At 44.7% G+C, this 139,027-nt stretch overlaps 1 protein-coding gene across 5 annotated transcripts; it reads left to right on the forward strand.

Annotated features, from left to right (window-relative positions):
* The first annotated feature begins 313 nt into the window (after positions 1 to 313).
* LOC115097864 lies at positions 314 to 107,792 on the forward strand. Of its 5 annotated transcripts, none has more exons than XM_029614020.1 (7): positions 314 to 460; positions 20,574 to 20,830; positions 37,336 to 37,446; positions 51,304 to 51,422; positions 71,508 to 71,685; positions 99,460 to 99,521; positions 107,383 to 107,792. In XM_029614020.1, exons 2-6 carry the CDS (start codon positions 20,575 to 20,577, stop codon positions 99,480 to 99,482), a joined length of 687 nt encoding a protein of 228 aa, XP_029469880.1. In that variant the 5' UTR covers positions 314 to 460; position 20,574; the 3' UTR covers positions 99,483 to 99,521; positions 107,383 to 107,792. The 5 variants fall into 5 exon arrangements, with proteins under 5 accessions (XP_029469880.1, XP_029469855.1, XP_029469863.1 ...); XM_029613995.1 differs by lacking the exon at positions 314 to 460 and adding an exon at positions 856 to 991; XM_029614003.1 differs by lacking the exons at positions 314 to 460; positions 107,383 to 107,792 and adding exons at positions 856 to 991; positions 99,762 to 99,838.
* Positions 107,793 to 139,027: the final 31,235 nt, after the last annotated feature.

The raw sequence follows: 139,027 nt of genomic DNA on the forward strand, positions 1-139,027 counted from the left end.
GTGGAGCCAGCCTGGAGCTAGAGCTAAACTACTGGAGCCACTCTAGAGCTGCCTATATATGAACAGTATGTGAACTTTTCCCTTCCCCTGAGTAATTTTCAAAGTTTTTTTTTTCCCTGTGCTGAACGCACATTTAACTTAGAAATCCTCTTTAAATATTGCGCCCCCCCCCCCCCTTTTAGTTGGTGCTATGCCCAAGGGAAGCCTGAGCCATAGAGCATTTTATCCCTAGTCCTCACAGTTCCAAGCAGCAGAAGAATGAGTTCCATTATGGCTTAAAAACGAGGCTCGCATTTTTATCCCAGAATTCTGAATGGAAGGAACACTCTTGATTTATGTTATTGCGTAAGTCTGGGCAGCTTGCCATGTAGCAGAAGGATAAATTGCTCGCAGCACTGAGATTTCTGCAGGTTACCGGCAGCTGCATCCTTGTAAAGATATAAACATTAACGATTATAAGGTAAGGAAAAAAAAAAAAGAAATTTCTTAGCAACTTTTTCATGAGTTTAATTTTGTTGCGACTAGTGGCTTCTTAAAAGCATAATTAATGCAATTCTTTTTCTTGATCAGCCTTTTGTGAAGATAACATTCTTTATTAAAATCTTTCAGTAAAATGCAAATGCTTCTAAATGCATGGGGAGTGCCATATGAACTCAGAGTGGGCTGTGTATTTTGAATTGACAAATGCAAACGAAAATAAATTGGATAAAGTTTCTAAGAAAGGGGGACGGGGATGTTTTGGGGTGTTGGGTTGGTTTTTGTTTTGTTTTGTTTTGCTGAGAATCAGTTCCCAGTTACACTCTCACTTCTGCTGCCATGCGTTTCCTCTCCCTCTCACTCGGATAGACTGTAGAACTACGGTACTGTTTTGTATCGTAAGCTGAACTCTAACTGCGGCCATGCCCACACTATATCGCCCTACGATAGAACAGACCTGTGCTCAGGTACTGGAAACCCTGAGGTTCACTGGCGGCACTGTAAGGAACGACAGGTAAAGGTGTAATGCTACGTATGTATGCGGATTATACAATCTACAGAGGTGAAGGTGCAACTGGGAGCCGAAGTCACTTGTATAAGGCACACATTTATGAGCAGATCTTGTGGCTGCAGAGATGGAAGCGAGGGTTAAATTATACGTGGGAGATATTTTAGTAGGGTGTTTTTTTTTTTGTTTGTTTGTTTTTTACTGGGACTGTGTCCCTTTTCGGTTGCTTAATTGATTTGTAGCTTTTTTGCTTGTTTCTTTTCTTCACTTGTATTTTGCAACATGAGATTTGACTCATTTTCCGAGCCGTTTATTTGGGCTGTAGACCCTCTCTCCCAGCCCAGACTGATGCATGACGGTCATGCAGGGAAACTTTCTAACTTTCTCAGCGTTGGTATGTTTTGAAGTGCTCCTTTCCTGCTGACATCCATACCTGGGAAAAATCGAATTCCTTTCAGCCTGAGAGTAGCGGAGGGAACCAGAACGGCTGTACAGGCTTTCTCTTTTCCTCCTCCCTTCTCGCTCCCGCCCCAGGAGCAACGTTCTTCTTCATTTATACTCTAGTCTCTAGCAGATAAAATAGTTTCCAACCTTTGGTATCTCTGGCTTGATTTTCTGGCGTGGCTCAGCGTCTTTTTTTCTCATTCACTGTCCTTATCTCTATTCCTTTCTTTGCTTTCTCTCTCTCTCTCTGGGGTACGCCTTACTTTCTTTTCTTTTTCAATCTTTTCTCTTCCTTCCTTATCTCTTTTCTTCAGCAGCAGAAACTTTAATACTTTCTCTTCCTGCTTTTTCTCTCTCCTTGTCCTTTTTTTTTTTTTCCTATTCATTACATCTGCTCTGCATTCTCCTTCACTCCTCATTCCCTTCTTTCTACGTTATCACCCCGGGTCCTCCCGTTCTCCTGCTGCCCCTGGTCCTCACTTTTCTCCTCTTTTTCTTCCTTCTCCCCACCCCCCACTTTTTCTCGCACTTCCCCTTATTCCCATCTTTCCTAATCCTCCTCCTTGTTATTACCTTCTCCTCTTCTTTCATTCTCACACACTCTAGCTCTCCCTTAACTCTTACTTTCTCTTCTGGCTATCTCCTCTCATCCCCCCCCCCCCCCCCCCCCCTCCATTCCTGTTGACTGTCACTTTCCTTGCTTGCCCCTCTGTCTCATCCACACACAGTCACTCTCTTCTCTCATTACCCATTCCAGCACTCTCTGCTCTCTCTCTCACTGCAACCTCACATTTATTCTTGCTCTCTTCTCTCACATACCCACACTCAGTTTTTCTCTTCCCCCCTCCTTTGACCTCTCACTCACTTACTCATGCATGCTTTCTTTTGCCCTCCTCTCTCCCTTTCTTTTACCGGGATCCCTGCAGGACTTGAGAGGAAGACAGTGCTTCTGCACATCTGGCTGCTGATTAGCTATGGCTATGAGAATGAACCCATAAGAGGTGGGAGGCAGAGAATCAGCAGCAGAGCTTGTTCCTGCCTCTTCCCTCGGACTTCATCTACTTATTTATTTATTTTATTTATTTAAGGTTTTTCTATACCGGCATTCATGAAAGCATTCACATCATGCCGGTTTACATGAAACAGGGGTGTGAAGAAACAATCAAGAACATAAATAAACGTGAAGAAGAGATGCAGTTACAATTAACAGGGGCTGATAACTGGGAGGTGAAAATAGAAAGAGAAAGAGGAGGTTAATTATATACAATAGTACAGTATATATACACAATCCGAAATATACAGTTGCTGAGTCTACTTAGCACAGAAAGGAAAAGAGGTAGTTTGGCTGAGAGAAGAGAAGGTGATTTCTAGGACCCGGAGATCCTGAGTATTCTCCCAGAGACCGGGATAAAGAGCGCTAAACCTGGAATCTCTGGGTTAAATAATACATAGAGTTCCCAGGTTTGCTGACATCTTTTATAATTCTGCAAGCAAAAGCTACCCAGTGTTATTCAGGTTCATAACTGATTTAAATTTTAACATCGACTAAAAGTGAAAAAAATAAATATTGTTTTATTTTATTAATTAATTAACAGGTAGCTTCTTTAAGCTTCTTTAAGCTCCAAACCATAAAAAAACTCAAACCACTGCTACACTTTTCTGATTTTCGCACTGTACTACAGTCTATCTTTTTATCTAAGGTAGACTATTGTAATGCACTTTTTCTAGGCATCCCCGCTACCCATATCAAACCCCTACAACTACTACAAAACGCTGCCGCCAGGATACTATCAAACACGAAAAAAAGAGATCACATCACCCCTACACTTATCGAACTTCATTGGCTCCCTATACACTCTCGAATTCTCTATAAAGCCTGTTCCATCATCCACAAAAGTCTGTTGAACTCTAACTTGAATTGGATTAACCCCCCACTCCTCCCCCGCACCTCGAATAGACCCACACGTACTGCCCTCCAAGGAACCCTACGTGCACAACCTATCAAATCTTTCAAATTATCGTCCACTATAAACAGAGCTTTCTCCCTAGCCGGCCCCTCTATATGGAACTCCCTGCCTCCTGATATACGCCTGGAATCATACACACCCATTTTCAAAAAAAAAACTGAAAACATGGCTCTTCCAGCAAGCTTACCACACATCACCTCCCATTACATAAATCCTTACTGATTAAATAAGTGATTCTCCTAGAATCTGATACGCGACTTATGATTTATTTCTCGGATTACGTTGTATGCCTATCGATTTTGTACTTTGACTCGGCTATTTATGTACTTATCTTTTGTATATAGTTTTGATGATATGTATATAGTGATTTTGCTGTTCTCAATTTTTTGTAAGGGCCCTGCCCAAAAGTTAACCTGTTTGCAATGTTATATGTAAGGGTTCTGCCCAATGGTTCCTGTTTAACTGTAAACCGATACGATGTGTGAACGGCTATCGGTATAAAAAAGACATTAAATAAATAAATAAATAAATAAATAGAAACATAGAGAACCTATCTATAAACTACATTGACAGTATATTAGACTTTCTCTATTGCCCAACTCTAGAAAGCGCTATATAGTGATTGATACAGAAGATTAAAAAGCACCAGTTCCAGTACAGATCCCTGGAGCAGCCCACTATTCACCATTCTCCATTGAGAAAACCAACCATTTAGTCCTACTCTCTGTTTCCTGTCTTTTAACCAGTTCGCAAACCACAACAGTGGTATAGGCAAGGATGAGCATCGGTGAGTCATGGCCCACCACTTTGGGCTCAGGCCCACCCGATCAGGGTTGTCCAACATTGGAAGAAGCAGCTTGAAACATGGCCGCAGTGATTCAAAGCCTACAGTGGCCAAAGAAGGAAAGGTTGAAAAAGAGGCCCTCTATGTGTGCGTTTAAGTATGTGTGAGTGGGAACCTGTGTAGTGTGTGTTTGGGGGAGCTTGAGAGAGTGATAGCCTGAGAAAGTGAGGGCCTGTGTGTGTGTGCATGAGAGAGAGAGAGAGCCTATGTGTGTGTGTGTGTGTGTGTGTGTGAGGGGGGAGCCTCAGAGTCTATGTGTTTATATGTATGTGTGTGTGTGTACAAGCCTGAGAGAGAGAGAGGCTGTATGTGTGTGCATGTGTGAGTCTGAGAGAGTGAGAGACTATATCCCTGTGTGTGTGAGCCTAAGAGAGTGAGAGTCTGAGTGTGTTTGAGTGGAAGCCTCTGTGTGTGTATATGTGTGAATGGGAGCTTGCATGTGTGTGTGTGAGGGGGAGCCTGAGAGAGTGAGAGCCTGTGTGGAGGTGTTTGTGGATGGGGAGAGCCTGAGAGAGTGAGAGTCTATCTGTGTGTATGTATGTATATCTAGACGCCTGACAGTGAAAGCCTGTGTTTCTGTGTGTGAGCCTGAGAGACTATTTCTCTGTGTGTGGGAGCCTGAGAGAGTGAGAGCCTGTGTGTTTATGTGTGGAAACCTGTGTGTGTGTGTGTGTGTGTGTATGTATGAATGGAAGCTTGCATGCATGTGTATGTGGAGGGGGAAGCCTGAGAAAGTGAGAGTCAAATGTGTGTACAGGTATGTGTGTGTAGAAGCTTGAGAATGAGAGCATGTTTGTATGTGTGTGAGCCTGAGAGAGTGAGAGACTATATCCCTGTGTGTGTGAGCCTAAGAGAGTGAGAGTCTGAGTGTGTTTGAGTGGAAGCCTCTGTGTGTGTATATGTGTGAATGGGAGCTTGCATGTGTGTGTGTGAGGGGGAGCCTGAGAGAGTGAGAGCGTGTGTGGAGGTGTTTGTGGATGGGGAGAGCCTGAGAGAGTGAGAGTCTATCTGTGTGTATGTATGTATATCTAGATGCCTGACAGTGAAAGCCTGTGTTTCTGTGTGTGAGCCTGAGAGACTATTTCTCTGTGTGTGGGAGCCTGAGAGAGTGAGAGCCTGTGTGTTTATGTGTGGAAACCTGTGTGTGTGTGTGTATGTATGAATGGAAGCTTGCATGCATGTGTATGTGGAGGGGGAAGCCTGAGAAAGTGAGAGTCAAATGTGTGTACAGGTATGTGTGTGTAGAAGCTTGAGAATGAGAGCATGTTTGTATGTGTGAGAGCCTGAGAGAGTGAGAGACTATATCTCTGTGTGTGTGAGCCTGAGAGAGTGAAAACTAGTGTGTGCGAGTCTGAGAGCCTGTGTGTTTGTGAGAGTTTGTGTGTGTGAGCCAGAGAGATTAAGAGCTTCCATGAGTATGTATAGGAACCTGAGAGACTGAGAGCCTTTGTGTTTGAGTGAGCAAGAGTTTATGTGTGTGTATGTGTGAATGGGAGCCTGTGTGTGTGAGAGACAAAGAGAAAGCCTGAGAGAGTGAGAGCCTGTGTGTGAGTGAGCGAGAGCCTGAGCGCCTATGTGTGGAGGGGGAGCCTGGAGAGTGATGGTCTGTGTGTGTGTGTGTGTGACTGAGCCTGAGAGAGTGAGAAACTGTTTGAGTGTATGGGATCCTGAGAGAGTGAAAGCCTCTGTGTATGGGAGCCTGTGTTTGTGTATGTGTGAATATGAACTTGTGCGCACAAGTGTGTGTGCATGTGTGTGAGCCTGAGAGAATGAGAGCCTGTGTGTGTGGAAGAGCCTGAGAAACTGTGTGTGTGTGTGTGTATGTGTTTGTGAGCCTAAGAGATTGAGAGCCTGAGTGCGAGCCTGTGTGTGTATGAGAATGGGAGTTTGTGTGAGTATGTGTGATTCTGAGAGAGTGAGAGTCTGTGTGTGTGTGGCTGTGCATGGGAACCTGAGAGAGTGAGAGCCTGTATGTGTATGCATGCATGCATGTGTGTGCGTGGGAGCCTGAGAGAGAAATCCTGTGTGTGTGTGTGACTATTTGTGTGCAGGAGCCTGAGAGAGTGAAAGTCTGTGTGTGTGTGTGTGTGAGCTGGAGAAAGTGAAATTCTGTGTGCATTCGGGGTGGGACCCTACAAAAATTTCATGAGGGTTTCGTTTTCGGTCAGGGGGTAACACATTTCGGGTCCACCCCAGATCATATTTTAAATTTGTTTCCCCCCGTTTCTTTTCCTTTTTTTTTAAACCCCAGAACCCACCCCAACCCTTTCCATTAATTAAAATATGGAACCCATCCTCCCGACCCTCCAGGATACCAAAAATCCCTAGTTGTCTAGTGGGGTGGGGGGGGGGGGGCAGGAGTGACCTGCTCCTGGGCTGGTGGCTGCCATTCATCAAAATGGTGCTGGCCGCCCTTTGACCCTACCATGTGACAGGAGCTATCCAATGGCACTGGTAGCCCTTGTCACTTTCTAGGGACAAAGTGCAGCTTGCACCTTTTTGACTAATGGTAGCCATCGACCTGGGAGAAGTAGATCGATCCTGGGCCTCCTGCTAGACCACCAGGGATTTTTGGTGAGTCCTAGGGGGCCCCTGTGTGTGTGTGTGTGTGTGTGTGGGGGGGGGGGGGCTCCATACTTTAATTAATGGGAAGGGTTGGGAAAGGTTCTGAGTTTTTTTAACCTCCACCCTCAAAAAAAATGAGAGGAAAATCCACATGAAATTTATGGGTTTTTCCTATCATTTTTTTAAATTCCTGAAATGCAATGAAATTGGAATTATTGTTGGTATTTCCTATTTCATTACAAACGAATTCCCACCCCTAGTGTGTGTGTGAGTGTGAGTCTGAAAGACAGGATATATTGTTTTTGCTCAGTGCACCTTCCACTGTTCAGAGTGCCACCTTGTGATCACAGACAGACATGACAGCCTGACCAACACAAGCCTTTTATATATATAGATTATTATATTGTTGATATTTTTTATTCCAATAAAGAAACATATGGTTTCTTATGCACACTAAGTAAAAGTATACAAATATGGGGATAGGGAAATACCTACAGTACCTGAATGTAATCTGAACTGAAGTGCTAAATAAAGTGTGAAAAGTGGAATATAAAAAAAAAATACAGTTTACGTTTACAATATTTATTTTTTTCCCTCCTCTCAACCCTCTTCCCACCCTATGTACATATGTTTTAGGGAATAAAGATGAATACCACCGAGAACACATTGCTCTTTATGCAAGTGAGGGAATAATTACAAATAAGCAGTGGATTTCTACAACTCCACCTTAATAATGGTTTACGGACTTTTCCTCCAGGATCTTGTCCAAACCTTTTTTAAATGCAGATATACTAATAGCATTCACCACATCATCTGGCAATGAATTCCAGAGCTTAATTATGCATTGAGTAAAAAATATTTTCTTTTTTTTTTTTTTTTTATTTATATTTTTTCAAATTATAACATTTACAATAAATGAAATAATCAAGTATTACATATTTCTTATATCTCAATTTAAACAAGAAAAGACAAATCTTTTCTAGCCCACATTATTGGAGGAGAAGAGAGTCATTAGCACTGCAACTTTGACAATTTTTATACAATCATATATTCCCTTACCTTTTCATACAGCTTGGGTTTTATCCAAGATAAAGCGTTGCAGGTGGGATGGATCGACAAAAATAAACTTATTATTTTGAAACAATATCTGGCATTTACACGGAAATTTTAGGAAAAAACTAGCCCCAATATTTAACACAGATTGTTTCATTGATAGGAAAAGTTTCCTCCGTGCCTGCGTTGCACGGGAGACATCCGGGAAGACCTGTATTTTCTGTCCACAAAAGGTGCGGTCTTTATTTAGAAAATATTTTTGAAAAAACAGGTCTTTATCCCGTCTTAAGGAAAAAGTAATGAGCAAAGTTGCTCTAGAATTTATCAAGTCCAGGGAATCTTCCAAAAAAATGGAAATCCCTGGGCTTTCTAAATTATCTACTCCACCCTCCTGATTCTGCTCTATCTTTCTAATGGGCAGATAGTATAGTCTAGAGAATAAAGGTATTTTCTCTACCTCGAACTGCAATATTTCTATTGCATATTTTTTATATAAAACTATTAAAAGAAAATATATATTTTTTTTTTTATAGAAATATGCAATAAAAAATATTTTCTTTTAATAGTTTTAAATATACCACCTAGTAACTTCATTGTGTCCCCCCTAATCTTTGCACTCTTTGAAAGAGTAAACAATCTATTAACGTTTACTCATTTCACTCTACTCATTATTTTATAGACCTCTATCATATTTCCCCTCAGTCATCTTTTCTCCAAGCTGAAGAGACTTAACCTCTTTAGTCTTTCCTTACAGGGGAATTGTTCCAACCTCTTTTATCATTTTGGTTGCCCTTCTTTGTACCTTTTCTAATTCTGCTATATCCTTCTTGAGATGTGGTGACCAGAACTACACACAATGCTCAAGATGAGGTCATGCCATGGAGCAAAACAGAGGGATTATAATATTCTCTGTTTTATTCTCTATTCCTTTCCTAATAATTCCTAGCATTCTTTTTGTTTTCTTGGCTGCTGCTGCACACTGAGCAGAGAATCTCAATACATTATCAATGATGATGCCTAGATCCTTTTCCTAAATGGTGACTCCTAATATGGAACCTTGCATTGTATATCTGTAATTTGCATTACACTTCCCTAAGTGCATCACTTTGCACTTGTCCACATTACATTTCATTTGCCATCTGCATGCCCCGTCTCCTAGTTTTGCAAGGTCCTTTTACAATTTCTCACAATTCTCTTGTGATTTAACAACTTTGAATAATTTTGTGTCATCATCAAATTTTATCACCTTATTCATTCCCACTGGGAAATTTTACCATTTATCTCTGTTTTCTTTCTTTTAACCAGTTTCCAATCCACAATAGGACACTGCCCCCTATCCCATGACTTTTTAATTCCCTAAGCAGTGTTACGCTTTACTGAGGTCAAGCGTTACTGGGAGCTCTCCAGCAGAAACAAGGAGAGTGTGTGCCCTTTATGGTGAAACCATCCAAGTCTGAGAGGATTGGACAAACAAGGAAGTCCTTGGAACTTGGAGAAGGCGAGATGACTTGGAAGTAGACATGACAACTTCAGACTGGGTCAGACAAGACGAGGACTTGGAACAAGGAAGAGCCAGGCAGTGCTCAGCGAAGAACCACTGGCAAGCGACTCCAGCCACCATGGAACCGGATGTGGCCGACTGGAGACAAGATCCGGGGCAAGCGGCTGAACCCAGGAAAAGACTCAAGACACAGTTCAGGAAGGGAGAGTCCAGGCAGTGCTCAGCGAAGAACCACCGGCAAGCGACTCCAGCCACCACGGAACTGGATGTGGCCAACTGGAGACAAGGTCCGGGGCAAGCGGCTGAACCCAGGAAAGGACTCAAGACACAGTTCAGGAAGGTGGCAAGCCAAAGGCCTTCCGAGGCCGAGACAGGAGGAGTCCAGGCAGTGCTCAGCGAAGAACCACCGGCAGGCAACTCCAGCCACCATGGAACTGGATGTGGCCGACTGGAGACAAGGTCCGTGGTAAGTGGCTGAACCCAGGAAAAGACTCAAGACACAGTTCAGGAAGGTGGCCAGGCAAAGGCTCTCTGGAGGCGTTGCCTACAGGAGAAAAGAAGCAGCAAGGCAAGCAAAGTCCCTCAAAGGGGGACCCGTCGCCCGTATGACATAGTGAGGGCAAAGGTAGCGCCAGCGCCATTTTGAAGATTGGCAATACGGCCCGCGTGCAGGAGGTCGCTCCCGGACCCCCGCTGGACTTTTGGCAAGTCTTGTGGGGGTCAGGAGGCCTCCCCCAAGCTGGCCAAAAGTCCCTGGGGGTCCAGCGGGTGTCCGGGGGCGATCTCCCGCACGCGTGACGTCGGGAGCCAGGAAACAAAATGGCGCCGGCGCTACCTTTGCCCTGTCACATGATAAGGGCAAAGGGCCACCGGCGCCATTTCTCAACGCAGCGGTGGCCAGAGAGCGGGAGGAGATCGCGTCGGGACCCCCCCCACTGGACCCCATCTAATTTAAAACATTTTAGGGGGGATTCGGGAGGGTGGGGGATTTGTTTTAAAGGTTTGGGTGGGTTTTAGGGTTTTTTTGGTGTGCCGGTTTTCCCGCCCTCCCCCCGATTTACGATTTTTAACGATTTTTAGAAAAAAAAACAAAAACTCGATCAGATTTCCCTCCCCCCCAGCCAAAATCGATCGTTAAGACGATCGATTACACGATTCACACCTCTATTGCATATTACCCCGGTGAGAAGGGACGCCCTGCTTTCGCGATTAATTTCTTCAAGACAGCTGAGCTCTGATGCCGCTTCGGGAGGCGGACCCGGAAGCCAGTTGTTTCAACAAGGTATTCAGCGGCGCACAGCAGAACTGGCGTGCAGCTTAAGCCGCACGCGCTCAAGGTTCGTGCGACTAAGCTGGGCTTTGCCAGGAATCGCAGGGACAGTCTCCTCTCTGGTTTGCTATTTTCTTGTTTAAAAGTTTTTCCCCGCTCTTCACCTTAAGAGATCCTTAAATGTTTGATGAGGAGGATCTGTGAAGTTACTTGATTTAAATTCCATGCCTCACTCTTCCCGGAAAAGGAAGGCCAAGGAGCGTCCAGCCTCAATCGCTTCAGTGGCCAAGCCTATACAGGAACCTATGGATACACATATCCTCTGCAGGATAAATATGGAGGCAGAGAGCTCACTGAACGGAATGAGGGGAGAAGAAGAGCCCTCTAACGTTCTTGAGCCATTATTGGCAACGCTCTCCTCCGAGGGGAGATCAACACCACCAAATCCAGCTGATAGATTCCAGATGGAAAGTGGCTCAATTGGACAACCCAAAGAGGAGGGTCAGATTGAACCTCTTTTGAGGCAAGTAACCCATCTCGAAGAGCAGGTGGAATAAAATACCAACTCAGGAGTGGGGAAATACTCCGATGGAGCGACTAATGGTGATAAGGGCGTGAGCTCAACTCTGCTTTCCTCGATACAATTTCAAGATTTGGTAAGACCCCAGAATTTCACCATGGAACTAATATGGGAAGTTATTAATGTTGCGATCCTCGCGGGCAGGCTCTTACCTTCCACGCAGCCAGTCGGGCCGCGGACGCTGACTCTCTTCGCGGCGGTCCTGCCGCTGTGGTGGGGCTCCTCCTCGACTGACTTCTGCTCTGTACAGTGGGGCCGACCCGCCGCAAGCGCTCCCTCATGGTTGGGACCCCCGCTGCCACTCCTGTGCCGTCCAACGTGCTGCAGCCGATGCCGAGGTCTTCAGCTGGCAGGGAGGCCGTCCCTGCCGGTGCCTGCTGCTGTCCGGGTCCTCGCCCGGCAGGGAAGCTGTCCCTGCCAGTGCCTGCAGCCATCCTTTGTTCCTGCAGCCTCTCCAGCTTATGTCTTCGCGGCTGGGAGCCGCTCCTGCAGCCTGCCATCTCTTCTTACTTTCAGCCCCATGGCAGGGCTGCTCCAGCTGCCTGCCTGCTTCTCCTTGGGCCTTCCACGTGGCTGGGAATGCCACCAATGACCCTGCTTCTCTTCTCTCCAGCTTCCTAAGGCGCGGGCGCACGCCTCTCTCCTCCTCTTCAAGGGCCAGCTAGGTGTGGCCCTCTGCTGACCCCTCCCTGGGCATTGTCCTCTTCAGCCCTACAAAAGGGCTCAGCGTCCATTCCAGCTTTGCCTTCGCAAGGAGTTGGTCACTCCTGGGATCCTGCTGTCCTTCGCTCCAGGAGTTGTCCTTGTTCCAGCACTTCAAGGTCCTGTGTTTCCTGTTCTTCGTTGGAGCTCCTCGTCTTGTCTACTTTCCAGTCCTGATGTTCACTTGCTGTTCCAGATGTCCATGTGCCAGCCCTAAGGTCTGTCTCCTGATCCAGTACCTGTGTTCCAGTCCAGATGTTGTTCCTGATCCAGCCTGATGTTGCTTCTCCTGATCCTTAAGTCCGTGAGTCTGTCTTGCTCTTCTGAATCCCTGGTTCCTCGTTCCTGAGTCTTCTGCATGCTTGGTACCTCGCGGCAAGCCATGTTGTGGTCCACGACCAGCCCCACGGGCGGGCTGAGTAGGGTGCTTCATGATGCAAGCCTTGTACCTTGTTCCTGAGTCTTCTGAAAGCCAAGTACCTCGTTCCTGAATCTCTGAAAGCCAAGTACCTTGTTCCTGAGTCTTCCGCACGCTTGGTACCTCGCGTCAAGCCATGTCGTGGTCAGCGACCAGCCCCACTGGCGGGCTGTGTAGGGCGCTTCATGATGCAAACCTTGTACCTTGTTCCCGAGTCTTCTGAAAGCCAAGTACCTTGTTCCTGAGTCTTCCGCACGCTTGGTACCTCTCGGCAAGCCATGTCGTGGTCCGCGACCAGCCCCACGGGCAGGCTGAGTAGGGCGCTTCATGATGCAAGCCTAGTACCTCGTTCCTGAGTCTTCTGAAAGCCTAGTACCTCATTCCTGAGTCTACGTCTGTGCTTGAGTCTACGTCTGTGCCTGAGTCTACGTCTTCGCATCCAGTAACTCATGCTTGAGTCTACGTCTGTGCCGGAGTCTACGTCGTCCCTGAAGTCTCGTCTGTATCTCCATGTTCCAGTCTTCGCTGCCCTGGCCTCCATCCGGCCTGCTGCTTCTTGCCGTACCCTGCGGCAGGTCCGAAAGGGCTTGGAACGGTATGAGGACTGTTCATAAGACCATCATTGCGTAGTTGGTCTTCCAAAGCGTGCAGGTCCGGAGGAGGGTCAGTATCTCCAGTCTTCAGTCCAGCCTCGCTCCTGTCCAGGCCATGGTCGGGCATGCCTCGCCTACCGCGGCACCTCTTTGGAGTTCTCCAGGATCGAGCCGTGGCCCAAGAACACACATCTCCCAGTAAGCGGACTGCTCTCCTAGCACTCCCCAACAATTAATGCTTTAAAAACATGGGGGTACAAATGTCAACTTTATTTGGTAAGATGAATGAGGTAGAAGGTAGAACAACTAAAATAGAGAAAAACAATTTACAGCTTAATGGTGATGTAAATTCTGTAAAGAATGGAATAAGAAGAATTATAAAATTCTTCTTATTCCATTCTTTACAGAATTTACATCACCATTAAGCTGTAAATTGGAGGAGGTATTTAATGGAAGAATTAGGTATATCGGAAGCTACATTACCTATTCTTTCAAAAATATATTTTCTTCCTCCATTGAAGAAAACCTCCAAAACTGTTTTGGGCGAAAATATGCAACAATTAAAACCGATTCATGAGGAATTAAATCTTAATATTTCTGGGATGTTGGAAAAAACTGAAACTGAGTTAGTGACTCCAGCAACACTTCCTGTAACCTTTATGTTAGAGTCTGACAAGGATTGGATTTTTAAAAAGTATTTTCAGAATAGAACAAAAGAGTTTAAGGGCTGTAAAGTCCAGATATTTCCAGACCTATCCCGCCAGACTCAGAAACGAAGAAAACAATTTTTGTTGCTGAGACCTCAGGTTCTTCAACTTGGTATGTTTTTTATCTTAAAATATCCCTGTAAATGTTTAATAAAAGTTGATGGGAAAACGTATATATTTCAACAACCAATTCATCTAACTTTTTAGTTGAGAGAGGAAAGCCATTGATGAGTTCATCTCCAGAAACGTCATGATGCTCTCAGAATAGGAGTTTGGATCTCCCAATACATAGAAATGTTATCCTATAGTCAAATTTCATTGTACAGGTTTATGCATTATTGTAAAAATTTTCTTGGAATAGTGTAAAGGATCTCATTTGAGGGCTTGATTGAGAGGGATGAAGGAAGTTAATTTCTATTTTGAATTTCTTGATGTTAAAGGTTTGAATATATTATTGAAATTATGATTCATTCCTGTATATTGTATTCAGGTAAAATACTGCTTGATGTATTTTATTTATTTATTTTTATTTTATTTAAAGTTTTTTATATACCGCCGCTCATCAAAGATATCACGTCGGTGTACAATGAACAGGAACTTACGCCGGAGCGTTATACATTTAACAGGGTTAAATAAACATTATACATATAACAAAAGTAAGAATATATATATTTAAACATAAAACAAGTAGTATTATATAAAATTCAATAAATATTAAATTAAAAAAAAAAAAAGAACATAAGAAATTGCCATGCTGGGTCAGCCCAAGGTTCCATCAAGCCCAGCATCTTGTTTCCAACAGAGGCCAAACCAGGCCACAAGAACCTGGCAATTACCCAAATACCAAGAAGATCCCATGCTACTGATGCAATTAATAGCAGTGGCTATTCCCTAAGTAAACTTGATTAATAGCAGTTAATGGACTTCTTCTCCAAGAACTTATCCAAACCTTTTTTGAACCCAGCTACACTAACTGCACTAACCTCATCCTCTGGCAACAAATTCCAGAGCTTAATTGTGCGTTGAGTGAAAAAGAATTTTCTCCAATTAGTCTTAAATGTGCTACTTCCTAACTTCATAGAATGCCCCCTAGTCCTTCTGTTATCCGAAAGTGTAAATAACCAATTCACATCTACTCGTTCAAGACCTCTCATGATCTTAAAGACCTCTCTCATATCCCCCCTCAGCCGGTCTCTTCTCCAAGCTGAACAGCCCTAACCTCTTCAGCCTTTCCTCATAGGGGAGCTGTTCCACTCCCTTTATCATTTTGGTTGCCTTTCTCATGCTGCTACCATGTGTAGGTCACTGTTAAACAGAAAAAACAAATGCATACTTAACATTTTTGTTCACAAAGCGCCAGTACACTGCGCTACAAAAATGGTGGTGCAAGTTAAGATAACATCAAAGACATTTAGCTGCCACCATGTGTTGTTCATGAGAGTTACATTAAAAGAGGCATGTGTTGGCCAAAACCTTGTGGCCTAGCTAGCATTGTGTGCCTTGCCAGCCCTCCGCATCCTACTGCTCACAACTGTGTGAAATTGGCCCACCTATGTGCTGCCACTACAGCTTCTCCGGGAGCATCGAGAGCATGAGCTATGGAAATGCTATATATGGTAAATAACTGTGAACCTTAAGAACACACATGTAAAAGGTACAGATAAAGGTTTCACTGATTGAATTGGCTGCTTACAGCCTTATTCCAAGGTGCTGAAATTTGTGTATGGGAGGTGCTACAGCTGTATTGTGTCTGGTTACTGACACATGGCCATGGCCACACAGAGGTCACAACACAGTCTTGTCATTTAAAGCAAAAAGAATAGCAACTACATCCACATTGACAGCATATGTTGATCTAGTTCAGGTTTTACAGCCTTGCATGCAGGTATAACTAATCTTGGTTAGCCATGTCACACCTGTAGGTTAATCAATGAAATGCCTGCATATTATGGTTTCCAAGCCAGTATATGATTAACCAGTAACAAAGAGTCAACATATTTAGCAAGAGTTATGCACATGATAGTGCTATAGATGCACCCCTGCCATTAGATCCTTGCTGAAAGCGCCTTAGCCATGTCGTGCCATAGACACTATGCATAGCTCCTTGCCAGCTAGGCTTCATCTTGGGGTGTGCATGCACCCTATCAAACATGCACACCACTAAACATAGCTATGCTGTTTGTAAAATATACTGTGAAAAAGGTTATGCTCTTGTCCGTCATGATGTCAATTACTTAGTGTTGGCTTTCACTCAGTGAAAGCAGGATTAGGTATCAGATAGTGTCCTGTCTTCGAGTGTCATTTGCAAGGACCACTGGCATGAAACTGTCACAGTTTATTTCCTTACCAGTCTTAGATCATGCACATTGATCAAGAACAAAGGTATATATCTTATACAGGCCAACAGTAAGGTGTGTTTGAACCTCCTGCCTTCACTTGTCCCCTGACACGTATTGTTACTCAGATATAAAGAAGTCACGTATGTGCTAGGAATTTGTACCTTATGCATCAATGACATTAATGCGGGGCTGGGGTATGCACATATGTATGACCATGTAACATATGCCGATTATTACCCTTTTACATATACCAAGAATCTCTTACAGTGCTGCTGCCACCTATGAGCACTGGGAAAGCACAGAGACTGAGCAGTCCTGGCCCAAATTATTTGCTGACAGTTCCTTTGCGAAAACCACAAACATTTCCATGTTTTTATGGTTTCATGCCCTTGCTGATGCACATGCGTGACATCACTGTTGGGGAATCAGGAAGAGATGCTATCCTCTAGGCCGAGCCTCAAGTGCTGTAAGTTTATTCCACTGCTTGTTCAGAGAATGGCAGGTGTGCTGCTCCACTGGCAATGAAATGGTCTGTGCATAGCATTAGGCGTAGAGAAAATATTGTCAGCTGAAGAGGTCCGGAGCTTAATAGCTGGCTACATAGTAAAGGGCCCATAATGCTGAATGTATATCCCTACTACGCCCACAGCTGTAATGTCTTAAGCATGCTGGCTGATGGCCTTTCTCTGTTTCAGTCTTGCAAGACGTGCATTTAGTGCTACCTAGGCCCTTCAACCACCCACCCCACTAACTCACACTAAGTCTATGTAATTAATGCCTCAGTCATAATTATTTTAGATGCCCAGCTACTTAGATTTGCCAGGAAGGACTCAGAGTCAGCTATTACAACTTACTGCAGGATGTAAAACATTTTATACACACACACAGATTGGGAGAAAAGGCTTATTTAATAAGGCCCTTACAGAGCTCAATGTATTATGATCACAAACGTGATCAACTAACGCATAGCACATGTGTAGGTGCAGGAAGTGGAGAGAGTCATCCATACTCAAAACATTACTGTGTTGGTCTTATTGTGGGAAAGACCTGCTGTGTTTTCCTTGCTAAATTGCTCTGTGCTGCAGAACTCTGAGGTCCCTCCCTTGCCACTACAACCCTGATCCCTGAACAGGCACTGTGTGCAGATTCATACAGAGCTAACAGATAACAGCATTAGCACGTTATTGATGGAGTTGTCGGCCTGTCAAAACATGGCGCCTCTGAAAATGCAGCATATGGCCTTAGGTTGCAATGGCCTGACTCCTTGTACTGTAACATTTCCCCAATTACACTCAGAATTTATAAATACTGTTTATAGAGAGTCCGAGGTGTGCTGCTTGTCATTGTGACACATCAAAGATGCTATATAACTTGACTGTCATAGTTTGTGTTGCGCTGTTTTGGCACCTGCTCCCCATACTCCCTTGATTATTTACCACATACGAATTGGAGTAGCGAGAATAGTATAGTTATTACAGGGGTGTGCAGCCTACACAGACCTTTGGTTGTCACAGAGGCATTAAATGTTCTAGCGGAAGGTTGTGCAGGTTAAGAAAAGTGCTGTCAATGTGTGGATGCTGTGATGGATGGAACATGGATAGGTAAGACTAGATAATGCTATAGCTGTAGGGATGATTCAGATGAGTGTTTAGCATCATGCTGCTTTACATACAGCATGTAATGCTACACCAGGAGCTGGGGTATAGGTGTGTATATGTGTAGTGGGTGTAGGTTAGCTAGCCTTGTGGCTAAGGCACAACGGAACAGCTATAATAAGTATAAATTTGCTGTGAGTAGTCAGGTTTGCCTCCTCTGCATGGATTTTATCATGCACACTTCACATAAAGGTAGGTACAGGGGCGGATTGGCCTATCGGGGGATCGGGCATCCCCCGGTGGGCCGATCGCTCCAGTCACGTGGTCTGCCGTGCGCGGCCGTGACAGAGCCGCACTCGTCAGACCACGTGATGTGTCCTGGGCCGGCCTAGGCTGCGAATACCTGGATCGGTCCGACATCGTGAATCCGCCGCTGGGTAGGTAGTGCAGCCCCCATTTTTCACACGCACTCTGTAATGTCTAAAAAGTGGCAAGTTTGCCCAACGTTCTCAGTGCCATTTGAAGGCCATTACCTTATTTGTGCAAACATAGATGTGCTGTGGTCATATCTGCAGTGCAATGCCTGGTACAGGCCTTACCACACACACTGTAGGCGCTTCACTAGTACATTAGACTAACAAGCCGTGTACCACACCTCTCTGTACTTGCTGAGTGACAGGTGATGAGTGACAAGTAGGGAGGAGTAGTGAGGTGCTACAGTGTGGTGCACAATGTATACAGGCACATAGCATAGGCTGTATAGGGCTGATGCAGGGGAGCAGAAACTTCCAAAGACTGAATGCCAACCCTGTAGTGGGGAACCTTTGGGATCTGGATGCTACCTATAAGATGAGCCTTATCCTACATGTATTATATGGATTCCCAATCCATCCTATTACAGGGGTGACAAGCAGTCTTTGGAAGTGTGCCTGCTCTTTAACACCGCAAAAAAACATCAATATCAATGGAAACTGTTATATTAATGTGAATGGAGACCTCATAAATAGTATCAGGTGTTATTGCATTTTACACGCGACAAAAATCTGTGTGGATATGTTATATGATCACCACTACAGACACGCCAAGATTTAATGGCTCTAATGACAGTTTTTAATCATTGGTCCCCATATACACATTTGAGTTTTTTTTAATTTTTCTATTTTCTATATATATTTTTTTAGTGACCATGGAAAGGACACTTATCGTTTCTGTTTTGGTCCTTTTCCAGCGGTGAAAAGAAACGCTCAAGGAGCAGCCCAAATGTCTCGCCCTAATTTTTCTATTTTCTAAATATTTTAGGCTGCAAGTGAATTGCCTCTGTCTGAATATAGGTGAAGTATCAAAGATAGAATTCATATTACACAGTCATTTATTTCCTACCTCCTCCATGTTGTCTCCTCACTCTTAGTCCCCTCACAGTACCTGAGTGGCACAAGTCCTCTTCCTCTCCCTTTCAATATCAAAATAATACCTGTAGCTTCTCTTCTCCAAATCTCTAGTAGATGTTCCTGGGCCCTTCTGTGTGTCCATATAACTCCTTTTCTCCTCTCTCTCTCCTTCTTCTCACTAGGATGGCTGAAAGTCATCCTTCTCCTTGGATCTTGATGATCTCAGGTTTCTCTTACATGAAGGGAACCTCTCCCATTAAATGTTACAGCAAAAAAATAACCTAATTGAGTCCCTAGTTAATGGGTACTCCAAACTTAAATAAATCAATTTAAAGAAACAACATTGATTGAGAGTGTGGAAGGAAACTCTCATCCAAATAAAAAGACTCCATGGAGACATCAGATCAATACAAAAAATGCAGAGGACGGTTAAGACATGCTACCTCAACAAAAGAAAGTAGGGAATACACACAGTAAGACTGTGGCAATGCTCTAAGTACAAAAGGAGCTTACCATTTACTAGCTTCCACATGGGGAGCTTTACACGCACACTATTTCTATCATGTTTCCTCCCCACACTAATAGTATATCCTGACTAAATCTTAGTAGGGAACTAAGAGGATCCCTATATGCATAATCCAATTCTCCCATACTAAGTACTCACCAAATATTAAAAGGTTAATTCCTTATTTAGCAAATTAACCTCTATCTTTTATTCAGTTTGCTTGGGTTGTTTTGCTGGTTTACAATCTCTAATACTATCTGCTACAATATTTAAATCTCCTCCAAAAATCAGTTTATATTAAAAAAATTTTAGTGAGCTTTGTTATCAACTTGGCAAAGAACGCACGTGCATACACATTGGATGCGTACTCTTGGAGAGAGATAAAAAATGTAAAGAAGCCACCTAATGCCAGAACACAAATAAAAATCTGAAATCCATGGTGAAATAAAAATAAATGCTGTTAAACATAACCACAAAACAATATACATATCAAAGTCCAGACCTTCAAACATAGCCAAACTTTTAAATAATGCTGAACAAAATCCTGTTCATGTACAGCCAATTCTGAAGGCTTTATTCCTTATATACTTTGGTGGCTTACATTCAGATTTAGGATTGCATAGCCCCAGTTCAATAATCTGTTGCAGAATCATTATTAAAGCTACATATGTAGGAATACTTGGATTTCTTTTTCAGAACTAGTTTTTATGTCTCACCATATGGTCGCAGAGTGCTGACCTTTGGTTGCATCTACACATGATATCTATGGTGGCCCTAAAAGCTCATGTACAACATTTTTGGTTCATTCTTACATAGTTCCAATAAAAGAGGCCACAATCTGATAATAAGACAGTAAAACTTGAATAAATAAAGTGTAAAAATAGGCTGCAGTTGGCAGAAAATACAGGCTAGAATTGCAGTCCTATTCATGGGTAGATCTGGCAGCCTTATAGATTTGTGTCACATGGTACAACTGAAGACGGCAGGTAGGGGTTGAGGGGCATTTCAAGTTATTTCTAGGGTGGATTTAAGATGATGATGGGATGGATATATTTTAAGGTAAAACTATTGTATATTTCCAGTGCAAAGAAAGGTGACATTTTATTTTTCTTTTCAGCATGCCGATGATTACGAGGAGCCTGTCTGTCAGACATACAGTCACTCAACCTCTTTCATCAGCTGAGATCTTCTCGGCTCACCTATATCTCCGACTCCTACGCCCACGAAAGCAAAATTTTCCAGTTCAGCATGTTCAAAATGGCCAACTCATGGAAAGTGGAAGCCAGGAAAAAATCATGATGGAACAGAATAAAATAGAAGAAGCAAGGAGAATAACTGTGTTGTATGACTACAGTATGAAAAACAGAATGCAAGGTACTGATGTGGACAAGACATGGCAGATTAAAATTCTTTAATGCTTTTAATACAATGGATCAGATTTACTGAGCTCTTCCATTGTCTGATTATGGCAGAAACATAAAATATTTGCATTCTTGATTTTAAATCTAAATGGATCGAATCCAAAGAGATTTAGGCTTGATTTTTTTTTTTATTGGACTAGGAGATGGGCCAAGCAGTTCAGATTAAATGCAACCAGAGAGAGTTCAGGTAATCAGAATCAAATTAGTACAGTCCATGACTCAATCTAGATAAATTTGTGGCTCAACCCAGACCTCTGTTATTAACCCAGTGTGGATCTTCTAGAGTCAGTTAAAAAATGAACATTCACAGCTTTGTAATGTATTCTCACTCATTGCCAATGTCAAGTATTTTGAGTACTTTAAATTTACACCTACTCTCATATAGGGCAATTTCCTTTTGAACATTTGGGCCAGCAAGGGAATGGAGCTACTTTCTACTTGCTTTCAAGCATGTGCAAAGTATGTGTGATAAGATATGCATGAATGAAAGCTCCACAAGTCTTTTCTCTCCCCCAAATTTAACCCTGCCTTTGCCCTACATAGGTAAAAGTATATACAGTGGGCCCTTGAGTGAGAGTCACAAACTCAATTGGTTCCAGAGGGCTGGTTGTATGTAACTCAAGTTGGTTGTAAGTCAAGACTATTTTTTCCATAGGAAATAATGGAAATACCCATAATGCGTTCCAACCCTCTCAAAAGCACCCCTTACCTAACCATTCTATAATAAAAAATGGTTGTATAATGTCTGTAATTACCAGAAACACCAATAATTTCCTAGTGTATTCACCAAAAAGTTATAAAATGTGCCTAGCCTCCCAGACTGTTCCTCCACCAGTCCCTTTATGATATCTGCATATGGACTCTCTACCTGGGTAACATCAAGCTAGGTTGAGAGAACATTGCACAAATCTCATCTTTGAGTGAGTTTCCTCACTCCGAAAGTCATCAAATCTTCACAAGTGCCCTGTTCTGTTCATACGTCACACTCTTCTTGTCAAAGTGGCCCCTAACCCCTACACCAATACCTACACCTCACCTCAAGTAACGAAGTGGGCCTCATATAGGGATGCAAATACCTACCTAATATGAGGGCATTATGGCTAGTCAGTCTCTATCTCTCTCTCATCATAACTCAAGGGCTCACTGTATACAGTGCAGAGTATATGTAGCTTTACCTCCACTGGCTGGGGAGGTGATATTTTCTAACAAGCTTGTCGTTGCTGGTAATATCCAGTGAAATTTATGGGTCACACTCAGTCTCAGGGCTAAGTCCTCACACAGTCCTGGGGTGTTCATTCTCTAATAGGCAGGGAGGAGAAACTTCCAGAGCCAAGGCACAGGGGAGGAGGGTGACGCATGCTGTATCAGTGGGTGTAAATACCAGAATAAACAGTCTGGATGGTTGTTCCAAAATTAAACTTTATTGCAATACATCTTCAACTGTAATTAACTGGCACCTTACACATTTGTTCGTTGAAATCCGACTGAGATGTCACAACTTCTCTTTACCTATGTAAGCGTCACTCAGTATTTGGGGTCCCAGGAATGTCTCAACTTCCAGGGTATGGAAAAGTAAGAATCCCAGGTGGGTAGGGGGTCTTCTAGATGGGTAGAATTCCCTTCCCAAAAAATACTGGAGGTAAAGTTTTTCTCCAGGAATTTCAACTCTTTCAACTTCTCTTTTCTTGGGAAGAAGACTCCAGTAGGATGGGGTGGGGGAGGGGTCCCCAGATGAAAAAAAAAAAAAAAAAAACCCTCTTATTCACAGTTCTTTTTTTCAGATATTCTGGGATCTTTAGATGAAGGGTCCTTCACAGAATAGCAGGGAAAATCTCCTCTCTTCCCTACTCCTGGGCAGGAAGAGTGGCAGATAAAACTTCCTCCCAAACCAAAAGGCAAAACTCACAAAAAATGGCTTGAAACCAACTTTCCTCCAAACACACTGTCCATAACTCAGGGCCAGTGGAAGCACTAGGCGAACTAGACCTGGATCTAGGGCGCTGGGTATTACGGGGCATCGAGCAGTGGTATACCGAGGGGAAGTCAGGGGGAGTCAATGCCCCTGGGAGCAGGGCCATAGGGGGAGCGCTGATGGCCGACTTGAAGGCTCATGCGGCCGCTGGTGGACCTCATCCCACTGGTGTCTGAGCAGTGAACTACTGATGTGCTGTGTGCCAGATACACACAGCAGGAAGATTGGCAGGGCCGTGGTGGAGCTCATGTCACCACGGCCTGAAGAAAAAGGTCACGTCTAAACCTGCAGGTGCTCCTCCTCCTTCCTGCCCGCGCGGCCCCGGAAGAAAAATGTTGCCGGAGCCGATAGGCAGGAAGGAGGAGGAGCATCAGCTGCGTGCAGAAGAGGAGCAGCGCTTACGGGCCACCGCGAATCCCAAGTTGCAGCAGGCTGAGAAGAGGATGAGACCCGGTAGCAGGGCCGCCACCGCGGATCCCATCTTGCGGGCAGCCCAAAAAGATCAGGGCCGATGCAGAGCCCATCCTGTGGTGACCTGTGAAGAGGAGGCCCAGAAGTGAGAGAGAGGCCGAAGGCCTGTAGAGTGAGTGTGTATGTGTGCGTGTATGAGATGAGTTGAGAGATTGTGTGTGAGAGTGACTTGAGAAACTGTGTGTGAGAGTGAGGACCTGAATGTTTGCAGAGACAGCATGTGAGAGCTTCTCTGTGTGTGAGAGAGACAGCATGTAAAAGTGAGAGCCTGTGCTTGAGCAAGACAGCATGTGGGAGTGAAAGAGAGCCTGTGTGTGTGTGAGAGTCAGACAGCATGTGCAAGAGAGAGACTGTGTATGAATGATTGTATGAGAGAGAACATGTGAGAGTGAGCCTGTGTGTGTGTGAATGTGTGTGAGAGAGAGAGAAAACATGTGAGAATGAGAACCTGACTGTGTGTTTGAGGGAAGAAGACAGCTGGAGAGAAAAAGGTGAAAGGTGTTTGTGCTGCTGTTACTGAGAGGTGACACCAGAATTTGAAAATATCTTTTAGTATGATGAGCTGTAAGGGAAACATCCAAGCTCCATTGTTTGGGAGAATTTCAGTGGATGCACAGAGTTACAGAATTGGAAGTGCAGGATTTGTATTGACATTCTGTCCCTTCCTATATATTCCAGACTTCACTGTCATAGCCATATAGAATTAGTTGAATGAGGCTATCAAATAATTTTATATTAGTTTTACTAGAAGTGTGTAACTGGCCAGCTTTTTAAAATTACGCAGAAGACCCTTTGGACTTTTTTATTAACACATTTTTTTATAACCAATTTTAAAGCAGGATCTGTGCTATAGAGATGGGTGTGATGAAGAAAGGCAGGGGGAATGATGAAAAGATGATTTATATTCAGACAACAACCAACAAGGACTAAATTGCACAGACTGGGTAAGCAAATAAGCGTGGGAGTAGCTTGCTTATTGGGGCGGTTACTACCAGTAACCACTTTGATGCAGTTCCAGCACTGCTCTCTACATCAATGGCAGGGGTGGAAAGAAATTAGAACCAAAAAGATACCAATAAGGGCCCTGAACTCAGCAGTCAGAGTAACAGATGAGAAAAATAAGTGTGAAAACTTGCTGGGCAGACTGGATGGGCCGTTTGGTCGTCTTCTGCCTTAATTTCTATGACATGTCATTTTGGCTCCCCCCCAAAAAAATTCTTCTGTCTAGAGATGCCACTGATTTTTTGTGACCTTAAGCATTAGTAAAAGAAGGATTAAGGGGGGGATGCTGGAGAGGCACACAAATGCATTGGCCCCCGGGCGCCGAAGACCCTTGCTGCGCCACTGGGTGCGAGCCATATGGGACCGCAAGCGGCAGCAAAGAGGAGTAGAGATTTGGCGGACCGTGAGCAGTTCCCAACCTGGTCGCAACCCAGAAAACCACACAGTCATTGGGCGTGATCGAGAATGAGGTAGGAGTCGGGGTCAAGACCGGGGAGTGGTGGCGAAACAGGGAGGGGGAGGGACACAAGGGAGAAGGCTCGCCTAGGGCGCCTAATCCTCTTGCACCGGGCCTGCATACACTGCATGTGAGATGGAACAGGAGGTCTTCTCTCTCCCTGTCCTGGATAGCCAAAGGTGTAAGGCCTAGCCCAGCAGAGACAGGGGTAACTGATAACTGAAAATGTCACACAGAGCTCTGCTGCAGCCTACCCTTGAGCAGACTGGAGCCTACCACTGCAGCTACCACACAGGGGTGCTATAGGAAGTGGTTTGCTCCACTTCTACACATCTCTACTCAAGTTGGTTTTTCTTGTTGGTTTTTTTTACTAGGGCCATCTTGTGAAGATCCAAAGGTTCTCCTCACTTCTTTACCTATGTAAAAGTTTCAAAAATGACCTCCTTAAAGTTTAGCCAATTTTCGTGAACCTGAATTTTTAAAAAAAATCATTGCTGGAGTCAAAGTGATTTGAATCTCAACCTTGTTATCAAAAGAAATATGACAAGAAATGTAAAGATTCAATCTGAGTAGGAGAAGGTTCGCTTCTCCCTAACCTGGATCTTTTCAGGTATAGTTAGGGACCTTTGTTTACCATTTTTATTTTATTTTGCTTGGGAATTTTAATGTTATAACAAAAAAAAAAATAATCAGTGGAAAAATGACTGATATAACATAAAGGAGAAAAATCAGTGGGGAAAGTCGTTTTTCCACTGATTTCTTTTTTTTTTTTTTTTTTTTGTTCTAACAAAATTCCCAAGCAAAATAAAGACCGAAAATGAAGGTCTCTAGGTATAATATACAGCAGTGTTGACCAATCTTCTCAAGCCCTAGGCACACTTACATTAACAAAAATGTTGTGTGGTACACCAACCTCCATCAAGCAGGCAGTGCAGATATGGAGAGGACATGTATAGCCAAAAGAAGAGCTAGAAATCACTGAAATCCCCACCAGTCTGTCTTTCAAATTTTAATAAAAGGAGAGAGGGGGCAGAAACACATGAACCCATCACAATGGACCAGCTCCCTTTGTATGAAAGTACAGGAAAAGGGAGAAGACAGTGAGCTGTGAGTACTTAGTTACCTTGGTAGCCTCATGTAGTTGCCAGAGCTCCTTCGCTGCTGCTGTTACACTCACAGGCTCTTACTGTAATCTTGGCATTAAGAAACTGTGAGCTGGTTTTCAGTGCACATTTTTTACATCCAGATTAATTTTGTATTTAACTCCCGATGTAGTAAGCTAATGCTATGCTAATGCATCAGGAGTTTTAAAAAGTGCGTTCTGTGTAAAATGTGCATTTGACACAGGCCGAATGCACATTTTAACTCAGGAAGGTGATGAGGTGGCATCCCTGACAGATCGCCGCCACTTACCAGGATAAGTGCAGACTTATCTGGCTAACTGGTAGCAGCAGCAAGCCACTGCCAGATAGTTGGCTAAGTCAGTACTTATCCCGCTAACTAGCGGTGAACTGTGCCCAATAACCGCATAAGTACAGACTTAGCCGGCTAAGAGGCAGCAGCTCATCACTGCAAAATAGTCGGATATATCAGTACTTATCCAGGTAAATGGCAACGGCTGCTGCCAACACTTACCCAGATAAGTCTGTACTTATCCAGCTAAGCGTTCCAAAGTTTTTTTTTTTTACGTTTTTTTCCCCTTTATAAGAGTTTTAAGTGCTAGCGCAGTAGCACTGAAAACTCAAGTCCATCTCTGACCAGCGCTAAGAAAGGTGCTGTGGCCAAATGCAGTCTCTCTGCTTTGGGGAGTACTGCTTAATGCCTACATTTGCAGGGGATTTCCATGCGAGGGCGCTAAGCAGCACTCCCACTTAGGAACGCAAATTTTCAGCACGCAGAACTCCTTGCTGCATCAGAAAATATGCACTGCAGTGCAGGCAGAAAGCTGCATTCGGCTGAACACCCCTTTCTTTATCGGTCTGTCAGTGAGTCACTTCTAGCGCACAGTGCAGGCTCTCTTCATCTCAGTCAGCCTGGGGATAAGACAGAAGTTGGAAGGATTCAAAGAAACAGGCTCAGGAGGGTAAAGATGAATTCTGTGTGCTGCACGAAGCCAGGCCCCAGCTATCCATATCCTGTATGCTGTCCAAGGCTGGTGCTGCAGCTAGGAAGAGGGGGCATGCGTGATTGCACATTCTCTGAAAGGAGCTCCCTACACCTTTAAGAGTCACCATTGCAAGATGCTGAGAGCAAAGCCCAGGTGATGATGCAGACATGAGCTTCAGGCAGTGGTGACTTTTCTGTGGTACACCTGATCAGTTCTGAAGGCACACTGATTGGGAAACACTGATCTACCGTGCTTATCTCACTTTGAAGGTATCATTAAAAGCAATGGGGTTGATTTTTGAAGGGATTTAGTCATTAAACAATATACAGGCTGATACAGAAAGAAACGCAGGAGAGCGGGCGAACGCTCTCCTGTGTGCGCAATTTAGTATTTAAATGAGGGCCCGCAGTAAAAAGAGGCGCCAGGGACACTAGCGCGTCCCTAGCGCCTCTTTTTTGACAGGAGCGGTGGCTGTCAGCAATTTTGACAGCTGACGCTCAATTTTGCCAGCATCAGTTCTCAAACCCGCTGACAGCCACGGGTTCAGAAACCGGACTCCGGCAAAATTGAGCATCCGGTTTTCAACCCACGAGCCGCGGGCTGATTTTAATTTTTTTTTTTTTAATTTTTTTTTACTTTTGGGACTTCCAACTTAATATTGCCATGATATGTTGGAGGGTGCACAGAAAAGCAGTTTTTTCTGCATTTCTGTGCACTTTCCCGGTGCCGGCAGAAATTAACGCCTACATTTGGGTAGGCGCTAATTTCTGAAGTAAAATGTGCGGCTTGGCTGCACATTTTACTTACTGAATCGGGTGGGAATAACTAATAGGGCCATTAACATGCTTTTGCATGTTGCGGGCGCTATTAGTTTTGGGGGGGGGTGTTTGACGCGCGTTTTTGACCCCTTACTGATTAAGGGGTAAAGCTAGCGCGTCGAAAACGTGCGTCCAAATGCCGGAGCGCACTGTACTGTATCGGCCTGATAGGTAGCTAGATTGGCCCCTTTTAAAATTTACCAATGCTGAGTGGATAAAATGAGCCATTCATATTCTGGGCGTGGGGTTGGATTGGACCTGAAAGTTAACCAGCTAGCACAAATTTTAACCACACCCAGACCAGGTGATCCACTCCTCCCCCCCCCCCCCCCCCCACTCCCCTCAAGTTCATTAGCCTCTCTATGGGGGCTCGATCCCTGATGTTACAACCCAGGCACCAGATGATCCCCTGCCCGTCCCTGCCCCGGTGACCGGGGAGAACATTGGTGGGAAGGGAGGACTGGGACCCTGCAAAGGGGGCCGATTGATACTCATGGGATATAGCATGGAGAGTTCTGGCTGGTTGAATTGCTAGTGATTTGGAAGGCGGGGAGCTCAATAGCACAGAGGGGATTTCTTTCACATTGGGGCTTTGCAATGGGGGTGTAACCGGTTGCTCTTCTGACCTAGTAGTCTCCAGTCACTTTGTGCCTTTGCTGCTGCAATAAGATCAAGTCTCAGCCTTCAGCCCTGTTTATTTGATCAGGCGCTAAAGTCCTAGTCAAAAGATCACTCACAGACAGGGGCATAGTTCCCTCTTAGCTGGGCGCATGAGCGATCGCTCATACATTTTGGAGCATCGCTCACAGGTTTTACATGGCGAAATGCAGCGCTAATACTGGCACTCTAGAATTCTTGGTTTAAGAAAATTCTTGCTCATGTGAAAAAAAAAAAAAAAATTGCACACAGCTAATCACTCCTTGGAGGGAAGATTGAACATGGGTCAAGGTCAAGGGCTTTCCTTTTTGCCTGCTTCTGTACATTCCCCTTGATTACAACAACTCACCCTCATTACATTCATTCTCTGCCCAAGCAAACGTGTCAATTACAGCTGCTTTAAAGCTGCTCTGACTCCGTGGCTGCACTTCAGTTCTCAGGAAGCAACTCTCAAATAGCAGCTGCTTGCAAAGTTTGCTGCCCCTGCAAACAGCCGTGGGCCTTTAAATGCTCTGCCTCTATTGCAGCGATTCTGCCTGCCTCCCAAGCCACCCTGCTGGTTTTGGAATCCCAGCCTTTTCTTTGCAGCTCAGACCAGAAATCATTCAACACATACAGCGGACATTAAAGTCTTGTTTTATCGTAGCTCAGCTCAAAAAGAAACATACAGAAGGGAATACCCTGCTCAGTCTTTCAGACAGTTTCCGTTGCTAAATCACTGCTCCCCGCTGCCTCTCCCTTTGGCAACACAACTGTGACTTATCAGTGGCGTGCTGGGAGTCTCCACCTTCCCTCAGCGCCCTATTTGGTCAAAGTCTACCCTAGGAATGCTGGGACTTATAACCTCTCTCATATCCCATCGCTCACTCAACGCACAATTAAGCTCTGGAATTTGTTGCCAGAGGATGTGGCTAAGGCAATTAGTGTAGCTAGGTTTAAAAGGGGTTTGGAAAAGTTCTTGGAGGAGAAGTCCATTAATCAAGTTGACTTAGGGAATGGCCACTGCCATGACTGGTATTAATAGCATGGGATCCACTTAATGTTTGGGTACTTTCCAAGTACTTGTAACCTGGATTGGCCACTGTTGGAAATAGAATGCTGGGCTCGATGGACCAGGAGTGGATTGGCCTATCGGGGGATCAGGCATCCCCCGGTGAGCCGGTCACTCTAGTCACGTGGTCTGCTGAGCGCGGCCGTGACAGTCTGACCCAGTCTGACCCAGTATGGCAACTTCTTATGTTCTTATGAGAGTCCTTTCTGGCCTGCACAAGAAACAAAAATCCCTCCACAGGGCTCTGTTTTATTTTAAAGAATATATCCACTTATCTTAAGAAGTTAGGTAGGTAGATAGAACCTCTCGCCATATTGAGTGAATTTTCAGTAAGCATCACAGCAATGAGAGAGACAGCTATTTTGCAGGCCGATACAGTAAAAGTCGCGGGAAAGCGGGCAAACGCCCGGTCTCCCAGTGCGCGCACAGGCCACTCTCCTGTGCGTGCGATTCAGTAAATAAAATTATTCAAATTAGGGCCCACGGTAAAAAGAGGCGCTAGGGACACTAGCACTTCCCTAGCGCCTCTTTTTTGACAGGAGTGGAGGCTGTCAGCGAGTTTGACAGCCAACTCTCAATTTTGCCGGCGTCGGTTTTCAAACCCGCTGACAGTCACGGGTTCGGAAACTGGACGCCAGCAAAATTGAGTGTCCGGTTTTCAACCCGCAAGCCGCAGGCAGATTTTACATTTTTTTTTTTAAATTATTTTTAATTATTTTAAACTTTTGGGACCTCCGACTTAATATCACCATGAAATTAAGTCTGAGGGTGTACAGAAAAGCAGTTTTTACTGTTTTCTGTGCACTTTCCCAGTGCCGGCAGAAATTAAGCCTACTTTTGGGTAGGCGCAAATTTCTGAAAGTAAAATGTGCGGCTTGGCTGCACATTTTACTTACTGAGTCGCGCGGGAATAACTAATAGAGCCATCAACATGCATTTGCACGTTACGGGCGCTATTAGTTTTGGGGGGGGGGGGGGGTTGGACTTGCGTTTTCGACGCACTATTACCCCTTACTGAATAAGAGGTAAAGCTAGCGCATAGAAAACACGCGTCCAATCGCAGGTTAACAGCTCACTGTACTGTATCGGTCTGTTGGTCATTCCATGGCTATTAGAATATCAGGCCCCACTGTCAACAAATTAGGATGTTTTTCTTGTCGCAGGTCTTTTATGCCACATATTATCCAAATAGATAAAAATATGACCTAGGAAATCCTGCGGTCTGATTTTTTTCAATTCGGTTGCTAGGGACATGATATACTAAGGCCTTCACTGTGACCAGACTTGTCCGCCTAACTTTATCCAGCCAGCACTATCAGTGTTGACCGGATAGTTTCACTGCTCACTGGGAACGCCTCTTTCTACGAGGGTAAATTTTGTGTATGCAATGATTTATCCAGATAAAATGTACTTGCTTTGTGTGTGTGTGTGTTTGGGGGGGGGGGCAGGATTTTAACCCCCAAACTTTGTCCGGCTAACTCTGGACCTCATGCTGTAGCTAGGCAGAAGAGGCATGCAGGATTACACATCCTCTCAGAAAGCAGCTTCTACAGGGCCGGTGCTAGCTTTTTTGCTGCCCTGTGCGAACAATTATTGTGCTGCTCCCCCCTCCTCCCCCGCATCATTCAATCTCTGTCCCAGGCCTATCAAATAAAGCCCAGCTCCCTCCTGCAATCTATATTTTTAAAAACTGACTCTCTCCCCCCGCCCCCCAAAGGAACCCATGATCAAGGGAAAGGTATTAGGTATTCTAAGCAAACCTTACAGCCTTGCACACACACATATACCCTCTACAGACGTAAACACACAATTCAATTATGCATTTATTTTTAATTTTTTACTTATGCTTATTCAAAAAAAAACCAAACCAAATACAACTATTTGTTTACAGGATTCAGATGTCATTAGTACTGGACTTTATCACTTAAACAATAAAAGGAAAAATTAAAGTACTATACATCTGAAATTCTAGGTAATATTCAGAAGGGTAAGTATTTAGAAAAAAGAGCCGAATTAAGGACAACAAAGAGGTATATATCTCCTCCTATAAAAACTGAAAAGAGAGTGTCATCTAGATATCTCTATTAGCATCAAACCCCAATACTACAGGCTCTTGGGAATGAGAGTCAAGAAAAGCTCTAAGTTGTGACAATTCAAAGAAAGCATATTTGTGATTTTTATAAGCAATTTCACATTTACATGGAAATTTTAATAACATTTTCCCATCCTTAGATTCTTACCTCCGCTCTCATATCAAGAAATTTTCTTCTTCTATCCTGTGTCATTCTACAAAAATCAGGATAAATACGTATTTTATCACCATGGAACAAAGCAAGACGGTTCCTCATATAAAGCCTGAGAACAGTCTCTCTGTCTGATGCAAAAGTAAATGTTACATGCATTATAGATCTGGTCGTTAATACTGTCTCGACAGAGGACTCAATTAATTCTGACAAATTTAACTGACCTGCAGCTGGTTTACTCTTATCAACTATTTTATCTTTTGGTAACACATAATAAATCTTGGAGAGAACAGGCAGTGATTGTTCTGGCATTTTCAATATTTGCACAAGGTATTCTTTGAACATATCATATGCTGAAATTAAATCATGTCTTGGAAAATTAAGTATTCTTAAATTTAAATATTTTAGTGTATTCTCTATTCCTTCAAATTTTTTCTCATATATTTATTTATTTATTTATTTATTTATTTAGGATTTTTATATACCGACCTTCTCAATACAAGTATCAAATCAGGTCGGTTTCCAAAGAACAAAACTGTCGCGGTTAAGGCGTTACAATAAACAGAGTTTCTGAACATAGGAACATCAATAAATAAATATTACATAGACAACAGTAACTCGTCAAAATAACGTGGATAAATATAGGGAATAGCTAAATAGGGGTAGTGTAACTTGGGATATATATATATATATATATATCATCTCTGCTTTAGCAAATTTTTGCTGCCAACTCTCCAATTTACCCATTTTAATCCCCATCTGATCAATCTTTTCTTGATCTTTACCAAGAGAAAGTTCAATATTATTGAAATGTTGATTAGAGTCTACAAATTTTACGTGAAAAAGAACATTCAAAAGTACAGTCTTCTAAGGCAAAATATCACTTACAACATACATATTACATTTACATGCACTGCTGTGGTGCCAATCAGAAAATCCTGCAAAAAAGACACTTGGAGCTCCTATGGAATTACATTTTTTTGTAATGTGTGCTGGGTGTGGGCTTGGCCCTCAGAAAGACATGAATAAACAGAATTACCATTACAGTATAGTAAGCCTCCCATACCAAAACAACCCTAACTGCCAGCACTCAAACAGTAACAATCTTATCTATGAAAAGGTATCACTGCACATATTACACTAGGCCTAGAACACCAATACACTTTCTATTAGGAAAACAGAACAAATCAGACTGCTATAGATCACTACAGATAAATGATATGGTAGCAAAATACCTCACCTCAGTCACACATGGAGAACACAGACAGACCCTGACCAAATACAGAATAAAGAGACCAGAAAATATAAGTAGAAATGTGCTGAGAAGTGAAGTGGAACCCACAACAAGCCAGCCTCTATAAGCAGAGCAACAATGGAAAAACAGAAATATTACCATTCTTCTTAAAACAAAAAAAAAATAAAATCAAGAAATATAAAACATTAATCATAGTAATAAAATCATAGTCATAGAAGGAATAAATATTTCAAACCGGTTAACAAATAGAATATCCAAAATTTCCCAAACACCAATAAAATATTTCAAAACACTAGAAACATTAAATTGTACCCAATAATTAAAACTAATAAGGATTTAAAAATCTCCTGTTCTCCATACCTAGAATCTTTTGATTTCCAGTCACCTTGAGATTGTCGTGGATTGGGGAGGTAGGGCCACACAAACTTTATTTTCACACACACACACACATTCATTCTCTCACACACTCCATCTCTTATATATATATGCCTATGCTGTCACACACACTTGTTCTCTCTCCCTCGCAGATACATTATGGGGTAGATTTTCAAAGGGTTACGTGAGTATGATATGTGTGTAACCCCCTGAAAACCTACCCCTGACCACCCCCTGCGCACGCCAAGCCTATTTTGCATAGGCTCGGTGGCGTGCGCAAGGCCTGGGATGCGCGTAAGTCCCAGGGCTTGAAAAAATGGGCGGGCCAGGGGCGTGGTGGCGGTCCAGGGCGGGGCCGAGTGCTCCAACACAGTCGCCTGTGTCAGGGGCTTGGCGCACCGGCAGCTGGCTGGCATGCACAAGTTACGCCTGCCTCGGGCAGGCGTAACTTCTTCAACAAAGGTAGGGGGGGATTTAGTTAGGGCTGGGGGGTGGGTTAGGTAGGGAAAGATGGGGGGGAACTAAAAAAAACTTCCCTCTGAGGCCGCTCCGATTTCAGAGAGGCCTCGGAGGGAACGGGCAGCGCGTGCATGGCTCGGCGCGCGCAAGGTGCACAACTGTTCACAACCTTGCGCGCGCTGACCCTGGATTTTAAAAGACACGTACGGCTACACCCGAATCTTTTAAAATCCGGCGAACTCTTGTTTGCGCAGGGTTGCGCGAACAAAAGTATGCCTGCGCGCTTCTTTTAAAATCTGCCCGTGTGTGTGTGTGTGAGCATGCCTGTGAGAACCTATATGTGATAAATAGGCTCTCACATGCACGCACACACACACACACACACACGCACGCACGCACACACATAGGCACTTGCACACAGGTTCTCATACAGACATACATACATATATATTTATTTATTTATTTATTTAAAAACTTTTCTATACCGTCGTTTAGTAATGTACCATCACAACGGTTTACATTTAGGCACGAATAGGTTTGGTTTCCAGGTTATCCATAGTGTGCCAATATTTACGGTTACATAGATCGATAATATATTCTAAATGAGAAGTGGGATGAGGTTACCATTTATATGATTGTCAGGATAATCATATATGTGTATACTGTTTCCATTTAATATTTAATTATGAGTAAATAAAATAATTCTACTTTTAATGTATAGGTGACTTTCAGCTGGAAGTATTTGTTGCTGTTATTCAACGCTCTCATAGAGATGTGAATCGTGTCCTCGATCGTCTTAACGGTCGATTTCGGCTGGGAGGGGGAGGGAATCGTATTGTTGCCGTTTGGGTGTGTAAACTATCGTGAAAAATCGTTAAAATCGTGAGCCGGCACACTAAACCCCCCTAAAACCCACCCCGACCCTTTAAATTAAATCCCCCACCCTCCCGAACCCCCCCCAAATGCTTTAAATTACCTGGGGATCCGGCGGTGGTCCAGAACGGCGGCGGTCCGGAACGGCCCCCTCAATAGAATCGTGTTGTCTTCAGCCGGCGCCATTTTGCGGCGGCCATTTTGAAAAATGGTGCCGGCTGAAGACAACACGATTCTATTGAGGGGGCCGTTCCGGACCGCCGCCGTTCTGGACCACCGCCGGATCCCCAGGTAATTTAAAGCATTGGGGGGGGGGGGGTTCGGGAGGGTGGGGGATTTAATTTAAAGGGTCGGGGGTGGGTTTTAGGGGGTTTTAGTGTGCCGGTTTTCCTGCCCTCCCCCTTCCCCCGATTTACGTTTTTTTAACGATAAATCGGGGGAATTGGTATTGTATCGTGGCCCTAACGATTTTTTGACGATTTAAAATATATCGGACGATATTTTAAATCGTCAAAAAACGATTCACATCCCTAATGTCTATAGTTTGTCGGATGACTAATTAACAGGGTCATTCATCAAAATGCGTTAGGCCATTATCGCGGCCATTAGAGCCATCATGCATGCATTATTTATTGCATCGCACAATGTGAATGCAAATTTTCAAAATGTATTCAAAGGGGAGGAGTTTGGGCGGGATCTATGAAAATGAGAGGCATTAGCATAGCGTGCAATAGCATAACGCACGCTATCACACATTTTTAATGCCGGAAATAACTATATACCTTTCCTGGCATTAAACTGTGTGATATACCCAAAACGAAAGTCGCAAATTCTGTTTCAGGCATTTTAAGAGAGCGAGAGAGAGAGCTCCTCTGGAGTGCGCCACATAATTGTCATCTATATATACCACTATAGGAGGGTAATCTAGTAACTTGAGGTGAGGTTTTGATGGTGGACTAGGGTCTTGGGGCCAGTTTTACATGCACAGTCAGACATACGAACAACACACTACACATCCGTGAAGACTGGATGTGATTTGGAATGAGCAAAGATACACAAAGATGAGATTTCTGCAATGTTCTCTTGCCCTAGCTTGTTGCATCTCTATCTGGGGTACTATCAACAAAAACCATAGGGCTAATTTTTAAAGCCTTGTATTTATTTATTTATTTATTTAAGAGTTTTTATATACCATCATTAAGTTATTTGCATGAAAACCGGGAGATACTCGCGTGGCTGGGCCGCACGCAAGCCGTGGGGATTTTCAAATGACCACGGCCATGCGCGTATCTCCCGGTATGCTCAGAAGAATGGGTTTGGAAAAAAGGGGTCGCTGGCCCGCACAACCTGCTACTGCTCTGGAGAGCAGGTAAGTCAGAAAACAAAACAAATAGGTTAGTTAGCAGGGTTTTAGGGGTCGGGGTTGGTAGGGGAAAAGAGAGGCAGGTTAGGTAGGGGATTTTAGGAATTTCCCTCCCAGTCTGCTCCTTTATTGATGGGAACTGGGCTTAGGGCCTATCACATCGTCGCACACATCTTGTAAAATTTCACCCCCGTACACGCGTGAGTCCTCATTTGCGTGCACATGTGCATGTAACTATAAAATCGGGCACGCATGTGCGCGTGGGTAGTGGATTTTATAACTTGCACGCGTCGACGAGCACATGTTATAAAATTGCCGCATCCATGTGCGCATGTTGGCAACCACACGTGCCCGTGCGCAGGTTTGAAAGTTATCCTCTAAATGTCTTCAATATTATGTCACTGGTACTTCTCTTATTAGTAAAGTTGAAAAATGCTGCATGTCTCCAATTCTTTTCCTTTGGGTTTTTTTGTTTAGTCTTGTGTGCGTTTCTCAAACTTTCTATATGTGCCTCTTAAACTTGACATGGGTCTGCTTTTCAGACAAATGTCCTTCATCAGGGTATGGCCACTGGTATTTTTCTGCAAGGAATATGTAATAAATTACTACACTCTTAAAATCGACAGTTCGAAATAATCAATATGTCATGGATAGCAGTAAAACCAACTCTCAGCTCTTTCACCCTTTTTTTGTATGTTGACACTGCACCGGAAATGATGTCATCTACCATGACTCACCTTCCCATTATATTTGGAGTCCCCTGTCAATCACATTTTTCCCAATAAAGAATGCCAGTTTCTCAATTTTAAGACCATTGGGCTGGACTGGCTTAAAGTGACAGATCCAAAATTGAATGATTGCCTCCCTGGAGATATCTCTAATACATTCTACGACCCTCCATTTCAAATCTATAAAGTTGTACGAGTATTGAACTCAGTGTTAAACTATCAGTGTCTCTTATAATTTCCTTGTAGTAATTGGCTGGCCTGATATGGACAAAGGGAAGTGGGGATATAATACAGACATTCAAATACCTAAAAAATCTAAAGATTGTGCCAGAAGTAAGTTTTAGAACAACAGATCATAGTATGAGACAAAAAATGGGTCAAGAGTAAGGTGAAGAAATGGTGATAGGTACGTGCAACAGGCTCTCAAGGGTGGTGGTAGAGGAAAAACAATATCAAAGTCAAGAGAGCATAGGAAAAATGGACAAGTTCTGTAATTAAATGTTACTGAAGTAGGAGCAGGAAGGAGAAAATACACAGGCTAGATGAGCTTTGTGGTCTTGTGTGTTATATTCTGTGTTTTCTATGTTTCGTATTCTAGAAGTAAACGTTGAATTACATGTTTTTCAGCTATAAAAGAATGCAACATTATGTCAGTAGCAACTCAGAAGTATATGATTGCTAAGCAGTGTGGTCGAAATAAATTTGAAGTAGCTGCTGGTGACGCTGGTCAAGATGAAGGTATTGTACCACTTCATCTTACGTAATTACCTTGCATGTTTTCTTTAATTATTGAAAAGGCCTTTATTGAGTATTAGGTATGTAAACTCGTTTTTCCATGAATATTTTTTTTGGGAATGAAAGTCTAATTACAATTTGTTCCAAATGGAATGAAGGAAAAATAGACTTGCCTGAAAACGTCCAAAAATGTTCATATATTTCCAGTTCATTACAAAATTATTAAAATTAAAAATAAATAAATAAATAAGGTCCTCCCCAGGCCTCACTGCCATTTTCTCAGGTCCCGGAGCTTCTCCACTCCACTCCCTCCCTCATCAATAAGCCTGAGCTGGGCTGAGCCAAGTCTGGCTGAGGCCACTGCAGGCCCTTCTCCCCCCCTGCCCCCCACCATACAAAAGGCTGAGGCTTCACCTAGCCCCCACTTATCCCTTCTATAAAGGCCTTCGTCCTAGAAAGAGGCAGGAGCGATCCTCAGTCATTTCTGCCTTTCCAGTGTCCATTTTAAAGATGGCACAGGCCCCGAGGAAGTGATGAGGGGATGCCCAGAGAGGCTTCTTTTTTTTTTTTTTTTTGGGGGGGGGACTTTAAAATTTTTTTTGTTTGGAAAATGAACCTAATCAAAATTAACCTTATCTGAATTACAAAAGAAATGAAAAAAAAAAAAAACACCCCACCAAAATGAAAAACAAACCAAAATGAAAAATGTTTTTGTGTGCACATCCCTACTGAGTATTTATTTATTCATTCCGTTTTATATTCCACTATTTCCACATTGTTCAACGTGGATTACAAAGAATATATACACATAAAAATGTTTAATTCATACATAAACAATTTAAATCATAATAAAACATCATTTTAAACAAACATAAAAAACCTCTAAAACAGGCAATGACAAGCTGGAGGACACTTCACAGTTTGCTGCTAACCAATCCTGACTAACTCTGAAATGCTTGAGCAAATAAAATTGCCTTAATCCTGTTCCAAAATTTCAAAAAATCACTTTCCTTCCAAACATAATGTGGCAGAGAGTTGCGTGACAGAGAAGCGCAATACAAAAACGCATTTTAAAGAGTTTTCTGCAGTCTAAATTCAGAAATGCACGTGCCATAACATAACCAATTAACCTGTTCACTAAACAAAATTATTCTGAATACAAAGCTTTATGTACCAGGGCAAGCAGTTTAAACTGAATTCTCTGGGCAATGGGTAACTAGGGTTGCCAACTGGCTCCAGATTTTCAGGATAGGTTGATTCAGTCCTGGTTGTACTCTTGCTTTTGTTAGGGAATGCAATAGGGAAATCAGAATAAGTCCAAGTATGCATTGAGGTAAATCCATGACTGGATCAACCTGTCCTAAAAATCTGTAGACGGTTTGCAACCCTATGGGTAACCAGTGCAAATCCATCTTATAAGGAGTTATACTAGTACCCCAACACAATCTGCATACTACTCAAATAGCTGCAGTTTGTACTAACAACACTAAAATATGAGGTACATTTTTTGGCAAATCCAAATAAAGGGAGTTGCAGTAATCTAGATTACTCAACACTGTTACGATTCCTCCCGCGACTGGAGCCATGGGAGGCCTCTCACCTCTCTTCAGCCAGCTGGCCCGTCTCCCGACATGCCGCAAACTTCGGTGCTCCTCTTCGCGGCATGGAGCCGCTGGTGACGTCATCGCCACGCCGCACCTGGAGGCAGCAGTCCCCGGGGTCTTCTTGCAGCTGGAGCCGACCTCAGCCTCTCTTCAGCGGCCTGGATGCTGCCACTATCGTCGGGGCCTATGCAGAGGCCCAGCTTTTCCTGCGCTGCTTAGCGGCAGCATGGCCGCTGGCCATGGTCCTGCACTACTTCCTGTTCCTGCTCCTAAGGCACGGGCCGCGCCTCCTTCTGTGATTTATAGGGCCCGCAGCGGGATATGCCCCAGGACCCACCTGGACTCCTCCCTGAGCGTCTTCTGATCTTCAGCCCTATATAAGGGCCCAGCTTCCAGTCCTTGGTTGCCTTTGCAAGGAGTTAATCTCCTTGGGGTTACTTCTCCCAAGAACGTCTCATCTTTGCTCCTGCTCGCATTTTCCTGTTCTTCGTGGGATCCCTCGTTGTTGTTCTATGTTCCTGATCTCTTCTGGATGTCCTTCATCTTGTTCCTGATGTTCCATGATTCGTTCCTGATGTTCTGTAATCCGTTCCTGATGTTCCGTGATGTTCCTCCTTTGATGTCCTGAACCCTTGGTTCCTTGTGGTCACCTCTCTTGGTGTGCCATGTCGTGTTTCGTCACCTCGTGGCATGAGCCTGTCTTCTCATCTGCAGCTCAACTCTCCAGAGGGTCACCCTTGCCCGAAACCAAGTCTCGTCTTGGTCCTGTGTCTCATGTTTGAAGCCAAGTCTCATCTTGGTCCTCCATCCTGACTCTCGTTCTGGCCCTTGGATGTTCTTGAGGCTGCTTCATCCATGCCTAAGACTCTGACTGAACCTATTCCATTTCAGTGTGGTCCGTGACCAGCCATGGACAGCTGTGTAGGGCACTTTGGTACAGGCTTCTACTGAATCTTCGCCATGTTCCGGCTTCATCTTCCACATATTCGTCTGGAGCCTGCCTTGTACTCAAGTGGACCAGTCCTGTGGGACCGCCCTGTGGTGGGCTGTGTAGGATGTGCTGCATCGCAGCCTCAACCCAGTATTTGACTTTGTTCCTGAACCTTGATCCTGAGTCTTCACGTCCCAAGCTTCTCGTCTGTGTCTTCACATCTCCAAGTTCTTCATCTGAGTCTTCATATTCCAGAGCCTTCGTCTGCCCTCGCCTCCTGTCCGGCTAGCCGCCTTTGACATTCTCAGCAGCAGGTCCGAAAGGGCTTGGAGTAGTCGGAGGACCACCTAGAGACCAACCTTGCGTGGTTGGTCTCATTCAGGCTGTACAGGTTAGCAGGGGCCTGGCTTCCTGGTCTCAGCCCAGGCTCGGACATGTCTCGCTTGCCTCGGTACCGCCTTGGAGTCCTCTGGGGTTGTGCCATGGCCCAAGGGCACACAATCCCCTTGGAAACGGGACTGCTCTCCTAGCGCTCTCTAACAACAGTAGCCTATACCGCCATTCTGAAATCTGGCGGAGTCAGTAAAATATGAAGTAGATGAATTAAATGCAACTTATACAATTATATTTTATCCATTTTCATAACTTGTGCTTCTAATGACAGGTCAGAATCATGTATCACATAAATTATAAGCTTCATTACTTAAAGTAATAGAAAAATCACAAATATTAACATTAGGCAAAAATACTGGAGGTGCAGGTTTATCCAGCTATAAAATAATAGTTGTATTACAGTTTAAAAGGAAACTGTTATTCACCATCCATGCTTTAATTCGCTTCATTCTATCCAAAAATAAATCACATGGAAATGCTCCAACTGCTGCACTAGGAAAATAAAATTGAACATCATTAGCATACATTTTATATGGAAAGCCCAATGACCTCAAAAGCCTTCCTAATGGTTGCATATATATATTAAAAAGGATAGCAGCTAATATCAAACTTGGAGGCACACCACTGGAGATTAAATCCAACTTGAACAACTATTATTAAACTGAACTTGCTGCATTCAACCCTGTAAGACTGGAATCAGGATAATAACCCTGCCCTACCTATATCCCACATATTAAGAGAGCAACTTGGCATGATTATTTATATTTAGCTTTTTGCAATGCTTCAAAGTGGATTACATTCAGGTACTGTAAATATTTCCCTATCCCCAGAGAGCTTACAATCTAAGGGGTAGATTTTAAAACCCCTGCGCGCTTAAATCTTCCCGGATTTACACGCGCAGGGCACTCGTGCGCCGGCGCACCTATTTTGCATAGGCCGCCGGCGCGCGCAAAGCCCCGGGACGCGCGTAAGTCCCGGGGCTTCCTAAAAGGGGCGGGAGGGGGCGTGTCCGGGGCAGGGAGCGGTCCGGGGGGCGAGGCGATGGTTCAGGGGTGGGCCGGGAGGGCGGTCCCAAGTCCCCCGGCACTGCGCCCTGTGCCGGGGGATGCCGGGGCGGCGCGCGCAAGTTACGCCTGCTTCAAGCAGGCGTAACTTGCCCAACAAAGGTAGGGGGGGATTTAGGTAGGGCTGGGGGGTGGGGTTGATAGGGGAAGGGAGGGGAAGCAGAAGGAAAGTTCCCTTCGAACGGAGGCAGGCTGCGCGGCTCGGCGCGCGCAGGCTGCCGATTTTGTGCAGCCTTGCGCGCACCGACCCCGGATTTTATAAGATACGTGCAGCTACGCGCGTATCTTATAAAATCTGGTGTACTTTTGTTCGCGAACAAAAGTACACGCGCATGTATTTTTTGAAGATCTACCTCTAAGGTTGTACATGAGGCAATGGAGGGTAAAGTGACTTGCCCAAGGTCACAAGGAGCAACAGCGGGACTCAATCCTTGGTCTCCTGGTTTGTAGCCCACTGCTCTAACCACTAGGCTACTCCTCCATTAAAAGTGGCAAATGCAGAAGCAATATCCATTTATATTTCTCTGTGAAATTAAGCATTCAAATTAGTCTATTATAATATATAGTAATAGGAGTAATCCTTGCTTTGTGACTAGCTGCTGAAGGTTCCACCTACCAATTTTCCAGCAAAACAACACAAGTTAGATACATCCTACTAAGCAATACAATCTTATCTGCCAAACACTGCCTCACCCACCATGCATCTTTAACAGTCATCCATAATAAAGGGGGCTCTGCCTTCATGCATCCATTCCTGTCAGCCTCCTGCTACCTTTTATACGATATCCACCCAAGGCCAGTGTTAGGGGTGGAAGCATCCAAGACAATTAACCAGAGCCCCAATGCTCAAAAAAGGTCCTGTGGCCAGCCCAGAGCTGAAGACCCTCCAGGTCTAGATCAAGAAGAATGCTTGTGCCCTGGGATGCACATTTTCAGTTGGGAGCAGGCAGAGACAGTAAGAGAGGGAAATCTGTGAGCTAGTGCATAATCACAGGTCTTGTTGTGTCCCCAGCTTCCTGCTCAGGGTTTCTTGGTAACAGAAAGCATGCACGGGAGAAGAGAGCAAGGCTGCCACAGGGCCTATTGTGTGCCGCTCATAGGCCCCGCATTGGTTTTCTGTCAGTGCCTTCCCCCACTGCTGCCTGAAGACATGCGTCTCATGACAGGATTGGCCAGAATGGGTGAGAGAGGATGGTGGAGCGCCGCAGAGGTTAAAAAGTGGAGAATTGCTAGGGAAGGGGCTCTGGAGAACAGCACAATAACATCACAGGAAAGTTCAAGGTGTAGCATGATTCATGTAACTAAACAATTGGTGTAAAACACAAGAGCATTCAGCTTTACTCCTTTGAGATATTGATGCACTACTTGTTGTTGCCCTCTCTTTGTTCTTTTTTTTTGTTTAATTTTTGTTTTTGGTGCAAGGGTGCCTTGGTAAACCTTACAGCTTTGCCTTCTCCCCCATGGCCCTCTCCATACACAAATAAAAATTATGCATTTATAATAACAGATTTTATACGTAAAAGAACATGCAAAATGCAGTCTTCTGAGGTAAAATATGACAACAACATGTGTATTATATTTACATGCACTGCTGTGGTGCCAACCAAAAAACTCTGCAAAAAAGAAACTTGGAACATGTGGCGTGAATTTTCAAAGGAATTCCATACGTAAAGTTAGCCTATATATGTGAACGTAGCTTGTGTTTGCATATATGTTAGTTTATAAACAAAAAATGTGCACATATTTTCGGTATCATGTGCACATTTACATATGCAAACAAGGGGCAGTCTAGGGGCATTACATGCATAAATTTCTATTTTATAAAAGACACACAACTTATTCACACAATTTTACACTTGCTAATTATCTTATGAAATTGATATCAGACTCATCTGAAATCTATTGGTTGGGTAGGAGGTCTAGGTGAACTGGGGGAGTTCAGGATGAAGTACTAGAGGGATCTTGATGATCTAGAAAAGGACTGGTTGAACTGGTGGAAGTATCAGCAAATTAGTGGTTTCAATTATACAAATTTGTTTTAAAATATACTGACTTCCACATGTAAGGCAGGGTTTTATGCAAGAAAGTTTATTTTTTTGAGCTTAAGATATATGCAGATATGTTTATAAAATAAGTAGGAAAAGTATGTGTTTTCAATGATTTGCAAGTATTCACGCATAACCAAACATATATGCATATGTTGAAGGGTAGCCTTATGCATATTTTATAATCTGCGTGTATGTGATTAATGCAGATAATAAAATACGGGGCCATATAGGTGTATATAATGAGCTGTGGAGAGTTGTTTGAAAGTTACCCTCTATATAATGTTAATTGTATTGCAATGTGTTTTGGGTGTAGGCTTGGCCATCAGAAAGCCATGAGTAAATGGATTACAATTGAAATATAGTAAACCTCCCATTCCAAAACAGCACTAACTCCCAGCACTCAAACAGTAAAAACCCTACCTATAAAAATGCAACACCGCAAATATTATATCAAGCCCTAAAACACCAATATACCTCCTGTTAGGAAAACAGAATAAGCCAAGCTGTTATAGATCCCTACACAGAAACTACACTCTAGCACAGGGGTCAGGAACCTTTTTGGCTGAGAGAGCCATAAACGCCACATATTTTAAAATGTAATTCCATGAGAGCCATACAATATGTTTAAAACTAAATACAAGTAAATGTGTGCATTTTATGTAAGATCACACTTTTAAAGTACAATAAGTCTCTGAAAATATTACACCAGGCCTTAAGACACCAATACATCTCCTATTAGGAAAACGGACCAAGTCAGGCTGCTATAGAGTCCTACACAGAAACTACACGCCAGCAGAAAACCTCACCTGAATCACGTGCTGTCCCTCACCTAACATAGAATAAAGAGACCAAAACGCATAACAAGAAGCATGCAGACAAAAACTGAATTGGAAACTGCAACAAGCCAGAGTCTCTGTATGCAGTGTAACAAAGGAAAAAAGAAACATCACACATCCTTATAAAACAAATCAAGAAATATAAAATCATCAGCAGTAAAACTGTACTAACAAAAAGAACATATTTCGAAACAGCTGATGAGTGGAATATCCAATAATTAAAAACTCATATAAAACATTTCCAGATACCAACAAAATATTTCAAAATAGCAGACACAAAGATCCAGTAATGAAAAATAATAAGGATACAAAATTTTTTTTGCTCTGCATACCTGGGAACGTTTGATATCCAGGTGTCCTGAGATTGTTCTGAATTAGCAGGAGGTGGGGTGGTTTGCTTGGAACTTTCTCCTCTCTCAGTCACATACCAGCGCTCTCTCTCACACTGGCTCTCAATGACACACCTATACACACATGCTCTCAGTCACTCACATATACAAATGTTTTTCTCTCTCACTTATATAGGCTCTTAATTACACATTTACACACATGCTGTCTATCTTTTCACGCTTACACACACACAGGCTTTCAATCACATAAATACATGCTGTCTTTTTCTCTCACACACAGACTCTCATTCACATGCTTACAAACATGTCCTCTCTTTCTCTCATTTACACACAGGCTCTCAATCACATACTCACATGCTCCCTCACCTAAATCAGCTCTCAATCACACACATACACACATGGTCTCTCTCTCTCATTTAAACACAGGCTCTCAATCACATACTCACATGCTCCCTCACCTAAATCAGCTCTCAATCACACAGACACACATGGTCTCTCTCTCTCATTTAAACACAGGCTCTCAATCACATACTCACATGCTCCATCACCTAAACCAGCTGTCAATCAGACACAGACACACATGATCTCTCTCTTACTTATACACACAGGCTCTTAATCATACATACACATGATCTCTCTCACACACAAAGGATCTCAATCATACACACATACTCTTTCAAACAAACAGGTTTTCAATTACAAACTTACACATACAGGTTCCCAATGGTAAACTTACATTCATGCTCTCTCTCTCACAGGCAGGATCTCAATCACAGACATACTCTCTTTCACATATACAGGCTCTCAATCATTCACATACATGCAATCTCTCACTCACACACACAGGATCTCAAACACACATGCTTGCTCGCTCATTCATTCACTCTCTCTCTCCCCCTCCCCCCCCCCCCCCGGGAACTCGCGGCAGCAGCAGCCACCTCCCAACGCTAACCTCCTTCATTTTCAGCCCTCGCGGAGGCGAAGGCGGAGTCCATCGGCCGCGGTTTGAAGATTTTCATTTTCCTCCGAGCCGCGCTGCAGTCTTCTTCCCGTCGGACACTAGCGTGCCCGTGCTCTCTTCTTCCCGCGGCCCGGAAGAGGAAGTGGAGAGCATCGGGTGCCTGCGCGGGAAGACCCGCGCAGGCACCCGATGACTCCAGCGCTGGCACCCGGCTGACACCCGATGACTCCCGCGCAGGCACCCGGATGACTCCAGTCGGCGTGCTCTCTTCTCCTCCCCCCCGCGGCCCGGAAGAGGAAGTGGTGAGCATCGGGTGCCTGCGCGGAAGAAGAGACCACGCTAGTGTGGTCTCTTCTTCCCGCGCAGGCACCCGATGCTCTCCACTTCCTCTTCCGGGCCGCGGGGGGGGGGGGGGGGAGAAGAGAGCACGCCGGTGCCGCTGACTCCAGTTGTCCTGCCGCGTTCCGCCCGGGCTGACAGCATTTTAAGCCCGGGCGGCGGAGGACCGGGGAGCAGCTGGGTCAGCGGGGAACCGCGAAGTATGGCGACACTTGTCTGCGAGCCAGATGCAGCCCTCAAAAGAGCCATATCTGGCTCGCGAGCCATGGGTTCCCGACCCCTGCTCTAGCAGAATACCTCACCTCTGTCACACATGCAGCATACAGACCAAGCCTTACGTTACACAGAATAAAAGACCATAAAGTATAAATAGAAACATGTAGATTAAAAAGTGAAATGGAAACCGCAACAAACCAGACTCTGTATGAGGAGCAACAATGAAAAATTAAAAATATCATCACTAATGAAAAAAATGCTCCAATGAGCAATTAGTGCATATGTACATGCAAATTATGCCATTCAGATGATAATGTGAACACCATGCTTGCCTATATTGCCTAGTACATCCAGCATACCGGTAATATACATGGAAGCCAAGAGCTCATTAACCCTGCTAAATTTACAAGGCCAATAAATTTAGCACCAGCATGGAGACATATTTTAAATGAACATGCCAACCCATTTAACAGAAGCAAGTGTTGTGATTCTGCTTGTGAGACTAGCTCACAAGCAGCCTCTTACTTTTCCTGTAGCACGGTCAGGAGGCCGTCCCTGCCACCGCTTCTGCCAGCCTTCTGACACCGAAGTCCTTGCGCGGCCTGGAGGCCAATGCCTGCCTTCTCGCGGCCTGGAGGCTGCCGCCATTTTCACCACTTCCCGTGGCAGGAGACCGCCATTGAGCATCGCCCCCATTTCCTCTTCACGGCCAGGAGGCCACTGCCATCCAGGCCTTCCACGCGGCCTGGGAGCCACTGTTGTCCTTCTCTTCGCAGCCTGGAGGCCGCTGCCAAACACTGCCATTTCTTAGCTGCTGCCGAAGCCTTCCTCTTCAGCGGCCTGGAAGCCATCCCTAAGCTCCTCTTCCGTGGCCTGGAGGCTGCCATTGATTGGATCCTCTTCTGCGGCCTGAAGGCTGCTCTGGAGCTCCTCTTCATGCGGCAGGGAGCTGCCATCACTCTTCGTTCTTCATGGCAAGGAGCCACTCTCATCGGGGCCTGCTTCCTCCTTCTCTGCAGGACGTCGCTATCCAAGGTCCTGCTCTCTTCCTAGGCGGCCACGCCTCCTTTCTTCTTTTAAAGTGCCAGTCCTCCTGGCTCCTCCTCATGATGTAACGGAGGCGTTTCCTCTTCAGCCCTACAAAAGGGCTCAGCCTTCAGTCAGCCTTCGCCTTTGCAAGGAGTTGGTCATGGAGTTGGACCTCTCCTGGATCTCCAGTTCCAGCTCTTCCTTCCAGGAGTCCTCTGTGATCCCTCTTCACTTCTTCAAAGTACTCTGTTCCTCGTCTTGATCTTCATTCCATGTCCTGGTCTCTCGACGGATCCCGTCCTTTTGTCTTCAGATGTCTAGATGTCTCCTTGTTTCCGGATGTCCAGACATTCCCTTATCTTCGGATGTCCAGATGTCTCCGCCCTCTGATGTCTTCATCCATCATGTTCCAGATGTCCCTGTGGTCCTCTTCCCTAGAGGTCACTGATGTCCGGATGCCTTAGATGTCCAGATGTCCTGATGTCCTTTTGCATCCGATGTCCTAAGTTCCAGTCCTGATGTTCCAAGTCTCCAAGTTCCAAATCTTGACCTTGATGTCCTGAGTTCCAAGTCCTGATTTTGATGTTCCAAGTTCCAAGACTCAATCCTGATGTCCTTCTTCCAATCCTGATCCTGATGTACTGTCAGTTCCTGGCTCCGGGTTCAGCTTCACTCTCCTAGGTCCTCATCTCCAGCTGGCCTTTCCTGGGAGTAAATCCGTATCAATCCAGTGTCCGTTTCCTGGTGGCTGGAGTCCTCTTCCAGCAGGATCTGCCTTCAAGCACTGCCCGGATTCCTCCTTCGTCCTGAGCCTCAGTCTTGTGCTGGTTTCGCTCTTTGCATGGTCTGTGACCAGCCTCTTCAGGTTGTGTAGGGCGCGCCATGGGACAGGGTGGTCCATGACCAGCCCACATCGGCTGTGTAGGGCACCCTGAGGGGCAATGCCTGTCAGTCTCTGAATATCCTGAGTCATTTTCCTCGTTCCATCCGAGTTCCAAGTCCTTGTCTGAAGTCCTTCCAAGTTCCAAGTCTTCGTGTGAGTCTTTCCAAATTCCAAGTCCTCGTCTGAGTCTTTCCAAGAGTTCTCATCTGAGTAATCGGAATCCTCTCCTCATTCTATGTCTGATTTCCTTCCATGTCTGAGCATCTAGCGTCTGAGTTCGAAGTTTCTAGTGTTTTCGTCTCCTGCCTTACTGCTACTGGACCTGCTTCTCTGGTTTCTATCTCATTCCAGGAACCACCGACTGTGAGTACACCAACTGACTTCTTCCATCCTGACTGCATTAAGGATTCCTCGCGGCGTACCCCGATGCTCGGACCACTACCGCCATCCTTCAGTGCAAGTCTTTGCCTTCTGCTCTACGGAATACCTCAATACCATCTACAGAGACCACTCAGAGGCTCGGCACTGCTTCCAGCTCTACAACGTCTGCTACAGGTATCCTCGGCATACCCCGCCCTGCGGGCCACTACCGGATCTATACTCCTGCAGCTGCCTACGCTCTCCTGAGGGGCTCTCCGGTGTACCCCACTCCAAGGGTCACTACCGGATCTTCTCAACTGAGTCTCTCTCTGGGTAATTCCCTTTACCCAGGACTATACGAACTGAGGTTCTTTCCAATAGAGACTAACACTTTCTTCCCATATAATAAAGTCTTCATTCTTAGCTGTGTCATTCGCCACTGAGACTGTGCCAGCTGACGGTGAGGCCCACAGGGCTCCTCCCTGTGGGCGGAGACATCGCTCATCTGAGCCCAGGGGTTCATTTCTATCCTCAAACATAACAGATGACAAGGGAGGTAAATCACAGCTTTCAACCTTAAAATAAAGAACCGCAGACTCCTTCCCCCCCCCCCCCCCCCCCCCCCCCCGCCGGCCTCCTTTCCCCCTGGTGCCAGCAAGTTTCTTTTAGAGGCCTGGCATTAACACCTACTCCCTCCCCTCCACCCCATGATGACAGCAAGGCACCTCTGGGGCCTTTCTACATCTTATCACACACATATTAAATATAAAATAAAAAAAGAAAGTCCGGTGGCAAACACTTTAATCCTTCCTAATAGAAATCCAGGGAGAAGTACTGGCTCTTAATTCTTTTAGATACTGAAGGAATCTTCCACTTGAAGAAACAATCACAGCTTCAAAACACAGATACCTCCCAAATGGGCGATCACATCTTCAATCCATCCCAAAAAACTCGGTATAGAGGGACATCCCAAGCTATACATACTAAAGGCAAAGTCTGTGTTGAAACCAGAAAATCCCGACTAGGGCCCAAGTTTCGCCTCCAAAAAGAGGCCTCTTCAGGGGAACAACTAGCAAAGATCTTATGCAAGTCAAAGAGCAAGGAAAATGTCTAAACTAAATCACATGGAGGATGCATTAGATGCCATTTTACACCATTTCTCCCAATCAGCATGAAACTTAATTACAAATTTTGGCTGTGTTGAAGCCGCCTTCCAAAGGGAAAAAACTACCTATGCCCGCACGCAACGGCACACAGAAGAAATTGTTGCGCACAGAATACTTCAAACAACGCAAAGGGACTGGCAGAATAACGACTTACACCAAAACAATCAAATGTCCCTCTATGCAAAGTTTTCTGGAATGGATTGAAGATCTGATCGCCCATTTGGGAGGTATCTGTGTTTTGAAGCTGCGATTGTTTCTTCAAGTGGAAGATTCCTTCAGTATCTAAAAGAATTAAGAGCCAGTACTTCTCCCTGGATTTGTATTAGGAAGGATCATGGTGTTTGCCGCCGGACTTTCTTTTTTTGTTTTATATATAGTATGTGTGTTGTACGTATGGGTGGTGATTTTTTTTAATACAGATGTCCTTTATGTTTGTGATACACATATAATATATATGTAAAAATTTGTTTTAGAGTGATGTATGGATACAATTAATTTTACTTAGTTTATTAAAGTGATAAAATGAATACAAAATGTTTTTTCTGTGATTACATATTTGATATTTTTAAATTGATTGTATACTCCCCTTAATGTGGAATTTGAGATATTTTGTTTGGGGTGGTAGTCTGTTAGCCAATATATTCACTTAGGGGTAGATTTTAAAACCTACGTATGGGCGTACATGTGCGCGCGCTACCCAGCACTCGCACACAGATGCTCGATTTTATAACATGCGCACGCAAGTGTGCGCATGTTATAAAATCAGGGGTCAGCCCGTGCAAGGGGGTACACATTAGTGCAACTTGCACGCGCCGACGCCTGAAGCCTTCCCTCGTGCCCTCCCAGGCTGCTCCAATTTAGGACCAGCCTGGGAGGGAACTTCCCTACCCCCTAATCTAACCTTCATACCCCTTGCCCTAATCTACCCACCCCCTACCTCTATCCTAACCCCCCTCAAAAAGTTATCTTACCTTTTGCGCCTGCTTGAAGCATGCAATCTTTCGGCACAGTGGCAAATGGCCGCTGTGCCGGGGACCTCTAGCTCCGCCCCACCCTGCCCCCAAATCGCCCTTCCCCCTCCCCTTTCCTGAAGCCCCAGGACTTAGCTGCATCCCGGGGCTTTACGCACATTGCCGGGCCTTTTTAAAATAGGCCCGGCACGCGTAGGGCTTTGAAAATCAAGCCCTTGCTGTATTAGCCCTTTTATATCTTCCCACTGCTTTCTCCCCCAGTTCAAGAAAGGCCCCTCCAAGGGCCAGATGACACCCACCCCTAAAGACTTTAATTGTACTGAAGCACTTCGAGGCTGCACCATTTAGAACTCAGCAGGAGTGCCATCAGGAGGAGTTTCCTTCTGCCTGCAAAAGCTGGTGGATCTCTGGAGTGTCAAGTTTATCATTCCAGAGGGGTATCACTGGGCCTTTCTTTCATCGGTTAAAGCAATGTGGGGTATTGCCTAGAGGGGCAAAATGTATAGCGTCTGCTTAAGTATCCTTTGGTTCTCAAAAGGATTCTCGGTGATCTTGACCAAAACACGGTGTTGATGACTGCTTGAAATTATAGGGCAAGCTTTTGCTTTTTCACCTTCAGCTGCATTATCTATTATAATTACTATGGTTATTTTAAATAAAACTGATTAATTTCTATGTTGTCACATTAGATCTTCATATTGTATTTTAGGTGTATCGACAATATATTACCACAAATATGAAGGCCAAAAGAGTGCAGCAGCTTTGGTTCTGAAATGCAGAACATATACATTACAATTATGTTATAAAGAGCAGAAGCTCCAATTGCAGGTACAGTGCCAACTCGATATTTTTACCATTGAACAGAGGGTGGGTATATGGGAAGATAAAACAAGATTGTAAGGCATGATGACCTCATAAAAGATCTGCTCTTGCTAGCTTTCTGGTTTGGTGTTTGAGTTGCTTGCTGTACTGCGGGAGAACCAAGTTGTGGTTTAAACATTTAACAGGTCTCAGCAGGATGGAGGATTGTTATGGCAATGAGACACGAGAGAGGGAGAGATGGTAGTTGTGCACATCATAAATAATCCCTACTGATTTCAGAAAGGCTTCGACTTTTACCTCGCACAAAACATCTCTTTAAGCCTAGATCTAGTTGAAGACCTCAGTACAGTTGGTTTAGTCATCAAGGGAAGGTGATAGGCCAAAATAGGAGAGAGAGAAAAAAATATGTATCTACATATCTAGGCCACTGATTCACATATCCACCAGAGTATTTAATTTTAAAAAGATAGAGATTGTTATTCCCTTTGGGTTATCAAAAATCATCGTACTTGGAAAGCATCGCTATGGACAAATCCTGATTGTAAAGAGACAATGCTTTGTATTACCCTAATGCCTACATCATCCTATACAACATTCACAGCATTTCTCATACTGATCTAATTACATATTTCCTAGCATTTACTCCCTCTAACACACTCAGTCATATTTCACATATACAAGGAACTCCGGTATATAAAAACCATAAATAAATAAATAAATAAATAAATAAATAAATAAACTTGCATTCCACATGCTTTATACAATCATTTAAGCCATAAGCCATTTCCATATATAGATGTCTTATCTTCTCAAACATATGGTGCACATCCTTCTGGCAGGGATGATAACTTTAAAACATATGCGCCTATATAAACATGAATATGAGCGCATGCCGATATATGCTGAAATTTTATATCCTGCATGCAGGTATGCGCAAATGTTATAAAATAGGCCTGGCATGTATGTATGCTCCTAATTTTAAGCATATATGTGAACAGGAAAATATCGGCATTTACATATATACGTGATGAAATTTTATAATATGGTGCATCCGGGAACTGACCAGTGTTACCAGTTCTACCACCAGTTTGCCCAATCTATAGCTATCTCCTCAAAACCACCCCCTGATTCTTTATCCTGCACTCCCCCCGGTTAACTGAGATCCCTCAAGCAGTTCATGTATGGCCAGAATAGTTTTATTCAAACTTACACTTCATCTATAGTAGAAGTAACTTTGCACTGGAATGTACCTAGATGTGTGCCCATGTGCATAGTTACATATGCGCATATTGCTTGGCTCCGCCCCATACTGTCCATGCCCTGCCCACATTCCACCCCTTTTATCCCCAATGTGAAATATGCATGTATATGTATTGGTGCATGTATGTGGCAGGTTTATAAAATTGGGCAGACACACACATTGCTAGATGCATGTGTATCTCCCAGTTTTATCACATGTATCACTTTGAAAATTCATCTTTAAGTATTCTCAGGACTGTAGGATTATAGAAGACATATATAGTATAATGATGCTGCTCAATCACTGTTATGTTTGGTGGCTTACGGGATATCCCCGCAGGCCACAGCACTCACCCCAATGTTGCCAGCACCTGTCTTCTCCTCTGCAGTGGACGTCGCCAACCTTCTCTTGCATGTCAGGATGTCGCCAGAACCGCCACCTCCAGCTCCCTACTTCTGGGGAGCAATCATCACAACGAGAAAAAAAGCTTCAAGATACTTAGACTATGGCAAAGTGGCACCAAAGTGACATGAATAGCCTAAAGCATTGTAAAGGGGCAAAGGGGTACCAGGAGAGGCAAGAGTGCTTTAACAGAGGCGAGAGTGTCAAAAACACACCACAGCTTCAAAAGAGAGCACTGATAACAGTTGCATGAACCCTCAAAGGCAGCACGACAGGCAAAGTGGCAAGCAAGTGGCATCAACATCCTATAGCACAATGAAGGGGGAACATAGCAAGCAAAAAGAGTGTCAGAAAAAAGCACAAAGCACCAATAAAGGGACAAAGCAGTAGAAAGACTAGTACCAACACACTGAGGGACCATGATAGTGGCAAGAACACCTCAAGGAGTAGAATGAGTCATCTGGTGTATTGCAGCAAGGCAGAGTGGCAGAAAGTTGATGGGGCAAGACAGGCAGGCAGAGTGGAGGTAGTCTGGTCCCTGTGCTTTTGATAGGGGAAAGACAGGCTGGCAGAGCTGAGGTAGTCAGGTCGCTATGGTGTTGATAGGTGAAAGACTAGGAAGCAAGACAAGACGAGGCTCAGCATGTGACGAGTTTGTCAACCGGGGCAAACTGTCCACCTGCCACGTCTTGAAACACAGACTAAGGAGTCTAACACGCGTGCTAGGACCTGAAATATGATGAACTATGCCTGGGTGGGGTGGAGCTGCTGCGGGTGCAGATGTTGGTGGTAGTAGCAAATATCCAAACAAGAGCCCCGGAGAGAGTTCCCTTTCCTTTGTGCAAGAAAGGGCTCCCTAGAATGGGTTCGCCCCTAGAGTGTGGTGGTTCCGTTGGCATCTAGTGAGCTCTCGCTGGTCTTTTAAAATCTGGTGGATGTAGCAGATATACAAACGAGAATTTTGAAGGCTGAGGTGGAGGAGGTTTCCAAGTGAACAGCGGTTCAACATAGGTCAGCGGGTGTTAAGAGATAGGCTACACCCAGGGAGAGTTCCCGTTCCTTTGCGCAGGAAAGGGCTCCCTAGAATGGCTTGGCCCCTAGAGTGGAGCATGACCTTCAAAGTGTGGTGAGTCGACGTGGAGGAGGTTTCCATGTGAACAGCAGTTCTGGTTCAACATAGGTCGGCGGGTACTAAGAGATAGGCTGGTTACATCCGGGGAGAGTTCCCTTTCCTTTGCACAGGAAAGGGCTCCCTGAAATGGGTTCACCCCGAGACTTGGGCATGAGCCTGGGCATGTGTGGCGACGTGGAGGAGGTTTCCATGTGAACAGCAGTTCTGGTTCAACATGGGTCAACGGGTACTAAGAGATAGGCTGGCTACACCTGGGGAGAGTTTCCTTTCCTTTGTGCAGGAAAGGATTCCCTAGAATGGGTTTGCCCCAAAAGTGTGGTGGTTCCGTTGGCATCTAGTGAATACCCAGAAGCTATTAACTGCTTATGCACTTCAGCTGATGACAAAGGAACTTGAAGAGCTCTCAGAAATAAGAAAACTGGTACTCAAGTCCAAATCTACAATATCAACCTATGCTGACTTTGTAGCCTACAGTGCCTCTGTAAACTATGGGACACAGAGGATGAAGTAGAGTACAACTACCACCAGTTTTCTATAGTTCTAGAAACATTAATGTTGGCACCTAAGAAAGATTTAGGGAAAATGGCCCATATTATGAAGGTCATGAAAACTATTGAGCATATGAAATATCCAAGCTCCAAGCTGGACAGACAGGCACAGCGTTTGAGGTCAGGCCCTTGTAGTGACGTAAGGTTGGACGGGCAGGCACAGTGTTTGTGGTCAGGCCCTTGTAGTGACATAAGGGCTGCATGAGCAGGCATAGCGTTTGGGGTCAGGCCCTTGTAGTGACCTAAGGGCTGGACAGGCAGGCACATCAGTTGAGGTCAGGCCCTTCTAGTGACGTAAAGGCTGGACAGACAGGCACAGCATTTTGGGTCAGGCACTTGTAGTGACGTAAGGGCTGGATGGGCAGGCACAGCATTTGAGGTCAGGCACTTGTAGTGACGTAAGGGCTGGACAGACAGGCACAGCTTTTGGGTTCAGGCCCTTGTAGTGACGAAAGGGCTGGATGAGCAGACACAGCGTTTGAGGTCAAGCCCTTGTAATGACGTAAGGGCTGGACGGGCAGGCACAGCATTTGAGGTCACGCCCTTGTAGTGATGTAAGGGCTGGATGGGCAGGCACATCAGTTGAGGTCAAGCACTTGTAGTGACGTAAGGGCTGGACAGACAGGCACAGCTTTTGGGTTCAGGCCCTTGTAGTGACGAAAGGGCTGGATGAGCAGACACAGCGTTTGAGGTCAAGCCCTTGTAATGACGTAAGGGCTGGACAGACAGGCACAACGTTTAGGGTCAGGCCCTTGTAGTGACGTAAGAGCTGGACGGGCAGGCACATCATTTGAGGTCAGGCTCTTGTAGTGATGTAAGGGCTAGACAGACAGGCACAGCGTTTGGGGGTCAGGCCCTTGTAGTGACATAAGGGCTGGACAGGCAGGCACAGCGTTTTGAGGTCAGGCCCTTGTAGTGACGTAAGGGCTAGTCAGCCAGGCACAGCGTTTGGGGGTCAGGCCCTTGTAGTGACATAAGGGCTGGACAGGCAGGCACAGCGTTTGAGGTCAGGCCCTTGTAGTGACATAAGGGCTGGATGGGCAGGCACATCAATTGAGGTCAAGCCTTGTAGTGACGTAAGGGCTGGACAGACAGGCACATCAGTTGAGGTCAGGCCTTGTAGTGACGTAAGGGCTGGACAGACAGGCACAGTGTTTGGGGCCAGGCCCTTGTAGTGATGTAAGGGCTGGACGAGCAGGCACAGCGTTTGAGGTCAGGTCCTTGTAGTGACGTAAGAGCTGAACAGACAGGCACAGCATTTGAGGTCAGGCCCTTGTAGTCACATAAGGGCTGGACGGGCAGGCACAGCATTTGAAGTCAGGCCCTTGTAGCGACATAAGGGCTGGACAGTGGATAGACATGGACAGCGGTTGAGGTCAGATACATGTGCTGATATTATCTGGCACATATGAGGCAGTTGGAGCTGCTGCAAGGTTTTAAATTGCTTTTATTCATCTTGCCATTCACAGGGAAAATCTGGAAACCCAAGTAAAGGCATGTTTATTTTAAAAAATACTAGCATTTCCATCAACTCTGGTGCCAACCTTGAGCGATGAAGGCTCATGATATCCCCTGTCATTGAAAATACATGTTCACTTGGCACACTGGTTGGTGGAGATAACAGATATCGCTGAGCCACTTTGGCTAGGTGTGACCAGACAGTGGACTTGTGTGCCCAATATGCCAGCGGATTTGTCTGCATGCCCTTTATGGGCGGTGTGAGATACTGTGTCACTGACATTTGTGCTGGTGTCTCCTTTGCTTGGGTAGGCTGAGAGTCCTTCTTGCCAGCTGCTTTCGCTCTAGCCCGTTCAGAACAGATGCATTTTTAGGGGCAACATGGCTTTGGTGTACTGAAGTGGAGGAGGAAGTACTAGCTGTCGCTGATAGAGTGCTGCTCGTGCTTGGGCTTGCACTACTCTCTGAAGTGCCCACTGTTTCCTCCTCTGCTTCATTCTCCTTCATTCAGCCCACCCAAGCAAAGGAGACACCAGCACAAATGTCTGCCTATAGTGCTCCTGCTCCCGGACTTTTACTAACAGCAGGTTCTTCACAAATGTTAGATAATCTGACTGTAGGGTGAGCTTCCCTTTCACATGGGGATCACAGACTGTGGTGAGCATGTATGTGTGGTCTTTTGTTAAAGGTCTTAATCTCTCTTACACCTGCATCTGCAAAAAGTCCAGACAATGCAGCACCTCTGCTGATATTCCCTCTTCCTGTTTAAATCCCTCCTAATTTTCCTCCAGAAAATTAACTATAGGGATGATGTCAGCAAAGGTGGCATTTCTGGCATTCAGCTCCTCCATGGCCTCTTTGAAGGGCTGCAGGATTTTTACCAGCTGACTCATGACTACCAATCATGATGCCCTAGGGGACTCTGCACACCTATGTCCATTTCCGCAGAAAGTTCATGAAGAGGTGTCTGCTGCTCCACTACTCTCTGCAGCATCATATAGGTGGAATTTCACCGGGTGCCAATGTCTTGAATGAGACGCTTGTGAGGCATCTCCAAATCAGTCTGCTTTTGTCGGAGAACCTGCCCCCCTTCACACTTCTGTGGAAGAACCGTGCTATGTTCCTGCACTTGTGTATTAAAGTATGCAGGTATTCATGGGATAGGTGGTGATGTCCTTTCATGGATTACAAACTGGCTAAAAGACAGGAAACAGAGAGTAGGATTAAATGGACAATTTTCTCAGTGGAAGGGAGTAGGCAGTGGAGTGCCTCAGGGATCTGTATTGGGACCCGTACTTTTCAATATATTTATAAATGATCTGGAAAGAAATATGACAAGTGAGGTAATCAAATTTGCAGATGATACAAAATTGTTCAGAGTAGTTAAATCACAAGCAGATTGTGATAAAATGCAGGAAGACCTTGGGAGACTGAAAAATTGGGCATCAAAATGACAGATGAAATGTGGATAAGTGAAGGTGATGCATATAGGAAAAAATAACCCATGCTATAGTTACACAATGTTAGGTTCCATATTAGGAGCTACCACCCAAGAAAGAGATCTAGGCGTCATAGTGGATAACACATTGAAATCATCGGTTCAGTGTGCTGCGGCAATCAAAAAAGCAAACAGAATGTTGGGAATTATTAGAAAGGGAATAGTGAATAAAACGGAAAATGTCATAATGCCTCTGTATCTCTCCATGGTGAGACCGCACCTTGAATACTGTGTACAATTCTGGTCGCCACATCTCAAAAAAGATATAGTTGCGATGGAGAAGGTACAGAGAAGGGTGACCAAAATGATAAAAGGAATGGAACAGCTCCCCTATGAGGAAAGACTAAAGAGATTAGAACTATTCAGCTTGGAGAAGAGAAAGTTGAGGGGGGATATGATAGAGGTGTTTAAAATCATGAGAGGTCTAGAACGGATAAATGTGAATCGGTTATTTACTCTTTCGGATAATAGAAAGACTAGGGGGGTTCTCCATGAAGTTAGCATCTGGCACATTTAAAACTAATTGGAGAAAGTTCTTTTTCATTCAATGCACAATTAACCTCTGGAATTTGTTGCCAGAGGATGTGGTTAGTGCAGTTAATGTAGCTGTGTTTAAAAAAGAATTGGATACGTTCTTGGAGAAGATGTCCATTACCTGCTATTAATTAAGTTGACTTAGAAAATAGCCACTTCTATTACTAGCAACAGTAACATGGAATAGACTTAGATTTTGGGAACTTGCCAGGTGCTTATGGCCTGGATTGGCCACAGTTGGAAACACGATGCTGGACTTGATGGACCCTTGGTCTGACCCAGTATGGCATGTTCTTATCCACTCAGCTTCCCACCCTGCCTACCTGACCACTTATTCCCATCACCCCTTATTGTACCCCTACACTTAACTCTCGCAAGGGTAAATACAGCCATGCAAGGATCTCTGGCATTTGCTCTGCCTCTGGGGAAGACAAAGCTACAACGGTCTGCTTCTTGCTCAATCGTGTGATAGCTGTATCTTTGTGAAAGAAAACATATCCTGTTTATTTTCTATCTGCCCTGTCTTCTCCCCAATCTGCATCCACATTGCCAGTTAACTTTCAGTGGCTGGTAACTTTAGTTTAAGTTCATTGTACCTTTCAGGCACCTTCCCAGTCTTTTTACTGCTGTCCAGTCCTCTTGAGTTGAATTAATTACACTTCTGCTAAGCAGACTCAAAAGCATTAGCTATGTCGGATCTGGATACTGTTGCAATATGGAGATGTTTCCAATTGCTGTCCTGTACTGATTATTAATGATGAGTCTTTTTTTTTTTTATTTCCATCTCCCTTTTTTTGTAGCCTGTTTGCAAGGGAGTACTAGTTTTGTTGAATTCAGACAGACCCAGAAAATCTGTATCATCTTTGATATTTTGTCTTTGGTTCAACAGGTAATGTCCATCTTTATCCTTTTGTAACACAAGCACAAGACAGTAACTTAATATATCCTAGCAGTTTTACTTCCACTTCTTTGTTTAAACAATCTATGATCTCTGAACTGTTGTCATTCTTTTCATAGCAAACAATCAGGTCATCAACAGAACACAAAATGTACATCCATCTTCCATTTTTGTGTCTAAAGTAATGGGTCAGCAGCTCCTTGCTTGAATCCCATGCTTCTCAGCTTCTTGCTCAGCTGTTAGGAGGCCAGGCCGTGGCCATCCGTGGCCAGGTTCCCTTACCTCTGCTGGGAGGCAACCAGTCCCAGCTCCCCCCCCCCATCAACGCTCGCCGCAGTCGCCACCAACCTCCGCTGTTGCAGCCTGCCCTCGCAGCCCGGCGTGGCACCATCCCGACCTCTGCGTCTACCTCCCTAGGTGCATGCGCGCGCTGTCACTTCCAATTTAAAGGGCCCGTGATGGGAACGTTCTCTGTGGCCCGTGATATATACCCTGCCCAGCCCTTAGCACTTTGCCTCAGCAATGGGTCCTGCTCTGCTTCATAGTGCGAGTTCTGCGTTGATTCATGATCCTGTGTTCCAGCCTTGATTCCTGATCCAGCATTCCTTCCTTGCTCTTTGTTTCCTGTGCTGTGCCTTCCTGCTCCTCGTCCCTCCGGATTGACCTCCTGGTTTTGACTGACCTCTGCCTGGTAACCCATCTCTGCTTGACCTCCGCCTGCCCTGACCTCCAGCCTGTTTCTCCGGCTACACCTGTTCACTGCCCGTCCTGACCTCTGGCCTGCTCCTGTTTGTTTGCCACCTGCCTCAACCTCTGCCTGCCTGACACCGCTCCAGCCTCCTCCTCTGGTTCCACACCTTGAGACCCCTTCCTAAGTTCTGCCGGGACCGGTATCCAAGGGCTCAACCTACGGGGAATGAGGGCTGGTAAAGGTGAAGCTCCAGTAGGGTCTTCTCTGCCTGCACTGCCTCCCGATGACTAGGACCAACAGGGGCTCTCTCCTGGTGGTAGCACCAACCTCGTCTCGGCTCAAGGGTCCACTTCCTTAACATCACCTTGTCAGCCCATGCCTTAGCAGCTTGCTTTAGGCCATATATGGATTTTCATAGTTTACACACCAGTCTCTCTTTGTCTAGTTCTTCAAATCCTAGGTTGCTGATACATATACATTTCTTCTTTAAGCTCACCATGCAGAAAAGTAGTCTTTATGTCAAGATGTTCCACTTGCAAATGGATGATTTTAATGATACGTTTCAAATTTTAACTAATAGATCAGAAATTTCATTTTTTTAATTCCTTCAGTACCCTAGGATGTATACCATCCGGTCAGGTGATTTGCTACTCTTTAGTTTGTTAATCTGGCCTACTACATCTTCCAGGTTCACAGTGATTTGGTTCAGTTCGTCTGACTCATCACCTTTGAAAACCATCTTCGGCACTGGTATCTCCCCAACATCCTCTTTAGTAAACACGGAAGCAAAGAATTCATTTAGTCTTTCTGCAATGGCCTTATATTCCCTAAGAGCCCCTTTAACTCCTCGGTCATCTAATGGTCCAATCGACTCCCTCACAGGTTTCTTGCTTCAGATATATTTTTTAAAGTTTTTATTATGAGTTTTTGCCTCTACAGCCATCTTCATTTCAAATTCTCTCTTCGCCTGTCTTATCAATGTTTTATTTATTTTATTTAGATTCTTTTTTATACCGAAGTATAGCAAATTGCCTTCACTCCGGTTTACAATTTAAAACAACTTAATACATATAACATATTCATATGATAAATATTAAAACATTTATAAACAACTAGATACATTTCGGCCTGTGTCAATAGAGTAGGAACAGGTATGTAAGAATACAACCTAAATCGGATGGTCGACTTAACACCAAAAGTGTGTAAATGGAACTTTTATAGTTAACGGACGAGATTAACGGGAATCTGGGAAGGATTAGTGAATAAGAAAGTAAAATTAAGAGAGAGATTAAGTGAGAGAATTTAAGAGGGTGAGAGGGATGTTAAGTTTTGAAGGGAGGGGAGGTAGAACTGGACATGAGCAAGTTAGATTAACCAATACCATCAGTGAAAGTTTGTCTAAATAACCACATTTTAAATTCTTTTTTGAAAGATTTGATATCATTGATAGAGCTTAGGTAGTCAGGTAAAGAGTTCCATGCTTTCAGTCCTGCGATTGAGAAGGTTCTATTCCTGGTGTTGGATAGTTTAGCAGAGGGTAGGGAGGGTATGACTAGTTTCTGTTTGTTGGTATTTCTTGTCGAGCGGGGTGTTTTGTGAAGTTGGATCATGTGATTGAGGGCATTGTTGTCTGCTTTGTGTATTTCATTGTGTATTATGGTTAGAGACTTGTATTTGATCCTTTGTTCGATCGGTAACCAGTGCAGACTCCTCATTACTGGAGTGATGTGATCAAATTTCTTTGTGCCAGTAGAGAACCCTGGCTGCAGCATTTTGTAGTAATTGCAGAGGTTTTAAAGTTGATCTGGGGAGGCCAATTAGAAGCGAATTGAAATAATCAAGACTTGAGAAGATGAGAGATTGCAGGACAGTTCTGAAGTCTTGTGGATGTAAAACTGGTTTAAGGTGTTTTAGAATATGAAGCTTGTGGAAGCCTTCTTTTGTTTTCATTGTAATACACTTTTTGAAGTTCATATCATTGTCTATCCAGATACCAAGGTCTTTTACAAAGCTCTTTAGATGGATTATATTGTTAACAATTTGAATGTAAGGTATTGTGGTTATTAGATCTGAGTTGTTTCTTTTAATGAGGATGCATTCTGTTTTGCTCATATTTAGGCATAACTTTAATTGGTTTAGCCAGTTTCTGATAGAGATGAGGTGATTTGCTGTAAGGTTGATTGCATCTTCAATAGTGGAGGTTATTGGGATGAATAGTTGAATGTCATCAGCGTATAAAAAGAATGTGATGCCAAGGCTTGATATAAATTGACAGAGAGGGAGTAAGTATATGTTAAAGAGGTAGCCGAGAGGGCGGACCCTTGTGGTACTCCAGTTTCAAGAGGGCAGGGTTCGGAGGAGATATTATTAAGGGTGACTTTGAAGAACCTGTCTGATAAGAATGAAGAGAACTATTCTAAAGTTTTGCCTGATAGACCAATGTTTGCAAGTCTTGATATTAATTTTTTGTGATCTACTGTGTCAAAAGCCGCAGAGAGATCTAGTAGGATTAATAGGTGGTTTAATTTATTGTCAGATCCTCTTATTATTTTATTCGATAAGTTGAGTAGGAGGGTTTCAGTGCTGCGGTTCTTTCTGAAGCCATGTTGAGAGGGATGAAGAATATTGTAGTTTTCTAAGTGATCATTAAGTTGTTTCAAGGCTGCTTTCTCTGTCATCTTGGCAAGTAAGGGGAGGTTAGAGATAGGCCGGTAATTATTCAGATCTTTTGGGTCAAGGTTCTTTTTTTTCAATATTGGGGTGATTGTTGCTGTTTTTAGGATGGCTGGTAGGTATCCCTCTTCAAGAGATTTATTGATTATGGCCGCTAAAGTTGGGGCTATAATATGAGCCATTTCTTTGAACACGCGGGTTGGGATAGTATCCAGTTCATGTCGAGCTGGGTTAATTTTTCGTAGCAACTTTTCTGTTTCGGTGTTTGAGATTGGTTCAAAGTTCAACCAGGGTGTTATAGTTGATGGGTTGGATGGAATGTCAGAAATTGAAGGGTTGTTAAAGGAGTCAGATATTTTGTTTATTTTGTTCCTAAAGAACATGGCAAGATCTTGACTTAGGTTATTTGCATCGGCAATGGGGGAGTTTTTGCTGTTCTCGTCTATAAGGTTTTTAACAATGTTGAAGAGGGAATTGGATTTATTTGTTGAGTTTTTTATCTTTAGACTGAAGTAGTTGCGTTTGGCGTTAAGAATCATTTTCTTATATATGGCGAGTTGCGTGCGGTAATGTTGAAGGGTTGCTGGGCTTTTGGCTTTGCACCATTCTTTTTCCAATTTCCTGAGACTGGATTTCATAGATCTGAGGTGTGAGTTAAACCAGGGGTTGTTTTTCTCCCTGTTTTGATTTATCAATTTCATTTTCTCGGGGTTTATGTTGTTTGCAGTTTGCTTTGTAAGATGAAACCAGGACTGAGTGGCGTTTTGAATATTGGATAGGTCTAGATTCAATAGTTGTTTCCCCAGTTCATGTTGAAGTGTGTCAGGTTCGAAGGGGGGTCGGTATTTGAAGGATAGTTGTTCATTTGTTCTTGTTGATTTACTTTATTAAAAACTTGTGTACTGCATTGTAATAGGTAGTGATTTGACCAGGGGACAGGTTTGTGGAAGATTGTGGAGTCAATGAAGTATTGATTGGTGAAGATCAGATCCAGCGTGTGGCCTGCTTTGTGAGTGGGGTTGTTTACCAGTTGGATCAGGTTAAGGCTAGAAAGCATGTCGATCAAGGTTTGGCAGTTTTGGGATCTGGGGTTTGTGTCTGTGTGGAGGTTAAAGTCACCAAGAATTATCGAAGGTTTTTTCATGCTAATGTTTGTTACAAAGAATTCTAGAAGAGGGGAGATATCGTTGTCAAGAAGTTTGGGTGGGCAATACACTAGACATATTTGTAGAAGTTCTGAGTCGAGTAGAGCAATTTCGTATTTATTAGGGAGGTTGTGTGGTATTAACTTCATAGAGAAGTGTTTTTTAATGATGAGAAGAAGACCACCTCCTCTGCGGTATTTACTTGGGATAGAAAATATGTCGTACACATTGTTGGATAGATGATTTTGCAGGACTTGATCAGTATCTTTGAGCCAAGTTTCTGTTATGGCAAAGAAGTCTGGGTTCTTTTCTTGTATCAGATCTGAGATTAACATGAATTTCTTTGTCAGGGACTGAGCATTTATCAGGAAGAAGGTAAGATAGAGTAGGTTTCTGGCAAGATTCAGTAGTGGGATATTGATTAGATGACAGTTTTTTCTCTTGTGGGTCAAGGTGGGAGAGGCCATGATGGTGCTGACTGATAATTACTTGAGGAGCTCAATTGTTCTTCTTGGCTGAGTGATGAAGATTGTTAGACGCTGTTCTCCTTGTCTAGTAGGCAGTGAAAAGTGGAAGTGTTGTTAAAGAAGATGGCGGCCTCTGGAAGGTCATGCAGGAGGGTTTTTCAGAGTTGAAAGATATCCGGTAAGGTATTGATGTTTGGAGATAGATTGAGGTCTGGTATCAGGGTTGGAGTATGTAGAATTTTCAACTAAATGTTGTCCGTGTTGTAAGTGTGGATGATTCTAGACACTTAACACTTACAAGTTAAGTTACACTTAACTTGACAATCCTTATGCTTTATCCTATTTTTTTCAGATGGATTCTTCTTCCCGTTTTTGAAGGATTTTTTTTGGCTAAAATAGCCTCTTTCACCTCACCTTTTAACCATGCCGGTAATCGTTTTGCCTTCCTTCCAACTTTCTTAAAGCGTGAAATACATCTGGACTGTGCGTCTAGGATTGTATTTTTAAACAATGTCCATGACTGTTGAACACTTTTAACCTTTGTACCTGCACCTTTCAGTTTTTTTCTAACAATTTTCCTCATTTTATCAGTTTCCCTTTTGAAAATTTAGTGTTAGAGCTGTAGATTAACTTATTGTCCCCCTTCCAGTTATTAGTTTAAATTTGATCATGTTATGATCACTATTGCCAAGTGGCCCCACCACCGTTACTTCTCTCACCAAATCTTGCATTCCACTAAGAATTAAATCTAAATTGCTCCCTCTCTCATTGGTTCCTGAACCAATTGCTCCATGAAGCAGTAATTTATTACATCCAGGAACTTTCTGTCTCTAGCAAGTCCTGATGTTACATTTTACCAGTCAATATTGGGGTAATTGAAATCTCCTATTATTATTGCACTGCCAAATTGTTTAGCTTCCCTGATTTCTCTAGCATTTCATCACCTGTCTGACCATTTTGTCCAGGTGGATGGTAGTATACTCCTATCACTATACTCCTATCCAACACACATGGGATTTCTATCCATATATACTGAGCATTTAGTCCCTAGTATGATCTTTATCCTGTTGGACTCTATACCTTCCTGGACAAAGTGCCACACTCCCTCCAAGTTGATCCTACCTATCATTACGATATAATTTGTACCCTGATATAGCACTGTCCCATTGGTTATCTTCCTTTCACCAGGTCTCTGTGATGCCAATTATGTCAATCTCATCATTTACTGCTAGACACTAACTCTCCCATCTTACTTCTTAGACTTCATAAGAACATGCCATACTGGGCCAGACCAAGGATCCATCAAGCCCAGCATCCTGTTTCCAACAATGGCCAATGCAGGTCATAAGAACCTGGCAAGTACCCAAAAACTAAGTCTATTCCATGTTACCGTTGCTAGTAAGGTGGTTATTATTTAAGTCAACTTAATAGCAGGTAATGGACTTCTCCTCCAATAATTTATCCAATCCTTTTTTAAACACAGCTACACTAACTGCTCTAACCACATCTTCTGGCATTGGCATACAGACATTTCAAAGTGTGTTTTTTGTTTGTATTAACAACCTGCTTTTCAGTTGTTAGGGATAATTTGGAAATCTTTAGTTCAGGTGATTTTTTACATTAGGCACATGGACTATGTTTGCTTTTATTGGATCCTCTCTGTTGGGATGCCCTAACTGTCCTGTTTCATTAGTCTCAAGGCCTTCCTACGAGCCTAAGTGAACCAACAGTAGTATAACTGGGCCTCCTTCCTCTCTTGAGCCAAATTCACCCATCATAATCATGTGAATAGTTCCACAAAAGCATCACCCTTCTACATCATGTTTGGGTGTCATCCCCGTACACCGAGACCTGTCCAATTCCTGTCTCTTGCCCAGCAGCTAACCTGATGGGACAGGAGCTCCTGGAACTGTGGTAGAAGACTCACCAACTCTTAGAACATGCAGACAAGAAACATCGCCTGGTACCTGAACTGCACCTGGGAAGCCTTGTTTGGCTCAGCACAAAAAATCTATAAATGAGAATCCCATCTCTGAAGTTTGCACGTAACCCTTTAAAACCCGCTCCTGCTCGTGCCGAGCCTATTTTGCATAGGCCCGGTGACGCGCACAAGCCACGCGATGCTCGTCTATGTCCCGGAGCTTGAAAAAAGGGGCGGGGAGTGGGCGGGACCGAGGCCTCCAGCACAGTTACTGTTGTGTCTAATTGTGCGCCGGCACTTAGCCGGCACGCACAACCTACGCCTGACCAGAGGGTTGCGCACACAAATCTACACCCGCGCGTAATTCTTAAAATCCGGCCCTAAGTCTGTCCCATGCTACTGATGCTAGTAATAGCAGTGGCTATTTTCTAAGTCAACTTGATTAATAGCAGGTAATAGACTTCAAGAACTTATCCAAATCCTTTTTTAAACCCAGTTGCACTAACTGAACTAACCACATCCCCTGGCAACAAATTCCAGAGTTTAATCTTGCGTTGAGTGAAAAAGAACTTTCTCCGATTAGTTTTAAATGTGCTAAATGCTAACTTCATGGAGTGTCCCCTAGTCCTTCTATTATCCGAAAAAGTAAATAACTGATTCACATTTACCCGTTCTAGATCTCTCATGATTTTAAACACCTCTATCATATCCCCTCTCAGCCATATCTTCTCCAAGCTGAACAGTCCTAACCTCTTTAGTCTTTCCTCATAGGGGAGCTGTTCCATCCCCTCTTTCCTCATAGGGGAGCTGTTCCATCCCCTTTATCGATCTTACTCAGCTCCCGCTCAGCCTACACACCCCCTCCTCAACCTCCCTTTCGCCATCTCAACTCCCCCCGCTCCCTTACCTTCCCAGCTCCCCCCTTCTCCCTCACCATTCTAGCTCCCTCACCCTCCCCAGCTCCCTCCCCCCCTGCTCCCTCCCCCCACCCTTCCCCAGCACCTTGCTGCCTCTCCCCTACCCCTCCCCTCTTTTCCTACAAACAGCCTTTCCTTGAAAGTGCCACTGCCTTAACGTTCTCCTATACCCCTACCCCCTCCTCTCCTTTCCCCCCCTCGCTCCCCCTCTCCCCTTCTCCCTGCCCCTGCATTTAATTTTAATTTTGTAAATAAGTTCATATGTTAATTTCTTAAGTGTAAATGCATCCTTAACATCCTGATGCATACCTACTCTTAACATGGATAATCATCATCCAGTTCGTTTTTCAAAGTTGTATCCCTGCTCGTTGACTCTCTCTATCCTGGTTCCTAGTTCATTGTAATATCGTTGACTCTCTCTATCCTCGTTCATTGTAATTTCCTTTCTCAGTTAATTGTGAACCGACATGATGTGTCCTACGAATGCCGGTATATAAAAATTGTTAAATAAATAAATAAATAATTTTGGTTGCCCTTCTCTGTACCTTCTCTATCTCAGCTATATCTTTTTTGAGATGTAGTGACCAGAATTGTACAAAGTATTCAAGGTGCTATTTTCTAAGTCAGCCATGGAGCGATTCAGAGGCATTATGACATTTTTCATTTTATTAACCATTCCCTTCCTAATAATTCCCAAGATTCTGTTTGCCGCAGCACACTGAGCTGATGATTTCAATGTATTATCCACTATGACGCCCAGATCTCTTTCCTGGGTGGTAGCTTCTAATATGGAACCTAAGTGGGGGATGTGCTAGATGATAGGAGGGTGTAGTGGGCAGAAAGGCAAGGGTGGAGGGCTTGTGAGGGTTTCTGGTGTGGGAGCCATGGACTTGAGCTCTCCAGGTATGGGGGCTCTGGAGTCTGGTTTCCCAGGTGCAGGGTCCTCAGATTTGGACTCCCTGGAGCAGAGAGCCTCTAATATATTTTTTTCAGTGTTTATAGGTATGTGAGACCTAACTTCCACTTTTATTTGCTGAAGTTAAAAACAGTAGTAAAATAAACTATCATTTTAGCTCACTTTTTTACTTTATTGCCGTATTACTGCACTTTTTTTAACCACAGATTTTTTAAATTATTGCTCCAAAAAAAAAAAGTACTTTTAATATAATAAGATAATGATATGCACTGCACCCAGTAGTTAAAAAATCCTAGTGCAATTTTTTTTTTTTTTTTTGTATTATTATTGCATTGGCCCCTAAATCTGAAAGAGCTTTCTTAAGGGTGGCCAGAAATACAAGTGGCATTTATCATTTCATTGTGGCCTAATGTATCCCTTCTTTATGAATGCCAAGCTTGCCAACATTGACCAGTAATATACAACTTTGCCAGTATTGTATGTGAGAGTCAAGAGGCAAAAATTGGCTTCTGTGAGATAGGTCATGTCCTCAGAGATGGCTTTAGTGTCCCAGCCAGAAGCCCCAATGTTCCCCCTTCTCCTCCTGCTTTTCTGGACAGTGTGTTCTGCATTGTGCACTTTAGAGATATCAAGTCATACTGTCTGAGGAGGTATGGAATGGAAAAGGAGATTTTAGGACTGTGGACAGAGATGAAGAATTTGTAAAATAAATATACTTCCTCGATACACACAGTGCTGGTCATATGGAAGTGAGAGTCCAAAATGTGATTCAGAAGCTTCAGTATGTGCTGTGCATGAATAAGGTATTTTTCAGCCATTTTCTCTTTATCCATGTCCCCCATTGATTCCTACCGGGTAGGTGCACATAAGTTTTATCTGAGGTCATTCAAATGAGGCCATGCAGTGTTTGAAGTGTAAGCAAGAAATTCTTGCTTTTTGGCCTTAGTTTGAATTTACTTCCTTCACAGTCACTGCAATGCTCACTTTGCGCTCTTTGGCTAATTCCAGGTATTGGTGGTAACAAGAAAGAACCACTCTGCATATTGGAAAAGGGATAATGAGGGTTATGTCTATTACAATGAAACTGATAATGTATTATGCCATTCTGAGTGGCAGCTGGTCCAAAAACTCATGTAAAGAGATACGCAGGGTCTCTGAGCCTCTTCAGCCTCAGTTCTAGCCGAAGAAAAGTTTGAGATCGTACTCATGCCTGGCTGCGTGTATGTTTCCATTTCCCTTACTTTATAACTCAGAAATGGCTTCAGAGAGGGGTGTGAACCTTTGGGGGATGCAGAGGAATGTAGGCAGGGATGAGACCTTTGTAATTCAGATGCTTGCAATATAATTACTGAGGGTGGTGTGTGGCGAAGAAATGTTTCAAGGAGATTCAATGGAATCTGTTACTTTCGACTTGTTTTAATATAGGATGGGAATATTTGTATTCAGCAACGTTAACAAATATGTTTGGAGAATCAAACCCTTTCTGCTGCTGCCACCAATACCACAATATTATTCAATGCCAGATTAATTCTATGGTGTTTAGTGACTTGTAATCCTTGATATTCAGTTTATTCTTGCAAATACATTAGAAATATTTCAGTCTTTTTTGACCTACCCAACTTTAATCACTGCAGCAAGACAGTTGCCTTTATGTCATGACACCGGACTTGCCAGCTGAACATAACACTCTTATTAAAAACCTGTATTTCCATATTTTGCTCTTACTGGGGATAATTTTGTGACAGCCCACATATATTAGACAGCAAATGCATTAAGAAGTTATAACAGTTTTCAAAAGGAAAATACACACATATATGCATTTGCATGCACTTTTCCTTCTCAAATATATTCCACTGACACAATTATATCTAGACATGTGAATCGTGTGCCCGATCGTTTTAACGATCAGGTTCGGATGGAGGGAGAAAAAAATCGTATCGTTAGAGATGTGAATTGGAATCGGTTCCGATTCCAATTCACATCGTTAATTTTTTAGTGAGGCCTGAGCAGATTAAAAAAACCCCACCCCGACCCTTTACAAATGACCCCTTTGCTCTCCCACCCTCCCGAACCCCCCCCCCAAAATGTTAAATTACCTGGTGGTCCAGTGGGGGGGGGGGGGGCCCGGCGCGATCTCCCGCTCTCGGGCCATCGGCGCCATTTTTATCAGTGGTAGCCAAAATGGCGCCGATGGCCCGAGAGCGGGAGATCGCGCCGGGACCCCCCCCCCCACTGGACCACCAGGTAATTTAACATTTTGGGGGGGTGAGGGAGGGTGAGGGAGAGTAAAGGATTGGTTTTGAAAGGGTCGGGGTGGGTTTAGGGGTTGTTTTGGTGTGCCGGTTTTCCCGCCCTCCCCCCAAATAATTCCCGTACTCGGTTTAATGATTTTTCACGATAAATTGAGGGAATTCCTATTGTATCGAGTCCCTTACCGATGAATGACGATTTTAAAATTATCGGACGATAATTTAAATCGTTAAAAAACGATTCACATCCTTAATTATATCTGCTAAATTGTGCACAGACATTTTTTGAGAAATTTTATGCAAATACTTTTGAAAATGCAAACTTATGTGCATAAGTGCAAACCCCTCCTCATCCCCATTGTTTTACCTGTGAAAATGCCTTTATAAATAAACCTCATTGTGGATAGGATTTTTTTTAAGTAGTGCAAGGCAATCCATCTGGCACTCTTCCCCCCCAAGTCCAGTCAATAAATAGAGGCTGGCATATTCAAAGCATGTTTAGCACTAGATAGCTGGCTAAGTAAGACTTATCTAGCTATCTAGCAGCCATTGCATATCCGATTATGTTCAGCAGACGCTAAATAAGTCACTTATCCAGCTATCTAAATAGCTGAATAGTCAGTGAGCGGATTAGGGTGGCACTACATATCCAGCTAAATAGCAACTTTGATGTAGAAATTAAGTGGCACAGCCATGCCGCTGAATATCCCTTGTAACTTAACTGGATAAGTTATATCCGGCTAAGTTACATACTGGATAGCTTTCTATATTGACCTTTTCATGTCTTCCAAGTGCTTAAATGTCATTTCGTGCTTGCTTATTTCAGTAACAGAAGATATAGAAGAACCAACATGCCATTTAGATTGTATCTGGGTTTATTTGTGACTTCATGAATGAAGAGGTCTGTATTCAGACACAGTCCAGATAGCAAAGTTAGTCAGATAAAAATGTATCCGGCTAACTTTGGAGGGCATATTCAACAGTGCAGTCACATTATTGAATACAGCCGGCTAACTTTAGGGCTTGATTAGACTTAGCCAGCTAAGTCATCCGGCTAACTCTGAATATCTAAATGCCATCTAAATGCCTTACCCAGCTATATTCAGCCTTTATCCAGCTAAATTCTAGCCAGCTAATATGTTATGTGGCTACATTTTAGCCGGATAAGTTAGGCGCGGTTCAGGGGCATAACTGGGAGGAGTTCGGTTAGCCACCTAAATAAATCGGCTAATTTTTAGCCACATAACTTATCAGCTGAATAGAATTTAGCCGAATAAAGGCTGAATATAGCCAGGTAAAGCATTTAGACTAAATGGATTTGAATATGGACCTCGAAATGTTTTCAACTGCATTTTAAGAGAAACCCTTACTAATTGCCCAATTGTGTGTATTATTTTTACAGATAATTGAAAAAGACGACAAGTATGACCCTCAGCACCTTTTCATCCTACATCAAGAAGAAAAAGTTTACTCATTCCAGTGTCAAGCAAATCAAGACCTATATGTATGCGTCAGTGGTGAAAACATTGATGTGAGCAAGAAAAATGAACAAACAGAGGATTTACAATTTCAGATACATGGTAAAATCAATATTAATAAAAAATACACATATCTGATCATTTTTCTTTCTTGTATCTGAATAAGCTGTGCAATAGCTTAATAATGTTAAATTACAATACACAACTAATTGTAATAATACCATCAACCAATGAAATATGTTCATACTTTGCATGATATATTCTCATATTTTATTAGTAGGGAACATCGCTTTCAATTTTTATTTTATTTTTCCTTGAAATTTATCAATGTTTATTAAAACGAACAAAAGAGGTCATTCTCTAAGCTGCAGTATTTTTCCACTGAGGGAAAAATATTGCAGGAGTCACAAAGCCCTGGTAAATGATATTGCAGCTTCGTGAATCCTGCGGTATTTTTCCCTCGGGAGAAAATACTTGTTGCACTGGAGGTGGACCCTTGGGCCGAGCTGGGGTTGACGCTACCCGTAGGAACTGAAGAGGCAATGAGTACTCGACTAGCAAGGGGACCTGTTGCAAAGGCAATTTGAGAGAGCGGAGCCCGGGCTTATATACCGGAGCTCTGCAGACATCATCATCCGGGGCCGCAGCCAGGTTCCCACCGTGGGCCCTATTTAAGGACTAGCTGTGCGCACGCTCGCGCCTAGGGAGGGGTGCGGTGCTGGTCAGGATGGCGTCTCTCTGTGGCCCACGCGGAGAAGCCTGACGCAGAACATCAGGAGCTGCAGCAGAGCCAGAAGCCCCAGGGGCGGCCCGAGGATGGAGCCGGTGACCCACAGCCGCCAGAGACGAGGGACCAGATGCTGGATCACTTTGAAAGAGGTGAGGGGGCTGAGCCATGGGTCTGCTGCAGCCGGCGCACATAACAGTACCCCCCTCTACGCCCCCCCCTTGGAGGTCTGGGTTTACCCGGATGGGCACGATGAAACTGGAGGAGGAGTTTCTTATCCAGGATGTTACAGGCTGGCTCCCATGAATTTTCTTCAGGGCCGTAACCCTCCCAGGAAAGGAGGTATTCCCACCAGTGGCCCCTACGGCGGACATGAAGGACTTCGTGGACCTTATAAGTGGTGTCGGTCTCCGCGACCAGCAGAGGAGGTGCAGGAGCCTTTCGTGAAGGCCAGGATAGGGCCACAGGTTTTAGGAGTGATACGTGAAATGTATTGTGGATTCCCACTGTAGGCGGCAGCTGGAGTTGGTAAGTTACCGGTCCAGCACGACGAATAATTGGAAAGGGTCCAATATACCTTGGTGCAAACCTCTGAGAAGGTATCTTGAGTCGAATATAACGGGTGCTTAACCAGACTTTCTGGCCAGGAAGGAACTCAGGAGCCGAGCGTTGATGGCTGACAGCAGATCTCTTGGCCTGGGAAGTGGCTTGGCATAAGTGAAGATTCGTCTGGTCACGAAGTGCCTTGAGGGCATCGGCAGTAGCTTGCGCAGCAGGAGAAGGCACTGACAATGGTATGGGCAGCAGTGGTCGCGGTTGTTTCCTGTAAACAATGGAAAAGGACGACGTACCTGTAGTAGCGGCAATGTGGGATTTGTGGGAGAACTCCACCCAAGAAGCTCCGACCAATTGTCCTGATGATCATTTATATATGCGCAGAGGAAGGACTTCAAGGAGCGGTTTGTATGCTCGGCTTGTCCATTGACTTGAGGATGGTATGATGTTGTTACACTGATGTTAATGCCAAACTTTTTACAAAGGGCGCGCCAATATCTGGTGATGAATTGTGGACCTCTGTCAGAAACAATGTCCTTGGGTAAGCTGTGAAGTCGGAAGAAGTGTTGAAAGAACAGGCGTGCCAATTCGGGTGCAGATGGTAGGCCTGGTAGTGGAACAAAATGGGCCATTTTGGAGAATCTGTCAGTTGTAACCCATATGACCGTGTGGCCTTTAGATAGTGGCAAACCTACGCTGAAATCCGTGGAAAGATGTGTCCTCGGTTCTTCGGGAGCTGGGAGTTGCTGGAGTAAACCCCAAGGTCGCCCGACCGGGGGTTTCTGTTGAGTGCAGGTACTGCAGGAATCGATGTATGCTTTAGCGTCAGAGACCATAGTGGGCCACCAGAAGAACCGCTGAAACAGCGCTAAGGTTCGTGCTCGCCCTGGGTAACTGGAAAACTTAGTCATGTGCCCACCAGAAGACTTTCATGGAGTCGACGGGGCACCACAGTTTTCCCAGTAGGAACAGGATGAGTAGCCAAAAGACAAATGCAGGCTGGGTCAATAATATGACCAGGTTCATAGGGTTTGTCTTCAGGTTCAAATGAACATGATAGGGCATTTGCCTGGAGATTTTTCTCTGCCGGGCGGTAGCGAAGCTTGAAGTTTAATCTGGAAAAGAACAGAGCCCATCCGGCTTGACGGGCATTGAGACATTGGGCTTGGCTCAAGTGTTCCAGGTTTTTATGATCTGTGAGCACTGTAAATTTATGTTGGGCGCCCTCTGGCCATGGGCGCCATTCCTCCAAAGCCATCTTGATGGTGAGTAACTCGTGGTCTCCAATGCTGTAATTTTGTTCTGCAGCATAGAATTTGCACAAGTAGAAGTAACACAGGACCATGGATCAGGAAGCAGAGCGTAGGTTTAGGACTGCCCCTCCTCCAATTGCGGATGCATCTACCTCAACCAGGAAGGGGCGATTAGGGTCCGGATGATGGAGACAGGATCCAGTTAAGAAAGCCTCTTTGAGGCGATGAAAGGCAGAAATAGCCTCCGAGGTCCAGTTTCGGGTGTCCTGACCCTTGCGGGTTAAAGCTGTAAGAGGAGCCGCCAATGTAGAGTAGTGCGGTATAAAGTGGCGGTAGTAATTCGTGAATCCTAGAAAACGTTGAAGTGCCTTCAGGCCCACGGGTTGTGGCCAGTCTTGGATTCCTTTTAGTTTCACAGGATCCATCAAGAATCTGTGTTGGGAGATTATGTACCCCAGAAAGGGCAAGCTGGATTTTTCAAACAGGTATTTGTCAAATTTCACGAACAGATGGATTTCCCGAAGACGTTGAATCCACCTACCATACCGATGTACGAACATCGGTGTGGTAGGTGGCCAGGTCCTTGGAGAAGATAAGAATGTCATCCAGGTACGCCACAACTTTGATGTACAAGAGATCCCTGAAGATTTCATTAATCATTCGCTGGAAAACTGCAGGTGTGCTACAAAGGCCGAAGGGCATTACTAAATATTCGTAATGTCCATCTCTGGTGTTGAAAGCAGTCTTCCAGATATCATCAGGGTGAATCCGCACCAAGTTATAGGCTACACGTAAGTCTAACTTGGTGAAGATAGAGGCTCCGTGTAGCCGATCAAATAATTCAGATATCAATGGCAGAAGGTACTTGTCCTTGAGAGTGATCGCATTCAGACCGCGGTAGTCAATACATGGTATTAAAGATCCATTCTTTTTTGTGACGAAAAAGAACCCTGCGCCAGCAGGGAAGGTAGAGGGGCGAATGAATCCCTTCGCAAGATTCTCCCGGATGTATTCCGTCATTGCCTTGTCTCAGGAAGCGACAGAGGATAGGTACGCCCTGGGGGGGGGCGTGGTTCCAGGCAGAAGATCAATGAGTCAATCAAATTTCCGGTAGAAGGTCCATCTTCTGTTTCGAGAACATGTCTTCAAAATCTGCGTAGGGAGCGGGTATGCCTGAGGAAGTGATCGCCAGAGGAATCACTGTTGGGGGCGCCACTTTATGAAGACAAGTCTGGTGACAGGCGGAACCCCATTCTATCAGCTGGAGAGACCCCCCAATTGAATTGGGGAGAGTGATGTTGGAGCCAAGGTAGGCCCAGAACTACCGGGTGGATGGACTTCTCTAGAACCAAAAGTTCAATTTCTTCGGAGTGGAGAGCACCAGTAAGAAGTTGAACTGGTTCTGTGGTTAAGGAGATTCGACCGAGTAATGGTTCTCCATAGATTGAAGCAATGCAGAAGGAAGTCTCAAGAGGATAGCTATTGATACCCAGGAGTTGAACCAGGTCTCTAAGGATAAAATTACCACCTGCTCCGGAATCCACCAGAGCAAGGACTGGAAACGATCGACTGTCCCAGACTATAGTAATAGGCACGGATAGATGAGAGGACAGGGGACGTTGCACCTAAGTTCAGGACCCCAACTGAACTTAGGCCGGGAGGTTTCCCGAATGGACCGGGTAAGTCTGTAGATGATGGCCAGGTGCCCCACAGTACAAACACAGTCCTGTTTGCCTCTGCAGAGGCGCTCTTCCGGGGACAGGCGCCCATGACCCAACTGCATTGGTTCGTCGGTCTCGGCCACAGCAGAATTCCTACCAGTAGTAGGGTTGGTAGCAAGTGGCACGTGGGAACGGACCAGAGAAGGTTTCTTGGGCATCTGATTCTCCCGGTGACATTCTTGGAGATGATGGTCAATTCAGCCTGTTAGATCAATAAGATCCGAGAGAGAGAGGAAGGGAGCTCTCATGCTGCCAACTAGTTCTTTAGTTGCGGGTAGAGTCTGTCCAGGTAGATAGCTCACAGGCAGTCCTCCTGCCAAGCGAATTCAGATGCTAAAGTCCGGAATTCAGTGGTGTAGGCGAAGAGGCTTTTTTCGCCTTGTTGAAGTTGTAGTAGACTAGTACTTGCCATGGCATGCTGCCCAGGATCATCAAAGGTTCGCCGGAACATGGCCACGAACCGAGACAGTTCCCAGAAGAGTGAGTCCGATCGCTCCCACAAGGGAGAAGCCCACGCCAGTGCCTTCCCTTCTAGACGAGACAAGATGAAGGTGACCTTGGTTAATTCATCTTGAAAGATGGAGGGTTGAAGAGCAAACTGCATATAGCCTCTACACAGTTTGGAGTCACCGTTGAAACTAGGCGGGGCTGACAGGGCCAGTAGGGCTCTGAAGGAGGAATTAAATGGCGGTGGTGGAGAGGACGCCGTTACTGGAACTGAGTTGCTGGACATGGCATCTAGCCGTGTATGCAGATGCTCGAGGCAAGAGGCCAGGGGCTTGAGAAACTGTTGCTGTTCTTGTACCTTTAGGGCCAGGCCAGGAATAGCCTGGAGGGCACGCGGCTCCACCAAGTCCATGGCCTTTGCAATCTGTTGCGCCGGAGGTGGACCCTTGGGCTGAGGTGGGGTTGACACTACCCGTAGAAGGGATCCTAGAGGTCCCCACTGTCGGCAGGCAGAGAGGGCTGATGGACGGAGGCCAGCTGACGCTTCACCAATACCAGCCCTCGTTCCCTACGAGTTGAGCCTTTGGGTGCCGGGGCCGGCTGGACTTAGCTGGCCTCAGTCAGTGGTCGTCGATGGGTCGATCGATGTCAGCCCAGAGGCAGCAACTAGTGTAGGTATCAGTCTGTACTAGACGAGGCGGAGTCCTGGAGACCCGGACACCAATAGGAACACAGTCTGACAGAGGGCGCCCGAGCAAGAGCAGGCTGAAGCCTTAATGAACCATATCCAGAACAAAGGCTGAAGAGACGTCTTTAAGCAAGCTGGGATCAGGGGTGGCGGCAGTCTGGAAGCAGTGGCAAGCAAGGCTGAGGTCTAGACGAGGAGAGAGTCAACAGGATGGTCAGACGAAGCAGAAGTCCAGGGCTGGAGAGAAGCAACGGTGTGGTCAAGCAATGCAGTGGTCCAGGGCTGGAGAGAGGCAACGGAGTAGTCAGGCAATGCAGAGGTCCGGGGCTGGAGTAGTCAGGCAATGCAGAGGTTCAGGACTGGAGAGAGGCAACGGAGTAGTCAGGCAATGCAGAGGTCAAACCAGGTTCGCAATCCGAAGGAGAGGTGAAGGATCAGGAACAAGGAAACAGGAACGAAGGCAATCAGGATCGGGAACCAGGAACTGAAGAGGCAACAAGAACTCGATTACCGAGGGGACCTGTTGCAAAGGCAAATTGAGAGAGCGGAGCCCGGGCTTATATACCGGTGCTCTGCCGACGTCATCATCCAGGGCCACGGCCAGGTTCCGACCACGGGCCTTATTTAAGGACTAGCTGTGCGCGCGTGCACCTAAGGATGGATGCAGCGCTGGTCGGGACTGTGTCTCTCCGCGGGCCATGCAGAGAGGCCCGTCATGGAACATCAGGAGCTGCAGCAGAGCCGGAGGCCCCGGGGCGGCCCGAGGGCAGAGTCGGCAGCCCACAGCCACCAGAGTAGAGGAACCAGATGCTGGGTCACTTTGAAAGAGGTGAGGGGGCCATGCCGCGGGTCTGCCACGGCCGGCGCGCATAGCAATACTGAAGCCTGCAATATTTTTCTCGTGAGATAAAATTCTGCAACAGCAAAATGAGGCCCCATTTTCTCTCATTTTTGTTTGTTATAATAAACACTAATACATTCCCAGGAGAAATAAAATTAAAATTAAAATGAAGGTCCCTATTTATTAGGAAGATCTCTCATGCTAGTTATCTCACCTTTAGACATATGGAAGAAAACAGGTCATTACCGCTTTCCCTTTATACAATGATCCTCACATAATGGTTTAAATCTGATTTCCTGAACAATGCATTTATATCTTAATATGCTCAAAGCATACAGAGAAATTATGGAAACAGGTGAACTACTCATGCTCCAGGAAAGTAATTGACAAAATAATATTAATTATTACAAGTAAAGTAGTGTTTTCCCACAAAAATGGTTGTTTAGAAAATTGTGTGCCTGATACGCACATAAAATTGTGTGTATACACTTTGTATGCATTATATTTTTAGGCACATAGGGAAGAGGTGTTCCATGGGTGGAGATTGAGTGGAATTGGAACTTACCAGCTTATTTTTTTGACTTTACAAAGCATGCACATAAATTCTCTTGGCAAAACCTATGCACACTAAATAGCAAATATAATTGGATGCATGTAGTTTTGCCTGGAAAATTTTCAAAGTGAACTTATCCATGTAAGTCCATTTTGAAAACTGATATGTTGGGTGCATAACAGCCTAAAATTTATGCAGCCATTATAAAATGCCTCCCATACAGGCCAACTGTCAAAAGCACAGTAATCTGCGCTACCATTAATGTGGGTTAATGCTCAATATTTCCAGTGGAACCAATTCAATAAATAATGTTTGTGTTACTCATGTTGACGTTAGCACAGGGCAATGCATAGTGAATCAGCTTCTTAATGAAGTAGCAGTGGAAAAATATTTTAGCTACAGATGTAAAAAAAAAAATCACTTATTATCTGTATCATACTAGAGACCTGATTCCCAGGGACGGAAACTTTGAAACAGGCATGAAACAAAGCAGGTACCCCTAAGACCTCAATGTCCACCCCCCTACTGGGGAACCACTGGCTGCCCCTTCCAATGAACTTCATACCCTGTGTTCTGCAGACCCCTCTGAATATCCAAGGGCACTAGCTGGAAAAAAGTCACCAACGCTGCGTAATATATCTCGTCAGGCCTACTTCTGCCCAACTTGACATCCAGCCATTCCATGTGCATTGTTAAAGCCATATGCTAGAGCCAAGATCCAGTGGAGGGTGGGGCTTCCTCTGTCCACATTGCCAGGACACTTCTAATTGCTGTTAACAAAGCTAGTCATGCAAATCTATCTCATGGTGTACACTTACTAACCGTCCCCTCTATCACCCCGAAAAGGAGAATGCAGCCTTTTTTAAACCACTATCCCAGTACACTGACAAATTGCTGATGGCACTGCAGTCCAAAACATATCCAGACTTGTACAATATAGAAAGCGATGAATTAAGGAGCCATTCTCCTTTCCACATTTAAAACACAGTGGGGTAGGAGCCATATCCATAGGATGTCTCCTCACGTCATCAAGATAAGCATGGTACAGCAGTTTAAACTGGAATTCCCACAAACTTAAATCGAGGTTGTGGCAATACAGTGCTTTAAAACATCCGGACAAATAGTCCGCTGAAATAGCTTCTCCTAAGGAGGAGAACCAATAGGTAGCAAGAGGTTCCAAAAGTTGGGCCTACATTCTCTTCTTAGACATTTTATGCCAACCAGCAATAGAGTTTCTCGTGATTGCTGTGACCTGAAAAACATCAGCAAAGGTAACTTCCAATAGGAAGGAATCAGCCTCCCATTTAAAGGAACTCAAGTAATGTCAGGCTTGGAGATAAGCAAAAAATTGTCAAGGCGGAATCTTGAAAGTTTGGCCCAACATAGTAAAAGACACTACATCTGGCTTATTCTCCTCATATGAGTGCAGGATAAACTTAACTCCCAGTTTAGCCCAACCCTGAAAAGTAGAGGCATACTCCACACCTGGAAAAAAAACCCGAGTCACCCAATAGCAGGGACTGATATCCCCTCAAACCCCATTTATTTCTCAGCCATCTCCAAGCCTGCACACAAGGATACACCAGAGTCCTGGAGAATGCCAATTTTTGTAGCTCCCCAGGCCACGCCTGGATTAAATACAGTGGAGACCTAGGAGCCAGCATGCTAGCCAGTAACCACGCTTCACAACAGGAGTATTTACCAGGACTGGGAATCTAGCACACATCTAGCATACACCAAAAAAAAAAATACTACAGCTCAAAAATAGAAACATTTGCAAACAATGCCCTATTTAATATAGTAAACAACCTAACATGTACAACACTATCAATTAATGCAAACATAGTTCATATACCTATATGTAAAAAATCACCGAAGCTAATGATTTCCGAATTATCCCAAACAACTGAAAAGCAGGTTGTTAAAACAAGCAAAAAACATACTTTGAAATGTCTGTATGCCAATGCCAGAATTCTAAGTAGTAAGATGGGAGAGTTAGAGTGTATAGCAGCAAATGATGAGATTGATATAATTGGCATTACAGAGACTTGGTGGAAGGAGGATAACCAATGGGACAGTGCTATATCAGGGTACAAATTATATCGCAATGATAGGGAGGATCAACTTGGTGGGGGTGTGGCACTTTATGTCCGGGAGGGTATAGAGTCCAACAGGATAAAGATCATACAAGAGACTAAATGCTCAGTAGAATCTATATGGGTAGAAATCCCATGCGTGTTGGGTAAGAGTATAGTGATAGGAGTATACTACCGTCCACCTGGACAAAATGGTCAGACAGATGATGAAATGCTAAGAAAAATCAGGGAAGCAAACCAATTTGGCAGTGCAATAATAATGGGAGATTTCAATTACCCCAATATTGACTGGGTAAATGTAACATCAGGACTTGCTAGAGACATAAAGTTCCTGGCTGTAATAAATGATTGCTTCATGGAGCAATTGGTTCAGGAACCAACAAGAGAGGGAGCTATTTTAGATTTAATTCTTGGTGGAACGCAAGATTTGGTGAGAGAAGTAACGGTGGTGGGGCCACTTGGCAACAGTGATCATAACATGATCAAATTTAAACTAATAACTGGAAGGGGGACAATAAGTAAATCTGCAGCTCTAACACTAAATTTTAAAAAGGGAAACTTTGATAAAATGAGAAAAATAGTTAGAAAAAAACTGAAAGGTGCAGCTGCAAAGGTTAAAAGTGTTCAACAGGCATGGACATTGTTTAAAAATACAATCCTAGAGGCGCAGTCCATATGTATTCCACGCATTAAGAAAGGTGGAAGGAAGGAAAAACGATTACCGTCATGGTTAAAAGGTGAGGTGAAAGAGGCTATTTTAGCCAAAAAAACATCCTTCAAAAACTGGAAGAAGGATCCATCTGAAGAAAATAGGATAAAACATAAGCATTGTCAAGCTAAGTGTAAAACATTGATAAGACAGGCGAAGAGAGAATTTGAAATGAAATTAGCCATAGAGGCAAAAACTCATAATAAAAACTTTTTTAAATATATCCAAAGCAAGAAACCTGTGAGGGAGTCGGTTGGACCATTATATGACAGAGGGGTTAAAGGGGCTCTTAGGGAAGATAAGGCCATTGCAGAAAGACTAAATGAATTCTTTGCCTCCGTGTTTACAAATGAGGATGTTGGGGAGATACCAGTTCCAGAGATGGTTTTCAGGGGTGATGAGTCAGACAAACTGAACGAAATCACTGTGAACCTGGAAGATGTAGTAGGCCAGATTGACAAACTAAAGAGTAGCAAATCACCTGGACCGGATGGTATGCATCCTAGGGTTCTGAAGGAACTCAAAAATGAAATTTCTGATCTATTAGTTAAAATTTATAACCTATCATTAAAATCATCCATTGTACCTGAAGACTGGAGGGTAGCCAATGTAACCCCAATATTTAAAAAAGGCTCCAGGGGCGATCCAGGTAACTATAGACCAGTGAGCCTGACTTCAGTGCCAGGAAAAATAGTGGAAACACTTCTCAAGAACAAAATTGTAAAACATATAGAAAGACATGATTTAATGGAACATAGTCAACATGGATTTACCCAAGGGAAGTCTTGCCTAACAAATCTGCTTCATTTTTTTGAAGGGGTTAATAAACATGTGGATAAAGGTGAACCGGTAGATGTAGTGTATTTGGATTTTCAGAAGGCGTTTGACAAAGTCCCTCATGAGAGGCTTCTACGTAAACTAAAAAGTCATGGGATAGGAGGAGATGCCCTTTCGTGGATTACAAACTGGTTAAAAGACAGGAAACAGAGAGTAGGATTAAATGGTCAATTTTCTCAGTGGAAAAGGGTAAACAGTGGAATCTGTACTTGGACCGGTGCCTTTCAATATATATATAAATGATCTGGAAAGGAATACGACGAGTGAGGTTATCAAATTTGCAGATGATACAAAATTATTTAGAGTAGTTAAATCACAAGCAGACTGTGATACTTTGCAGGAGGACCTTGCAAGACTTGAAGATTGGGCATCCAAATGGCAGATGAAATTTAATGTGGACAAGTGCAAGGTGTTGCATATAGGGAAAAATAACCCTTGCTGTAGTTACACGATGTTAGGTTCCATATTAGGAGCTACCACCCAGGAAAAGGATCTAGGCATCATAGTGGATAATACTTTAAAATCGTCAGCTCAGTGTGCTGCAGCAGTCAAAAAAGCAAATAGAATGTTAGGAATTATTAGGAAGGGAATGGTTAATAGAACGGAAAATGTCATAATGCCTCTATATCGCTCCATGGTGAGACCACACCTTGAATACTGTGTACAATTCTGGTCGCCGCATCTCAAAAAAGATATAGTTGCGATGGAGAAGGTACAGAGAAGGGCAACCAAAATGATAAAGGGGATGGAACAGCTTCCCTATGAGGATAGGCTGAAGAGATTAGGGCTGTTCAGCTTGGAGAAGAGAGACGGCTGAGGGGGGATATGATAGAGGTGTTTAAGATCATGAGAGGTCTTGAACGAGTAGATGTGACTCGGTTGTTTTCACTTTCGAATAATAGAAGGACTAGGGGGCATTCCATGAAGTTAGCAAGTAGCACATTTAAGACTAATCGGAGAAAATTCTTTTTCACTCAACGCACAACAAAGCTCTGGAATTTGTTGCCAGAGGATGTGGTTAGTGCAGTTAGTGTAGCTGGGTTCAAAAAAGGTTTGGATAAGTTCTTGGAGGAGAAGTCCTTTAATGGCTATTAATCAATTTTACTTAGGGAATAGCCACTGCTATTAATTGCATCAGTAGCATGGGATCCTCTTAGTGTTTGGGTAATTGCCAGGTTCTTGTGGCCTGGTTTTGGCCTCTGTTGGAAACAGGATGCTGGGCTTGATGGACCCTTGGTCTGACCCAGCATGGCAATTTCTTATGTTCTTATGTTCATCTAACCCTACAAGAAAATCAATGCAATGATGTAGCCCAAATTCTTTAAAGACAAAATTGAGAATTTAAGGAAAAATATCCCTGTAACTACAAAACAAGAGATTAGGATGCCCACTAGAGACGTCAGTATCTGGGCTGAATTTGAGGAGGTATCACACCCTGAAGTAGAAAAAATGATTAGGCAATTAAACCTTGCTACCCACAAAAGCGACACCATACCCATTACAGAACTTAAAAAAATAGCCGATACAATAACCCCAACCTTAACTAAAATCATCAACCTCTCACTAGACGAAGGAGTAATGCCGGATACCTTGAAAGGAGCCATAATCAAGCCAATTATTAAGAAAAAGAACCTTGACCCCTTAAATCTTAGCAACTACAGACCAGTCTCCAACTTACCCCTAATAGCCAAACTAATCGAAAAATCAGTTCAAAAACAACTATCTAACCACCTTGAAAATAACAACATACTATCCAGCACAACATGGATTCTGCAAACATTACAGTACAGAAACATTGCTATTAGCTCTATCAGACAATATCTTAAGAGGATTCGATACAGGAACACACTACATTCTGGTTCTATTAGATCTCTCTGCAGCATTTGACACTGTAAATCACAGAATACTAATCAATAGACTGAAAGAAATAGGACTCACTAACAAAACACTAAAATGGTTCGAGTCATACCTAAACAATAGATGTTTTCAGGTACAAATCAAAAATGCACTTTCAGACAAAGTCAAACTGCTAACTGGTGTCCCACAGGGATCAGCCCTATCTGCAACACTGTTTAACATCTACCTCCTCCCAGTATGTCACTTACTAGCAGGATTGGGAATCTTACATTACATTTATGCAAATGATATACAATTACTGTTACCCATTCCAAACACCATTGAAGAAACAATGAAACTAGCCAATATGTACCTAGAAATAATCAAACAGCTCCTAAACCAGATGGAATTTGTTATAAACATTGACAAAACTGAATTCTTACATCTTGAACGTAAAAACACTCACCACACACAACCAATATTCACAATCAAAAATATTCAAACCTCCGAGTTAGCAACAAAAGTTAGGGATCTAGGAGTAATAATTGACCCTGAGCTAAACATGAAACAACAATACCTTAAGAGATCGAGCCCTCTCCACAGCTGGCCCACCGTTATGGAACTCCATCCCTCCCGATCTCAGACAGGAGCCCTGCCTCCTAACCTTTAGAAAAAGACTCAAGACTTGGCTGTTTATGCAAGCTTTCCCAGATTTAAATTAATGCACCTCGCCATCAACATATCCAACACAGCAGCCGTACCTCATCTCCTTGTATATAATTTAGTCTCTGCTAAACTATCTTTATTTCCTCTGATCCCAGTTCAACAGTCCTTGTTAATTGTAACTGCTTTCTTCGATACGTTATTTCTGTTTTGATGTATTTATTGCACCCCTGTTTATTTGTAAACAAGCATGATGTGATTGTTTCATGAATGCCGGTATATAAAAACCTTAAATAAATAAATAAATAAATAAATCTCACAGAAAATAAAAGAAGGTTATGCAAAACTAATGATCCTAAGAAGACTAAAACCTCTATTAACGATTAACAATTTTCGCACAGTTCTACAAGCAATGATATTCGCTAGCATAGATTATTGTAACTCCCTGCTGTTAGGACTACCTCAATCTACAATTCGGCCTCTGCAAATATTGCAAAATTCCGCTGCCAGAGTTTTGACAGGCAAAAAAAAAGAGTGACCACATTAGAGGAACACTTGCTAAACTCCACTGACTTCCAATTGAACAAAGAATACAATATAAAGCACTTTGTATAATCCATAAACTAATCCACGATGATAAAGCCGACTGGCTTAACACAGCACTGCGCGTGCATGTACCACAAAGAAACCTGAGATCTGCAAATAAAGCTCTACTAACTGTCCCCTCTGTCAAATCAGCACATCTCACACAAGTAAGGGAAAGAGCACTGTCACTGGCTGGTCCTGTACTCTGGAATGCCATGCCACTCGAAATAAGACTACAGACAAATCTGAAATTATTCAAAACTAATCTGAAAACCTGGCTTTTTAAACAAGCATTTTATAAAGATAAAGAAAAGGAGAAAAATAGTTGAGCGATAAGGACGCACCAAGCTAGACGTTTTTAGTAACCTACATAAGCATATTAATGTTAAAATCAAACTGCCTAATTTGTTCCTAACAATCAGGTTTAATTTACTCACCTAGTTTATTATTTTAAATTGTTACCGTACTATGATGGCATACGAGTAATTTGTAATCTATACCACCCATATTTCTCTTTATCGTGCCCTTCTGTAAACCGTTGTGATGGTATTTAACTTAACGACGGTATTGAAAAAAAAGTTAAATAAATAAATAAATAAATAATCCATTCACCTACAAATCGCAATTGACAGGCTGCGTTATATAATCGCAAATCGGGAAGATCTAGACCACCCGCCTCTTTGGAGCACTCAAGTTTAGTATCACTTATCCGCACTCTTTTACTATTCCAGAGGAAAGATAGAAAAGAGGAACGCAACTTATTTAGATCCCTTACTGTGAGCCAGCACAGTAGCATTTGCAGCTTGTATAGTATCTTTGGGGTGATCAACATCTTTAGGAGCACACATCTACCAAAGAGCAATAGAGGAAAGGATTGCCTCACTTTCAGTTGTGACTGTATGTGTACAATAACATTCTTGATGTTCAGCTCATACAAGGAGCCTAAATCCCTAGGGATCCACATTCCCAGATACTTAATGTAGAGATTACTTACCTGATAATCTCGTTTTCCTTAGTGTATGCAGATGGACTCAAAACAAATGGGTATAGTGTGCTCGTGCTAGCAGTTGGAGACGGATCTGACGTCAGCACGGGGTACATATACCCCCACAGGAAGTGCAGCAACTCAGTAATCTTCCTTGCAAATGTTTTATGGATATATGTGTGACTGACCGATCAATTAAATGAACAGGATTACCCTGACCGATTGATAGTAACTTGAGACCGCCAGTGTTCTCAACCGGAAGGAGTCGACACCCGGCAGGGTGGAGGCCCTATATAAGGAAACATAGCTTACCGTGAGTCGGTGAATCCCCATGTATACCGGCAGCCGGGCGGGATGCTGAGTCCATCTGCATACACTAAGGAAAACGAGATTATCAGGTAAGTAATCTCTACATTTCCTAGCGTGTAGCAGATGGACTCTAAACAAGTGGGATATACAAAAGCTACTCCCGGACTGGGTGGGAGGCTGCCCGAGGTCCGTTTAGGATTGCCCTCGCAAATGATGTGTCCTCCCTGGCCTGGACGTCCAGACGGTAGAATCTGGAGAAGGTATGGGGGGAGGACCACGTTGCTGCTTTACATATCTCTGCTGGCGACAGCATCCTAGTTTCTGCCCAGGAGGCCGCCTGCGCTCTGGTAGAGTGAGCCTTGACCCGTAGAGGTGGTGGTTTTCCCGCTTCTACGTAGGCCGCCTTGATAACTTCTTTGATCCAGCGGGCGATGGTTGCCCGTGAGGCTGCTTCCCCTTGCTTTTTCCCGCTGTGAAGGACGAACAGGTGGTCCGTCTTTCGTACTGCTTCTGACATTTCCAGGTACCTGGACAGCAGCCTGCCGATGTCGAGATGGCGCAGTATTCGACTTCTTCCGACTTCTTCAAACCTTCCGTGGTTGGCAAGGATATGGTTTGGTTGAGGTGGAAGTGTGAGACTACTTTGGGTAAGAAGGAAGGAACCGTGCGAAGATGGATAGCCCCTGGAGTGATTCTGAGAAACGGATCACGGCAGGACAGCGCTTGTAGCTCTGAGATGCGGCGCGCTGAGCATACGGCCAGCAGGAACACCATCTTCAAGGTTAACAAACAGAGGGACAGCCCTCGAAGGGGTCTGAAGGCGGGACCCGCTAGAAATTCCAAAACTAAGTTCAGGTTCCCCAGGGGCACTGGCCACTTCAGTGGCGGGCGAATGTGTTTGACTCCTTTCAGGAAACGTGAAACGTCTGGGTGTGTGGCAATGCTGTTGCCGTCACTCCTGGGACCGTAGCAGGATAGCGCTGCCACCTGAACCTTGATGGAATTGAGGGACAGACCCTTCTGAAGTCCATCTTGCAGGAAATCCAAAATGATAGGGATTTTAGCAGCATGTGGATTGGTGCTGTGAGTGTCGCACCAGGCTTCAAATACTCTCTAGATCCTTATATATGTTAGTGATGTGGAGAACTTGCGTGCTCGGAGGAGTGTATTTATTTATTTATTTTATTTATATTCTTTTCTATACCGAAGTATAGCAGAAAGCCTTCACTCCGGTTTACAGTTGAACAAACTTCATACATGTAAACGTTTTTTGTTTTTTTTTTTTATCACATATCAAACCTAACCAATAAACAATTAAACAGGATTAACATAAACATTCAACATTATAATCATAATTGATCTTTCAGTGATTGCAGATTAGTATAGAGAGGTACAAAATTATAGGGAGCATCATAAGTTGAGCTTGTTGACAAATAGTGGGAGAATTTAGTTATAGTGGGCACAAGAATCAGATTAGGATTGAAGGGGAGTGTGAGGGCAAAAGATAAAGTAAAGGCTGGGTGGGTGAAAGGAGGAGAAGGTGAGGTAAAGTGGAGAAAAAAAAGAGGGGTTGGAATTGAAAGGGGGAGTAGTTAGGTGGATTTGAAGGAAGGAGAGAGGCTTAATGTTCATACATGGGGATGAATTCAATGAGCCGAGAGTGTAGATCCTGATTAGGTAGTGAATGATTGTCTAAAAAGCCAAGTTTTGATTTCTTTTTTGAAGGATTTGTGGTCTCTAATAGAGCTTAAATGTGATGGTAAGGAGTTCCATTCTTTTGGTCCTGCTATAGAGAATGCTCGATTCCTGGTATTGGTAAGTTTTGCATCAGAGAGTGGGGGTATGATTAGTTGCAATTTGTTGGAGATTCGAGTAGATCTTGGTGGTCTGAAAAGTTTAATCATGTGATCAAGTGAAGCGTTATCATTGTAGATTTCATTGTGGAGTATAGATAATGATTTTATATTTGATTCTTTGAGTGATGGGTTGCCAATGTAGATTCATCAGTGTTGGAGTGATATGATCGAATTTCTTTTTTCCAGTGAGGACACGTGCTGCAGCATTTTGCAGTAATTGTAGGGGCTTCAGTGTGGATTTTGGGAGTCCAATGAATAATGCGCTGCAGTAATCAATGCATGAGAAAGGGGTAGATTTTCAGACGAGCGCGAACAGCCTACTTTTGTTTGCGCTCCAGGCGCAAACAAAAGTACACTGGATTTTAGTAGATACGCGCGGAGCCGCGCGTATCCACTAAAATCCTGGATCGGCGCGCGCAAGGCTATCGATTTTGTATAGCCTGCGCGCGCCGAGCCGCGCTGCCTCCCCCCGTTCCCTCCAAGGCCGCTCCGAAATCGGAGCGGCCTCGGAGGGAACTTTCCTTTGCCCTCCCCTCACCTTACCCTCCCTTCCCCTACCTAACCCACCCACCCGGCCCTGTCTACACCCCCCCCTTACCTTTGTCGGGGGATTTACGCCTCCCGGAGGGAGACGTAAATCCCCGCGCGCCAGCGGCCCTGCTGCGCGCCGGGCCGCGACCTGGGGGCGGGTACGGAGGGCGCGGCCACGCCCCCGGGCCATAGCCACGCCCCCGTACCCGCCCCCAAAACGCTGCCGACACGCCCCCGGAACGCCGCGACGACCGGGCCCGCCCCCCGACACGCCCCCCTCCGAGAACCCCGGGACTTACGCGAGTCCCGGGGCTCTGCGCGCGCCGGGAGGCCTATGTAAAATAGGCTTCCCGGCGCGCAGGGCCCTGCTCGCGTAAATCCGCCCGGTTTTGGGCGGATTTACGCGAGCAGGGCTCTGAAAATCCGCCCCAATATGAGTGATTGAAGAACAGTTCTAAAATCATGAGGATACAGTAAGGGTTTGAGATGTTTGAGTATGTGAAGTTTGTGGAAACCTTCCCTTGTTTTTGTAGCTATGCATGATTTGAGGTTCAGTTCATTGTCAATCCAAATACCAAGGTCTCTTACTGTGTTCTTCAGTTGGATGTTGATGTTGTCAATTGTGATGTGGGTAATTTGTAATAATTTTTCTAGATTGTTTCTTTTTATCAGGATACATTCAGTCTTGTTCATGTTTAGGCATAATTTTAGTTGGTTCAGTTTTAGTTGTATCTATTACCGGCCCCGAGTATCCCCTTTTCTTCAGTCGAGCCCTCTCAATGGCCAGACCGTAAGAGAGAATTGAGCTGGATCCTCGTGGAGGATGGGACCTTGCCTCAGCAGGTCCCTGTGTGGAGGCAGGGGTAGTGGATTCCCTACCAGCAGTCTTCTCATGTCTGCGTACCAGGGTCTTCTTGGCCAGTCCGGGGCCACTAGAAGAACTAGGCCTCTGTGCCGCTGAGTCTTGTGTATAATGGCGCCCAGCAGGGGCCATGGAGGAAAAGCATATAGCAGGATCCCCTGAGGCCATGGCTGTACCAGAGCGTCGATCCCATGGGAGGGAGGATCTTGTCTGTGACTGAAGTACCTGGGTACTTGAGCGTTGGACCTGTCCGCTAGTAGGTCCATGCCCGGAGTCCCCCACTGATCCACGATCATCTGGAAAGCTGTGGGCAACAGCTGCCACTCCCCCAGGTTTAGGCTTTCTCTGCTGAGGAAGTCTGCCGTGGTGTTGTCCTTCCCAGCGATGTGGACGGCGGAGATGTCCTGGAGATTCGCCTCCACCCAAGCCATCAGGGGTGTCATTTCTAAGGATACCTGTCGGCTTCTGGTTCTGCCCTGTCGGTTGATGTATGCCACCGTGGTAGTGTTGTCCGACATCACCCTGACCGCTCTGTTTCGAAGTCTGTGGGCAAATCGCAGGCACGCTAGCCTGACTGCCCGTGCCTCTAGTCGGTTGATGTTCCACCCCGACTCTTCTTTGTTCCACCGCCCTTGGGCGGTGAGTTCTTCGCAGTGTGCTCCCCATCCATTCAGGCTGGCATCTGTAGTGAGCAGGGTCCAGGTTGGGGAGGACATTCTTGACCCCCGGCTCATGTGGCCGGGCTGCAACCACCACCGTAGCTGATTCCGCACTCTGGCTGGTAGAGGTAGGTGTACGGTGTAGTTCTGTGATCGTGGGCTCCACCGAGATAGGAGGGCGCGTTGCAATGGTCTCATATGAGCCCGCATCCATGGTATCACCTCCAGAGTGGATGCCATGAGGCCGAGGACCTGTAGGTAATCCCAAGCTGTGGGCCGGGTGGCGCTCAGCAGGGCCTGCAGACGATTCCGGAGCTTTGATCTCCTCTTGGAGGTCAGACTGACCTTGTCTTCCTGGGTGTCGAATCGGACTCCTAGGTATTCCAGCAACTGAGAAGGCTGTAGGGAACTCTTGTTTGTGTTGACTACCCATCCTAGGCTTTCCAGAAGAGCTATAACTCTGATGGTTGCCTGGTGGCTCTCCTCCGGTGACTTTGCCCTGATCAGCCAATCGTCCAGGTAGGGATGGACGAGAATTCCTTCCTTCCTGAGTGACGCCGCCACTACTACTATGACCTTGGTAAAGGTCTGCGGCGCGGTGGCTAACCCGAAGGGTAAAGCTCGGAACTGGAAGTGTTGGTTCAGGACCTTGAAGCGTAAGTAGCGCTAGTGATCCCGATGGATTGGGATATGCAAGTAGGCTTCTGACAGGTCCAGGGATGTGAGAAACTCCCCTGGCTGTATTGCACTTTTGACTGACCGCAGAGTTTCCATGCGAAAGCTGGGGACCCATAGGTGTCGGTTGACTGACTTGAGGTCCAGGACGGGCCTGAAAGTGCCCTCTTTCTTGGGTACTATGAAATAAATGGAATAATGCCCAGAATTTATCTCCCAAGCAGGCACTGGGATTATGGCTTTTAGGGACAGGAGTCTCCGCAAGGTAACTCCAGTGCCGCCTTCTTGAGGGGTGGACAAGGAGATTCCACAAACTTGTCTGGCGGGAGCCGAAGAAAGTCCAGGTAGTACCCTTCTCGGATGATGGCGAGGACCAACTGGTCCGAGGTGATCTCGACCCACCTGCGGTAGAAGAGGGATAGCCTGCCCCCTATGGCTTCTACCCTCACATGGGTTGGCTGATTCTCATTGTGGGGTGCGGCCGGGACCCGAACCCGAGCCGGTTCTCCTCTTGTTGTGCTTAGTCTAAAAGGACTGGTTCCTGGCCTGAGAACGAGGTGCTTGGTAGCGAGCCCTGTAAGGGTTGAAGCGCTGAGAGTTTCTACCTCTGGATGGCCTAGGAAAAGGACGCTGGCTCCTCCTTGACCTGTCTTCTGGTAAACGGGGTAATGGAGAGGCGCCCCATCTATTAGCCAGTTTCTCGAGATCGCTGCCGAACAGGAGGGATCCCTTAAAGGGCATTCTTGTGAGGCGTGTCTTGGAGGAAGAGTCGGCCGACCAATTACGTAGCCAGAGCTGTCTCCTGGCTGCCACTGAAGATGACACTCCCTTGGCTGCTGTACGGACTAGGTCGGAGGCTGCGTCAGTGAGAAACGAGAGAGCCGATTCCATTTCTTCTCCCGGGGTGTTGTTCCTAGCCTGTGATAAACAGGAACTCGTCACCACGGTGCAGCAGGTCGCAATTCGTAGGGACATGGCTGCTACCTCAAAAGCTTGTTTCAGAATGGCGTCCATGTGCCTGTCATGTGCATCCTTGAGGGCCGCTCCCCCCTCCACCGGAATGGTGGTGCGCTTCACAATTGCGCTAACTATGGAGTCTACCTTGGGGCACGCCAGCAGCTCCTTGGTCGCCGGGTCCAGGGGGTACATGCCAGACAAGGCCCGACCCCCTTTGAATGAGGCCTCCGGCGCATTCCATTCCAGATCGATTAGCTGCTGTGCTGCTTGTAGGAGGGGAAAATGGTGAGCTGTTTGGCGCAGGCCCTCTAGCAGGGGGTTCATTCTAGGTTCCCCCGGGGTGTCCTGGCCCAGGATAGCCAGTTCCGACAGACATTGAGAGACCAGGCCTGGGAGATCCTCTTTCGGAAAGAAGCGCTCATGGTCCGATATGGTTCTATCCCTGAGGGAAGTTCTCCCTCCTCGGGGGGCTCATCATCTTCCTCAGAGCAATCTGAACTCCCATAAGTGGGGCTTCCGGGTGGCAAGTGGCCGTGCCTAGGCCTTGAGGGTCCAGGGGCCGAGTCATCTGGTACGTATGGACCCATTCGGGGATCAGACTGCATTTTGACAAAGGCGTGAATCCCCTTGAATAATTCCACCCAGGGGGCACCAGTTCTCTCGGGTTCCCTGGCTGCTCACCGCGGCCTGCTAAGTCCGGGGTGTTCCCTGAGGAACTGGCAATTACGCTGGGCTGGGACCGGTCCTGGCCTGGAACTCCCAGGGCCTCCTCACATTGGGCACATAGGGAGTCTGCATCCTCGCTCAGTGTGGCTCTGAGGTTGCATGCTGAGCAGAGGCTTAGAGCTCTTATGCCTGATTCTGGAGGTGCCGGCTCTGCGGACGCATGGGCTCTCTTACGCTCCATCTCGTCTGTTATTTCCTCCCAGCTGGAGTATGCGCCTTGTAGTATGCGCGAAAGCTGTGCGTCTACTAATATGCGCTTATCCACGTGCGCCTGTCCGCTTGCGCCAATCAACATGCGCCTAGGAACGTGCGCTTATCAGCGGGCGCTTATCAACATGCGCCTATGAACGTGCACCTATCAACGGGCTCTTATCAACATGCGCCTATGAACGTGCGCTTATCAACATGCGCCTATGAACGTGCGCTTATCAGCGGGCGCCTATGAACGGGCGCCTATGAACGGGCGCCTATCAGCGTGCGCTTAGCAACGCGCGCCCATCAGCGTGCGCTTAGCAATGTGCGCCCATCAGCGTGCGCTTATCAACTTGCGCCTATCAGCGTGCGCTCAGCACCGTGCGCTTATCAGTGTTAGCAACGTGTGCCTATCAACATGAATCAAGATGACTTCAATGTACGCCTCTATCAAATATGCGCCCAAGTATTTTCGGGCGCCCAATATATACGCCCGTCGCCTATGCGCTCAGTCTGGCCTGAGCGCTACAGCGAAGCGATGAATCAGGGCAGATGGCGGCGGCGAGCAGGCAGGCAAAATGGTGACCTCCTTGGCGGGCTGCCATGTATGCAGACCCCGCTAATCCTCGCTTCCTCGGAGACCAGCAAGTAAAGATGAACACCTTACCTTGTCTTCGGCGCTTCCCGGCTGCGACCTGGGCGGTCTCCGGCTGCGGGGGGAGAGGGTGATTACCATCACCGCCGCGCTCAAGGAAGTGCACCCGCTGCCTCTAGGCCGCGCCCGAACTCGTCTCGCTCGGGGGCCAAGTCCTCACCGGGACCGAGGCTGCCTCTATGCCGCGCCCGAGCCCTTCTCACTCGGGGGCTAGGTCCCTGCCGCGAGTCGGCCACCGGACCGAGGCTCTTATCTCCGAGGGACCATAGAAATCACCTCGGGAAACTCAACTGGGGGAGGGACCGAATGGTGTCACCGCAGGAGTGCGGGGCTCGTCTTCAGGTAGGCTTCTTCTATGAATTTAGTCGTTAGAATTTGGAAAAACGCTCAGTGAGCGTGAGGTAGCTCCAAACTGCTTTGGAGACGGAAATTACTGAGTTGCTGCACCTCCTGTGGTGGTATATGTACCCCGTGCTGACGTCAGATGCGTCTCCAACTGCTAGCACGAGCACACTACACCCACTTGTTTTGAGTCCATCTGCTACACGCTAGGAAATTTTAATTTTATTTGATGCCCAAGCAAGAGGAAAAGGACCCACCCAGGTTTCCATCAGCCATGGGTCAAACGCGAATGCCTCAGACTTTGAGAAGTTAATTTTCAGGCTGCAATCTGTTGAAATTGAGAAAAATATGTATAATGACAGGTATGCTCCTCCAAGGTTGATCTACAAACCGAAGGATATCATCTGTGAACATAGCAAGTTTAAGAAGTTGTTCGCCTATACAGAGGCCCTTGAATCACTCATCTCATCACAGCCGTATCGCTAGCGGTTCTATTGCCAAGACAAACAGAGGCAAGAGAGGACACCCCTGACGGACTCCACATTGTAAGGCAAATGGTTCTGTAAGATGAGGGTACTAGGGTTGCTATACATAACTCCTGGCCACCCCAGGATCTTACCGGCAAAGCCATATTGGATTAGCACCCAAACCATGTATTCCAACGAGAGCAAGTCAATGCCTTTTCCGCATCTAAGCTAAGGACAACCAACTCAGCGGTTGAAGTTTGACTCAACATGGCAATTAGCTGGCAGACATTCTTCACTCCTTGCCTTCCCTTTACAAATCCCATCTGATCAGTCCTAATTAGCTGAGGGAGAACATTATTCAGTCTGTTGGCTAGAACTGCAGCCAGAATTTTAATATCCACAATAATCAGAGAAATAGGAGGGTTTAGAAGGTTAAAGACTTGAGAAGACATCAGGAACTTGACGAGATGAGGGATCCGACGAGAGACCATGCAAAGACGAAGACGAAGACATGGAATTTCAACGAAGAACATGGAACAGAGTGCCAACGAGAAGCTGGATTGCAGAGAAGTCCTAAGGAGGACTGGCTCCTTGCGAAGGCAAGGAAGTAATGACGTGGCCTCGCCCCTTAGGAGGAAGAGGCAGGACCCTGGAAAGCATCCATGCTGCGAGGAAGACTGCAGGAGCAGGAACTAGGCCTCAAGTAGGCCCCGGGATGGTAGGCGGCTTCTCTGCCGCGGAGAGTGGAACTGCTGGCGGCTCCATGCCGCAGGAGAGCCTGGGGATGCAGGCCTTCTCCCTCGGGGGGGGGGGGGGGGGAGGAGACTGAAGGTAAGGTTGGTGGCCTCCGGGCCACATGGGGACGCCTGTCGGCGGCTTCCTAGCTGCATAGAATGTAGTAGCGCGGCTCCTGCCATGAGAGGAACGTGTCAGCGGTCTCCGGACCAAGTGAGGTGAAGCGGCGTGGTTCCAGCTGCGTGGAGAATGCATCGGCGGCCTCCGAACCACGTGAGATGAAGCAGCGCGGCTCCAGCCGTGCTGGGTGAGCGTCGGCGGCCACCGGGCCGCGGAGAAGAAGAGAGAAAAGGAGGTGAGAGGCCTCCCGCAGCTCCGGCCGCGGGAGGGATCGCAATAGTATTGCATCTGGGAGAGCAGGATTTTACTTTTAATTGTAATTCTCACAAGTCCTATTCTAGGTTGGATTACGTTTTAGTGTCTGGCAAACTCTTTCCAGGCACATAGGAGGCTACTATAGGCACTATCTCCATCTCTGATCATGCCCACTGGGTGTGGAACTAGGGCGTTAACAGTGTCCCTCTTTTTTTCCTGGCGCATTAGCCCTGACCTCTATCTAGTAGATAAGGCTTTTCATGAATACCTAAGGTTGTGCTGGGAGGAGTAGATCTTTCCCCTTCTGTGCTATGGGAGGCTGGCAAAGCAGTACTTCCAGGAGTCCTTACTTTTTTTTTTTGGCAATCTAACTAAGATAGACTGATTCATAGCCGGGGCTAAAAAATCTGTGGAAACCAAATCATTATAGAATTGAGATAACACCAGGAGCATTGGAAATTTCAAAATCATGTAAAATTCTGTCCCCAACTTCAAGCCCTGGACCACTGAAAATGTTTCACCATCCCTAATAAGGGCATTAAGTGTTTTCACTGTTGCTTGTGACAAGTTGGGCCATGAAAGGTCCTGAAAAAGAGTCACAAGCCTCCATATTCACTGGTTTGTGGCTATAGAGATCGCTATAATGCTCCAGAAAATGCGCAGAAATATCAGCTTGAGAGTGTTTGTGCATGCTGGAACGATCTCTCATACCTGCTATACAAGATTTTTGGCCTTTCACCAAACCAGATTGACAAGAAACTTGCTTGGCCTACTGCCAAAGCTGTACATCTGATACTGGAAAAATCTAAGAGATTTGGAAGCTTGCTGGTGCAATAAATGATTCAAAGCTTCATGGGCTTGGTCCACATTAAATTTAGTGGACTCCAACAAATCAATTATATGCTGAGAATGCGCAGATTATAAAGCACTAGTTAAATGCAAAATTTCCGCAAGAGGGAGTATCCAGAGAAATTTATTCAGAAAGGATATCTGAAGGCACGCAGTCAAGATCGTTTAGAATTGTTAAAGAAAAAGGAGAAAAAATCTATGCCACGTATTGTCTGTCCCATGACTTACACCACCATGTCTCATAAAATTATCACGATTTTAAGAAAACATTGGCCCATATTACAGGTTTTAACTGCTTTTAAAGATAAAGATCTATTGATTGCGAACAAAAGAGATAAGAACCTGAAGGATATGCTAGCTCCGTCGGCTCTACCGGTCAAACATAAGAAAGACATCAGACCACCAGGCCATCGCCCTTGTGGAACGTGCTCAGTGTGTAATGTAAATATGAAAACTTCTGTTTTGAAGATACCGGGTAGAGAAAAGGATTTCATATTAACTTCATTTACAAACTGCAAAAGTAAAGGAGTAATATACGCCGTATTCTGTCCATGCAATCTGATAAATATAGGGAAAACTGTGAGAGCATTAAATAAAAGAGTAATTGAACATAGGAGTAACATCAATCGATTAGTTGCTGCCAAACCTTTAGTTGAGCATTCTATTTTGAAGAATCACAAATTTGAGGATTATAAATTCTGCATTGTTCAACAACCATTACCAAACCAAAGAGGAGGTGATTTTGATTTATTATTATTACAACTTGAACAAAGATATATTTTTGATTTTAAGACTTTGATACCTGATGGTCTGAACAATGAAACTGATGTCTGTTTTTTTATAGTACATTACAGTCAATGCAGTCAATGGTCAGCTATATATTTTTTATACATATCCCCCTGTATTATTTTTATTTCTTACAATTTTACATATTTTTTATATATATCACTCTGCAATATTTTTATTTCATACAATTTTATCTTATTTATTTTTTGTCAATCACAATGGAATTAGAATATACAGATTTTAAATAATTTATATTTCATAATTTTTAATCTGTTTATTTTTATCCAATGTGATGATATATGCAATATAGAATATGGGCATATTCTTTTTTAACACCCACTGAAAATCTTGTGAATAGTTATTTTTTGTTGATTTTATTCCTCGATTTGGCTTGTTTAATTGATAATTTCCATCCGGTGAAATCATAAAAATTGGTCATAACACTCACCACTAGTTTATTTACTCTTGTTCCAGGTTTGATTTCTATATATGTATTTTAATAGTACTTTGAATGGTTTGCAGTAGAGCAGTAAGAACATTTTTAGATCACCACGGCACATTTTTTAAAAAAAAAAGTCAACCCCACCTGGTATCCATGTCAATCATGTAACCCCGCCCTCATGACACTGTTTTGGCGCCAATTTAGTTTTAAAGGGCGCTGTGTTTGGCGTCTCCATTCTTTTGTTATTCGCTGAAAGGAGACGAACCACATCGGCATACATAGATTTGGTAAGTTGCTTTCAATTATCTGCATTGGCATCCACTAGGGGTGAGCATTCGTATTGAACATAAATGTAAAACGCTACTTTTTTTTTTTTTTAACTTAAAAAAGTGATAAGACATAAACGATCGGATTTCCAACTTATTCAACATAGCTATGTTGAATAAGTTGGAAATCGCGATTGTTGATCCAAAATAAAAATTTAAACCCCTCACCTTCCTTAATCCCCCCCCCAAAGACTTACCACAACTCCCTGGTGATCCAGCGAGGAGTGAGGACGCCATTTCTGAAAGTCTTTCCGAGGAGCACGTGACGTCGGCGCCACGTCGGAGTGACGCAGCGTCACGTGATTCCCCGTGGGTTCGCGCCGGAACGCTCGTTCGGCCCAAAAGGAACTTTTGGCCAGCTTGGGGGGGTCAGGAGGCCCCCCCAAGCTGGCCAAAAGTTCCTTTTGGGCCGAACGAGCGTTCCGGCGCGAACCCGCAGGGAATCACGTGACGCCGCGTCACTCCGACATGACGCCGACGTCACGTGCTTCTTGCAAAGTTGGTCAGAAATGGCGTCCTGACCCGCTGGACCACCAGGGAGTTGTGGTAAGTCTTGGGGGGGGGGGATTAAGGAGGGTGAGGGGTTTAAATTTTTATTTGCACATATGGACATATACTCAACTCATTGAATTCTGTTTATGTCCATATTGACCGCAAATGGGACCCCCTTTGGACATATGGACATATGAACTTAAACTTTTGCTCTGCACATCCCTAGCATCCACTATATGAAGATGTGCACGGCACAATATGTATATAAAACAACTCTTTTAATAGTTATATTTTGTTAGGCAGAAAAGCCGTTTTCTTATTCGTGCCATGATCTAAGTTGCTGTGCTAGAATCAGAGTGAAAGGGCGTTTTGGTTGGCGTCCTTGTTCTCACTGATTTATTGATACGAGACGTATCGCATTTTAACCCATAGTATTTACAACCATAACATTCGCTGGCATAATTCGCTAAAGAAAACATATTTTCTATTTACTATTTTTCTATAGAATTATTATACAGTAAAGAGTTGCTTTGAAGTTGTTATGCCGCTATTGTTTTTGTAATACAAATAATACCATGAGTGGGTACTTTTGAAAGCACAAATTAATGATATATACACAGTTGTTTTTGTTTTCATTTCCTCTTCTAAAATCCGGATAGATACAGTTGAGTGGGGACAACCTGTCACTTGCACCACAATGTGAAGTTTTTCAATTTAATTTTGGTTTAAACAAAATTGTCTTTCGAGGGTTGAGTTACACAATATATGGCAAGATTAATTACACTGCTGCATAACCCATTTATCACACATATTTTTTCGCGTGGTATTTAATAATTAATGTTACATGAATTATCAATTACTTATTTTGGGTGTCCTTTGAGATTTGTTATTTAGAAATTTATCAGGCTATTGTTTTAAAACCTATTTTTGCTCGTTTTCACACAAATACATAAACTATTACATAATCCATTTATTATATTTCTATATTTTTTCTTTTCTATTTTTGATTCTGTTTTTTCTAATTTAAATATATCACCTTATATATTTCATTACCAAATATTCAATAGAAGGGGATTTTAAGCCATGAATACACTTGGTTTGTTTATTTATAGATAGCTGAATATGATCTACTTGTTTTAAATAGATGTAGGTATACGATTGATTTGATCCGGACCATCACCTGAATACTGCTTTGTGACTGAAAAGGTATTTTCTGCTTATTCTAATCTGTATGAAGTTCAAGTGAATTTGATGAATTTGAAAAAACTTTTTCTATTTTATCTTTTTGATGTTCATATTCCATTGTCATTATTATAGTTTTTACAATGTGTAGGTTTTTGATGAGATATCGTGGAAAAATAATTTTTTATAATTATTTATGTTTTTAATTTTTATGTTTTAATATTATTTATGATTTATTAAATATTTATATATGTTTGTTTGTAGCCCCTGAGGCAGCCACCCTTGGTGGCGAAACTCGGCCAGAGTCGGGCATATACATAAGATTTTGTATGTCTCCCTGAATAAATATTGAAAAAGACTATTGTGTGGCATCCACCATTTTGTCTTTTCCTCACGGCTTCACTGGATCGCCTACCCTGCTGTTTTTTGGAAACATCCAGCAATCCCAGCTCTTGGCAAAGAAAGTTATCACCCAGGAGCTCTTCCTTCCTGACCGTGGCCTTGGTGGGTTTACAATCAATTCTCCTATCAGCCACAATATTAAAATCCCCCCCCCCCCCCCAACCACCTATATGTATTCCAAAAGACTTAAGAGTAGGCCCACTACATGAGTGAAAAATTCATGGGAATATATATTGGGTGCATACAAATTGCAAAATGCAACCTTCTGAGGTGAAGCACACCTGCCCCAATAACATAGTAACCCTCTTTATCCTGCAACAAACATTCAACCTGGAATGGTGTTGCTTCTTATGTATGAGAATCACCACATCCCTTTTCCTGGTAGTGAAAGAAGAATATATACACTGTCCAACCCATTTCCTTTTTAATTTCACATGCTCAGCATCAGACAAATGAGTCTCTTGCAGAAATATTACCTATGAGTGCAACCTTTGAAACATAGACCACAATTTTTTCTGTTTTATTGGGGAATGAATCCCATCTATATTCAATGATGTAATTTTAATCTTTGCCATTGCAAACTATACTGTGCAAATACTTTTCTTGGCCTGTGGATGGGCCTGGTAAACAGAATATGCAAGTGGCCCTGGGGCCTCCCAGCCTAAGCCACCAGACCACTTGATCCCTCAGTCTCCTCCAGTGCCTTACCCCCACATCAAGAAAGCATAAATACCTCCCCCCTCCCCCTAACACCCTCCCCCTCCCCCCTTCTAATCATATCAGCACACACACCCATATGCAACATCAAAGCCACACCACACCAAATTAAACTCCTCCTCCCGCTCCAAGAGGCACAAAATTCCCCTCTGCAGAAACCAACATCGTTGGAACCTATGCTATGAGACATCCCTCAAATCATCCCCCTCTCCCCAAAAATGAACATAGAGAATCCCCTGGAATTGAGCAAACCAGGCAGGAGCTCATACTGTGATCTTGCAAACAAAAAGGCACTTTGCAAAAAGTTCCGACCCAGATAAAACCCTCGAAGAGAACATCCTGCAGGTCGCGTGCAGGAACCAACACACCGCCAAACATAGGTTCGGGATGAACAAAAACTCCTCCAAATCAAACACTTAATTGCAACCTTATTCGATGTTACTGTATATACGTACAATGTTACAAAGTTTTTGAGAAAATACTGTTAGGAATAATACAACAATATATAGTTATTACCTCACTTATAAGTTTACAATATAGACACCAGATGGTTAAATTACTGTATATATTTACAATGTTTAGATAATACTGTTAGAAATATGTGAATATAAAGCTATTATTACCTCATTGAAAATGTTACAATTAGAAACCAATACTGTTAAATTAATAATGTTACAATGTAAAGATAATATGAACCGTTGTCATACTATCACACAAGTTCCCATGTAAACCGATGTGATACCCACGGCTGAATGTCGGTATAGAAAAGCAAATAAATAAAAATAAATAAAAGTCGCTAAAAACCAATACAGCGACGACATTTTGAGAACTGGCAGCAGTAATGACACCAGGCTCCCAGAAGGGGAAAACTTAGCCCGATGTGAGAAACGAAACAGGCTTCAATACCACAGCTTCATCCATGTTTCCTTGATCCAGGGTGGCCAGAAACAAAGCTGCTTCTTTTTTTTATTAGTGAAAAACAGCACTTTGCTATTGTAATATAAGCGCAACTTAGCAGGAAATAGTAAAGCTAAGCGCATCCCTCTCCTGTGTTGCTCAGAGCAGGCAGGTGACATTTTGTTCCTTTGCGCAGCAACATGCACTGAGAAATCGTTAAAGAGCAGGATCCGGCGACCCTTGAAATCCGCAGCTGAGTGTTATCGTAACACCTGCAACAACTGGGTCTTATGAGTCCAGTTCAAGATGCGCACCATAACTGGCCAAAGCTTGCTATCCTTGTTGCACAGCGGGCCAGCACAGTGGATCCATTCACACCAAAGGCGATCCTCAGAAAACACCAGGCCCGGGCGTTCAGGCAGCCATTTTTCAATAAAGTCATACAGTTCATCTTCCTGCAGTGTTTCAGGCAGACCAATAATTTTCCCGTTGCTTTGCTGATTGCGATTTTCCTGGTCCTTGAGCCTCTCCGTCAGCACTGCATGTTTTGCATTTAATTTCATGATGTGTTGCTCAAGCCAGTCATCCTGATCCAAAATGTGCTGCTTTGCCTGATCCAAGCGTTTTGACTGCCCTTGCAGGTTACCTTTAATATCATCCATAGAGGTTTGTATTTTGATCGCGTGTGTGTCCAAAGCCATGGATACACTGGTCGAAATCTGAAGAAGTATCTCCGCCGAGATTGCAGCTAAAGTTTTAGTGCCCTTGTTCGAGGCCGCCATTTTGGGATCTCCGCTTTTCTTCTCTCTCCCGTTGCAGACACTTCTATGGCGCATATTCTGTCTTCCACACCCCGTTAGACACAGCGACTGGCACCTGCTCAGCAACAGGGTAAGGCACGTGGGAAAGGAGAACAGATTCGGGTCTAATTGTAGCCAGATTCAGCGATTATGGGGAGGGGGTGACCAGGAGCTCTCACACCCAACCTCCATTCAGCCCTGCACCTTGACAGGAAGTCCAAGGAGCTTCCCTTTTACCCTTTTAGCACCAACCCTTAAAACCTCACTACCTAGCTTCATTTTTTTTGTTTAATTGGTTACACACCATCCACAGCAGAAGAAAAGTTACTCGGACAGGGATCCCGGCGCATGCTGGTGCGTGTAAATACTTACATGCTGGCTTCATTCATATTTCCTGGAACGCCCATGCCCTGCCCAGACCATGCCCACGCCCCGCCCTCTTTTTCTCTAACAATTTTTGTGCATGTACTAGGAGATAAGCGCCTACTCGCGTGCTTTTTAAAATCCACATCGAGCACGCTGGTCCGACTTCTGAACATATCTCCCGACTTCAGCACGCATAAGGCTTTTAAAATTCGCCTTTAAGCAGTTTTCCCATAGAAAACCCTGGCCCTAGGTGAGCAAGGTTTAACAACTACTAATCTGAATCATATCAAATTTTTGGATCTTTTTTTCAATTTCTGATTGCAGTCACTAGAATCCCTGTTCTGATCACAATTTTGGAACATCTCCAATTTTGTCATATACCACTTAGCATATCTTTCTCAATACTTATCCAAAGAATGAATTATATGCCTGAAAAAAAAAGTTAGCTTATGTATTCTATATCTCTTTATTCTTTATCTTTATTATCCAGTGTCCTTTAATATCAAGTCTAGAATGAGCATGGAGAACTCTGTTGATTGAACTGAAAAATGATGGAACAACGGCATGTGGACTTTTAAGTGTAGCATAAAGAGTGAAAGAGTAACAAAATGTGTGATAAAATAAAAATATATAGCATAAAACAGAGAAAATTATGGTAGATAAGGACTGCCTATTTCTGATGCAATACCACAGAGCCTTTTAATCTCAGGCTTTACCCTCCATTCCTCGCATCCAAGGATCCACTGTGCATATTCCATGTTTTCTTGAGTTCTGTTACTGTTTTGTACCTCACCATTACCACTGAGAGACTGATTCATGTATCCACTATCCTTTCTGTAAAGAAATATTCATTGTGTTACTCCTGAGCCTACCCCCTTCTAGCCTCACAGCATAATCTCTTAGTTCAGAATTTATTTTCCACTGGAAAATGCTTGTATTTTGTGCATTATTTGTGTCTTTATAGTTTTGTTAGGGTACTGACTGGGCTGTAGACAGTCTATAGAAGTAAACCGGACAGCTTGAGTCCAGGTATCTAGGAGTACCTGATCAGGACAAAACCTAACAAGCCAGCAAAAGACCTGACAAGAAATGTAGTCCAGGCAAGGGCTTGAATTACAGGAAGACTCCAGACAAAAAGTCCAAGCAAAGAGGATAGTATTAGAAAGACGTCAAAAGCAAACAAAGGTCCATGAGAATGCCATGCAAGAAGTCCAAGACAAGATTCAAGAATCAAGAGACTACAAAAACAAGCAAAGTCTCATTAGGCACTCCCAGGAACTTGGGCTGTGTCCTGCACAGAGCCCTTGCAGCTGCTGAGTTATAGCCAGCATCCAGTCCGAGCTCTGCCCTTACCTGGCACAGTCACACCCTCAGAGGCATATCTTAGCATTCTGGAGGAAGCTACCACCTCTCTGACTCTATGATTCCACAGGTTAAGTCCTGCTCTAAAGATCCTGGGATTACCAGTTCAAACCTCAGCTGGTGCATCCTGAAAGGTACACCAATGAGTCTATCATACGTGCATATTTAGCCCTTAACTTCAATTCATAAGGCTTATAGCGTAGACTCTGCACTATTTTGGTAGCCCTTCTTTGGATATGACCTCCAGAACCGGATACAATACTCCAGATGAGGTCTTACAAATGACCTGTAGAGAAGTATTATCATCTTTTTATTTATTTTTTAAAACTTGTTAATTTCCATAAATTCATGAAGCATTTAGTACACAGGACATATCCCAAAACATGAATATAAAACATACCAAAATAGGCAAAAGCAAAACAGGAAAATTCATACATAATTCAGTTCTGAGCCCACAAAAAGGGAAGGATATGAAAGGAGAAATTCAAACAATTATTAAAATAAATCACCAAATCAAAAATAGAAAAGGGTGGAAAGCCTAAATAAAGTAGCATTAACTTCAAAATAGGCCTAAGGCAGCTTCTAATATAATCACATCTTCATCTGCATCTTACAGGGCAGATGGAGAAATAGACACTTATTTTACCAGATAAGAAGGCAGAAAGTTATGAAGGTTAAATAAAAATCCCATATCTTAAACTCTGGTACTTCACAATACATTTACAGGAGTATTTCAGTACAAAAAGGGCACATAATTGCTGTAACATAGGTCTTAATAACAGAAATTTGAGCAGAGATACATAGTTAATTGCATAGTTGCAACATCTTCCCATAGAGTTTCCAAATAAAGTTTCTGGCCATTTCAATAATTCTTCTTTAGACATTTACTTAGATTGGAAAAAAAAGAAACAGCAACATTATCTGGAACAGAATGTCCCTTCTCTCATTCCAGCCTCGAGGGCTCCAGCTGCTGAAATGCTGTCCCATCCAAGTTGCTGCCCCACTTCGAGCTCCCTCTAATGGTGTGGCTCCAAGGATGTCAACATCAAGAAACCAGATCCTCCTGTCTCCATTAGGGCAACAGAAGCAAATCTAACTTTGGGGGGAAAAGGATCACCGCCTCTGGTGAGAACTCTAGGCTCTCTCCTGCCATGGTGTTGCGTTCGTGCCTGTTCTCGCCCTCGCTCCACCCTCTCTACCTTAGTGGCGACTCCCTCTTTGGGTCTGACGGACAGATGCTGCCGTGGCTTCTTCTCGCCGTACTTCCTGGAATACCCGGGCTGGTCTGACGCTGCGGATCCACCATGTTCCTGATGACGTAAGGGCACGCGAGCGCTCCAGAGATGTACTGGCAAGGGCGCGAACCTCGGGGGCGTCCCCCCGTAGTGACATCATCCGCTTCCACTTTAAAAGGTCTTTGCTTGCAACTCCTAAGCGAGTTAGCAAGGGACTCCGTTGGACTAGCTTCGGCTGTCCAAGAATACTTGCACTCAACACCACCATCTTACCTAGGGGTACCTGCTCCTCAGGGGCTCCGCTCTCTCTCTTCTTGATTTCAGATTACAAAGACGGGATCCGGTACTCACTCCACAAGGGCCTATGGTGGAGGAGTAGCCTAGTGGTTAGAGCAGTGGGCTACGAACCAGGAAACCAGCGTTCGAGTCCCACTGTCACTCCTTGTGACCTTGGGCAAGTCACTTTACCCTCCATTGCCTCAGGTACAAACTTATGGGCCGATACAGTAAAGTCCACGGGAGAGCGGGCGAATACCCAGGCCACTCTCCTGTGCACGCAATTCAGTATGCAAATTAGGCCCGGCAGTAAAAACAGGTTAAAGGAGGCGCTAGGGACACTAGCGCATCCCTAGCACCTCCTTTTGGACCAGAGCGCCGGCTGTCAGCGGGTTTGACAGCTGATGCTCAATTTTGCCGGCGTCGGTTCTCGAGCCCGCTGACAGCCACGGGCTCGGAAACCAGACGCCGGCAAAATTGAGCATCCGGTTTTCGACCTGCGAGCCGCAGGCCGACTTCAAATTTTTTTTTTTTTTTTTAATTTTACTTTTGGTAACTTTTGGGACCTCCGACTTAATATCGCCATGATATTAAGTCGGAGGGTGCACAGAAAAGCAGTTTTTATTGCTTTTCTGTGCACTTTCCCGGTGCCCGAAGAAATTAGCGCCTACCTTTGGGTAGGTGCTAATTTATGAAAGTAAAATGTGCGGCTTGGCTGCACATTTTCCTTTCTGAATCACGCAGGAATACCTAATAGGGCCATCAACATGGATTTGCATGTTGCGGGCGCTATTAGGTTCGGGGGGTTGGATGCGCGTTTTCAGCCCCTTACTGAATAAGGGGTAACACTAGTGCATCGAAAACACGCATCGGAGCACACTGTACTGTATCGGCCCGTTAGATTGTAAGCCCTCTGGGGATAGGGAAATACCTACAGTACCTGAATGTAATCCACTTTGAAGTGCTGAAAAAAGTGTGAAAAGCGGAATATAACTCTAAATAAATAACATCCCTGAATTCTCAGAAGACTCCTGATTACCTGGAAGCGATTGCAGACGTGAATAATGTGAGTTCTATTACAGATAGGAACCGGTACTCGCTCCACGAGGGCCTATGTTCCTAATCTCCGAAGACTCCCTTCTGTTTAAGACGTTGTCGCAGGTATGGAGATCGTGAGTCATTATTGCAGATAGGAACCGGTACTCACTCCACGAGGGCCCATGTTCCTATATCCCTTTCTCAACTCTCTTCTATATTAGAAGCTATCATATATCTATATCTTGCGAATTCTATTATAGATTGCAGATAGGAACCGGTACTCGCTTCATGAGGGCCTATGTTCCTAAAACCCTCCAAAGACTCTTCTTTCCCATAAGCCATCTCATACACAGATATTGTGAGTTCTCATTCCAGACTGCATATAGGAATGTCTCTGGTATTTTTTGCCAGTGGATTTTCTCCCTTTACTACAGGAGTAAGCAAAGCATCGTGAGAGACACTGATTCCACCTGAGGTTTCTAACTTATGAAGTAAAATCTGATTAGTTCATAATGAGCTCCTAGATATATTGAATGATATTAATTCTGTTTTCATTGTTGTTGCACACTTTTTGTTATGATATAGCCCTTAAACGTTTGCTTTGCACACTGTCCTTTCAGGCATCTCATTTGCAGTGCCTCAGCATAAATTAATTGGCTAGAATTAATGCTTCATGTCAGAATTTGGCTTGATATGTACTAAATTGTATCCCATTAAATATATGCAGTCTACTTATAGCATATTTCCAGTCAACCAGTGTTTCAATCATATTGTCTATCTGTTTTATTACAGAGAACTCATAAGATTGTGCTTCACTACACCACCATACCATATGCAAGAAGGTGCCTTCCAATATCTGACATCATTGGTTACATCCTGTCTTATACCGGTGCAGTTGTAACAATTTCTATAGTGCTATGGTTAGATAGGTCCTATGTGCGAAATAAAAGTATTTCTACTTGTATCTAACACTTACTGAAATGTAATCAGTCATGATACTTTGACCATATGTAATGGATAATGATTCACTGAAAGCAAACTTTGATATGTCTATGACATTTTATTTATACTTATATTTTTGTAAGAGACTTTTTCCATAATATTATTCATAATGATTTGCTGTAATATTTTATATTAACAATTTTGTATCACTGATCTAAGTTATACATTCTGAAAAAGTAATAAACTGAACTCCTTACTAACGGATTACTCCAAAATTACTAAATGATTTAAAAGCAGCATTGGGGGGCGTTACCAGAGAGAGAGAGAGAGAGAGAGAGAGAGAGAGAGAGAGAGAGAGAGAGAGAGAGAGAGAGAGAGAACCTTACTATAGTGCCTATGCCCTACATAGGTATTTCAATCCCTATGGGAGGGCTACCTACTAACTCGGGGTGGGGATTAGGTATGAGCGTCGGGGGTTGGGGGCCACTTTCGCATTCCACATGAGACCTACGGACAGAACAGTGGTCTCTAGTGCAGATTTGCTGGCCATCGGAGTGAGGACACTCACTCCAAGAAGAGGTTTGGGCAACATTCTCTCCACCTAGCATGTTGTTGCCCAGGTAGAGTGTCCATCAAGCTAGGTAGAGAGAACGTTGCCCAAACCACTTCTTGGAGTGAGCGTCCTCACTCCGACGGCCAGCAAATCTGCACTAGAGACCACTGTTCTGTCCGTAGGTCTCATGTGGAATGCGAAAGTGGCCCCCAACCCCCGACGCTCATACCTATGTAGGGCATAGGCACTATAGTAAGTCTCTCTCTCTCTCTCTCTCTCTCTCTCTCTCTCTCTCACAGCTGTTAACGTGATTTGCGAATTTATCGCACGTGGTAAAGTGCTTGGAAAATGAGGCCCTAATGCAGCTATCCCTCTGAAGCTAATCATTTAGGTCTTCCAAGATTAACAATTTCTCCATTCTTTACTCTGGTTCAGCCCTGAATAAAGGATATCCACCAGCAAATGTTATAAATAATCTGAGAAGGGCAACCAAAATGATAAAGGGGGATGGAACAGCTCCCCTATGAGGAAAGGCTGAAGAGGTTAGAGCTGTTCAGCTTGGAGAAGAGATGGCTGAGGGGGGATATGATAGACGTCTTTAAGATCATGAGAGGACTTGAACGAGTAGATATGACTCGGTTATTTACACTTTCGAATAATAGAAGGACTAGGGGCCATTCCATGAAGTTAGCAAGTAGCACATTTAAGACTAATCGGAAAAAATTCTTTTTTCACTCAATGCACAATAAAGCTCTGGAATTTGTTGCCAGAGGATGTGGTTAGTGTAGCTGGGTTCAAAAAAGGTTTGGATAAGTTCTTGGAGGAGAAGTCCATTAACGGCTATTAATCAAATTTACTTAGGGAATAGCCACTGCTATTAATTGCATCGGTAGCATGGGATCTTCTTAGTGTTTGGTAATTGCCATGTTCTTGTGGTCTGGTTTGGCCTCTAATCGAAACAGGGTGCTGGGCTTGATGGACCCTTGGTCTGACCCAGCATGGCAATTTCTTATGTTCTTAAATATTTTATAAGTATCAGTCTAGATAATCATACTAACCTGCCTTGACTTTCCACTATTTATTTTCCAGAAAACAATTGCCAAATATTTTCCAATATGTATTAGCTTCTTCTCTTGAAGCATAAATCTGTCTTAGAGGTATGCTACCACCCATCTCATTTTAACTGCTTTTCACTCAACACCACTTTTTATTGACTCCAAGGAAATTCTCCCTTGTGATACTCCCTCATAATACTCACTGAATGGAATAAGACAAAACCCCTTAATAAACCAGGGCCACAAGGATTATAGGGGGATTTCTGGGGTCTTACCTCCCTCCCCATGGCTTCCTGTTCCAGCGATCCCTCCAGTTACTGTGAAATACACATGGTGATAGTTTATCTGAGTAAAATTTTATTTATTCAGGGGCTACCATAATGACACTAATACAGGGGCAGCACTTATTAAGGAAACAAAAATAAGAAAACAATAGTTTCAAAAGCATGCTTGACATCTGGTTCTTATCAGATTACAGATTTAATGCTTGCATCACATCCCCTAGTGTAGACTTGCTTACAGGAGCTAAAAAGCCTATCTTTCTGACTCATTGCTAGGGAGTGAGGAATAATAAGTTGTGTATTGTTTCTGTTCCTAATGAGGAAATGCTGAAGGGTTGTGTATTGAACCTCAGACTCTGAACAATCAGGAGACTTCCTTCGTTAAGATATGCATATGCCAATTAACACATAGATATCAAGCACTGTGATGGATGTGTACTCAGGACACAAGAAAGTAATATACAAAGAAAGGCAGAGGAAATTCCTTATATAGTCAAAGAAGAAATGCTGGTGTGTTCAGGATGAGAAAAGGTATAAAGGTGTGACTAAAGCAGATGATCATTTTCTGGTATTCATTTCTGCTAACTTTTTGGCTGGACAGCATAGCAGATTGGATATTAGTCCCTACAGAATCTTATCTTGTACTTTATTTGCCTGATTGATTTTAGTTTGTATATAACATTCTGTAGTGCTTTCTTACATCTCTCGCTAATAAAGCATTTTGCTTAAGTTTAAAAGACTGCCTGAACTGTTTATTTAAGAAACAGGATTAACAGGAATAAGATTGAAATACTTAATTTCTTAACAGTACAGCAGACATTCAGTGCAGTTTTCTCTCTGTGAAGTACAGTGGTGGGATCTGATCCCGGACAAGGGTGTCCATAGCCAAAAAGGGCTTCACCTTATTCACTAGCCAGCAACAAAGTACGCTCACCTCCTCTACTCACAGACACCTCAGAAGGGATCAGCCTTTCTCTCAGCCCAGGTGCAGGAAGCACAGGCAAGGGCAGCACTTGGATGGGTCATCTTCTGGATGGGCAACAATCAACTGACAACCCTGAGTGCTTGCTCCCTGCTGCTTTTAAAGGCTCACCTATGCATAATTCAGCAGCTTCATGCATGGTCAGATGAATACACAATTAAGGTTTTGATAGGCTGCGGTTTCCTGTGCATTCAGAATCCTTTTGTTTCTTTCTTCAGGTTCAGAGAGGTGCCAGCATGACAACTGCCAGTTATTTACATCTGACAGTGAATTGAAAAGTCCTGTTCTGGCTGCACAGATTCACACAGCACCCATTGTCTTTTATGTTTCTCTTGGCCTCACCAGTTCCATCCAGGGTGGCAGGGCCTGTAAATCTGGTCACATACACAGCAACAACTCTTTCATATCTGCATTTGTGCAGGTAGCCATACAGGTCAATGTCCATTTTTTCTGACGTCAGAAAGTCCATCTTAGCTGCTTGTTCTGTTATCAAGAATTGGAGTATGCCTACAGGATGCATCACAATAACCCAATGGAGAGGTTAAATAACATCCATGAATACTTGACCAAGGACACATTTCTAGTGTGTCCTTGGTCAAGCATTCCCTGACTCGGATTAAACTCATTACTCACCTCACCTTCAACCAACTTCCAATACCCACAACCAACTTCAGCACTACCAGTATACAGAAAACCATCACTTATGACCACTACCTTTAGATAAAAACTGTAATTATTTCAAATGAACAATTCATAATTCTTGTAATGTACCCCGTCATACTTCGGTTAATATACCATGTTAAAGTTCCTTTCATTTCATCTTTCCTCTTGCTCCCAGTTGTACTCATCCCTGTTTTATTGTAACTGTAACTATTTTATGTTTAGCACCTATTATTTATATCGTTCATTGTTCCTTTTTTCACTCCACTGTTTATTGTAAACCGGCATGATGTGATACCCTTACGAATGCCGGTATAGAAAAAATTAAAATAAATAAATAAATAAAATAAATAGTGACCTAGGACCTATGGTATTTTAGGGCTCTGTCACAATTAGAACATCATAGCAAATTACAACCATAATAAAAATCAGGCCATCACATTAAAGCATTTTAATTTAAAAACAAATTTCCTATTTCTTCTTCAATCTAAAATCCCACCAAATTAGCCCTTAAAACATTGACAGTTATAATCAACAAAAATAGTAAAAGCAACAACCTATTATTTGAAACCTGCCTAATTTAGCCCTAAAAACCTCATACCAGTCACAATGAACAGGATCTCCCTTTCCCCTGACCCCATGGTAGTGCTAGTCTATGTGGGGGGTGGTTGGGAGGTGATTTCTCCCCAACCCTATAATGGGTACTGTCTGCATGAGGGCTGAGAAAGTCAGTATACTGGCCCTACGCTGGCTGCTGCCTGAGTTGATGGCAGACAGGGAATTTCCCCTAACATCAAGGTGAGCCCAACTTGGGTTGGTGGAGCAGACAGGGAAGGGCTCCAGAGGCATCAGTTTTTGTCAGGGTGGGTGGGTGGGAGAGGATCTCCCTGGTCCCATGGTGGCTGCTGCCTGTGTTGAAGAAGTGGGTAGGGGATCCCTTTTCCCCATAGTGAATGCTGTTTCTGTAAGTAGGGTTGAGAAGGGATCCCTCTGGCCCTACAGTGGCTCTAGTCTGTATCTGGGTATAGACAGAGTATCCCCCTGTCCCACTGGTGGCTCCAGTCTGTGCAAAAAAGCTTGGGAAAGTAACCTATGTTTGAGGGTTGAAAGAGTGCAGAGAAGTGATCCCTCCAAATCCCCAGTTCCATCATGGCTGTAGTCTGTATTGAGATGCTGAAGAGGGAGTTCCCTGTCTCCATGATAGCTCCAGTCTGGAAGGAAGGACAGGGAGTAGATCTCCATGGCTCCACAGTGACTGCTGCCTGCATTAGAGGGGAGGTGTTACCACTAGTCTTGAGAGAGTGAAAAGGGAACTCTCCTATCTCTACCATGGATCTAGTCCATGTGACAGTCTTTCAGAAGTGCATGGTTCAGAATGATGTATCTTTGAAGGATACTAACAGAACAGAGAAGTTAGTGCATCCCAGTAGAGAGGTTGCAATAAATGCTAAAGTAGCCCAGAGCAGAAAAATTCCAAATTACTCCTGACAACTGACAAGCAGTTTGTTATTACAAACAAAACATACTTTGAAATGTCTGTATACGAATGCTTGAAGTCTAAAAAACAAGATAAGAGAGTTAGAGTGTATAGTAATGAATGAAGAGGTAGATATAATTTGCATCTCGGAGACCTGGTGGAAGGAGGATAACAAATGGGACACTGTGATACTAGAATCCATCAGTCTTGACAAATCAATGCACCTGTTGCAGAAGTGGACCCTTGGAACGAGGTGAGGTTGGCGCTACCCACAGGGAGGAGCCCTGCAGGTCCTCACCATCAGCAGGCAGAGCTGGCTAGAGCAGAGGCCCAACAGGAACTTCACCAATACCAGCCCATGTTCCCCTTAAGTTGAGCCCTTGGGTTCCGGGGCCAGCTGGACTTAGGCACGGGCCTCTTTGCAGGGATGAATCCGTGGGTGAAGAGACAGTTGGCCAGTGAGAAGGAAACAGGGACAGTCCAAGCAGAGGTTGGGGCCGGCAGCAGAGAGCAAGACGAGAAGGAGGCCGAGGTTGGGGCAGACAGCATTCAGGAAGATGAGAAGCAAGCAGAGGTCACAAGGCATGCAGAAATCCATAAAGGTCAAGAAGATGTCCGAAGTGAAGCCAAGGAATCAATCTGAAGGAAGAAAGGCAAGGTCAGCACAGCGGAAGGCACAGAAGGTAGATGAGGGACCACGAGACAAGGGCGCAGGAACTTCGAAGGCAAGACACTGGAACAGAAGCAGGATCAGGAACCAGGAACAATGTGGTAAACCACTACTCCTGGGAGTCAGAATTATTGCCGAGGCGTCTGAGGCAGGGCAGAGCAGGCCTTAAATAATGGAAGACCTGTGACATCATCTCAGGGCGCTACAGAGGATTTCTCAATGCGGGCCCTTTAAATATGCTCAAGCCACACGTGCATGTGGCTAGGGATGCCCCTCTCAGCTGAGCGGCGGCCCTAGTGCAGTGCCTTGGGCCTTCGCAGTGGCTGGCCACATCCCCATCCGGCTGGAGTTGGTGGACCTCCTGCATCCCTGGAGGAAAGGTAAAAGTGGCCAGTCACAGGATGGACCCGAGACCGGCCAAATGCAACACCCCCCGACTTCATGGTGAAATGCGTATTCCTAATGGCATTTGCACCATGAAGTTGGGTGCATTGATTTGTCAAGAATGACGGGTCTTCGCTGACTGTGATCCATTTGAGGTTCAAAGTCAAAGTACAAGGTGCAATGAATATTTACCACTACACCAGAAAACAGTCGTAGGTAATTCCAGCAATTAGAAATTGACATTTCAACAAACACTAGCCTACAGAGCTTTGATTATGAGAGTTTTCCCTCTGAGGAAGCTGATTGGTGAAATGAGGGTCCTTGTTGGGGATCATTAACAGAATAAAAATATTACACCGTGTTTTACATATTTAACTTGAACTTTTACAACATTGTGTATATCGGTATACTAAAGTAAAATACTATATTGTGATTTATGTATTTAAATAAACTGAAATTTTAAAATTTGTAAATTTTTTAAATAATATTTTACATGAATCCCTTGATAATGACCATCATATGTGATGTTAAACATGTGTTATTAGTTCTAGCAGAAGCTTTGGCTTTAAAGAATCTTTGATTATTATAGCAATTTTTTGCACAGAGTATGGTATAGCATTTTTCAATTGTATGGATAAGTATGTACAAATATAAATATGTATAGTGTAATAGTATACATTGAATGGTGCTACACATTAATAGACAAAAAACGTTTTGAAAAAATATAAATAAAGACTTTGGTGTATCTATATAGGTTATACATACACACACATATATATATATATGTGTGTATATATATATATATACACACAAATACATATATATATATATATACACACACACACACAAAGTATATTAGTAAAATACACGAACACTAATGTTGTTGTGTTCCGCAGGTGTGGAATGCCACGACCGTGGCCCCCTACCTTGCCCGCGGTGGCGACCCACTGCAGCAGCTCCTAGAAAAACCCCGGAGTTGGTGCCCGTCGCTCCGGCATGGGTCCCGGGGCTGGCCGCCCGGTGGGGAGCCGTCCCCGCTCCTCCCGCGTGGCGTCCGGCAGTCTTTCCTCCGCAGAAGAAATCCAAGATGGCCGCTGCCATCTTTATTTTTATTTATTTATTTATTTAGCACTTTTATATACCGACTTTCCAGTAACAGAATTACTGATCAATTCGGTTTACATTCTAAACAATAACAATGACAAGTTGATGTCTTACAATGAACATGTAGATAGAACTTGGATACAGATATATGGGGTTAATAACATAACGTAAAAGTTACGGAGCCTAATGTAGGCTGGAGAAACAGGTGTTAGGCATAAGGCTAGGTTTTTTGATTTATTTTTTTTTTAATTTATTTATTTATAATCATTTTACAAATATTACAAATAAACATTTGTATGGGAAATACAGAGATATTCATTCAAACACACTTAGACTAAAAAGACTTGTCTATACTTAACAAAAACATCATTAGTATCTCAATCTCATATTACATAGGAAATCAGTGAGAGGCAGACGGTAATTCACGAGGAGATATTATAATACTGCAAGCATTTTAAGAAAGGTACTTTAACCACAAATTATAATCTGTTCTATGCCCTTTATGTTGCTTCAGGAGGCCTCCTCCCAGAAATAAAGGCCCTCAACTGATCAGGTACAAAGAAAACATAAGTATTCCTGGCCAGTTGGATTATGCATTTACAGGGGTATCTTAACTTAAAACTACCCCCTAATGCTAGGACCTCAGTTCTCATTAATAGGAACTCTTTCCTACGCTGCTGCGTAGGTTTTACTAGGTCAGGGTACACTCGAATTAGACCACCTAGATAGGAAACACTCATATTCTTAAAGTAGCTCTTCATTATCAATGATACCGCCATTTCGTCAAAGAAAGTAACGAAAAGAACCGCCCTGTCCATTATTTCTACATTAGAATTTTCCAAATAGTCTGTCAGATTCTGAAAATCTGACTGTGGAGGTAATATTAACGGTGTGCTGGTTCTTTTAGGTAAAAAGAAAAGTTTTTTTATTGGTGGTATCATTTCGTTTGGAATTTTTAATGCCTCGATTGCATATTTTTTAAAAGACAAAAGAGGTATTTCCCCAGCAATAACGGGAAAATTAAGTAAACGTAAGTTTAAATGCCTCATATAATTTTCAATAGGCTCAAGCCTTCTCAAGGATGATACTTTTTCTGAGGCTATTACAGCGTTTGCATTCTGCAGGCTTTCTATATCTTCATTTATCTTCTTAATAGAGTTACCTTGTTCAATAAATTTGGCTTTTGTGTCCGTTTCAAGGACCCTGACCTTAGCCGCAATCTCGTCCAGCTTTTGGGTCTGAATATCTAGTTTAAGGGACATTCCTGCTACAAGTTCCCAGATGTTCTCTAGGGTTATCACTGCAGGTTTATTCAATTGCTGAGGAGGGTTCCTTACCCCATGAGTGAAGCTCTCATCAGCTTCAGTTGGTATCTTGGGAGACACACATCTGCTCCTTCCTTCCCCTCCTGATAATTCCAGTCTTTGGGGATTTGGAGAAGCTCCTTCCTCTCCACTCATTTGACCGACGTCTGGGCCACCCAGTAGGCTCTGGCTGATAGTATTCTCAGCAAGCAGCTCAACTCCTCGGTCGGTTTTTTGAGGCAAAGTTCTCAGTGGTGTTCTACACTCGGGAGGGCTCAGTGAAAGTTCCCCAGGTGAATAGAGCTCTCCTCCCGCCTGTTCACCAACGGGGACTGAAGCCCTTATTTGTTGTGGTTGCAGGGCGAAGTCTGAAATCAGTCGTTGTCCAATAGCTAGGCTCGGGTCTGGTGGATAGACTCGAACTTTGCCTTTCCTTTTATGAGGCATTTTTAATAGGACACTTAGAGTATAGTAGAAACTGGAATCAGGAACTCACGACGATACGCCCCAACAAAGTACCGTTTAAGTCTGTCACTCCCTATGGCGAGCTGGCGTGGTCCGTGAGGGGGGGCCCCCGTCCTCCCGTCCTTCTCCGGACAAAGCCGGAACAAGCCGGCGCGCCCCTTAGGGCGCGCCGGCTTTGGTGGTGCGCCGGCGGCAGCGGTGCGCCGCTCCAGTGCCGATTTTATGGGCGCCGGTGTTCCTTCCGCTAACGTCAAGAGCGTCGGGGGGCGGGGCTCTGGTCCCTTCTCTGGTCGCGGGCAGGCTCCGAAAGCAAGCAGAGATGTACCACTTCAGGGGCAGATATTTCTCCTGCTTCCAGGCAAGTCCTCACCTCCGCTCAGCCGCAACAGAGTCTCTCTCCAGCGCCGATTTTATGGGCGCCGGTGTTCCTTCCGCTAACGGCAAGAGCGTCGGGGGGCGGGGCTCTGGTTCCTTCTCTGGTCGCGGGCAGGCTCCGAAAGCAAGCACAGATGTACCACTTCAGGGGCAGATATTTCTCCTGCTTCCAGGCAAGTCCTCACCTCCGCTCAGCCGCAACAGAGTCTCTCTCCAGCGCCGATTTTATGGGCGCCGGTGTTCCTTCCGCTAACGTCAAGAGCGTCGGGGGGCGGGGCTCTGGTCCCTTCTCTGGTCGCGGGCAGGCTCCGAAAGCAAGCACAGATGTACCACTTCAGGGGCAGATATTTCTCCTGCTTCCAGGCAAGTCCTCACCTCCACTCAGCCGCCGGTTTTTTGATTTTTTATTTTTTTTTTATTTTAGACTGCATAAGGATTCGTAGATGACCTGAGAGTACTCTGGGGGGGTTCTAGAGAAGACCTATAGAGTTCTCTAGGGGGTTACCAATGAAGGGATCATTGGAAGGGAAATTCCGCTGGCTGATGTTATGAGAATGCTTGGTTGAATAACCAAGTCTTGAGTCTTTTTTTAAATATAATGGGGCATTGCACTAATCTGAGGTCTGACGGGAGAGCGTTCCAGAGTTTGGGACCGGCCGTGGAGAAAGCTCTTTTACTTAATGCTGTCTTCATCGGTGGGATCTGAAGGTTGTTTCTGTATGCTTGTCTCACTGGTCTGGTAGAGGTGTGGAGTTGGAGAGGGATTTTGAGCTCGAGTGGGGCAATGTTATGTAGTGCCTTGTAGATTGATGAGAGCACTTTGAAAAGTATTCTGAATTTGACAGGAAGCCAGTGTAGGCTTTTTAAGATGGGTGAAATGTGTTCTCTTTTGTTAGTCTTGGTTAGGATCCTTGCTGAGGCGTTTTGCAACATCTGTAGAGGTTTTGTGGCGGGCGGGTGGGCGCGCATTCGAAGAAGGCGGCGGTGTGGGCCGGCAGGCGGGTGGGCGCGTGTTCGATCCAGGCCGCGGGCCGGGTCGCACAGGCGCGCATTCATCCAGGCGGAGGGAGCCGGCGGCGAAAGCGGCCGCCGACAGTAAATGAATGCGCGCCTGTGCAACCCGTGCGATTTCGGCACTCACGGCGTGACGTCACGACGCCCGACGTCACGGCATGTGACTGCCTTGAGCGCCGAAATCGCACGGGTCGCACAGGCGCGCATTCATTTACTGCCGGCGGCCGCTTTCGCCGCCGGCTCCCTCCGCCTGGATGAATGCGCGCCTGTGCGACCCGGCCCGCGGCCTGGATCGAACACGCGCCCACCCGCCCGCCGGCCCACACCGCCGCCTTCTTCGAACGCGCGCCCACCCGCCGGCTTCCGCCGGCCGCCTGAAACCAACGTGCGCCCCCCCTGGCTCCCGCCGCCGCCTGGATGAACGGGCGCCTGGGGGATTCGGAAAGTGACAGGTATTTATACATTTTTTTGTTTTTTAACACTTTAAGCTGCAAATATATTTTATATGGATAGAAATTATACAAAAAGCTTTTTGAGAGATTCAAGTGGAGTTCTCATTGGAGTATGGACTCTTATTGTTAAATACCTTCTGGGTTCGAGCGTGGCAGGCACACGTACTCTGTAACAGGTTTTTATGTGTCCCACAGCATTACATTTTCTCGATCATCTCTGTATCACTTTTTTTTTTTTATTGTGTTTAAGTATCTTAAGTGATTAAGTGCTTTTTTTTTTTTTTGCTTCGGGAGGAGGGGAGAGGACTGGGGCTGCCCCGGAGACCGGCACCCATGATCGCGGCCGGGGCAGGTGAGCGGGGGCTGGGGGAAAGCTTGCCACCTACCCTTACCCCTGCCTCTACCGCAGGGGTAAGGGTAGGCGGTAAGTTAGCAGGTTAAACGCGCGACAAAACAGCAGGGAAAGATAGCGATAGTCGGGGCGCGGGTTACGGGATGCTAGGGAATAGCTAATTCGCTCGTTTGCATGCAATATACATGCCGCGTGCGGAAGGGGTTGGCCGGGGATTTTAGGACGCGGTAGGAGTAGGTTAAAAGGGATTCGGGATCGCAGGAAGGGATAACGCGGCCGGAAAGTGAGTAGAACGCTGCTTAGGAGCAGGGTAAACGCGGCCGCACTTTACAGGATAGACCTGTTAGTAAATACTGAATAAAGAAACCATAAAGTATAAACATGCAGACAAAAAATGAACTGGAAACCACAACAAACCAGAATCTGTATGCAGTGCAACAATGAAAAAACAGAAACATCACCATTCCTCATAAAACATCAAACAATAAAATCAAGAAATATAAATCATAATAGTAAAACCACACTAACAAAAATTATAAATATTTTTTTAAAAACTGGCAAATAGTACATCCAGTAATTAAAACCTCATAAAACGTTTCCAAATGTCAATAAAATATTTCAAAACAGCTGAAACATCAAGTAACACCCAATAATTAAAACTAATAGGGATAAAAAAAAATATCTCCTGTTCTCCATACCTGGGAACTTTTGATTTCCAGATGCCCTGAGATTGTCATGGATTAGCAGGGAGAGGGCAGGGGGTTGTTGCACATGCTCAATCATGCGCACACACACACTCATTTGCTTTCTCCCTCACATGCTCAACAACTCACACACACATATGCTCAGATGCTCTCTCTCTCACATGCTCAGTCATATATATACACACACACGTTTGTTCGCTCTCTCATGCTGAACTATATACACACACATACGCATGCTCATTCGCTCTCTCTTTTGGGCTCAACTGTATACAAAATACACACACACACATACATGCTCATTCACTCACTCTCTCATGCTCAACTACATAAACATACATTTTCTCATAAGCTTTCTCACATGCTCAGTCATACGCACGCTTATACTCTCACATACTTAGTCACACACACACTCATACACTGTCTCTCTTACATGCTGAATCATACACAAACACACACACGATCTTTGTTTCCTCTCTGGAAGCACAAGGGACAGCAGCAACCTCCTCCTTCATCCCCCAGGGCCCACCAGACTTTTCCTCTTTCATCTAGCCTCCAGGTGTGCTGCTTCTGCTTCAACTGTGTGTGTTGGGGGGGGGGGGGGGATAGAGTGTGTGGAGGGAGATCAGTGCTTCCTGGGGCTCCGTGAGCTGAACTGCTCCTCACTGCTAGACTTAGGTGGAGGAGGGCGATGATTCTTGCAGCCCACACAGACCATGCTGCACCTTACTGATGGGATGGAGAGAGGGAGGAGGAGGCTGCTGCTTTGCGCGGCCCCATGGGTCATGCTGCTCTTCACTACTGAAGCAGGGGGGAGGGAGAAGGAAGCCAAATTCTTATGGCCGCACGGACTGCGCTACTCCTCACTGGCAGGGTGGGGCTAAAGGAGAAGAAGGCTGATAACTTCTCACAGCCCTGCAGGTCATGCTGCTTTTCACTGCCAGGATGAGGGGAAGGGAGGAGGAGGCCAATGCTTCTCACATGATGGTTCCCCTGGTGGATGGCATCTATGGCTGAGGCCATATAGGCTATAAGCAGGCTACGGCTCTGGTCTGACTGAGGAAGGGCAATATATCTGGGTAAGTTGATCTTTACCCAGGTATGTGACTTTGAAATTTTCTCTACCCTTTTCGATCCTTGGTCTCTGAAGTATACAAGGGCTTTACATGCAGTACCTTTTCTCATGCACCATGCACATCACTTTGCTGCAGGCTAAAATGGTGAGATAATTTTTTAGGGATACTGTTATCATGCATTAAGGCACCTATCATCACACTTTAGCACAGTTTCCCAAATATCTCCTTGGAGGCACACCTAATCAGTCAAGTTTTCAGGATTACCACAATGAATATGCATGAGATTATTTTGATTCAATAAAAGGTATTGCAATTTACAGTACAGTACTAAAATGGCACATTTAAGATTCAAAAAATATGTGTCTGCAACATCTCTTACCTTCCACCGACGTCTCCCCCACCGGCCACGAGGCTCGCCGCACCATCCCGACGCTCATCACAGACCTCGGGCTCTGCCTCCTCCCCGAGGATCCACCAATCGGAGGGAAGGAAGCCTGAGGACCAATAGGGAGGCTTCTTCTGGGGCTTTAAACCCCTGCACTCCCTTCAGGCGCCCTCTTCCTTGCGCGCCCGGACCCGGCGAACTGCAAGCTGACAACCGGACAGGGGTGGGAGCGAGAGCCCATCGGGGTAAGGCCTGCAACATCTCTTACCTTCCACCGACATCTCCCTCACCGGCCACGAGGCTCGCCGCACCGTCCCAACGCTCATCTCAGACCTCGGGCTCCGCCTCCTCCCCGAGGATCCACCAATCGGAGGGAAGGAAGCCCGAGGACCAATAGAGAGGCCTCTTCTGGGGCTTTAAACCCCTACACTCCCTTCAGGTGCCGTGCGCCTGCCCCTTTGTGCGCACAAGAACATAGAAGCTGCAATTACACATCCTTCCGGAACTTCTACTTACACCGAACTCAAGCTCACCTACATTAACTCTCCTGCAACATTTGACTAGTCTCTCCAACAATCACCCATTCAGCATCTACTCAGCCACTCCAGCAATCATCCAGCCACATCAGCATCTACTCAGCCACTCCAGCAGCCATCCAGCCACATCAGCATCCTCTCAGCCACTCCAGCAATCATCCAGCCACATCAGCATCTACTCAGCCACTCCAGCAATCATCCAGCCACATCAGCATCTACTCAGCCACTCCAGCAATCATCCAGCCACATCAGCATCTACTCAGCCACTCCAACAGCCCTCCAGCCACATCAGCATCTACTCAGCCACTCCAGCAATCATCCAGCCACATCAGCATTTACTCAGCCACTCCAGCAGCCATCCAGCCACATCAGCATCTACTCAGCCACTCCAGCAGCCATCCAGCCACATCAGCATCTACTCAGCCACTCCAGCAATCATCCAGCCACATTGGCATCTACTCAGCCACTCCAGCAGCCTTCCAGCCACATCGGCATCTACTCAGCCACTCCAGCAGCCTTCCAGCCACATCGGCATCTACTCAGCCACTCCAGCAGCCATCCAGCCACATCAGCATCTACTCAGCCACTCCAGCAATCATCTAGCCACATCAGCATCTACTCAGCCACTCCAGTAGCCTTCCAGCCACATCAGCATCTACTCAGCCACTCCAGCAGCCATCCAGCCACATCAGCATCTACTCAGCCACTCCAGCAATCATCCAGCCACATCAGCATCTACTCAGCCACTCCAGCAATCATCCAGCCACATCAGCATCTACTCAGCCACTCCAGCAGTCATCCATCCGCTACGCTTCACCAACCTCACCCCCCCATAGACCATTTCCACAACTCATCATATCCTCTCAGACCATAGGATAACCCCAGCTGACAACTCCAGTCCAAGCGAAGACGACAATCCATTTAGGATGCTAGGATACTCAATTCCCATATTATATCACAGTACCTCCCTCATGATGAAGCCTCCGAAGCCTCCACTGAGATACCATCTCATATCCCGCAGAAATCTCACCCCAGTCATGACCTCCCCTCTTACTCAACTTCTTGGACTTGCCCTATTCACTCTAACACTATGCAGTGCCCAATCAATCACCAAAAAAATCCACATTTTACACGACCACCTGCTTGACGCCAAACCAGACATCTGTGCCATCACAGAGACCTGGCTAAAGCCTTCAGACACTGTCCTGATAAATCAACTGCCTACCCAGATATATGATGTCTTCTCCATCCCTAGACAAAAGAAAAAAGGGGGAGGCCTCCTTCTGGCTGCCAAAAAAGCGCTTAATCTCACCCCACAACCTATCAATACAATATCAAAACTAGAGGTTGGCTTATTTAAATCCAAATCTCTCCAAATCCTCCTCATATACGCCCCCCCTGGATTATTAGACCTAGATGCCTCTCCTATAGTGGAAATCATAGCAAAACACTTAAACCTGGACTCACCAGCCATTATCCTTGGAGACTTTAATCTACACATAGACGCCAAGCCTCAGTCTTCCAACTGTGAAGCCTTCTTATCCTCCCTTTCAAACATGGGCTTCAAACAACTCATCAACCAACCCATACATAAAGCAGGTCACACTCTTGACCTTATCTTCACAAACACCAGCCTCACTCCTCTCTCACCCCCTTATTGCCTGCCGGTCCCATGGTCAGACCATGTCATCATCTCCTCCACCCTTAGATCGATGACAAGATTGTCTGCACCCCCCTCAGCTCACCACTCTCCACTATAGGAAACCCTGTCCATCAGAAGCCCTCAGCAACTCTCTGATCAAAGAACTCACCAACCTTGATCTATCAAACCCCAACGCAGCCATCCTCTCTTGGCAAAACATCACAGAAACTATAGCCAACAACTTATACTCACTGTCGAAAAAAAACATCAATCCCTCTCAAAAAAACAAGCAGCCATGGTTCTCAAAGGAGCTCCGTGCCCAAAAGCAAGGCCTGAGATGGAAAGAAAAGGAATGGCGGAAGAACCCCAACCCTCACACCCTAACCATATACAAAGCCGCTCTCCACCAATACAGAACTGCAACACTACGAACAAAAAGAGATTTCTACGCCCACCGTATACATGATATGATCTTCGACGCGAAGGCTCTCTTCTCGTACGTATCTGAACTCACCAAAACTGCCCCCCCTACAATCCCCGACGACCTAGCCCAATCGAAAGCCAATGATCTGGCCTTATTCTTCCAGAACAAAATCTCCAATACCCTGGCTAGACTCCACTCCCCCCAAACCTAGATGTTGGTTTGAAATCCTTTGATCCTACCTATGCCATGGAGGTGGAAACTCTGATAAAAGGAATGAAACCCTCCTCTCACCCTCTAGACCAAATCCCATCCAAACTCCTGATTCTCATACCAGAGTCTTTCTCTAAACATCTGGCAGATATTATCAACTGCTCCCTCTCACATGGAATCTTCCCGGACGCTCTCAAATTGGCCACCCTTAAACCCATACTCAAAAAACCGAATTTGGACCCAGATGATCCTAACAACTACCGCCCCATATCAAATCTGCCGTTTGTAGCCAAGATCTTGGAGAAAATTGTAAATAATCAACTTCAAATTACCTGGAGGAACATAACATTCTACACCCGTCGCAATATGGATTCTGAAAAGAACATAATACTGAAACTTTCCTCATCTCACTACTAGATCAGCTATACATTGGCATGGACAAAGGACAGTCCTTCCTCTTAGCTCTTCTTGATATCTCAGCGGCTTTCGACACCGTAAATCATACTACCCTAATAAACCGATTATCAGACATAGGAGTCGCAGGACCCGCCCTCAGATGGTTCGACTCTTTCCTTAGCAACAGAGGCTACAAGGTCAAAATTAATAACAAAGAATCCTCCCACACTAACTCCCCATTCGGAGTCCCCCAGGGCTCTTCATTATCGCCCACTCTGTTCAATATCTATCTACTCCCTCTCTGCCATTTACTCTCAAAATTAAAACTGAAGTTCTACATTTATGCAGACGATGTCCAAATATTAATTCCCATATCTAACTCACTGGACTCAGCTCTCAAAATATGGGATTCTCACTTGCAAACGATCAACCTCTACCTTTCAAGCCTCAACCCGGTGCTTAACACTAACAAGTCAGAACTCCTGCTCATCACCCCAGAAGGTAGTCCCCTCCATCAACAGCTACATAGCAACACACAAATTTCCCACGCAAGAGACCTTGGAGTCATAATAGATAGTCACCTGACCCTAAAGAAATTTATTAACCACACTACAAAGGAGTGCTTCTACAAGCTACAGGTACTCAAAAAACTCAAGCCACTCCTCTTCCATCATGATTTCAGATCGGTCCTCCAAGCCATCTTGTTCTCTAAGATCGACTACTGCAACTCCATCTTGCAAGGTCTTCCCGCCACCACAATAAAACCCCTCCAGCTGCTTCAAAATGCGACGGCAAGAATCCTGACGGACACTAATCGGAGAGAGCACATCTCCCCTATATTAAAAGATCTTCATTGGCTCCCAGTAAACTTTAGGATTCTCCATAAATCACTTACAATCATTCACAAAAACATTCACCACCAGACGCCTCTCGATCTACTACACCCTCTCAAACTTCACTCTACAGCCAGACCCTTAAGGGAAGCCTACAAAGGATCTTTACACGTTCCTCCAGTCAAAGCAGTGCATCACTCAAACATCAGAGACCAGGCATTCTCAACGTTAGGCACCTCCATCTGGAACGCCATGGCCCCTGACCTCAGGCAGGAAACCTGTCTCGTAACATTCAAAAAGAAAATCAAGACATGGCTTTTCGGTCGAGCCTTTCCAAGTTCCTAATCCAATAGCTTGACTCAGAATTGACTCAGAATTGTTTCCACTGTAATTAAGAAGTGCTAAGACACTAATACATCATATTGAGGTTGGCTCCTCTGCCTCCCTCTCATTCCCCTACCTATATATAGTATACTATCTCTGTTCTCCCCCCTTTATTTTCTTATCCCCAGTTTTTGCGCCCTTGTTATAATGTAACTTTATGCTTCATCAAATTGTGCCTCTTGTTAATTGGTTACGGTTAACCGCTTAGTTCGATGTAAACCAAGTTGATTTGATTTGTATCAATAAAGTCGATATATAAAAGCCTTAAATAAATAAATAAATAAATAAATAAATAAATAAATGTGTCACACTCCTAAAGCCCATCCAAAGACATAAAAAAATGCTAAAAATATAATATTAAGAACATAAGAACATAAGAAAATGCCATACTGGGTCAGACCAAGGGTCCATCAAGCCCAGCATCCTGTTTCCAACAGTGGCCAATCCAGGCCATAAGAACCTGGCAAGTACCCAGAAACTAAGTCTATTCCATGTTACCATTGCTAATGTCAGTGGCCGTTCTCTAAGTGAACTTAATAGCAGGTAATGGACTTCTCCTCCAAGAACTTATCCAATCCTTTTTTAAACATAGCTATACTAACTGCACTGACCACATTCTCTGGTAACAAATTCCAGAGTTTAATTGTGCGTTGAATAAAAAAGAACTTTCTCCGATTAGTTTTAAATGTGCCCCATGCTAACTTCATGGAGTGCCCCCTAGTCTTTCTACTATCCGAAAGAGTAAATAACTGATTCACATCTACCCGTTCTAGACCTCTCATGATTTTAAACACCTCTATCATATCCCCCCCTCAGTCGTCTCTTCTCCAAGCTGAAAAGTCCTAACCTCTTTAGTCTTTCCTCGTAGAGAAGTTGTTCCATTCCCCTTATCATTTTGGTAGCCCTTCTCTGTACCTTCTCCATTGCAATTATATCTTTTTTGAGATGCGACGACCAGAATTGTACACAGTATTCAAGGTGCGGTCTCACCATGGAGCGATACAGAGGCATTATGACATTTTCCGTTTTATTCACCATTCCCTTTCTAATAATTCCCAACATTGTTTGCTTTTTTGACCACCACAGCACACTGAACCGACGATTTCAATGTGTTATCCACTATGACACCTAGATCTCTTTCTTGGGTTATAGCACCTAATATGGAACCTAACATTGTGTAATTATAGCATGGGTTATTTTTCCCTATATGCATCACCTTGCACTTATCCACATTAAATTTCATCTGCCATTTGGATGCCCAATTTTCCAGTCTTACAAGGTCTTCCTGCAATTTATCACAATCTGCTTGTGATTTAACTACTCTGAACAATTTTGTGTCATCTGCAAATTTGATTATCTCACTCGTCGTATTTCTTTCCAGATCATTTATAAATATATTGAAAAGAAAGGGTCCCAATACAGATCCCTGAGGCACTCCACTGTCCACTCCCTTCCACTGAGAAAATTGTCCATTTAATCCTACTCTCTGTTTCCTGTCTTTTAGCCAGTTTGCAATCCATGAAAGGACATCGCCACCTATCCCATGACTTTTTACTTTTCCTAGAAACCTCTCATGAGGAACTTTGTCAAACGCCTTCTGAAAATCCAAGTATACTACATCTACTGGTTCACCTTTATCCACATGTTTATTAACTCCTTCAAAAAGGTGAAGCAGATTTGTGAGGCAAGACTTGCCCTGGGTAAAGCCATGCTGACTTTGTTCCATTAAACCATGTCTTTCTATATGTTCTGTGATTTTGATGTTTAGAACACTTTCCGGCTCGGCGAGGGCGGCAGTCAAGGGAGGAGCAGGAAGGGCAGCTTTCCCCGGCAGACCCCGCAACTAACCCCGGCGAACCGGGTGAGTAAGGCTTACTGCCCCTGGTGCTGCCTATGACGCTGCCGACCGCGGCCGGCGGCCATGACACCCGGTCCCGGTCTGCCGCGGCCCCTAACACTTATCTTCTCTAAGTGCTCCTTTAACCCCTCGATCATCTAACGGTCCAACTGACTCCCTCACAGGCTTTCTGCTTCAGATATATTTTAAAAAGTTTTTACTGTGAGTTTTTGCCTCTACAGCCAACATCTTTTCAAATTCTTTCTTAGCCTGTCTTATCAGTGTTTTACATTTAACTTGCCAATGTTTATGCTTTATCCTATTTTCTTCTGTTGGATCCTTCTTCCAATTTTTGAATGAAGATCTTTTGGCTAAAATAGCTTCTTTCACCTCCCCTTTTAACCATGCCGGTAATCGTTTTGCCTTCTTTCCACCTTTCTTAATGTGTGGAATACATCTGGACTGTGCTTCTAGAATGGTATTTTTTAACAATGACCACCACGCCTCTTGGACATTTTTTACTTTTGTAGCTGCTCCTTTCAGTTTTTTTCTAACAATTTTTCTCATTTTATCAAAGTTTCCCTTTTAAACGTTTAGCCCGAGAGCTGTGGATTTGCACACTGTTCCTCTTCCAGTCATTAAATCAAATTTGATCATATTATGATCACTATTGCCAAGCGGCCCCACCACTGTTACCTCTCTCATCAAGTCCTGTGCTCCACTGACAATTAGATCTAAAATTGCTCCCTCTCGCGTCGGTTCCTGAACCAATTGCTCCATAAAGCTATCATTTATTCCATCCAGGAACGTTATCTCTCTAGCGTGACCCGATGATACATTTACCCAGTCAATATTGGGGTAATTGAAATCTCCCATTATTACTGCACTACCAATTTGGTTAGCTTCCCTAATTTCTCTTAGCATTTCACTGTCCGTCTCACCATCTTGACGAGGTGGATGGTAGTATACCCCTATCACTATAGTCTTTCCTGACACACAAGGGATTTCTACCTATAAAGATTCAATTTTGTATTTAGTCTCATGCAGGATGTTTATCCTGTTGGACTCTATGCCATCCCGGACATAAAGCGCCACACCTCCTCCCGAGTGCTCCTCTCTGTCAATGCGATATAATTTGTACCCCGGTATAGCACTGACCATTGGTTATCCTCTTTCCACCATGTCTCTGAGATGCCAATTAAGTCTATGTCATCATTCACTGCTATACATTCTAATTCTCCCATCTTACTTCTTAGACGTCTGGCATTAGCATACAAACATTTCAAAGTTTGTTTTTTGTTTGTATTTTCATTCTGCTTTTTAATTGATAGGGATAAGTTTGAATTTTTTAGCTCAGGTGAGTTTTTAGTTACAGGCACTTGGACTGCTTTTCTAATTATTGGAACCTCACTGTCGGAATTGCCCTAATTCTAAAGCATCATTAGTATCCCTTAAAGATACCTCTCTCCGAACTATGCGCTGCTGAGCAACAGTCGGCTTTCCCCTTTGTTCTAGTTTAAAAGCTGCTCTATCTCCTTTTTAAAGGTTAGCGCCAGCAGTCTGGTTCCACCCTGGTTAAGGTGGAGCCCATCCCTTCGGAAGAGACTCCCCCTTCCCCAAAAGGTTCCCCAGTTCCTAACAAAACTGAATCCCTCTTCCTTGCACCATCGTCTCAACCACACATTGAGACTCCGGAGCTCTGCCTGCCTCTGGTGACCTGCGCGTGGAACAGGGAGCATTTCAGAGAATGCTACCCTGGAGGTTCTGGATTTAAACTTTCTACCTAAGGGCCTAAATTTGGCTTCCAGAACCTCTCTCCCACATTTTCCTATGTCATTGGTGCCCACATGTACCACAACAGCCGGCTCCTCCCCAGCACTGTCTAAAATCATATCTAGGTGACGCGTGAGGTCCGCCACCTTCGCACCAGGTAGGCATGTTACCAGGCGATCCTCACGCCCACCAGCCACCCAGCTAGCTACATTCCTAATAATCGAATCACCAACTATGACGGCCGACCTAACCCTTCCCTCCTGGGCAGTAGGCCTTGGGGAGATATCCTCAGTGCGAAAGGACAATGCATCACCTGGAGAGCAGATCCTTGCTACAGGATCCTTTCCTGCTGCACCTGGTTGGTGCTCTCCCATCATGAGACCTTCTTCCTCCAAGGCAGCACCAGGGCTGCCAGTCTGAAGTTGGGACTTGACTACTATGTCCCTGAAGGTCTCATCTATACACCTCTGTCTGCCTCAGCTCCTCCAGGTCTGCCACGCTTGCCTCCAGAGATCGGACTCGTTCTCTGAGAGCCAGGAGCTCTTTGCATCACATGCACATGTACAATTGCAGAAACATTGAAACAAAGGATAGCATATAAAAATAAATGTGAAGATACCTTTTTATTGGACTTACAATACATTTATTCATTAACTTTCAAGAGCTCAACTTTCTTCCTCAGGTCAGAAACATAAGGCTTTTCTATTCAGTGAGCTCCGGTTTAGACTGCCATCTAGTGGACAAACCTTGTAACTCTCTGCATCTGTACAACACCAGAAAGCTTGACTGAATAAACAAATAGGAATTTGCAAAAAAAAACTGTGAAAGATTTTTTTTTTTTTAATGTCTCCCCTGCTCACTCTCTCTCTCTCTGCTCTTCAGGGTCCCTTTTCCTGCAATCCACTCTCTGCTCCCAGGATTAGGGAAATGATCCTATACTCTCCTCCTGTGACCTGGAGAGGAGATGCTCAGTCCCACACTCACTTTCTCTCTGCTTTTATGCCTTGAGGTAGGAGTTCTTTGGCCCTGTGCTGCCTGTGTGAGAAAGGAACTTCTATATTATCTCTTGCTTCAACTATTCATTCAATGGCTTCTGTGATACACAATGTGTAAACCTTTTTTTTTTGACCCATCAGATTTCCTCCTGTTCTTTTGGGCCTCCAAGTCTATTGGAACCAGGGCTGAGATCAGCATCAGGGGCAAGCACCATGAACCTTCATTTGTAATTACCCCACCCCTTGAAGGAATATCCCTGAAAATCCTTCTTAACCAGTGCTGATCCAGGCATCTAGCATGGTCCACCTTCAAAAGTGTAAAGCAACCCTGAGAGCAGAGTTAAGAGCACAGCCCTTGGGGAAAGAGGAGAAGGCAGTTCCTAATAATGTAACTCACCTTGCAATACTTCTTATGTTGGAAGTATTGCAAGGTAACTAGTTTATATTGTGCTATATTGCTTGAAAATAATAAAGTTCATGCAAGGAACAGCTGGAGTCCAGACCAATTTGTCCTCAAGCAAAGCCACAGACCGCTAGTGCTGTGCTACATCCCTCTCTCTAGTCCCCCCTGCCCAGCATCTGTGGTAATTAAAAATAAATATTGTACTTCTCTGACCATTGTAGCTTATGTTTGTAGAATGGTATTCTTACATAGAAACATAGAAATGACGGCAGAAGAAGACCAAACTGCCCATCCAGTCTGCCCAGCAAGCTTCACACATTTTTTCTCTCATACTTATCTGTTTCTCTTAGCTCTTGGTTCTATTTCCCTTCCACCCCCACCATTAATGTAGAGAGCAGTGATGGAGCTGCATCCAAGTGAAATATCTAGCTTGATTAGTTAGGGGCAGTAGGGGTAGTAACCGCCGCAATAAGCAAGCTACACCCATGCTTATTTGTTTTACCCAGACTATGTTATACAGCCCTTATTGGTTGTTTTTTCTTCTCCCCTGCCGTTGAAGCAGGGAGCTATGCTGGATATGCGTGAAGTATCAGTCTTTCTCCCATGCCGTTGAAGCAGAGAGTTATGCTGGATATGCGTGAAGTATCAGTCTTTCTCCCATGCCGTTGAAGCAGAGAGCCATGCTGGATATGCATTGAAAGTGAAGTATCAGGCACATTTGGTTTGGGGTAGTAACCGCCATAACAAGCCAGCTACTCCCCACTTTGTGATTGCGAATCCTTTTTTCTTCTCCGCTGCCGTTGAAGCTATGCTGGATATGCGTGAAGCATCTCCGCTGCCGTTGAAGCTATGCTGGATATGCGTGAAGAATCAGTTTTTCTTTTCCTCTGCTGTTGAAGTAGAGAGCTATGCTGGAAATGCGTGATGTATCAGTCTTTCTCCCATGCTGTTGAAGCAGAGAGCCATGCTGGATATGCATTGAAAGTGAAGTATCAGGCACATTTGGTTTGGGGTAGTAACCGCCGTAACAAGCCAGCTACTCCCCTCTTTGTGAGTGCGAACCCTTTTTTCTTCTCCCCTGCCGTTGAAGCAGAGAGCTCTGCTGGATGTGTGAAGTATCAGTTATTCTTCTCCCCTGCCGTTGAATCAGAGAACTTTGCTGTATATGCATTGAAAGTGAAGTATCAGGCTTATTTGGTTTGGGGTAGTAACCGCCGTAACAAGCCAGCTACTCCCCTCTTTGTGAGTGCAAATCCTTTTTTCCACATTTCCTCTTGCTGTTGAAGCTTAGAGCGATGTTGGAGTCACAGTAAGCATGTGTATGTTTATTGAATAAGGGTATTGTGTCCAGGCAGTAGCCATCATTCTGGCAAGTCACCCACTCTTCATTGGCGGCCTCTTGACTTTATGGATCCACAGTGTTTATCCCACGCCCCTTTGAAGTCCTTCACAGTTCTGGTCTTCACCACTTCCTCCGGAAGGGCATTCCAGGCATCCACCACCCTCTCCGTGAAGAAATACTTCCTGACATTGGTTCTGAATCTTCCTCCCTGGAGCCTCAAATCGTGACCCCTGGTTCTGCTGATTTTTTTCCTACGGAAAAGGTTTGTTGTTGTCTTTGGATCATTAAAACCTTTCAAATATCTGAAAGTCTGTATCATATCACCCCTGTTCCTCCTTTCCTCCAGGGTGTACATATTTAGATTCTTCAATCTCTCCTCGTACGTCAACCGATGAAGATCCTCCACCTTCCAGGTCGCCCTTCTCTGTACCGCTTCCATCTTGTCTTTGTCTTTTTGTAGATATGGTCTCCAGAACTGAACACAGTACTCCAGGTGAGGCCTCACCAAGGACCTGTACAAGGGAATAATCACTTCCCTTTTCTTACTCGATATTCCTCTCTCTATGCAGCCCAGCATTCTTCTGGCTTTTGCTATCGCCTTGTCGCATTGTTTCGCAGACTTCATATCATTTGACACTATCACCCCAAGGACCCTCTCCTGCTCCGTGCACTTCCCTTTTCTTACTCGATATTCCTCTCTCTATGCAGCCCAGCATTCTTCTGGCTTTTGCTATCGCCTTGTCGCATTGTTTCGCAGACTTCATATCATTTGGAAGTTATACTTAGCTCTTGCTATGCCTGAAAAAAATAGTGGAGCCGAAGTCAAGATTTCTTAATCAGATCCTAACCATTGTCAGATTTTGAACAAAGATATGCAATATCTGTTGTAAAACTTGCTCCCTGTACTAGATAAAATATAATCAGGAAAAATACTGAAGTCTAAACAAGCCTTATATATACACAGAGTACCACTATGCCAAAGTTGAAGAATTAATTATGTGGTCAACCCTTCGATTTATCACTAGATGGCCCTAGGTCCCTTACCATCTGGATTAGTAACAACATGGGACATCCAGTCTCTTTCAGTCTCTCCACTGAGCTGACTGATTGGATATCCCAGGGGCATAAGGCAGAGTTAGAGGTAGAGTGTGGAGTTTCATTTTAAGTTAGGCTTTGAAGAGTAAGGAGCTGTTTTTAATTCTCCCTGTGAGGTGGGCTCACTAACCCAGCTTGGTATTTTTCTTGAGTTAGATGAAATTCCTGATCAGTACACTCCCTGATAGAGAAGGTCTGCCTTCTTTTTTTGTAGAGAGAAGTTTTTATAGATTTTTGGTCAGCTTTTGGATTAGTTTTGTCTTGTTCTGGGGAAAGGACCATCCCCTCCAATTCTAAGAGCATGAGAGCTGGGAACAACCCCTCTACTCCCCCTAAAGGAAGTAAGAGCAGTGACATCACTACCCAGCATAAGATAATTTGGATAGAGGCTTTTGGATATTCCCCCTTTTTTGTTTGGAGGTTTTCTGTCACACCCTTCTGCACACTTGAAAGGCTGTATGCAGAAATGGAACATCAGAACTTCTCTCCCAGACAGATCAACCGAGGTTGCAACATTCAGCCTTGGGAGATTCCCAACCATATCTCTTCCCCAAAGGGATCAAGGCACAGGCTGTGGGCATCAGATTGAACTTTGTGTTGCAGAGGTGGACTCCTGGCCCGAGGTGGGATTGACGCCAACTGTGGGGAGAACCCCCATAGATCCCTACCATCAGAAGGCGAGGCCAAATGGGAAGTGGAGGCCGAATGGAGCTTCGACAATTCCAGCCCTCATTCCTCACAGGTTGAGCCCTTGGGTACCGGGGCCACCTGGACTTAGGTGGGCCTCCACAAGAATGATCTCGATGGGTTGGCAAGAGGGCAGTATGCCAGATGGCAGTGACGAAAGGTCCTAGCAGGGAAGCGTGATGTAGTACGGAGTCAGGTCCAGACAGATGGTCAGAGGCAGGCGGCAAGGTTCGTAGTCAGGTTCAAATCCAGGTCAAAACCAAGGAGATCCATCCAAGAGGAAAGGAGGACTGTAGCAGGAGCTGGAACACAGGAGCAGGAACTGGAACACAAGAGCAGGAGCTGGAACACAAGAGCAGGAACTGGAACACAAGAGCAGGAACTAGCAACGAAGCACACAGCTGAGCAGAATGGAGTCTTGTTGCCAAGGCAGGCTCTGGATGTCCGAGCCTGCCTTAAATAGTGGAGCCAGTTGACATCATCAGCAGGGGCTGCGGGAGGCTTTCCTGCCGCAAACCCTTTAAATCCTGGAGAGACACGTGCACGCACGCAGCTAGGGCCAACAGGTTGGAAGAGAGGTAATGGCGACGTCTCCCTGAGTGGCAGAAGGGGAGGCCTGGTTGGGCCCAGGGGAACTCCCCATAGAGTTGGAAGGCCCAGGGAGAGCGGGGGCAGAGATGGCTGCCCACAGCTGCCAATGAGGTCGAGCCCACTCTGGAAGCCCAGTGTCAGGGGTGAGTGAACCCTGCCATGGGCCTGCCACGGCCAGGGAGCGCAACAGTACCCCCCCTTGCTGGAGGTCTGGGCTTACCGGGATGAGTAGCATGGAATTGCTTGAGTACATTTTTGTCAAGAATATTACTAGCAAGCTCCTAGTTCTCTTCGGGGTCGTACCCTTCCCAGGAGAGAAGATATTCCCAACAACGACCTCTTCTTCAGACATCAAGAACTTCCTGTATCCAGTAGAAGGTATCAGTTTCAGAGGCGAGGTGCGATGGCTCAGGAATTCTGTGAGAAGGCCAGGAAAGAACCAGCGGTTTAAGAAGAGATACATGGAATGAGTTGTGGACTCTCAACGTGGATGGAAGACGAAGCTGATAAGTTACTGGGTCAATACATCGAATAACTGGGAATGATCCAATATACCTGGGAGCAAAGCATTGCGACGGGAGTTTTAGATGAATGTGGTGAGTGCTAAGCCATACCTTGTCGCCCATTTGAAACTCAGGAGCTGGTCTTCAAAGGGCGTCGGTAGATTTTTTTTTAGCTCGGACAGCCACCTCCTTAAGTTTTAGGTTGGTGCGGGACCACAGGGCATGAAGGGCGTGCATAGTCGCTTGTGCTGCTGCAGATGGGACAGCAAGAGATATCGGCAGAGGTGGCCATGGTTGTCTCCTGTAAACGACTGCGAATGGGGATGCTCCCATGGAGATACTGACGTGTGAGTTATGAGAAAACTCTGCCCACGGGAGCAGCTGGGACCAAGTATTCTGTTGATCGTTGGAATAAGATCGCAAAAACAACTTGCTGATCGGTTCATACATTCGGCCTGGCCATTGGCCTGTGGGTGGTAAGCTGTAGTCAACCCTAGGGATATGCCAACTTTTTGCAAAGGGAATGCCAATAGAGGGCGATGAACTGAGGACCTCTGTCAGAGGTAATGTGTTCAGGAAGCCCATGAAGTCAGAATACATGCAGGAAGAACAAGCGTGCCAGCTCAGGAGCAGAGGGTAGACTAGGCAGCGGAATAAAATGTCCATTGGAGAATCTTTCCATTACGACCCAGACGGGTAGATTTTCAAAGCTGTACGCGCGCAAAAATGGGCACTTATGGGCGTAAACAAGAGTGGCGCGTATAACCCGAATTTTGCATAGCGGTATTTGTGCATGTAAGTGGCCCTGCGCGAGCAACATTACTCAAATACAGCATTTTTAGAATCATCGGATGCAGAAATTGTGGGAAGACCCACCTTGCTGATTTCCTTTATATATGAAAAAGAAATGGGGTTAATAATGAAAAATTACTTCAAGAATATGGGGACCCAGTTTATGGGCCAAAATGTCCAGATCTTCCCCGATCTGGAGAAAGTCACACAGGAGAGAAGGAAGGGGGTTCTTAGCCTTAAGGCAAGACACAAGACTACTGGGAGCCACTTACCAGCTTAAGTACCCATGTAGGTGTATCGTCAGATTTAATAATAATACTTATGTTTTTCTTAACCCCGAACATCTCAAAGTGTGGCTTGACTCCCAAAAAAGGGTGATGAGGGCATCATCACCTATAGTCAGTCCAATATCTCTGCAATAATTAATGTAACGAGGAATTAGCAAGCTATTGGCAATTTCTTATTTTGTATTTTCTGAATTATGATTGGCTTCTATTTTTATCTGATTGCTGCCCCTCGTATTTTGTGGACTATAAAAAATTATGTTTTTCTTCTAACTTAGTAAAAGATCAGTTTTGATCAGTCAGTATTTGTTTCTGTAAGATTTCTGTGCAAAGATATTGAAAGCTTTGTAATTATTTTTGAAAATTTAATAAAGAAAAAAAAAAAAAGAAGGGGGGTACTGTTGCGCCCGTCGATCGCAGACGGCTGTGCCCTCTGTTGCTCACATTTTCTCCTGTCTAAATCAGCTCCAGTGGGTACGATGGCTGCCTTCGCTTCCACACGCCGATCTCTCCGGCATCCCCAGACCGGCATGGGCGATTGTGTTCGCCATTTCCTTCTGGGATTACCTAGGGCGCGCGCTCTGCCTCTCCTTTTACGTGTGTCATAGCGGGAACCTTGGGGGCATCCCCTCCGCATGACATCATTGTCTACGGATATTTAACTCCCTTCACTAACCCAGCTACAAGTTAGCAAGGATTCCTTCCTGCTGATTTCGCCTTGTAACCAGACGCTCTCTGCTCTGCGTTCCCGTTTTTGGACAACTTCGGTACCCGCTCCTCAGGGGTCTAGCCTCGCTCCTCTCCACCCTTCGGGGTCAGCCTAATTCCAGCAAGGACACCTAAGGTACCGGCTCCTCAGGGGCTTTGCTCGTCCTGTACCTCCGCTCCACGGGGGTTCCTGTCTACAGCCTCCTTCAAGCCTCTGAGTGAGTACTCCTGCTTTCAGTCTGTCTCTGCCTTATCTCACCATCTACAGAGAGGATCCATGGCATACCCTGCTTCACAGACCACTACCAGATTTACCTCTCCCAGACCAGTCTGCTACGGTGGATTCTCGGCATACCCCGCTCTGCGGACCACTACCGGATCTACCTCTTTCTGGTCTTCCATCTGTGACTGGGTTCTCGGTATACCCCGCTCCGCGGACCACTACCAGACCCATCTCCTTCTCAGACCTGGTGAGACTTCATCTCCACACTACAGAGTACTGACAGAGCTATACCATCTGAGACCTTCCTCCTCTGGGTTAAGGTTCTCTGCCAGCTCTTCGGACAATATTCATCGCTGGCTGTACAATAAAACTCTATTTCCTGTGTCCATTACTACTAGAGCCAGCCTATAGTAACAAGTCCCCACAGGGTGGAGCCCTGTGGGAGGAACCATCTCATGCTGCGACCAAAGGCCCACGACTCACGTCAAAACATAACAGAAAACGAAGGCCCCCATGTGCCAGAAACGGAGTGTGCTCCGCTTGTGGCGAAGATGAAGGTCCCAGTGACAGTGAATGTGTGTGTGTGTGTGTGAGAGGAGAGGGAGAGGGGTGTGAGAGAGCAGGGAGAGGGGTGTGAGAGAGAGGAGGGTGTGAGGAAAAGCAGTGGGGTGAGAGAGAGCATGGGAGGTAAGGGGGGGGGGATGCTTGAGTATGGGTGCCAGAGAGAGGGAACCTATATGAGGAAATTGTGAAGGAGTGTGTGTGTGTGAGAGAGATTGGGAGCTCGGGTGTATGAAAAAGGGATCGTGTGTATGTGAGGGTGCTAGCCTGTGTGAAGGGATTGTGTATGTGTGAGACAGAGCCTGTGTGAAGGGGTGCATGAGAGAGAGACATAGCCTGTGTGAGGATGTATGTGTGAGAGAGAAAGGGAGCTTGTGTGGGCATATATGCAAGAGAGAGGGACCCTGTTTGAGGGGATGTGTGTGCGAGAGAGTGAGGGAGCCTGTATGAGGGGGTGTGTATGTGTACTAGAGAGAGGGAGCATGTATGTGAGAGAGGGAGGGACAGAGGGAGCCTCTGTGAGGGGCAGTACTGAGAACAGGGTCAAACTCTGGGACTGGCGATAGAGTGGAAGGGGTTGAGCCTAGAGGTGGAGGGGAGAGATACTGGCAGGTGGAAGAGCTGGGGCCTGAGAGGGCAAAGTGGCCAGGGGAGTAGTGAGAGCAAGTGGAAGGGACACTCTTACAGTGAATTTCTAGGGAAATTCTGCTCAAAATATTTAAAATTCTGCATCTCTAAGTAATAACTTTTTTCTGTATTAATTTAAAATGTAATTACTTAAAGACTCACAAAAACAGAAGCACCCTCCTCTCAATTGAAATATCCACAAAACCAAGGTGCCATTATTCGGTCCTGAGTTGTGAAAGACTGTTAGTACTCCTCCGGTGAGTTGCTTTTCCAAAGTGGTTGTTAGAATTTCATTAGAACTCTTTGAAGAGTCTTTGCAGATTATGGTAATAATAAAAGTAGAAATGAAAATCTTTGACATGATGAAAAGAGCTCTTAGGGTATTGTGTTTTGGGTTCTAGCTTGCAGGTGTAAGGTGATCATTGTTTTTTCTGTTTTTAGGATAAGAGAATATTGCCTACGGTGTCCAGTAGAACATAATCATAACATTTCCCCTGATGAAGGCTTGTCAGCCGAAACATGGCCCATGTCGGATGAAATTATTCAGCTTCTGAGTCAATTTTGCATTAGGTGGAAGTGGTGAACGTCTGATTCGGCTAAGTATTCTTGATTTTTAATATATGAAAAATTAAAAATTTAAACAAAAAATAGGTGCCATATGGGTTGGTGAAATAGAAGAAGATGATGTGTTATTCTAATAAAATGTAATGAAATAGTTGAAATAATAGATAAGGAGACAGTAAATGATTAAAGTAACAGTGCTTAGAAGGCTGATACTGCCTGAGGCCATTGCGGTCGAGAGACAGTGGATTAAAATTATAAGCACGTTTTTCTGATACTGTCCTCCTTAATTTAAATAATGTATGGTAAATGATTTTAAGATATTCAGAACTGAATATAATTCTGCCTTCTTGTGCAGTGGTTTTGTGGGTATTACTTAAACACTATCATGTAAATTGTGTTATTTTGACCAATATAAAGTTTGCAGAATTTTAAGATTTTTTGCGCAGAATTTTTAATTTTTTTGCACTACTTGTACGACAGACGGCAAGAGGGGAGATGTCAGGCCCTGGGATTGGGCCTTGACGTATTCACAGCCTCGAATGCAATGGGGGGGGGGGGGGGCTTTTGGTAAGCCTACTGTGTGGTGGCATATTTGGGGCTCCTCCGGGATGCTCTCCCCTACCACACCTATTGGGACTTGTGGGAACGAGTCCCCGGAACATTCTGCTAGGGTGGATGCGCAAAAATCCCGCTAATGGTGCCAGCCCCTATGGGAATGTGTAGACAGATGCACAGGACTTGTCCATCCCAATTAGATTCCATTGTTAGGGCATTTAATAAATGGTTGTGGCCATT

The sequence above is a fragment of the Rhinatrema bivittatum genome, chromosome 1 (genome assembly GCF_901001135.1).
Source record: "Rhinatrema bivittatum chromosome 1, aRhiBiv1.1, whole genome shotgun sequence".
In the NCBI taxonomy this organism is placed as follows: domain Eukaryota; kingdom Metazoa; phylum Chordata; class Amphibia; order Gymnophiona; family Rhinatrematidae; genus Rhinatrema; species Rhinatrema bivittatum.

Coding starts and splice junctions, on each gene's coding strand:
- LOC115097864 (XM_029613995.1), top strand. CDS start 900: ATGCCCACACTATATCGCCCTACGATAGAACAGACCTGTGCTCAGGTA. Junction 992..20,573: donor GGCACTGTAAGGAACGACAG/GTAAAGGTGTAA, acceptor TTTTCTTTTCAG/CATGCCGATGATTACGAGGA. Junction 37,447..51,303: donor TGACGCTGGTCAAGATGAAG/GTATTGTACCAC, acceptor ATTGTATTTTAG/GTGTATCGACAATATATTAC.